Source organism: Episyrphus balteatus, chromosome 3 (genome assembly GCF_945859705.1).
Source record: "Episyrphus balteatus chromosome 3, idEpiBalt1.1, whole genome shotgun sequence".
NCBI classification, from domain to species: domain Eukaryota; kingdom Metazoa; phylum Arthropoda; class Insecta; order Diptera; family Syrphidae; genus Episyrphus; species Episyrphus balteatus.
Window position 1 is genome coordinate 65,548,594 of NC_079136.1, and position 122,614 is coordinate 65,671,207.

General features: G+C 30.3%; 7 protein-coding genes and 2 long non-coding RNA genes across 18 annotated transcripts; 5 read left to right on the top strand and 4 right to left on the bottom strand.

Moving 5' to 3' along the window:
* Nucleotides 1-7,198: 7,198 nt before the first annotated feature.
* LOC129913217 (programmed cell death 6-interacting protein) lies at nucleotides 7,199-17,893 on the bottom strand. Its single transcript, XM_055991776.1, has 8 exons — nucleotides 17,347-17,893; nucleotides 16,968-17,086; nucleotides 13,263-13,544; nucleotides 12,250-13,199; nucleotides 12,066-12,182; nucleotides 7,911-8,433; nucleotides 7,673-7,852; nucleotides 7,199-7,610 (listed from the first exon to the last, which is right to left on the bottom strand). The coding sequence occupies exons 1-8, from the start codon at nucleotides 17,553-17,555 to the stop codon at nucleotides 7,492-7,494; spliced, it is 2,499 nt and encodes an 832-aa protein (XP_055847751.1). The 5' UTR covers nucleotides 17,556-17,893; the 3' UTR covers nucleotides 7,199-7,491.
* A 3,489-nt stretch (nucleotides 17,894-21,382) lies between these two features.
* Nucleotides 21,383-23,685, top strand: LOC129913218 (protein Cep78 homolog). Its single transcript, XM_055991777.1, has 7 exons — nucleotides 21,383-21,733; nucleotides 21,793-21,980; nucleotides 22,171-22,347; nucleotides 22,413-22,587; nucleotides 22,642-23,053; nucleotides 23,139-23,301; nucleotides 23,359-23,685. Exons 1-7 carry the CDS (start codon nucleotides 21,496-21,498, stop codon nucleotides 23,620-23,622), a joined length of 1,617 nt encoding a protein of 538 aa, XP_055847752.1. The 5' UTR covers nucleotides 21,383-21,495; the 3' UTR covers nucleotides 23,623-23,685.
* A 3,725-nt stretch (nucleotides 23,686-27,410) lies between these two features.
* LOC129913219 (uncharacterized) lies at nucleotides 27,411-55,969 on the top strand. Its single transcript, XM_055991779.1, has 7 exons — nucleotides 27,411-27,725; nucleotides 41,402-41,494; nucleotides 41,561-41,743; nucleotides 47,062-47,119; nucleotides 47,972-48,040; nucleotides 53,836-54,279; nucleotides 54,345-55,969. The coding sequence occupies exons 2-7, from the start codon at nucleotides 41,486-41,488 to the stop codon at nucleotides 54,455-54,457; spliced, it is 876 nt and encodes a 291-aa protein (XP_055847754.1). The 5' UTR covers nucleotides 27,411-27,725; nucleotides 41,402-41,485; the 3' UTR covers nucleotides 54,458-55,969.
* LOC129913220 (uncharacterized) lies at nucleotides 49,745-50,545 on the bottom strand. The gene is made up of 2 exons (XR_008772008.1): nucleotides 50,306-50,545; nucleotides 49,745-50,192 (listed from the first exon to the last, which is right to left on the bottom strand). It is a non-coding gene; the product is annotated as an uncharacterized LOC129913220 (long non-coding RNA).
* Nucleotides 55,970-71,281: 15,312 nt separating the features above from the next.
* LOC129914128 (activin receptor type-2A) lies at nucleotides 71,282-86,062 on the bottom strand. The gene is made up of 9 exons (XM_055993198.1): nucleotides 85,082-86,062; nucleotides 80,061-80,234; nucleotides 75,159-75,332; nucleotides 74,950-75,092; nucleotides 74,702-74,887; nucleotides 74,298-74,637; nucleotides 74,035-74,237; nucleotides 73,878-73,970; nucleotides 71,282-71,744 (listed from the first exon to the last, which is right to left on the bottom strand). Exons 1-9 carry the CDS (start codon nucleotides 85,128-85,130, stop codon nucleotides 71,568-71,570), a joined length of 1,539 nt encoding a protein of 512 aa, XP_055849173.1. The 5' UTR covers nucleotides 85,131-86,062; the 3' UTR covers nucleotides 71,282-71,567.
* A 3,331-nt stretch (nucleotides 86,063-89,393) lies between these two features.
* On the top strand, nucleotides 89,394-90,987 carry LOC129915846 (TBC1 domain family member 31-like). Of its 2 annotated transcripts, none has more exons than XM_055995537.1 (3): nucleotides 89,394-89,633; nucleotides 89,791-90,807; nucleotides 90,873-90,987. In XM_055995537.1, exon 2 carries the CDS (start codon nucleotides 89,882-89,884, stop codon nucleotides 90,758-90,760), a length of 879 nt encoding a protein of 292 aa, XP_055851512.1. In that variant the 5' UTR covers nucleotides 89,394-89,633; nucleotides 89,791-89,881; the 3' UTR covers nucleotides 90,761-90,807; nucleotides 90,873-90,987. The 2 variants fall into 2 exon arrangements, with proteins under 2 accessions (XP_055851512.1, XP_055851511.1); XM_055995536.1 differs by having other exon boundaries at nucleotides 89,395-89,692.
* A 324-nt stretch (nucleotides 90,988-91,311) lies between these two features.
* Nucleotides 91,312-93,635, bottom strand: LOC129915847 (uncharacterized). Of its 4 annotated transcripts, none has more exons than XR_008772379.1 (8): nucleotides 93,534-93,634; nucleotides 93,302-93,440; nucleotides 92,922-93,196; nucleotides 92,382-92,863; nucleotides 92,193-92,309; nucleotides 91,724-92,135; nucleotides 91,489-91,666; nucleotides 91,312-91,433 (listed from the first exon to the last, which is right to left on the bottom strand). It is a non-coding gene; the product is annotated as an uncharacterized LOC129915847 (long non-coding RNA). The 4 variants fall into 4 exon arrangements; XR_008772378.1 differs by having other exon boundaries at nucleotides 93,286-93,440; XR_008772380.1 differs by having other exon boundaries at nucleotides 92,193-92,330; nucleotides 92,922-93,440; nucleotides 93,534-93,635.
* A 1,060-nt stretch (nucleotides 93,636-94,695) lies between these two features.
* LOC129914171 (histone H4) lies at nucleotides 94,696-95,290 on the top strand. The gene is made up of 3 exons (XM_055993279.1): nucleotides 94,696-94,745; nucleotides 94,814-95,055; nucleotides 95,131-95,290. Exons 2-3 carry the CDS (start codon nucleotides 94,876-94,878, stop codon nucleotides 95,260-95,262), a joined length of 312 nt encoding a protein of 103 aa, XP_055849254.1. The 5' UTR covers nucleotides 94,696-94,745; nucleotides 94,814-94,875; the 3' UTR covers nucleotides 95,263-95,290.
* Nucleotides 95,291-98,960: 3,670 nt separating this feature from the next.
* On the top strand, nucleotides 98,961-113,909 carry LOC129913856 (fragile X messenger ribonucleoprotein 1 homolog). 6 transcript variants are annotated; one of them, XM_055992779.1, is made up of 11 exons: nucleotides 98,961-99,593; nucleotides 104,172-104,221; nucleotides 107,133-107,450; nucleotides 107,541-107,706; nucleotides 107,778-107,845; nucleotides 110,344-110,680; nucleotides 110,744-110,875; nucleotides 110,933-111,167; nucleotides 111,227-111,430; nucleotides 113,332-113,409; nucleotides 113,486-113,909. In XM_055992779.1, exons 1-11 carry the CDS (start codon nucleotides 99,540-99,542, stop codon nucleotides 113,845-113,847), a joined length of 2,004 nt encoding a protein of 667 aa, XP_055848754.1. In that variant the 5' UTR covers nucleotides 98,961-99,539; the 3' UTR covers nucleotides 113,848-113,909. The 6 variants fall into 6 exon arrangements, with proteins under 6 accessions (XP_055848754.1, XP_055848753.1, XP_055848757.1 ...); XM_055992778.1 differs by having other exon boundaries at nucleotides 110,344-110,668; nucleotides 110,723-110,875; XM_055992782.1 differs by having other exon boundaries at nucleotides 110,371-110,680.
* Nucleotides 113,910-122,614: the final 8,705 nt, after the last annotated feature.

Below are 122,614 nucleotides of genomic sequence, written 5' to 3' on the forward strand. Positions count from 1 at the left end.
GAAACGTCGTGTCTCATGAATCATGATGCTACATGAATCGGGAGCCCCCTAAATAAGTAAAAAGTTGATGTTCAAATTTTGCTCAGGCGAGTGGAGCAATTTTGAAAAAACAACTTTTTTAATTTTTTTCTTTTTGTCTGTAATTGTAGCTTTTGAAAAGAAAATTTTTTGTGCTAACCCTAAATAAAGTAATTTCAAAAATGAGCTTTTAAAATACAAAAAAAATGCGAAGCTCAAAATTTGTTTAAGTAACCTAGACTCAGATGATTCGTTAAAACCTCGATTTTGTAGCTCGATTAGTTTTCTTGTTTTTCAGTTTTCCATAAAATTAGACGAAATCTCATAAATGGTCAAAATTTTCAAAAAAAAAAAAAAATGAAAATTATTTTTGTTTTCTTGAAATCGTAGCTTTGCAAAAAAAATAATTTTCTAGCTCCTATCGGTCATTTTTTATTTCTTTGAATTTTAAAAAGTACATTTCCAGTTTCAAAAAGAAATTAAGTAGGTAAAGGAAATTTTTGCATGTACCGGAAGTGCATTTTTTAAACTTGATATAAAAATGAAAATGGTAACAACAAAATTAATTTTTGAACCAAATCTTTTTGTTTTAAGTTATTTTAGATTTTGACAGTTAACTTCAGACTTATTTAAGCGAGAAATGTACAAACTCAAAAACGGTACGAATTAGCAAATTTTTAGCATTCAATTTCTGAGACTTTTTTTAAATTCCGCAACGAAGTGTCAGCCAAAGTAAGAGACATCTTTTTTACACTATAACTAAGTCAAGTTTAATATAAACCTTAAACACAACTTTTTCAATTTAACAATCACAAATTGAACTTCAACCACAAACTAGAAAAGTAGGGTATTGCAGAATTTTTGAATTACAAAACCTGACGTGCCTTAGTAAAAATATATTTTTCACATTGAAGTTAAGGCATCGCCTGTGCAAATTGATTGCACTCTGGTGTTTTCTTTGCCTTCAGTATTTAGCTCACGCATCATGCAAGCAAAGACGTTTTAAAACTCTTAATAATAACAAAGACTAGAGAAAGGCTTGAGGTAGGTGATAAATTTTATGCATGAACATTTTAATTCTTTTTTTTTAACGTCTATGGTTTGTATAGAGGAAGGAATATACACATAAGACTAGCTAAAGGATGGCGCCTTTCAAATAAAGGTAGGACATTTTACTTTGCCTGAAGCTATTAAGAAGTAACGTATTTCGGTTTAGAAGTTGAATTTTTTTTTTAATTAATAAAAAAAAAAACTTGATCTAATTGTCATTCATGTGACATCTCACATCTTACTGACGATTTGAGTAAATATTCTTATATGTATAGACAATGCAATATCGATCAACTATCGACTAAACGTATGCCTTCAGTGGTAGTAAATTAAATGAATGATTTTATGAATTTTAATATAAAAGGTGCGCTTGAAAGAAAATTTTGATGCGAAGTTTATGCATTCTCTCCATTTACTGAAAAAAATTAAATACATTTATAACTACCTATAATTTTTCTTAGAAAATCAAAAATAAGGAATTATGTGAATGTTGATCTAGTGTCTAGTCTGGTTTATTGTAGGTATTTGTTTAGTTTTGAAAACTGATACTCCGCATAAATCTTTTTGAAGATTGATGGGAATTTTTTGCGTAATCCATTTTGGTGCGGATTTGTGAATTAAGTTTGCATTTTTGTTGGTTATTTTGACTGCACTATTTAAGCTTCTTCGTAAGAAAATAATAATAAAACTTTTAGAACAAAAACTTGCATTAGAAAACGGACAAACACAACATTATTGGCTATACAAAAGGTTTATGAGAAAAGAAAAAATCAAGGGGCATGGAAGTGTCCAGCCAAGTTCTCTAGAAAAATGTTACTCATATGCCACAGTGAACTTTTGGCACGACAACAGTTCATTAAATTTATACATTTGATTCAAGCTTGATCGTTACCTTCTGTCCGAAAAATGCAATTGAAGTGTGAAAATCAAGAGAATTTGAATGCATATTGTTGCCAAAAAGATTTGTTTAAACTCTCTATCAATAAATATATTTTTGATAAGAAATTATGTATTACACATTACACATATAAAAAGAAATGCAATATTTATATCGACACAAAGGACCTCTTCAAAAGAGTTTGCGTTGGTTTCTTGTTGGCTTATCATTTACCTAAAATCCAATCTAAAATCGATTATTAAAACTTATGGTCGTAGAAAGGGGCATTTTGCTTATGTATTTTTTATAGAAATGTTTTAAGTACCTACCTAGTTATTTTTTCGTTCAAGTAAAAATAATTAAATGAGTACCACCTGTGCTTACACATGGAGTTTTAGGATAGGTATAATTCCTAATAAAAAGTTTTATCAGATTTCTCAAGATTTATATCTCTTAGGCTAGGCGCACACATGCGATTTCAGTCGCACGATTATTTAGTCGCAAAAATGGATCACACGGATTTCAATGCCGGTGAACACACATGCTTCTAAAAAATAGCCGCGATTTAAAAATTGAAAATTGTCCCATTTTTTTGGCGACGCGATTGTCGCAAATTAAAATGGAACAAATGGACCAGTATAGTTGTGCACACACTTGCGACTAAACCGAAAACGACTAAAAAGTAGCAGTCGCAAAGAGGCCAAATCATGCGCACACATGCGATTTTCCACCACTCGATTTTTTAGACGCAAGAAATGAAACACATTATTTTAAATGAGAGCGCACAGACTTGCGATTTTAAAATCGCAAAGTTTAAAAAAATGGATCCGGTTCTATTTTTCGCGATTATTTTTGTTGCACATAAGGATATATCATACAGAATATAATGCACTTGCGCGCTCGTTTGACCCTTGGAACATTTGTTTTAAGAACAGTAATGGATATAACCAGAAAGTGTTGTATAGTGGCTCTTTTGTTATAAGCAATAGAATTATAAAAGGACAATTCCATAAAATTCATAAAAATTTCAGAAATTTACCCAGTACTAAAGAATGAGTATTCAATGCTTTGGTGAAATATTGGTACTCGTGAGGTCTAAAATATGATACAAAAATACACATTGGAGATAATCTATTTCGTCTGGAAGAACTTCTTAAAAATCCATCAATCAAAAATCAAGTAAAAATTTAACATGTATTGGGTAGGTACATCTTTGAATTTCTCTCGGTATAATTATATTTTAAAATTTCATGAAAAGTAATACAGAGATACCTAGTAGAAAAAATCGAATTATTTTTTATCGAAAGAATTAAAACTTTTAAAATAAGGTGGATGCTATGCGGTTATTTTGAAAAATGTATCACTTCTTAAACCGTTTCATGAATTTACCTTATCACAAAACTTGATCGTAGATACCATTTGTATTAAATTTTCCAATACGAACGGATTTAGAATTGTTTTCTTTGCGGTCATTTGACCATTAGATTTGAACAGTAAATAACTCCTGGCTCTTTTGATGATGCATTTTTTTATCCAAAATATGTCAACTATTTTTCGATTAAACATAATGTTTTTCTTGCAATAAATAATAATAATCGCGCGATTTTTTAGTCGCAAGTGTGTGCACGGTAATTTTTTGTTGCGACTGCGATTTTTTAGTAGCAACGACTAAAAATCGCATGTGTGCGCCTAGCCTTAAGGTTAACTTCACGCAACGCGTTTTTTCTTATATGAGAAATGTTATTTCAAAAAGTATTCAGTTCGTATAAAAAATTTATTAATACGACTTCTTCGCAAGAATTACTGAGTCATAATTTTATCAAATAAGCCCCCACACACAGAGTTTCAAACTTAATTAAATAAAACTTCAAGTTCAATGCGGACTTCATTATAATGCTTTGTAGAAGTCAAAGCCGTAGCTAATTTAATTTATTTAAATTTAGCATTTTAATACATTCTAAAAATATATACATAAGATGAAAAAAAAAACTGTATTCAAAATTTTCGATAGTTGAAATCCCCTCGACATCGCGATGATAAGATCTCCGAATAAAGGAAAAAGATGAATGACACTTTGTCTCTCTTTTGACAAAGAACTTATTATTACATATTAAAAACTCCATAATCCCCTTTAGAAAAATTCTGGCTACGACCGTCCAATCCAATTGTCTTTTATGACTGCTCTTATATGAAGGTAAGGTACCTACCTATTTCAATTAAACCTTCTTGCATAACTAATTATAGTTATCGTACGTGTATTTGGTTCAGTGATTTTCGAGGGTAAGAGATAAATATATGGTTCAACAACAAGTAGGTACTACAAACCAGTATGGTATACCGGCAGATGTATTGTTTGTACATTTTATTGACCCCAACAACAAAAATGCCATGATTTTGATGAACTTTATGATCATGGCATTTTCTGCAAAAGATTTCTTGTTATATTTGTTTGCTGTTACAAACTTAGATTCTTCGTCGTCTCAATGACGGGCATAAATTTATTCTACTTTTTTGTTAAGATTAAATGTGTTTTTGTTTGTGTAACTGCAAGACAAAAATTTGCAGTTACACAAACAAAAACATAAGCACAAACAAAAATTTATATGTATATAAATATAAATTGAAAGAGTGGAAAGCTGTTTCTAAGAAACCCCTAGCCGTTTAAAAACAAAATGTTTTTTAATTACAAATTAAACATTTTTCAAAAAAATATTTTGGCCATTTTTGTTTTTTCATATGGATCTTAGGGGGGGAAATCCCTCTGGAATTTTTTATTTTTGCATTATTTTTTTTTTTGCGTAATAAATTTATTTATCAACCGAAGAAACTATTTTCAGTGGTCTTAGCCTTAAATGAAGCCTCAAAAGTGCCTAGATAGTCCCGAAACCAATGCGCTCCGAACCTACCATAGCACGAAAACGAAAACTTTAAACGCATTTTTTTCGAAACTAGTTTTTTTCCGCGCCGTGCAATGTAACTCAAAAACTAATGAAGCTTTAAGCAAATTACTCCTTTACTTATTGGCCACAACATGAACCTAAAAGTTGAATAAAATTTGTACAGTAAATATTTTTTTTAACTACTTCTTTGTAAAAAAAAACATGTTTTTTTTCTTTTTTTTTATTTCTAATTTTTATTTTTCATTTAAAAAAAATAAATTTAGGTTCATGCAATACGTACTAATATCATCTAACGGAAAAAAATTCCTTTTTGATTTAAGATGATTTCCTGGACCTGTACATTGCACGGCGCAAACTAGAGGCGTCAACTTTGAAAGGCTCCAGAGCCGCCATTTTGTTATTTTTTCATTTCAAAAAAAAAATTTTCAATTCTTTATAATGTCAGTAATATCTTGTCTTTTTCCAAATTTCAATAAGTGCTTTCAGTTTTTCATAAAAAAATAGTGAAAAACGTGTCGTCTGGAGGGATTTCCCCCCTTAATAAAATGCACGACTGGGGTCGCACGTACTTGCTCTTATAATATAAGTTACTATAATGTTAAAGTTTATTACTGAACAAAATTAGGGAAAATTTAAAATTTGATATTTTTTAAGGAATATCATAACTATCTAGTAATTGACTAAACACCAAGTGAGTTGATTTCTTGTATAAATAAGAATTTAAAAATGAATTTTGAAAATCGTTAGGGCCGTTTTTTATTTAAATAATTTTTTATATATAAAAATTTGGTATGCCATTTTGAACAAATAATTAATTTATATATACAAACGAAATTTCAAAATTTTTTAAAAATCCAAAAATGTGTTTTGAAAATTTTTTAAAATTTTAATATTTCTTTTACCTAAACGCTTTTGTACAAAAATTTTCGTTGAAATCGGCATAGTCGTGTACGAGATTTTCAGAAACCAAAAAAAAAACGTTCTATGGCAGGTACCGTTAATAACGGTACAAAAAATAATTTTTTTATTTCAAAAGTTGGCTCACACAAAACCGTTAGTTTTGGTCATAAAAAAAAATTTCAATTTCTCCTCTAGGGGATCACTCAAAACTGTTAACTACCAACTTTGAAGAAAATCGCTCCATTAGTTTAGGCTGCAGCTCGAGGTACATACATACAGACAGACAGACAACAGACAGACAGACAGAATTGCCGGACCCACTATTTTGGCATTCTCCATCATCGTAATATCATGTAAAATTTTTATCTCGAGTTCGATTTTTTTCCGAATCCTACACTTGCCCTATAGGTAGCACCTAGTATATCGCAAGTCAGAAGAAATAGTTCTTTTATTTAAAATTCCTTTGAATATTTAAGCTTTTTTAATGCATAAAATTTGTTTAAAGAAACTAAAAATAACTAAAGAAATAGTATAAAATTTGGTTCAAATTACAAAAATATCTCTTTGAATGGTTTTGAAGTCCAAACGAATCATTCCTTTGAATTTCGTGTATAACAAAGTTTTTAGACATTTTGAATAGAGCCGTTTTTGTTTTAATATTTTTTAAATAAATATTTTGAAAATTTCTTAAAAATTGTATGGCATTGAAAAGGAAATATTAATCAAATTTCAAATTACATTCGTTGGTCCGTTTTCAAATAATTGATAAAAAAAAATTGAAATATCTTTTAAAAATCCAAAAATGATTTGTCTGAAAATTTTTCTTAATTTTATTATTAGGAATACAAAAACGTGGCTACGCGTCGTTTCGAAAGATATCAGAAAAAAATATAAGATATCATTATACCTACACTTTTATAGAGATTTTATTAAATTTTTTGAAACCCACCTTCAATTTTTTGTTTGATCATTGGTTGTTGAATATCGATCGTAAAATAAAAAATACTATACAAATTTCCGTTCAAAATTAGATTTCTGAACAAGAAGTGGTCGAATGTAAGAGGTCCATTGCGTAATACGAAATGAGCGGCAAGTGAACAATCTTGAAGTAAACTTTAGTCACTAGTCACGACAAAGACCAATTATGTACAACGAGAAAGTTCGAAGGCCGAACCAAACTGAAAAAATAAGGCGCTCAGTCTTTCAACACACACACCCATTAATATGACAACAAACAGAAACGAAACTCAAACGATAGGCAAATGTTAGTCTTAAAGATCTATCTTTAAAATTATACGATTATCGTAATCGCATTTGAACGAACTAATTTCAAAGATAATCGGAGTTTTATATTGATCCTATGCCCACTAGGACACACCGCACCTTTTTCATCACCTAAAGAAAGTTGTGCTGTAAAGGGATTAACCATTATTTTTAATAAGGCAAACAACTCTTATATTTTTCTTATCATAGTTTTATTGCTTTCCAGCACTTTATTAAATAATTAAATTTTTCTGTTAACAGTGATAAATAGTTGCGTCGCATGCTTTTTCTTCTTTTTTTTTTTGAATAATCTTTTAAAAAAATAACGTGCGAAACATTTTTGTTTCCAATTCAACACATAATTTGGGTACTAAACTGAATTTAAAATTGGGATACATAATAATTAATATTGTTTTAGATACTAAATTTTATAGAAATATAAAAACACGATACAAATCAGCCAACACCAAGGTTTAAGGGAAATCACCAGCCTGGTGGTTTTTGATTTGGATAACCTCCCTGTTGATTGGCAAAACTACCAGGATAAGTTCCATAATGACCAGGTTGTGGTCCTTGTGGGAAACCAGAGTACTGGAACGCATCTGAAAGAAATCATTTTATTTTAATTTTGCTTTGAAATTCTTTAGGCGTTGAGGATATTTACTTGATGGATAAGGAAGGGTGGCGTAGGGATTGAAACCTTGAGGCATTGGAGGTGGAACATAGGCTGGATATGGAGCGCCTGCTGATGCTCCATATGGCATTGGCATGCCTTGCATTTGTTGGGGGTATGGAATGTTACCCGTCGATGCAGCCAACGAAGGAGCAGATCCACCTGCAGAATCTAAAATTTCAAAAAGGCGTTTAAAAAGAATTAGAAAAGATCACAAATAAAATAATACCAGTTGTATTTGTAGATGCATAATGAGATGGCATCTGAGGTGTTGGTGGTGGCGCCTGTCTACTAGATTCTGTTGTTAAATCTTTCAATAATTCTTCCTTTTCGGTCTTGCGAGCAAAACAAAAATCTGAGATTTTATTTTGGAAAACAACCAGCAATTGAGTCAAGTCATTGTAGAACTTTGTGCCTTCCTTGAGATTGCTAAGGAGTTCGATAAAGCTGTCATAAGCCAAGGCCAATTCGGAGAAGAGTGCATCACGAGAATTGCCAGTGCTGCCGTTTTCGGCAGTGAAAGCAGAGTGTGCTTCCTGAATGTCTGTAATCAATGTTGCTTGACGTTGAATGCTTTCCTGAACCTGAGATTGGAGTGGGCCAAGTACTTGACCAATACTTGAGACAGACAATGCAGGCTCATCGATGGCACCGTCTTGAGCGAGAGCTTGCAAGAATTGATCTTTCATGTTGACAGTTGCTGATTTTAGATCTGATTCGATGGCATCGCGTTCGGCTTTGATTGTTTCAACCTGAAAATAAAAGAAATATAGATTTTAACAATAATATTCTTAACACTTCAATCGGTTTAATATTTTATATACAGTCAAAAGTCGATGCAAAGTGTTATTTTTTTTAAACAATTCAAAATAAAGGATTATATCTACTGAAAACAGCAAATAGGAAACCGAAGGTTCCATTTAAATAAGTACATCATATCCCAAAAACTAACACTAATGAGAAAAATAAGTTTTCATTCGACCTTTTCAAAAAAAAACATCCGAAACGGTATTTTTCAGTTTGGTTTAAATTTGATTATTGCGTGTTGAATAAAATGGGTTAAAATTTATTCTGCTGTAGAACAGGATAAAATTTAAACCAAAATTCACACACGGCCTAGAGATTGAAACGAAGCGCTATTTGTATGGAAATTAGATTTTACTAGAGAACCAAACGAGTCGAATATTATTTACGAACAACGAATACTTACTCGAAAAAAAACGATCAACATTATCTACTTAAAAATAAGTCAAACGAGTTCATACGATGATTTTTCTGTTCGAATAAAATGATAGTGAACAAAGTTCATAATCAATATGATGGATCTTACTCAACTTTAATAGAGGTGCGTATAGGTTTTGAAAGTGCTAGGTGTTTTTTTGTAGCATATATATAACATGATAGCTACACTTATAAGTTTGAGTCTGTAAAGTTTTAAAATGTTTGAACAAATGGTTTGGCTGGAATTTAAAATTCATCGAACAAGGTCCAAAAAACCCCATGTTATTCCCATAAGAAACTTCAACCGCTTGGAGACACGAGTTAGAATTAAGTTGAGACTTGAGACTTATGAAATATTTTTTTTTAGTTTATTTCCAACCATATAAGAACTTAGGAGCATACAAATTCTAATTATTTTAAAATAACGAGCACCTTATTGTGCACCTTGCAATAACACATCGTGATATGCCAAATTTTTTAGTTACGAAAAAGTAGCATAGATTCCGCAGTTTTGATCAAATTCTATAAAACAATACACCAATTTGTGTCTAAGCAAATATTCTTTCAGAATATTACCTAACTTTCTTTTTTGTTTGTTCTATTGTGCAATAAAAAATGGGTAAAGTTGAAAAAAAAATGAAAAAAAAAATCACTTTTTCAAGATTTATGGGATAAAAACCTCCACTTTATTTGTTTAAACAATAGACTCATATACATCATTCAAAAGGTTTGAAAACACTCTTTCCTAAAACATATAACATATTGAGAATTGTTAAAAAAAAGACTGACATATTTATAGATTACCGCGTAAAGTCTGTAAAATGGTTTTTAGTAAATAAAAAAAAATTGGAGGGTTCGAAGAATATAACAAAAATATTTGTATGCATTATTCGGCCATATAAACAGCCTACACTATGTAATTTGTCAGGTGTATTTTCACTGTCGCACCGTGTAATTAGTCAAGTTTCGCGTTTCTATTTCATTCATAGCATAGAAATTTGTTTTAAAAACAGTCACCCAAAAGCTATATGTGAAGTGTTTATGAGCAGTCGAACTGTTTACGAGTAATTTTGTTCGTGAGTATTGAAAACCAAACAAAGCCATGAGTTCAATAAATTTGTAAGGTTTGAATTTTGAGTATTTTTATTTATGAATAAGATGACTCACTAGTATAGAGAAAACGAGCGAGCTCCAACGATCATTAAAATAAAATGCACGACTGGGTCGCACGAACTTGCTCTTAGAGTTCAAGTTGATTAAATTTTTAAGACTTTTTATATAGAAACTTGGGAAATGTTGGTATATAAAAAACAAAAAAAAATAAAATTAATTTTTCAAAAAAATAAAACAATATCTGAAATCAAATCGCCCCACAAAACAAGTATGCAGTTTTATTTGATATATAAAGGTGCATTTTTAGAAAAAAAATTTTCAAAATCGTTAGAGCCGTTTTTTAAAAAACTAATTTTTTATAAATAATTTTTTGAAAAAAAAGTTTAAAAATAAAATTGGTATGCCATTTTGTAGAAATCACTAATCAACATCTAAAAACAAAATTTCAAAAAAATTCAATGTCCCGTTTTCAAAAAATTGAAATTTTTTTTTAAAAATCCAAAAATTATTTTTTTCAAAATTTTATTTTTGGCTTATGTTTAAATTATATAAATGCTTTTTTATAAAAAATTTCGTTGAAATACAATAAGTAGTTTTGCAGAAAATTCGATTTGAAAAAAGCGGTCCTATGGCAGGTACCGTTAATAATGATTTTCAAAAAAAAATTTTTTCTTCGAAAGATAGACCTTGTTAAAAAACTAACACTTGAATTTTTTTAACAAAATCGTTGGAGCCGTTTTTGTGAAATTAAACTTTTCCGAAATTTTTGTATGACAGGTACCGTTATTTTTGGTCCAAAAAAATTAATTCCAAAAACCCCTCTGGAGAGCCTCCAAAAACTGCTACATAGCAAGTTTGGAGTCAATCGGTCCATCCGTTTAGGCTCTAGTTCCTTATACAGACAGACAGACAGACTGACAGACTGACAGACTGACAGACTGACAGACTGACAGACTGACAGACTGACAGACTGACAGACTGACAGACTGACAGACTGACAGACTGACAGACTGACAGAATGACAGACTGACAGACTGACAGACAGACGGACAGACGGACTTCCGGGACCCACTTTTTTGCCATTGTCTATCATCGTAATGTCATGGAAAAATGTTATCTCAACTTTTTTTTTTTGTACGAATGCATAACTTGATATATAGTACCTATATCGCAAGTAAAAAAAGAATTTGTGTGAACATGTTCGAACACATTTATTTGGATCTCTGGTTGTTACCATGTTACACATTTTTAAAGAAAAGTTCGTTGAATGTTACCTTTCATACCGCGAACTTTTATTGACTTGTGGGTGTGATACCCTCTCATACCCACATACACTTGCATGTGTGTTTGCAACGTATCGCGCGATTTTTGTCAGCTATTCTATTACTTACTAATGCAAACTAATGCCTTTCAATGCAAAGATCGTTTCAAAAGTTCCGTCAGTAAAGATGGATTCCAAAAAAATATCAAAATCAAAAAGTTGGGCCCAATTTCATTTATTTGTGAGGCTTATAAAAAAATACCCCAATTTTGGGCTTATTTCATTTTTGTTTCCTGGGGCCTAATTTTGCGGAGCCAAAATTGAAACGCGAGTGAAGTAACTAAAAAAACCGGTCACAAAAAGAAACCATTGGACCAATCCCTATGAGTTGATGACGTCAGATCAATGAGCGAATTCCTTGCCCAAAACATTGTTTTTTTCGGATAAATTAGTAACAACTTGTGTGCTTCAAGAGCCTAGCCTTAAGTTTTTCTTCAATCAGTTGTATCCTTTACTCAAGAAAGGGGCGATACTTAGTCAACTCTTTTTTTATGTAGCACACCAAAAGCTTTAATTCAGCTTAAGAAAAATGTTGAGGATTTTTAACGGATGCACCCTTGATCAATAAGAACAAAAATATTTTAATAATAAGCGAATCTACGAAGTAGCCAAGATTAAACTTGTAAAAACAGCACCGTAAAATGCAAAATTTATATCAAAATTATCGGTGCTTTCATCTAAAATTGTACCAATAACTTCAATTTAAAAATTTTTTAAATAAATACTTACAGCTTCCATCAAAGTCCTCAATTTCTGTACACTGGAACAATTCTGATCAACACTGCATCCAGATGAAGGTATAGACTGATGTAACTGATCAGCTGGCATCGAGAGCAATTGAATTCCCTAAATTAAAAAAGTATACAAATTTGATTTATCACACAACCAATGAATCTTCTAATAAAGTCTTTACCTTAGCATTCTTTTCGAATTTTTGACGAACAATTTTATCAGCCTCCACAGCATTATTAATAACTTCACGGTACTTCTTTGCATTAGTCCTAAACATTTCAGTTAGTTTATCCGATGCAATTCTAGACCAACGTTCCTTGAATTGAGCACGCAATTGATTATCCGAATCACGTTCCTCATCTAGCATATTTTCGGTTGCATCAAGAATCTCACGATTTCTAGTCAATAATTCGGGCAATTCTCTCAAGTAAGTATTTAAACTTTCAATACCACCCTTCGAATTGACATCATTTGACTTCTCCAACAATGATGGTGGTAACCCTGAGCCAGAATCAGCTGTCTCGACAGCAGCTGGAAGATTCAAACTGGACAGAACTCCATTCAAGACAGTTGTGGCCTCACGCAACTTCATTATTTCAGTGTTGACAATTTCATTCTTGCGTGCTTCGGATGCATGTAGAGCACGATGTAATTCGACTGGCACCAATTCAACAAATATATCTTTGAATTTGGGCGTCATTGGAGATGCTACTGGCAGCATCTTTGCCAGTTGAGCTTTGCCTGGCGAGGCAAGGGTTTTTACATCTGGAATCATCTCATTGTAAATGAACTCATTATCTTTTGTTGACTCGGCTAGGTTGCGCTTTGCGCGATTTGCATATTCATCTAGGAAATGGGGATTTCCTGAACGCGATTGAGCTGAATTAAAGAGTTCAACAGCATTGCGTAAACGGGCAATTTCTTCGCCGATTCGCTTAGCAGCACGGCAAACTAAACTCTGATAGAGATTTGTCATGGCATGGAAACCGGCTTGTTTACCAGCAATCAATGGGACCCATTCTTTGTCCCAAAGATTGCGTAGAGATTCTTTTTGCATTAGACGCAATACATCAGCATAGAATTCTTCACATTGGCAACATAGTTTAGCAATGATTTGATCTTTCATTTCATCTGCATATCAAAAGAATTTATTAGAAATCTGTTGCGATTCAATTTTTTTTTTTTTCAACTTACCCTTTATTGCTTTATTGACAAAAACTTCTTGAGCTTGTGCCAACATTAAGGTACTCAAAACGGCCAAAGTATCCTGACTTAGATCAGGTGTTGGTTCCGATGGAATTGCAGCTGGAACAGCACCTTTAAGATGCTGATAGATGCCAGCACTTTGTTGGAATAATTTAAGCGCCAACTTGAGTCCATCGTCATTGTCGAATGCTTGTGCTGCAGCTATATTACTTTGTAGAGCAGCAATGTTGAATAAAACACATACTTTCTCATAAAGAAGAGAAGTAAGGGCTACAAGAAAATAAATAGATTGCTTACTATAAAAAAAAAACTTTGAATTTTTGTATGCTACTGCTAATAATCTTATCATCTTTGTATAAAAATACCTCCCAATAAGTTGGAAGGTGACTTTCTATGACAATTTATGGCAAAGCGGTGGTAAAAGAGGATACAATAAAGAAATTGATTAACTGATACTTTAATATAAGCCAAATATTTGTATCACGTCAAGTTTTCTTAATATAGCCACTTAAAGTAGTAATCATTAGTTATTGGTTTGTTTATGTAAATTTTTAAATTTATTTGTTTTAAAATGTTGTCAAGACATTGCCCGCGTTAAACATAGGCCACCTGAGCTTAAGTTCTGAAATTTTAGAGGCTCTGATTGGTCAGATGTCATAAAATGATAGGTAATATTTGGGTGACATTTGGTTCTGACCAAAAAGAGCTAAAAATTCAAAACTTTAGTTCAGGAGCCCTGCTTTGAAAGCGGGGATTGCAAATAAAGCCAAAACAGTTTTTGCTATGTTTGTGGCAAAAAAATTCGTGCAAAAACTGAAGGTCCCATCACAGATGCAATAAAACGGACATATTTTCAGTTCTTTCATATTACGGTATTAACCTTGGATTACAAGAGTACTGTGTGAAAATTGCAGAAGCATATTAACCAACTGGGCTGCAAGAAACTCAAAATATTTACAGTTTCGAGTCCCTATGTTTTGGAGAGATTGCTACTTTTGCCTCAAAAAGATTTTTAGTTGAAAAAAAAAATTTGAGTATTTGTTGAGTTTTTTTACGTTAAAAATATGAAATTAGGCAAGTTTGGAATTCGGAATCCTCCATTTAGTTTTTTCAATTTCTAATTAAATGTTTGTATTTTTATTTATTTGAACATATGAGTCGTTCAGAATAATAAATGGGTCAAGTCCATTAAAAATATGTGCATTGTACAGAATTTTGAAAAGCTCTTTCTCAGGAACTAAAGGAACTTTTGAAAAAAATGTTTCACAGATCGATAGCTCTATACGAGAATTTCTTTCATTCAATATATACATACATAACGTAAGACGAAACACTTAATTTTGTAGACCTTAAAACGTTGCAGGGAACTAACTTCACGGGAACTACCTTCACATGGGAAATAACTTCATCTCTTGTGGGAAGTAATTTCAAATTTTTCTAGTGAAGATAATTCCCACTGAATGTGAGAACAAATTTAACTCTTTCGTTGAATTACTAGAATTTTCACTTTGGGTTTGATAAATGCAAATAACTAAAATATCAAAAAGACTAATTTAAATAATAACAATTAGTTACATAAGGTTTTTATGATAAACACGTTCCAAGTTTCCACATATCATTTATATGTCCTTTTTGACAATCTATAAACTACAAAACTCCCGTGCATTTTTTTCTCTGAATTTTTTCAAAAACGTTTACTTCAAAAATTCAATTCATAGATGAAAAATCTACATATTATGTATTTTACAAATATCGTCGGCGTAAAGCAAAATTGTTCTAAGTACATAGGATTTCTTAAGGACTTAGAACAATTTTGCTTTACGCCGACGATATGGACTGCTAAAAACTGTAGTGAACCAATCTAGTGCCAATTTCTAAGCAAAGGTAAACCTAATTAGGGTTAACAAAGAGCTGTGCTAAAAAGTGTTTTGTTTCTAAGATAACGATTAAAATATTAAGTCATTTCAAAAGCAATCAAAGGCAACTTATTAATCTTAACTCTGTATTTCTCCAAATTGACTTTTTGTGACTCAGTTCAGTACAGCTGTGAGCCCTCCATACTTTATTAATATATAGAATTTTTAAACTTTTTTTAATATTATGATTTCTTTCAAAATGTATTTGGATTTTTAGAAAATTGCATAAAAGTAAATTTTGTTTGCACTGTGCTCAAATTTCTTATATTCTTCAAATCTTTTCGAAAAATTTCATCATATGTGAAATAACTTTTTGAAGCTATAAATATGAAAGTAGGTAAAATTCACACTATTTACATGTATAGGTATAAATCCTACATATGAGATAATGATGTATCGTAGAAAGAAACGTAGTTATAATTGCAATCAGAAAAATACTTTCAAAATTGGTGAAGGTGGTATTTTACTCTCGAGTACATCTAGTATCTGGAGATGGGAATGTGTAGTTGTTGTACTAGATTACGAATAAACTAACCACCTCCAACGAAACATGGCTAATAAGAGTTTAACGTTTTTCAAAAGTCCGGAAGCCCTATAAGGCCAAACTTGATGCAAACAGAGATTGTAGTCAAAATCAACCTCTCTTTAATACTGCATTTAAATTTAACGCCACGGGGTTTCTTACACATAATGCGACACAAACTCATATTTGAAAATATATCTAAAATTTCTTTGGCCCCGGGTACAAAGGTGTTAGGTCAGAAAAGGTAATTTTGAGAAAAATGAAATTGAAGTTTCAATTTTTGTTTGTAAATCTGAATATTGTTATTATGAAAAAGTAATGATGCAAAAACATCATCTATAAGATCGTTTTTAGTATCCATTTATGCTGTTGACCAGAAAATGACCGTTCTTAAAAAAATTTGTTTTGACTTAACACTTTAGAGCCATTTAGTCTTCAAAAATAAACTTGGTCCAAGGGTGTTAAGTCAAGAAAAATCTTTTTTTACATTGATAATAAAGTTTAATTTATAAAAGAAAGTTGGAATTATTAATGTGAATAATAACCAAATGTGAGAATTCTTTTTGAAATTATATAATACTGTAGGAAAATGGTTTTTCGTTTTCTGTCTCCCTCTTGACTTAACGCCTAAGGATCAATTTTGTTATTTAAAAATTTTTTACTTAAACCTTTTATACCGTTAATTTCTAACGGAAGGAGATCCGCTAGAGCTATGGCGCTAGGACTAAACGAAAGAGAAAAAAAAAACTGACTGAAGTCCAATAAAAATCCGAAAATTGATTTTTTTGACATAATCCCTTTGTACCCGGCAGCAAAGACTTGTTATCAGTAAGTGACTTATTCTTGTTCTGTAAGGTAGTGCACTGAAAACAGAATATAAGATACATACATACATTTTATATCTCAGCTTCATATCATTAACTAGACTCTGGTATTCTTTAGGTAGATACTTTTGTTTATCAAATACATTTTATCATTCAAGTAGGCAACTACATAAGTTATTACTACAGTTATTTTTGTTTGTTTTCGTCATAATGATAAGCTTCAAACAAACACACCAATAGAATAATAACGCACATACATTTCTATAGAATATACTCTCTTGCTCATAGTAGATTCAGATTGTTTAAATCAATTTTACCTATAAAATTGACTCATTTTAGTTAATCACTAAAAGATAACCTCAATGGCATTACCAACTTCTCAAATAAACATTTAAACAAAAATAAACAATATTATTTTAAAAACACTTACTTAAACTAATTTTTCCACCAAAAATTGAACCCTTATCAAAAGCGTCCTTCCATTTGAATGGCACCTGAAGTTCATTAACCGGAATTTTAGCTTCTAATGCGCATATTTGATCATAATACCTGCAAGAATAGAAGAAGTTTTCTTTGTTTAACATAAAAAAAAGAATGCTCCCAAAGATGCGGCAAATAAAAAATATATTTTTTCCCAGTTGAGTAATTGAAAGAAGAGTAATCAACAACAACTTGGCTAATTTTGTCCAATGACTCATTTTTTGTATGGTTCTCATAATAAATAACTTTAATTTTTTTTCCAAGTCGAGACTCTTTTTTAATTTAATTCATTTAAATGTGGAAGAGAATGGGTAAGAAAAGAAACTCACGCATAGACAGTCTCCAATGACGATTCATATTTCTCAAAGAATTTCCAAATCGCTGTATTTCTTTGCTTTGAGAATTCATTAACTGCTTCAGTATAGTTAACTTTGTCTGAACCAGGGCCACTGTAAGTGCTTTGAATTAAATTAGCAAGTGGTTTTACAATATCAACTTCGGATGGCTTTTTTAATGGAACGCCCAATAACTTCGACATTTTTAAGTTTTGGGGTTTATTGAAATTTGTGTTTCAATTGTTTAATTAAACAAAGACAATTAATTAGATGAAAAATAAAGATGATATAAGAATGAAAATTCCAACAACTTCTTTTTTAATTTTATAGACACTTTTTTCTTTTTTTTTTCTCTGCTGGAGCAAAAGATTTTTGTTGCTTTTGCTTTGTGTGATGACGAATTATTTTTATTTTACACCGCACTTTGGTTTTTTTTTTGACAGATTGTTGATTGGTCAGCTGACGTTTAAAATGAGTGCGTTCAGTGTGGAAAGAGATGAGTTCGGAAATAGAACACAGAATGACTGCACGAAAAAAGCTAGTTTCGTGCACTTTTTAAATAGAAGTTTTGGAATAAAGCCAGGGGGCGAATTACGGCATACGTTCGTTAACGTATGGTTGATATGTGTCCCTCTTTTTCTACTAATGTCGAATTCCTTTCAATTTTTAGAATCGCCTCAAAAAATTCGAATTTTTGGTGTTAAAAAGGAACATGAAAACAAACCGAATTCTTTTTGCGATTGTGTGTGTGTCATTTGACAACAATTTTTACACGAACGTCAAGCTGAAATCAAAACAATTTCTGAAAAATAAAACCAGAGATTCCTTTGATCAATAATTTTGTTTATTTTCTTGGGTAATATAAATTCAATTTAATCCAAATCAATAGGAAATTGCAGATATTATTAAGATCTGAGTGAAGATGAAGTAAAAATTTTATTCTTTTGGCCGTATGCTGTGGTTTTACAAAGAAAAAATTTCCTGAAGACAATCACGAGAAGAAAAGTCACACTAATTTGACTTTTTCACAAGAACTATGCCAAGAAAAATTATATTTTGATCGCACATTGTTTTTTTCTATTTATTTCATATTTTTGCGCAATAAAAACAAGATATTCGATTATAATTTACTTATTATTTGAAGTTAGTATTCTCAGATAAACAAACAACACGAAGGAATCTTTCAGCTTGACGTTTGAGAAATGTCAAATGTTCCAAGTGTGTGTGCAAATTCGTGTAAATCTCTCAAAAAAGAGGGATTAAAAAAAATTCGAATTCTGCTTCGTTTGAGGCGAATTTTTTTTCTATGGAACATGATTTTCAGAAAAAATTCGCTTCAAGATCGCCGAAAATTCGAAAGGAATTCGACATAATTAAATAGAGACACAAATAGTAAAAACGTTAACGTATGATCGTAATCGTATGCTGTAATTCGACCCCAGAGAACTATTATTGGCGTATGGAGTCGGAAGCTACTGTCAATTGTTGTTGTTTTCTTTGACTTTTCGATAAGTTTTCATCCGTCAAGTGCTGTTGCGAGCGCTGTTCCCCTCCATTTCATCCGACGCTTCAGTCAATTATAGTTCTGGCTAAAGAGTTTAGCCTCAAGAATAAGAAGTACAGGAATGGGCGTATATCCAATTTGTATTTGAATGAAAAAAGACTGCCAAGGAATGTAAAAACTGCCAAATAATGGAAATACTGCAAAAAGAATGCAAAGACTGCACGCATTCCCAAAAGACTGCAATCATTTGAATGCAGTCAATTTGGTAAAAAAAAAATTGCAATCATTTCACGACAAATGATTGGTGATTGCAAAATTTGAAGTCTAAGTCTCAAATGTAAGTCAATGATTGCAATCTTTTGATTGAAGTCATTAAAGATTGCATTCAAAAATGATTGCAATCTTTTACAACTCTAGCTGAATCATAACAAGCACGAAACAACAACTCATTCAATTAAAAACAGAGTTCAAGAAAGAATAAAGGCATTTTGCAACAAAACGAAAACACACGAAATATTGAAAAAATCGTCATAAATTTTTTTGACTTTGGTTCTTTAAAAAAAATTCTTAGTGGCATACCCTTCTAACAATTTTGCTTCTATAATGCTTAACAGAAGCAACAATTGCATCTGTAAAGCTTTATAGAACCAAAATTGTTTGTCGGGATAATGTTATATACATATACAACCGTAATAATACTGTACTGTACAGAAAAAACAAAATAAAATTAGTTTTTAGCGTTCTAGTTAAAGAATTAGTGACAATTGAAAATTTTCATCGGTCATAATCATGTGGCCACCTACTGTAGTAGTAAACTGCAACAAAAGCCCTGTTCCATTGGAGGTGGTAGTTTACTCGTGAGTAGAAATCTAGTACAACAGCTACACATTCGTATCTCCTCGAGTAGAAGATCATGTGTTAATTGTAGATCTACTCACGAGTAAACTACCACCTCCAATGGAACAGGGCTAAAGTTTCATTTAAATTAATTAAAAAAATTGATTAAACAAAATTGAACTTTTTTAATTTTGAAATTAGTCGTATTTTAAGAGAAAGTCATGGGGTTTTCCATGAGTAAAATAAATAAATTTATTTTTGATTTAAATTCACCAAATTAAAAATTTTCCAGTTTTTTCATTCCTTGGAGAAAAATAAATTGATTTATTTTTTATTTAAGTTAAAATCTGCAGATCTGGGCCCTATTTCAAACATTGACAATAGCGACAGGTGACAATTTGTAAAGTGACAACTTGACAACTGTCTAATTTCAGTCCCATAAATAATTTGACAATTTTGTAGAATTGTCGAAAAATCCGTGACAGTTGTCAAGTTGTCACTTTACAAATTGTCACCTGTCGCACTTGTCAATGTTTATGAAATAGGGCCCTCTCTTTGGATCATAAAAAAATTGTCATGACAATGAATTGTCAAGAATTTTCCGAGAATTGTCACAGATTTTCGGACAAATTTGTGGTGACAATGTGAGACAGAAAAAAATAAACAAATTACAAATTTGTCGGTATGTCAGTGACAATTGCGACAAACGTTATGTGCCTCATAAGCCACATGTATTTAAAAAAAAAATCAAAATAAATCGTTAGAGCCGTTTTTGAGAAAAACAACATTTTCCATTTTGGTCACATGGCAAGTACCGTTAATTTTGGTGAAACAAATAGCTTCAGTGGCCTAGGCTGTTGCTCGAGATGGAGACAGATAGATACACATACACACACAATTATATTTACTTTTTTTTAGGAATTAACACTTCCTAGGATATCCCTAGGGCTGCCAGATAAATTTTTGTTAATGTCGGGACAACAGGTCTCAAAAGTCGAGGTATCGAACGAAGACTGATACAGAAACGAAATGTCGGGACAAAATCGGGACAATTTGTAAATCGGGACAGATATCGGGACAGGGTCTAAATGTCGGGACTGTCACGGCGAAATCGGGAAGTCTGGCAGCCCTGGATATCCCCTGCCCCTAGATCTGAAGAGGGCAAACTTTCTCCACTTTGCTTTCTCTGATTTTAAATCATAACCGACTCTTCCTATAAGCCTTGGTTTCAACTAATCCTTAGACTGCTTCCCTGTTTTTCGCACCAAATAATCTTATAGATGCTCAATATAGCATTCAAATCAGGCTACTGAGGAATGGAGCATAGACTACATAGACTAATTTTTCGACATTCTGGTGCAGGTTGTTCTTAAATAGAACCCATTCATTATTTCCTCAATGAAGATCAAATAAACAACAGCCAGAAGTCCACTGTTGTGGAAGAGTAAATAATTGCGTTACAATTGTCCTTTTTGAAAATTGATTGGCTATCCAAAGTGTTCATTTTAAAGTCGTAGGCGTTAGGGTAACTTTGCCTTTAAACATAAACAGATTTATGTAGGTACTTGAGGCTTAAAACAGAACAGTTCTTGTTTTTTGTTCAAGAATCTTTGAAGACTGCTTAATCCGAAACACTTTTATTTTAGTCAACTTGATATATTTTCAAACCTAGTTTTCTAATAAAAATAAATTTCCTTCATGTCAAACCAAAAAAACAAAAAAAAAAATAGAGTTTACTCGTATCCTCAGCGTTAGTATTTTTATTTTATAATTTTTTTTTTAAGTCGGCAATTGGCAGAATAATGAACGAGAAAAAACTTAACCGATGTGGTAGCTTTCACATTCGTTATTTGGAATTGTGTCGAGCAAAAAACTATCCACCAAATCCAGCCATAAAATCCAAAAACAATGCAACATCAGTTTTAGATTTCTTTGGAGACAAACTTAAAGTTGAAGATTGGCTTTTTGTTATTGAATCATTGCGTTTTGATAAGATTTTACAAAATTTAGCAATTCGATTGCGAAAAAATGTTGGAAATGGTAATATTTTCCGTAACTTATTAATTAAATGAGCTTTGAAATTCTTGTATTTTGTGTAGTTATTGAACATATTGACACTGAGAAAAAAGCAAAAGTTTTCAAACAAAAACCTTCTGTTTATACCAAATATATATTTGGAGGAATTGTTGATGCTGTCACTTATTGCATTCAATTTAATAAGAATCTTACAATTCTTTGTTTGGAGGCTCTTCCAATCAATGAAAAATATGCGGTTTCTATAGCAAAGGTATGTATGCTTGATAAATGAATTTATAATCTTAACTGGCGCCCGGGAAGATAGTTTAGTTATTTATAAGCGTGAAAGTCAAAGATATAAATGGCACACAAACAGAAAAAAAAGGACTGGCGCCCGAGTAAAAACCAAAACAATTTTTTTTCTTAATTTTGTCTTTTTTATTTGATAAAAAAAATCTTAGGCCCTTTCAAGCAACTCACAGTTGAGACAAATAAGTTTCCAACGCTCCCCAGTGGGTGATAAGGGTTGTGAAGCTATTTGCTCCTCTATTAAGTGTCTCCCAGCAATCGAAACTCTCAACTTGACTGAGTGCAATTTGAGCGTTCTAGCTGCTGGCCACATCGGTGATATGATAAAGGTAATCTTATCAATTTTTCAAAGCTTTCAAACTTAAAATCTCCATTTATATTTAAAAATCATCAGTTCCAAAAGATTTGCCGATACTCTGAGGGTTGGCAAAAGTCATTGCGTTACCAAGAAGTCGATCCCAATACAATTTCAGGTCTTCGAGTTATACTTCTAGCTCGAAATCCACATATAACCGATGAAGGTGTAAAAGTTATTGCAGATGTTCTAAAAGAAGATGTTTGGATAAAAAGTAAAAAAGAATCTAGCAGAAGATCTCTTAAGTCTGAAAATGTTCTTTTTTTAGTTATTGACATGGAGCATTGTGGAATAACAGATTTGGGAGCAAACTTAATTTCAGATTGTCTTGCAATCAATACTTCCATTATTGATTTCAATATTAAAAACAACATCGAGGTGAGTAAATTTATTCATAGAAACATTCGCCAGCAACTCGGAAAAGATGATGATAATGCCGAAGAAAGTGATGAAAAACCTTCAACAAAAGTATCCATTTCGAAGCTTAAAGAGCGTCTTAAATTTCTTGAAGAACAACTTGCATCGGAAAAGGTTTTACGCAAGCAAGTTGAAGTTTTGAATGAAAAATTACACAATCAAATTGTTGCGTATGAAAATGAGCTAGCAGATAGTAAAGAAGTGGAGATTCCTGAAGGTTATGTCCTGGTTAATAATGATTCTTTGGAATCAATTATTAACGAGTGAGTAAAACTTTCAAACACGAGATTTTCTCCAAAACAACTTGAACGGTTTTGATAAATTTATTTCTGTTTTGTTTCTTTCAAGGAGAAACGACTTGTTTAATGAAGCATCCTTTGCCAATTTGTCAAAGAACAAAAGTTATATGAAGAAAATTAGTAAAATAAGAAGAGTTAAAAGTGAGATGAAGTACAAACAAGAAGGAACATCTAATAAAGTATCAAAGTCCGATTATAAATTTAAAAATAATGTACATTTATTCAATCATTTTGTCATAACGCAGTTTATAAAGTATTTTTTTTTCTAGGATCGTAAAAATAGCCTAATAATTGAGAAGAACATTGGCGATAACTTTATAAACAACAATAATCAGGAACAACATTTGACAGCAAGAGTAGAAAAAAATGAAAAAAATCATTCAAACAGGAATACAACCACGACGAGCTCTGACGAAAGTGAAGAAATTCTCAATGCAGCTGAACCGTTCAAAGTTTTTATTCGTAAGAAGCAAACGGCAGTAGTTCAGGAAAAATGTCCTTCACCTAGATCACTTTTCTTAGGACTTAGTTAAACATTTTTCTAAATTGTAATATGTGTCCTTTAAAATAATAAATAATTTGCATTTGAGATACAATCGATTCTTTTTTAAAACACAAATATTTAAGTTGTAATAACTATATCAGTTAGGCCCATTTGCTGAAACGGAACTTAAATCTTTATGTGAAACATAAACCCTTAAACTCTACATAGTCGTTTGCACGAACTTCAAATTGTGTAAAAAATTTCTCTAAGTTTAACATAACTTAGGGGCAAGAAATAGTAGAACCTAAGGGTTTTATGTTATACATAAGAAATTTTAATTGAACAAAAAGCCATATTATCCCTTAAAAAAGGATTTTGTCTATAAAATTAACATCTGTTATTAATTTAAGAATGGTAAACTCACTTTTGAACATGTTAACCATGGTAAAATTGGCTGCATAAATGTTTATAGAAGTGTTTATCAATTATCTGTCACTTATTGTGACACACAAACACATTTACAAAAAAAATCCTTCACATGAATAATTTTTGTTTAAAAAACCAGACACTCAATGTTTGCAACTTTCACTATTATTTAACTATTTTCTTCAATAAAAAACCACAAAATACCAACATTGTTTAAAAATTTCAGCTTAATTGCTCAAAAAAATTAAAATTTACTGACGTTTGTATCGATTTGAAGTTTAAATTTGAAGTTCTCAGCGATTTCTCGCATGAAAGTAAAACATTGCTAGGTTGAACATATATATTTTTTAGAAACTTAAAATAAACTAAGAAAAACATAAAGGCTATGTTCGTCCTAGCTATGATTCAAATTTATGATCAGTATGAGCAAATGGGCCTTAAAGGAAGCAAAAAGTTGAGGTGTTTTGAAACTTCAAGCTCCAAATGCCATTTTCTAAGGCAACAATACCAAATAGTTTTTTTGTTATCCGAACTTTAAAATGTACAAAGCTGCAGTTTGATTTTTTTTAAATCTCACACTAAAGGGATAAATCTATACTTAATACGAGCGTAAGAAAAATAGGGAGGGATTTGAAAAGAGATATTGATGGACATTAGTTACAAAATTCTTAGTTTTAAAATGGAATAAGAAAAACTTGAACTGATTTGTTTTTTTATTCATGTTTTTGCTGAAAAAAAAAATTTGGTAAAAACTGACTGATTTTTTTGTCGGCTCACAATAATTTTTCTAAAGGCTACGCTACATTGTATTCATACTACTTAAGAATAAAATTCTACAAACATCAATTTATTATAAAACAATTGCAAATAAAAAAAAATTTGCTTAAAAAAAATTTGTATTGCTTATAAAAAAAAATTGCATCAAAAAAAAAAAATATGAATATGAAAAATGTTTACAATAAAAATAAAATTTCTTTGCAAATAAAAATATTTTGTGTAAAAAAAAAACTGATTGTATGGTCAAATCTCCAAAATTGTAAGAAATTCGACGAATATATAAAAAAAATATTTAATGCTCATATTTTGTATTAATTTTTTTTTTAATACAAAATATTTTTATTTGCAATAAAAATTTTATTTTCAATGTAAATATTTTTCAGCTGCAATAAGATTTTTTGTGAATATAAAATTATTAATTTGCAATTAATATATTTTTTAATGCAAATATTTTTCAGTTACAATAACATTTTTTGTATTTAAAATGCATTTTTGTTTTCAATTGAATGTTTACAACCCTACTCCTAAGATATGTATCGTCAACGTCTGTGTGATATTCTGCATGCAGCTAATAAAAAATTTCTTTACCAGTGAAAAATTTGAAAAAAGTTGCACAAACGCCACAATGATCGTGACAGGCACGCATCTTCTGCCTCTATGTCGGTGACTGGTGGATATCCTGAACATAGAAAACAAAAAAATTGATAACCAACAAAAAATTTAAAAAAAAGTTGCACATACACCTCAGTGCCCGTATGTGTGTTCTCTGTATGAAGGTACTTCTTACATAGTAATGTAATGATTATGTTACTATCGTAAAACGTTAAGCGTACAATACAATTAATAATAAAAAATATTCTGTTGCGTTTTTAAATTTTTTTCTAATCAATATCAACTTAAGTTTTCGCTTATAATAATAAGCTTAACCCTTTCGAACCCAAGCTATGAAAATCAATAATAAATGGTTTTTTCAATATTATCGTATCAAAGACATCACAACTAAGAAATATGAATAGCAAAAAGTTTTTTTCCAAAATAATAAATAGCAAAACTAATGTGTTACTCTCATGTGAATGTAAGTAACATGCACTGCCTATGACCACCAAAAAAAGTCGGACAACTGAGAAAATAAGTTTTTATAGTACAATATTAACTTTTTTCATATCTTTTTTTTTTTTTCAAAATTATGACCATTTATAAAAAAAAATGTTTCCAAGAAAAAAGAAAAAATGTGAAATTCAGTTCCTTTTTCGATAAAAAAATTAAAGGTATTATCATTCATCATTATCTTTCAATTAAGCCATCGAAACCTAAACAAATATTTATTGGAATATTTTTTACGAATTTTTAAAAAATATGTTACATGAGAGTAACGCTGGGTCCGAAAGGGTTAAAAACACGTCAATGTTGTTTCACTAAGATGTGAATAATTAATAACAATTACGAACCAGTTGACTCGACATATCAGTCAGAGGCAACATTTCTGTTTTTAAAAGACACTTAACGTATATCTTCAAAGTATATGCATATAATAAAAGATTAATTAAAGGACGACATGCATCTTAAACTCGATTCCTCTAGCGACATAAAAGTTTTTCGATTTGTCTCTACGTGATCATGGTATCCTCTTTTAACACTTACAAACTTCAAGGTTTCTTTTGATTAACCTTAAACCCTCTCAGTTTTACCACACTTAAAAACGTATCTCAAGAGAACAGTTTTAGAATAAAATTTTCTTAACAAATACATATTAAATGAATTTCAAATGAGACACGTGTAAGCAGTTTTTTTTTTCATAATTTTTTACACTACTAACTAATTCATAAAGAAAACTGATATCTACATTATTCAATAAAATACATATCTTAATGCCAAAGTTCGAGGTATAAATTATGTTTGAAGAGGTAAAGAAACAATAATTCTCCACTATCAGCAATACTACCTCTCCTATTCCCCCCTCTACTTTAAGTTCATGATATAAAACAAATATTCCATCAATTATAGTGATGGATAACAGCTTTTTTTTTTTTATTTATTTTAGTCATTATTTTAAAATTCAATTAAGTTAATGGACACCTTCTTATTTCCTCTTATGATGATACAAAAGTAGAAAAAAAAAATACCTAGCTAAAGAACACCTTCGTCGTCACATACTTACCTTTAAGAAAAAAACCTATTGTTTTACTAAAAGTCCTTACAAATTTTTTTTACATCGTCCTTACTTTTCTTTAAGCTTTAATTATTATGATCCTCTACCTACGTACCCAATTTCAAACATTTCCACACGTATTATTATTATTATTGACCAAATATGAATTAAACACATTGCAGGTAGGCAGGAGCAACCATCATAATCGAAAGTTTGAAGTAAATTTATTCCAGCTGATATTTACTTTTAATTACAACAATTTGTTTTTTTTTTTTTATTTTTTGTTGTTGTTTGTATTCTATAGATACAATTCTAATTGAGACTTATCGTACCTCTCTACCTACAACAAAAATAATAAAGAGAATGAGAAAACTTCGTCCATTTTAGCACCTGCGCAGGATTCTGTTCTAAAGAAAAAAAAAATATTTATAAAGCTTTTCTCTATAAATGAGAGGATATAACAAACTTTGAGTGCATATGAACTTTTCTATCCATTCGAACAAGTGTGTTAAACGTAGTCTAAGACGTAAATTTATCAAGGATAGAACTACCTATCTGTCGCGTAGTATCTCACTCTCTATATAATAAATATCAAATTTTAAGAAAAAAAAAAAAACAAAAAAATCCTTTAAACTATATTCTTCCTTAATAGACACGGCTTAAAAATCGCATTTAAACTAAAATATAAATAAAAAAAAAAACTTTTCTTAAAATCCTTAAATTAAGTGTATAAGTTTGATATATAAAAAAATCCTAAAAAAATCCTTTCTAAAAGCTAAACAAATAAATAATATTCAAAGGTAAGTAAGGGTCATTATTTATTTTATTTTTTTTTTTCTTCAAATAAAATGTGCCAGGATAAAATAAGTTTTTTGTTAGTTCGGTTTCGGTCTTGCCAAAAAATAATATCTACGCCTTCTCTTCATATAAGATGGAATAGGTATATACCATAAATTGTGGTCACCTTATGGCAAACATAACATAACACACAAAAAACACAATACAGGACATTATTATGTGTGCGGTGCTATAATAGACATATTCCTTAATGGCTGCCAGGATAATTGGCATAATAGGACGACATTATACTTGTCGTCATAGTTTGTCAATGGCACCGAACTTTTCTAAAAAAAAAAAAAAAACCAAAACCAACATCAAAAAAAAAGGAAACATTTTGTATAAAATAAAGAGATAGCAAAAATATTGTGTCCTTGATCTTTGGAATGCATCATGAATGTTTTATGGTTGAGAAAACAAGTGATGCAGCAATAATTTTAATTACCTCTCTATACGGAAGGAGAACTCTCTATGAATGAGTTTGTTTTGTTAAGAAAAAGAAAAGAACAAATATATAAACATATAAAAAGCCTCCCACCTAACTATATAAGGCTACCGCCAAGCCGTGCGTTTTCCTCGACGCTTCCTTTGCCTGCGACCACTTTAAGGACATCTCACATCATTGTGTCACCATACTATGGCAGTAGGCTATGAAGATTATCTACTACAATTTTTTTTTTTTTTTTTTTTGTTATTCAAGTCTTTTTTGTTTATAAGAGTCGACCGCTAGTTTGTAGTGACAAGTGGATGCGGTGATGGTGCTTAGAAAAGTGTGGTGTTATGAAAAAATGTGGAAAAATTGACACATTTTTTTATGACGGTTTTATTTCTTTTCTTATAGAAGAATCTCTTATAAACAAAACAACTTTTTATAGAATCTACTTCTTCTGCAGGAAGAATAACGCATCTGATTCTGAAGTTGTGGGTCAAGGAAAAAAACCTCTATTATGACAGTGAATGGATACATTTTTATAGAATCCTTTTTTTTTGTACTATGCAAAAAAAAAAAAAATACAAAAAAATATTGAAGGGTTCTTTGGAAATCCTTTAGAAAAATGTCAAGATACTATGGACCTATAACCTATCTTTTAACAAAGACTACAAAAATAAAAACCTCGTTTCCTAATGAGCACTTGAAAAATCAATGGCAAATTAGCAAATTCAGGGTATTTGTTTTTTTTTTTGTGTGTAGGGTAAAAAGGAAGGTATACCCTATAGGGATATGGTTGTTTTTTAAGTATTCATTTTAAAACGTGTGTTATACCTACACCTAAAAAATCCTTATTTAAAAACGTAAAAGGTACAAAAGATTGTTTTTGTAATTATTTTTACCTTCTCTGGGTGTTTGGCGCAATGCTCAAACTTTTCTATAGCAAAAAAGCAAAAATAATAATATCTGACAGGTTTGTGTAGATATATGCATTGGATTAAGGTGAATTATTTGGTATTTTCTTATTTCGCAATGCCACATCAAGTAGAATTTAAAATATATTTAAGGGAGCTATGTATACTCTAGCCGGTGTGTGACAGTTTTTTTGTACAATTTTTCAATAGAGGAGGAAGAGTAATATTGCACATGTATACTTATATTGATAGAAAAAAAGCTAAGAGAGAGTGCAATATTCATAGTAGTAGCCTTGAGTTGCCTAACACGCATATATAAACAAACAAATAAAAAAAAAATATTTGCTTTGACAGCAGAGTTTTATAAGGCTTTTAGTTTTTTGTTTTTCTTGCCACACATGCCAGCCAAACATGAATTGACCATTGATATTATAAATAAAAAAACTTAAACCTTGGGCTTATGTTGTTTGATGGTGGTTTTTATACTATACAAAAAACGTTTAAAAAGTATAGTGGGAATTTTTTAGTCATACAAAAAATATAGGTAGTTAGGTACATAGGTGCTTGAGATAGTTATCAAAGGGTTTTTTTTTCAAAATCCTTTTTTTTTTTATGCGGTGGATTTACCTAAAACTTATAAGGGAAATGAAGGTTCCGGTGAAAATTTATCTATTGTATACTTTTTTTTTAAACATACTCGTTTATACTTCATATGTGTATAAATACACATTTCAAGGTAAAAAAGATAAAAAATGTATAGAATTTAGAAAAAATGAATAGGTACAAACTGGAATCTTTTGAGTTTTTCGGAGCAGCATTTTTATTTGTAAAAAATCCTTTTGTGAAAATAGAGCTTCAGTACAAAGGCAGCAAGTTGCTTTTGAGTTTTTTTTTTTTAAGTTTCAAATCGTATCGAAAGTTTTCACTTTTCACAATAATTTATTAATTATCAAATTACTAATAACAAATTTCTAGTTTTTTTTTTCCTCTCTTTCTCTTTTTTCTTTTTTTTTCTTTCTTGTTTTAATTTTGTTTGTATAATTTTTATTTTTCTTTTGAATGTATGTATTTAAGTAACAAAATTGTCAAATCCTAGCTTTCTTAAAATGTTTAATTGTAGCCCTTACCTAAGTTATAAGACAATATGTCTTAGGTCCAATTTATTCACACTCCATTAAATTTAAAGTCGCCATTAAAAAAGGGAAATTTTAAAATTTGTATGCGATTTGACAGTTTTATAATTTTTAATTGAGCCTTTAAAAATAATGGAGAGTGAATAAATTGGGCCTTAATGTGTATAGGTTTATCATGAAATAATAAATAAATAAAATTATTCAAATAAAAATTGTTTAATATTTTAAATTAAATTACTTTTTGGTAAAAACTTTAATTTATTTATGTTTCGTTTATTTTTCCAATAATTTTCAAGCCATGAGATAGATATTTTTCTTTCTTAAAAGAGCAATATCTAAAGTCAAAAGTGAAAATAATGAAAGTCTTTTCGATTTACAATTTAAAAAAATCGGTTTTTCGAAAGTTATTTTTTTAATTAAATCAGGTAGGTACTAACATTTTCCGATTAACTTCAAGAACTAAACATCTTGCTTACCCCCTTTCCAATTCACTTTTGAGGATCTGAGAATGATCAACAAGATTTAATATCTTTCAGTATTTGAAGAACTATTTAAGGATGGAAGTAGTGCGTATACTCCACCGTAACCGTTTAAGTTGACAGACATTTAAGTTTTATATGCAGCCCTATTCTGCTAATCGATTTTTTTAAAAAGATCTAAAGGCTGTTCCACAACTCCATGGGATTTTTAATCCTTCGGAAAAATTTCAAAACTGACAAGATATCTTCATGAGGGTTATTGTGTAGTTTTTGAACATTAATTGTCGAAAAACCGATAATCCTAAAAGAGTTCGGCAAGTATGTATAAATAAAAGTAATATATACATAAAAGTAAAGAAAATATGAAGTTAACTCTTTAACCCAATAATAGGAAGAATTTTAAGCTATAATCTATGACAATGTCACTAGCAGCAGTACCTTGAAGGAAACGAACTTCTGAGCGAGGATCAAATATTAATAAGTTAAGTGAAACTTAAACCACAAAGTTATCACTTTTAATGATTTTCTTAGATGAAACCAATTAAAGTTGTTATTCAATACAAATCAGTTATAAATCATATCAATGATTTATAATTGATTTATTACACCAAATTATTTTATTATGTTCACTTCAATTTGTGAAGAAATAGGTGAAGAAAAACTCAACAACATATAAATTTCATATCTAAGCATAAAGGTTGTAAAATTTCAACTTGTTTTAATGTTTACTCACCTGAACTTTTAAAATAACCATTTAGTTTGAGAACAAAATATTACGTATACACCACAGTGACCGTTCAAGTTTACGCTCCAAAGCTAGATTTAAAATTTGTTGGAAACAATGTATATACATATGTACTTAATTTTGTGCTGTGATTGCAATAAAATTAATGCAAACACATCATTAATCAATTGGCCTCAGAAATTGAACAATACAAAATCGTTAGGCTTGCCGCTACAAACAAACCGAATAAAAGAAGAAGAAGAAAAAGAAAGAGATGAAAAAGAAAGAGAAAAAAAATAAGAAAATAGGAGAAAGAGAAGAAAAAAAAAGGAAGTACGAGAAAAAGAAGAAGAAGAAGGAAGAATAAGAAGAAGGAAGAAGAAAGAGGAAGAAGAAGAAGAAGATGGGTTGAGCTGTAATTGCATTAGGTGGGAAAATATCGTTGAATTCAATTCAATGAACATCCACAAATAAACTTTTTGAGGGAATACAATAAAACATACATATATTTATATTATAATAACGATAAACATAAAACCACCTTCTTGACTGCTTTTGTTATTTTATACTTTATTTATTTGAAGTTTTGTTAAAGTCTTTTTTACTTTTTTATTTTACTTTCGGGATTTTGTGTTTTCAGATTTTTGCGAATTTGGGTTTTCGGGATTATGAATTTTCGGAATTGTGTCCTTCTCCCATTAAAAACTTCTTGAGCTATACTTCGTGCCATTAAGCTAATTTTTTTACAAGGTGCGTATACAGAGATTCACTATAGATACACAATTTTTTTATGAAGTTCTTATAATAACAGATTTGTATACATGTTTTCACGGGGGTCAACTGTTTATCACGGGTGGCACACCTGCAAATTGAAAACGTAGATTTTAATATAATAATAATATGAAATGAAATGCTTTGCAAATTGAGTCATTCTAATCACTTTTCTCTATGCTTTAATATATGCTCACTAAAACATCCTATACTGTTGTAGATCTAAGTGTAAAAATATTACTTAATTACTGGTTGACATTCTTCAAGTAATCTTATCGTAGGTAACTAGTTTTCAGTTTTGTAACAAAATGGATTTAAATGAAGTAATTAATTGTTAGACATTTTTGCACACTGCATTTTAAATTAAAATTATGTTGAATAACAGAACCAAATATTTTATTCAAGTTTTCCCAAGTGACAAACAAAATAGATTTGTTTGCAATAACTTTTTTTTTAAATTTTGCACTTCTTCCAAAACTATTTTTTTGTTTGTTTTATTTTTTATTTAATATAACTTTTAAGGGCTTTTAGTTCATACAAGAAGAAATATAATACCAACTTTTTTTTTAATATAAAAAAATGTGAGCCGCAAATCGTTCTATTTGTCCCAAGAGAGTTGATAGTATTATTCGATTTTATATGGCAAATCTTCTTTAATAGTTACTCGACTAAAAAAAAGCTTTTGGAAGATCTTATTGACAAATTATCCAACAAATTTTTGTAGCAATTGCAACGAAATCAACCTAACAACTAAAATTTTCAATTTTATTAAGAAATGCTTGTGGATTCAATAAAAAAAATTGTAAACAGGTGTTGTAATTTTTCCAATTTGGTGATGGAATCCACAATCATTTCTTGATCACAATGACAACATTGGTTGTAGGGCTGATTTTTAAAACTTTTTCATTTGTGATTGTTTTGTTCTTGTATTAGAAAAGATTTGTTGTATAAAACCTCATACATTTTAAAGTATCGAACAACACTAAAATTTCTATAACAAATAAAATTAAAAACAAACTACAAACTGTACCAATAATAAAACACAGTTTCATATTTTTTATACACTTAGGAGCAAAAAAACGGAATCAAATAAATTATTTTTATTAAAAACAAAAAATGCAATGGTTAACCCTCTGTCGGCAAACGGGTGCGAATTTGGCAGGACAAAAATAAAAAAATTACGATTTTTCAAAAAAGTGGTCACAAAAAAGTCTCTTTATAAGGGTGAAAATATTTTTTTTCGGAATTGTGAATAGAATATTTGAATTCCTCGGAATATTCTACATCAATTTCATACTTGATTCTCTATAAAATATTGTGACCGAAAAAAGTTTTAGCGACATGAAAAAGTATAAACCAAATTCGCACCCGTGTGCCTTTCACGTCACAAAAGTGGTGTGCCTACAGAGGGTTAAAATAATGTTTCTTCAAGTCTCATGGTCTCATCTAAAAGCTTGAATTTTTTACTTTGAATTGTTGGTAAAAACATAAAAATGCGTACCATAGTATCATCGCTATCTGTCAATAAATTGCACTTCATTTTTTTTTTAATGTTAAATTTTCTGGATACTCTCTGTTTCAATTTCAGTCTTTTTTTCCTTACGTTACTATTGACGTTATCTGTCAATAAATTGCACTTCATTTTTTTAAAATGGTAAATTTTTCAGATACTCTCTGTTTCAATTTCAGTTTTTTTTTACTTTTCTTTTATGTTGATTGGATCTTTATAAAGTGAACCGGTTTTTAAGTTCCTACCATTGATTTAAAGCTTTTGTTTTAAGCTTTTTAATGGTGCAATTAACATTCATGTGTGTCAATTGCATCCTCCCAATTATCGTTTTTACAGAACGCAAAGTTTGATTCCATTTTTTTGCTCCTAAGTGTAGTCTAAAACAAATCTGAAAACAGTAAAGTATTTTTTGCCCTTATTTGTGTTAATGCAAAAATTTGGTTTATTGTTCATATTGCACGGTTTTGTAACGCTAAAATACGTATTACGCAGTTGAGTTTCCCGCATTCCAGTGTTTCAAATTCGTGTTTCAAATTAGAACTTTGATCTTTGATACGTTTTAATACGAAAAATTTGTTGCCTATCAACAATATTGAATTGAATTATCTCAATAAAGAGAATTCTCTGCTTTGCAAAATTCAATATGCATCAAGTTCATAATAATGAATATTTCAAAAATACAAAAACGGACATGTGTCATAAAAACGTCCAGGATTATGACGTAATTATGACACGTGTCCGTTTTTATTTAGAATTTGCAGGACATGTACGCTGTACGATGTACCTGTACCTCCCTTTTTGGTCCAGGTATAATCTCTATTCCCATAACAATCTCTTATATGAACGTATACTTAAATTAGATTTGTTATATCAGAAACTTATAAGGCTACATACAAAATGAAATGTATGTTTTTTGTGTAGGTAATTGATATTTTACAACATTCCTTCATTCCACCACATACAAGTAACTCATCATAATCTTCCTCAAGCACAAATTTTGACAACAGCAATCACTCGTAACTCATATCATAACTTTAAAAAATGTTTTATGAAACTTAACGATAACGATGCCAACAAAAAACGGCATAATAAATGTATTTTTAATGAAATTATTCGTTATTGTTGTTGAAATTCCCAGACGGGAATACCTCTATTATTCTTATAGCAATTGAGGGTATTTTGTTGTGTGTAGGAGAGACTATAGGACTTTTATACCATCAGAATATGTTAAACGATGCTTGACTATAGAAAGTTGTGTTTTTTTTTTTTCATGACAAATAAGTTTACTGAACGATAGCTTTTTTTTTTGCTTTGATGGCCCCTGTTTGTTTACATAAATAAATATTGAATTGTTTTTTATGAAGCAATTTCCGTTTTTAAAGAGACAAGAGGGAGTACAACACACGTGTCACACCGCAAAGACTAAATGAGAAGAAAGTATGAATATTTGATGCAACAACGACTATCAAGCCTTGATAAATCTACAAAGAATAAATAAATAAAAAACGTGGGTTGAATGAGATTTAAACGGCAACAAACGTCCTTAACCATCTGACAAATAGTTGATAAATATTATTCCTCTTTAAAAAACATGAAGTGCGAGGACATTCCAAGCTAATGGAATGTGGTTATGCAGCTGTTTCCGCAAATTAAAAAAAAAAGTCTTTTAGCCGTTGGGCGCCATTTTTTAACATCAAAGAGCACAACAAGACGCCCATTTTTGCCTCCATTAAAATCCAAATGACGATTATCACTTTATAATCATCTAAGAGATGATAGTTCTCGAGCTAACCAGAACCACAAACATCAAGAAGAAGATGAAGAGTACAAAAAATTATAATCTCAATTCTCGGAATCAAAATCATTAAAATTGACATTTTTTTGTGTGTTTCCATTGCTAGCAGAGATATCTAGGCGAGTGCATTCTCTCATAAACCGCATACCGCATCTCTGGCACGACAACGACACAGCACTTTGAAACTGACGACCGACATAATAAATTCACTTCAACTTTGCTGCTGGTGCTTCTGGCTGTGCCACTTCAATGTTCTTTTTTCCAGAAGAAAATTTTTGGTGCCAAATATACTCTTCTCTTAAAAAAACTTAACGTCAATCAAAGAATTTATGACACTTGATGGTTGCAATATGGTTTTGTTGTGCCATCAAGTTCAATAAACTCAAATTTAAACCAAAAAAACAAAAAACTTTTTTTTTATCCTTAATAGCAGTATACGAGTATTATTATCCTGCCAACATCATCCAAGTTGATTTACTGTCTGCAAAACTTGTACTTATAGGATTGCATGCAACAATCTTTTCCTGTTTTTAAATAATAAATGATTACTGGACAAAAAGTACTGTATTTTACAGCAAGTGGCCTTTGTTTAAAATCAAATCGACAACGACGGTACAAGGAGTATATTTGTATATATGTATGTACCTTAAGACATAAAATTCATATCGATTACGTGGTACCTACTAGTTTAAAATGTATAGGTACACAAGAAAAAAAAAGCCAGTAGTTGTTTTTCCCACATGATATACATTTTGTATGCAGAACAGGAGTGGATTTTGAAATAATGTTTCGAAAAAATGCTTAATGATTTAAAAACATTTTATTTCATTAACCCTCTGTCGGCACACGGGTGCGAATTTGGTAGGACAAAAATAAAAAAAAAATACGATTTTTCAAAAAAGTGGTCACAAAAAAATATCTTTTAAGGGTGAAAATATATTTTTTTGAAATTGTGAATGCAATATTCGAATTCCTCGGAAAATTCTACATCAATTTCACATATTTTTCTCTATAAAATATTGAGACCGAAAAAAGTTCTAGCGACATGAAAAAAGTATAAACCAAATTCGCATCCGTGTGCCTATCACGTCACAAAAAAGAGGTGTGCCTACAGAGGGTTAATCATTTTAAAGAGCATAAAACAAGCAACAAAGTCAAATTGTATGAGTTTTTTTTTTTTGTTGCGGCGGCATAATTAATAAAAGAGTTTAAATTTAATCGGACACTGTGGTGTATGTGGAACATTTTTTTAGTACACATTTTTTGTTGGTTAAGGAACATTTTTTTCGCAGAACAAACTATGAAAAACCATTTAACTTCTGAAGATCATTTGCTGACCATTGATATGATGTCGTGGATAGCCAAAATCTCAGAGGATCCTTGTGCACTTTTCAGTATTTTTTTGTGTTTTTTATTTTTCAAGTGGAAAATTATAAAATGGAATTACATATCTCCTTTTCAATATAACCGATTCAATTGTGGAGGTACTTTTGCATCCTAAATAATCTTTTAGTGAAATAACAACACGAAAAAACAACACTTGTTATAAAACGCAAATAAAACACTCATGTACTATGTGTGCAGTAAACTATTTTGTTCAATAAAGTAAAACAAAAAAATTTCAACTTCCGGTTGAAAAAAATAAATTGATTTCCGGTTCAGATTTTGAAGGTTCTTTTTTTCAAATTTTGTAATATACTATAACTTTGGATTTAAAACTTGCCGCTGTTGCCGTGTTGTTTTTAACCGACTTCCAAAAAGAAGGAAATTCGTCTGTATTTTTTTATGTTTGTTGCCTCATAATAATAGACTGTGGTTCTATTCCGTTGCGTCCAGATCTGACTATAGAATCTATGAGAAAATAAAACAAATCTATGTTTCGATCAGGAAAAGTCGGTTTTGTTTTTTTTTGTTTGTTGATAGAAATAAGTATAATATACAAAATTTAGATTTTTGGGAACAGAAAAATTTATTTTAATTATTATGTTTTAATTTCATAAAGTGATATTACATATTAAAAGATTATATAGGTTGTTAAGGAAAAAATATATACTGAAATGAGCCAAAATTTTCTATCGGTTAAGTGGTAGAAGTAATTTTGTCAAACATTAAAAAAGAATGAATACAACGGTAATACCTACAACCTAAAATTTTATTTTACATTTACATTTTTAAAAAGCCAGAATGTTATATTGCTATCTACAAAATGTTTGAAGTGTTTTTGGAAAAATTGATATACTTGATACCCGGAATTTTGAAAAAAAAAACTCTACCATTCTGTCTTTTTTTTTTCAAAACTTTGCAATAAATTACAAATTTAACATTCAAAAATTGTATTGTTGAGGGAAACCTTTTAGGGACTTAGATGTCCTTCAATATATTTTTTTTTTTTAACATAAGATAAGTTGCTAATTCATAAACATTTAAATAATTTAAAAAATATAAACTCATTTAAATTCGTTAATATGCAAAAAATAAGACTCAAATTATGTATTGACAACAACTAATTCTGTGCAGTTTTTTCAGCCTCCTGTAAAATTTTTATAAATGTAATTAGCAGATTTGCACTATACCTTGTTATGGTTTGTGATTTCTTGCATGTCCTTGCTTATTGCCTCAGACGATGATTTTGGTTGCAAAATTTTACTGTAGGTAATCATATAGGGGAAGTGGGGGCAAGACCACCCCTTTAATGTTTAACGGTCTTAAAAACTAATAAAAAACATGTTTTAAATTAAATAAAGTTTAATTCCATTAAATATAAAATAATGAATATAATATTAATTATATGATTTACTCTATCAAAGTAATCCTTTTGTCAGGCAATTCATTAAAAACAAATTATTTTTATAGATAAAAAAAAATAAAAAAATAAATTTTTTTATTTATAAAAATAATTTAAATAACAATAATTAGTATATATATATATAAAACATATGAATATTCATTGTAAAATTATAAATAAAAACTTAATAATAATTTTTTATTTTGCTATTAAACATTTATAAATATAAATATTTAAAAAATTTTAAATTACATTTAAAAATATATTCAAGAATATATTTTTTAAATGTAATTTAAAATTTCCATTAAATATTTCCATTAAATATTAAATATTTAACATGGGGGCAAGACCGCCCTATCAACTTCTGTTTCTATCTTAAAATTTGGAATATTTTTGCAATAATCACATACGTATGCTTTATTTTCATCGGTTTCCAACTTTTATTACAAAAAAAGAAGGTGTTAAGACTTTTAAATATTTCATTTAAAAAAGTACAAATTTCTTTTCACACAAAACATGACGATTTAATGAAAAATCACAAAATTTACTATAACTTTTCGGGATTTCAACCAAACCTGCTCATACTTACAGACATAATCGATCTTACCAGAAGCCATTTATTTTATATTAAAAGTCCTGCCAATTTAATATTTTTTTCATACAAAATAGTACAAAAACCGTCTTGACTGCATAGGCGGTCTTGTCCCCACTTCCCCTATACCAATTTATCAACTTTGACCAATTTATCAACTGTTGAGTTTTTTCCAAATTGGCCATTAATGGACTGAGAGTGGTTTTGGCAATATCGTGTGTTGCAAGTATTTTGTTAGGCACACGGAATAAGGAAGTATTTGATGTTTCTGCTTAGATTCTCATCAATTTCTTAGCTTAATCTAGTTTTTTACTAAGTAATAGGTCTGACGTCTGAGTAACGTAGTAATTCCTTCTCTCAGATCTATCAATGGGATTTCTAAAACTCGGGTTTCTTTCCTTGAAACTTTAAATCGTTCTATGATATTATTTTTCATGATTGAAACTAGAGCCTACTATTGCACGTGTATTAAGGTACACGTGCTACACGTGTATTTAAATAATTCGTGCCGAAGCACGTGTATTTGTAAATACACGTGTATTTATATTTACACGTGTATTTATATTTACACGTGTAAATAGCGTTCGAACAGGTAGATTTGGTGGCGATTTCCTAAAATATGTATTATATTGAATGAAAAGGATATTGTTCAGGTTTTTGCGGTTATTGGCTAGATTTACACATTGAAATTACACGGAAAATTTAATTGGAAATTCTTATTCAACCCTAGCCATATAAATCTTGGAAAAAAATTTTGACCCGATTCCCATTATCGTATCGAACTGAAAGGTACACATATGAAGTTTGGATTGCAACGCAATATTTTGGGGTCCGAACTCAGGGGAGGGGCATTAGGGGGTTGAAACACCCCAAATCTATTTTATATCATTCTAAATATCGCAAAAGCTTTTGTAGGTAAATTACAAGAGAGGGGCTTTGGGAGCTCATACCACCCAAGCAAATTATCATCTTCTTTCCAATATTATACGACTAAAAAGTAAAAAAATAAAGCAGATTAGATTAGATTACCAAGCAACAAAACATATAAAATAATTAAATTGACTCCATGGAGTCCCTTTAAATGCCGTCCAAGGGCTCCGGTTGTTCCACCGGGACAAGAAAAACGGTTGTTTTGTTGTGAACTACATAAGTCACAGTAGGCATTTGTCCCTTCTCGGTGGGCATATTGCCATACCCAACTCCTTGGCTTCATATTTTAGTTTTATTTTAAAATTTATTTTGATTGAATTTGTCGCTTTATTTATAAAACACCTTTTACACTTTCACTATGAACTTAGTAAACCATATGATCTTCAAATAAACGGTGATTAACAAAAAAAAAAAAAAAAACATGTAACAGTTGGTACACTTTCTTCTGAGAAAGACACAGTAGGCAATATGCAAATATATCTTGGAAAAATTTATTAGTTTTTTTTTAATGAAAAGGCACATCATTATTTTTAATTTTTTAATAAATTATTTATAAGGTCTTCAAAAAGTTCAAATACTATTTTTCCAATTCGAACTATTTATTTGCACAATAATCTTCAGTTGTTTAGTTTTAAAAACTTTTATTTTACCCCCAAAAAGCAAAAAAATCATTTTGTTTCGTATTTACACGTGTAAATATAAATACACGTGTATTTAATAAATACACGTGTAAATAAGATACACGTGTAAACGTTTTTTAGATACACGTGTACACGTGTATCGGGTACACGTGTAATTAAATACACGAACAAAATCGTAGGCTCTAATTGAAACCCTGAATTGGTTCTGATTGGTATTGAAAAAAGCAATTTATAGAACACAAATATTAGTTTAGCATTAAATGTTATTAGATTCAATACATGTCATTTTGAAGGTTTCTAAATGCAGAACTTCTAAGTAAGAACAAACCAAAATTCCAAATGCTATACCTATTCTTTATCAAAGCAAAAAAACACATTAAGATTGGCCTTGCACAACAATCTCACCTTATTTATATATAGAATACGTCCCTGTACACATTAATGAAAAGTGCAGGTTGTTAAAGGCCACGCTATCTAAGGACGGCATCATCAGCATATATAAATAAAAGGAGTATGGGGTAGTGCTCTCTCCTATTCGTAGAAAATGAATATATTTTTTTTTTTTTTGTTTAATTCGTTCGTTTCGTTTTGTGGATGTGCTATCGCTATGCACCCCTCTTTTTTTAGCTGGAAGTGAATTGTTGATTGCTGGCTAGACGGAAGAGTGCAGTATGGCATTTTGTTGAAGTGGAATGGTTTAATTTATGTGCTTCACTATGGAAACTCTATTATGTCTTACCAAAAGCAAAAGGCTTTTGTGTGTTGTGTATAGTGGAGGGTAGGGGATTGGGTATGCATTGGGTTTAAAATGTCTTCAACCTTGAATATTGTAATAACAAAAATAAAACAAATACAAAGCAAGTAGCTATAGGAACATTGTTTTTTTTTAACTATACTTTGCTAATGGTAAGTTGTTTTCTTGCATTTTCTTTCAGACAATCTGCTTTTCCCACGCGATACAGTTGTATTCACAAACATTAACAAGCCTGATGTGAAAGTCCGAAATATTAAAATTCAAAATGTCAAACGTAAGAATTTTTTTTGAACAAATTTTAAATATTTTCCTGTATAACACAATATTTTGGTATTTTTAGTCCTTGTTTTTGGATGAATCTAATGGAAATGGGCTTTTTGCTGGGAAAACACATCAAGGAACAAACTTAAGCATAAATAGCTCCCTACCGACATCGACTTCTAATGAAGATCTTAGTCAGAGTCTATCGGAGTATACGGATGCAGATGAGAGTATGTCGGCCCCAACTGAGTTTTTGGCAGAGGTAAATCCTTATTTTTAATTATTTTCAATTTTTTTTAAATTTTTTTTTTAAATTTTTTAAACTCAACGTTTTATTTTAGCCCTCAGTGTAGAAAACACCTCTTCTAAGGATAAATCTAGAACCTTCAAAGTTATCAGATTAAGCGGAAGGTAGATTTAAATCCAAGTTTTAATGAATAAGCTTTTGGTCATATTAAGAGTTAGTCCTTAGATAAGGATTCAATGACACGGCAGTGTTATCACAGGGTTGGGGTCAAAATTCTGCCGGGGTCAAAATTCTTTTGTCAAAATTCTGCTTTCAAAATTCTGCTTTACAAAATTCTGCTTTCAAAATTCTGCTTTTCAATATTCTGTTTTTCAAAATTCTGTTTTTCAAAATTCTGCTTTTCATAATTCTGTTTTTCAAAATTCTGCAAAAAATTAAAAAAGGGTTTGGAAAATGTTCAAAAGCGCGCGCTTTTTAACATTTTCCAAACCCTTTTTTAATTTTTTGCAAAATTCTGTAAAATAATCTTCTTCAAAAATTTTCTGTTTATTTGATTACTTACCTACATAATTTGCATTCTTTCAATGTATATTAATTTTTGTTTTATAAATGAATAAATTTGAAAATATTAAGAAAAGGTTTTGAATACTAAACATTTCCGAAAATAATTCAAAATTTTTTAATTTGTCAAATAAAGATGAATATTCAAAAATTTGAATAAGAAAAGGAATATCTTGTATGAAACAACATCGTTTCCAATAAGTTATAGATTTTATTTGAAAGAAATTCAGTCTATGCATTTTAAAAATATTTGCGACACTTAAACAAAAAAATTTTGGAAAGTGCCAATGTTGAATTACATTAATGAGGTGTTTTTTTCTTTAGTCAGCGCATATGCTATAAAAAAAAAAAACAGAATTGGCAGAATTTTTTTGTTTAAGTATAATGCTGGCAGAATTTTGAAAAGCAGAATTTTAAAAAGCAGAATTTTGAAAAGCAGAATAGAAAAAAAGCAGAATTTTGAAAAACAGAATTTTCTTTAAAAAAGCAGAATTTTGAAAAGCAGAATTTTGAAGCCAGAATTTTGACCCGATCCCGTTATCACATCGTAAATTGCAAAGGGTGAAATCAAAGTTTGTGTGAGACCTAGCACCTAGATGTAGAACCAACACAGAAATAAATATTGTATTTCTAAAATGAAAGCTTATCCACTAGTTCATCATTTCTTACTTTGGCGACGAAAAACCAAAACCGTTGGAGAACATTGATAGAGTTCATTTAATAAATTTACCAATCCAGCTTTTAGATTCTTATTAAATTTGTGTTTTTGTTTTCAAAGATATGGAGTAAATTCTGTAATAAATCCAAAAAAGCAAATGATTGGCAGGGGCGTATACAGGTTTTCTTCTTGGGGGGGTCATGCCAAAATTTTTTTTACAAAAGTTTTGGTAAGTTTTGTTTTGCATTTCGAATCGAACAGTTCCGAAGAGTTCTAAGAATAACCAAACAAAAACGTTGTGTGATTTGTTTAGCCTTAAATCTTCACCAATTAAGACCATCCTGTCCTTAAAATACAGTGTAATGTACAAGTACTCCGATTGAATAATTTGCCTTTAAACAACTCTGCATTGTTTTCCGATAGTCCAGAATTATTTTACAAGTTTAAATAAAATCTTTTTAATTTAATAACACTGATAACTTTCGAATTAATTGTCTTCCTAACCTCAGGCAAACGAATCGCAAGGTTTTGCAAAAAAAAAAATTGCCTTTGAAAATACATTTTTTTTTTTAATTTTGATTTTTTTTTTCTTTTAAGACGATACAGGATTCAAGTACCTCTGTCAAAATAGTAAGGACAAAAAAATATTTTTGGCGTAACAGAAAATATTAAACAAAATTATGCTATACTCTGTCCGATAAAAATTGGCAGTACAGGGAAGGTAGGGCATTTGCATCTCACTTTGCTTCACGCCTTCTGGATATGTCTATCACATAAAAAAGCTCACTTAGCGATGCCGTATTATCAACAAAAAATGTTTCGAAAAGGTACCAGCGTTACCATTTTGCCAGTAAAATTTCACAAAAACGAAAAAAAAAAAAAAATTTTTCGTTTAACACCAAAATAACAAATAAAAAATTCACTCATTTAAGACGCAGGCCGACCCCACGTATGGGTACAAAATTTTGCCTGTTGAAATCTTAAAATGCATGTTAAAATGTTGACATTAACTGTTTTACTACATAAGAAAAATCAAATAGCCACCAACACCACGACAACACATATGCTTTTTTTCATTCAAAAAGCTTGAAAAAAGCATTAATCCTGAAAGCTCTTTCAGAAAAATAATAGAAAAAGGAGTAGTTTATGAAAGAAGTTTACCAATGGTAACTCTTATGTATTGTGAATACTTTTAATAAACAGCTTTTATGATTGAGCTTCATTCTGCCACAGATCGTGAGGCAGATCGGTCATAGGAGGGTGTACTTCGCTTAATAAAGAAATAACAACAACAATGCCATGGCACGTCTGTGGTGTTCTTGTGTGTTTCAGGGGCATATTTTTCGTAAATTGCTTTTTAGCAATCGTTAGGTCCCATTGTTTTTGAAAAAGCTCTCCCATAAGGCCTGTACTGCCAATATTTATCGGACAGAGTATAGTTTAGATATTTTTTCGAAATTTCAAACGGCATTACTAATTAAAGAAATGCTTTAGATCACTTACGAAGGATTTCATAATATTCGGCTCTGATTTAATCAGCTTTCAGGTGTTTATCAGCGGTTTAAAATATAAAACATATTCAGTTATATTTATTAGTTTTTCTTAAATCGATTTTCGAGATTATTTTAAGTGATTTAAGCTTGCTTAAATATTTAATTTGCCTTTAGAAGAGGTTGCCTATATTCTTATCTATTCTCGGTTTAGTCAAAATTAAAAAAATTATTTGGATTTTAAATCCATACAAAGCTCTACAGCACAGCTTAACTTGTAGCCTATCAATGCCTTATATTATAAAACGAATTAAAATAATCCTAATCCAGCATAGCGTTCGCTAAAAATATGACCACATCCCCAGATATGGCAAAAATATTCGGTTGAATACCAACAAATTTTTTGACTTTTCATTTTCGTTCTTGTTCTAAAACTTCGACATTTTGAAAATCATCGTACTCAAAAGAATTAAGTAGAACACAACAATTTCTTGTTTAAGTTTTGAGTTCTTGTATACGCCGTTGGATTGGTGTAGTACGTCCAAGAATTTCAGTTTAAACGTTCAATTTGTTATCAAAGCCAAAATTAAAATGGGCCTTTCCGTGAAAGGGTTATTTTCTGGGTAAGACATAATTAGAAAATTATATTTCTAAAAATAAGTTTTAAAACTGGCACTCCATAACCAATGTTAATTCAGTGATGTTATATTAGGCTAGGAGTCAAGTTTTTTTTTTTTTTTTTTTTTGATGAAATGGCGTTTTCTTCTAGAAAAGGAAACATAAAAAATTTGAACTGAAATTTTATTCGCAGCATCTATACACTAAAGTTCTTTAAAAATCATTGTTTTTTTAAAATGTATTACAGAATTTATTCCCTCCTTGAAAAGAAAAAAAATCTTTCCCCAACATCGTTTTATAAGTCTCTTTATTCTATAGAAGAAACCAAAAACTCAAACTCTTTATTTTCACTATAGAATCGTTCTTTATTGTTCTCTACTTTCTTTAAATAACAATTTTAAATAAAACTTATATACTACTTAAAAATAATGCCCAATACTCAAAGAGAGCAGGGGATCTCGGACGGAGATAAAAGAAATAAATCCTACGGTGACCAAAATATGCTATTATGACCAAACTCAGAGTGAGATGGTGGCTTTGGGAATTATGACCAAACTCCAAATGAGATGGTGGCTTCGGATAGAGACGGGAATTATACCTAATGGTCGGAAGTAACGCCCTTAACTCAAAGTGAGAAGGGGGACTCGGAAACTAACTTCAAAACGAAAATTTGCCAAAATTCAAAAATTTACAACAATACGGTATATCTATTATGGCTTAAATAGGAGTATTGAGGGAGAAATCATCTACTCAAAGTAGATTCAAAAGATCTCTCATTTATTCGGAATTTTTTACTTCTACTTACTAATATTTTTACACAAAGCAAGTGTGAACTATATAAAATTAAACGGTAAAATTGATGTTAAATTAATAATAATAATATTTTTGAGTATAAAACAAAATGTATGTTGTCGTGTTTGTGTTGTTGCTATTGATGGCATAGTCCGGGACGTTCAGTTGTTTCGATATCAGTTTTATAGTCTGGGATGGGCGGTTGCCAAATAGTTTTAATTAAATTGATTTCTTTTTGTTGCTGTTGATGGCATAGTCCGGGACGTTCTATTTTTTTGGTTTCGGGTTTATAGTCCGGGATGGTTGGTTTCCATACAGCTTTAATTAAAATGGTTTGCGGTGGAAAGGAAAGTGTGAGGCTTCGTTACAATATCTAAAAACGGAAACACCATCTCCCTCCTCTTGTGAAAAAACTCCCTTCCACCCAAATTTTTGTCATAGACTCTTTAAATCTTTAAATGTATAAGAAATCCATCAGATTCTTTGTTTCTCCAAGAACATATCGACAGCCTTTCTGATTGGTGCAAAACTAATCACTTATGTTTAAACATTCCTAAGTGCCAATATGTGTTTCATTTACCCGCCTTTAGCTACCAATTGTTTGCAATTATTGCATTTTGCATTGATGATCATTCTCCTGATAGAGTTTTGATGAAGAAAGATCTGGGAGTTATTTTTGACTCCAAACTTACCTTTGTCACTTGTCAGCCACATTGAATTTATGGTGAACAATGTAAACTCCATGCTTGGTTTTTTTAATAGAAGTACTTCTGACTTAAATGATCCCTACACATTTAAGTCACTATACGTGACTTTAATGTGAAAATTATACATCTAATGAGCCTAGAACTCGAAGTGTAAGGGAAATCAATAATGTCTCAAATCTTATAGGTTTAAACTTTCATACGACTAGAAACACATTTAAAAATGTGTTAGCTTTATACTTTTCAACTAATTAAAGCATCCTTGTAAATGCTTATTATTTTTTAACTTATACTAAATTATTAAGCTATATTTTAAAATTCTATATGAGTATAATGTAAGCTCTAATTGCTGACATAAATAAATCTTGATTCTTTTTTCAAAGCCAAATTTTTGCCAAGTTTCATTAAAAAAATATTTTTTTTTATTATTTTTAAATTTTTGTACCTTCTATTCTACCTGTACTCGTATAATAATATTTAATTTGATTGTATGTTTACCTTTTTTTTCAGTTCCTTTCCGCTGTAATGTTGAAAGACTATAAAAAAGCCTTAAAATACTGTAAATTAAGTAAGTATACAAACGTAAAGCCTTAACTAAATTATGCAAAAGTAATTTTAAAAAATATTTTTTTTTTTTGCTAGTGCAGTTTGTTCATAAAAGAGAATAGAAATTCTTTTGTAAACCAATATTTAAGCTTCCTGCATTATTTTTGTTAGGCGGAAGCATAATCACAAACAAAATTCAAAATTAAAAGTTTGAAATTTTCACTTTTGTAACAATGTAACTACTTTTTTCACTTTTAAGACAAATTTTTCTCATTTTTAATAGTCATATGTACATTTTTATTTTTAAATATACCTAAGCATATTACTTTTTAAACATCTAAATGAAAAAATATACAAAAATCTTACATTGTTGACAGTCCATTGTATATTGACTGTTAAGTTTTAACGTTTATATTTGAAGGACAAGAGCAAGTGCCAAGCAAATGATTTTTAAGAAAGCTCTTTCAAAAAACCAGATGCATATTTTAAACAATGGATTTATAGTTCTTTTAGTTTTAATGATTTCTAAAGACATTTTTTTCTCATTTTATTGTCAATTTATGCATTATGAATCTTATAAATTCTAGGCTTTTACATTTCTCTTACCGAAAAGACCAGTAAAGTGCTTTATTATTCTAGTCTCTTTTCAAATAAATATGTATGCATTGCACACATTCTATTTTGATATTATAATGTATAACAAAAGACACGTTAAAGCTTTTTTTATTATACGAACTAAATTGTACGTTTTATTAAAAAAAAAAAAAAAAACAATGTAAGATTAATGGGAAAAAAATTCAAATGGTTAGTTTTATTTATTTTTGTATAAGTTCTTATGCAAATACATACATAATGTAATTTTTTTTCTTTTTAGTTTTACAGTATGAACCAAACAATGCAACAGCTAAGGAGTTCCATCCCTTAATTGTAGAGAAACTTAAAGGTAAGATTATGGTATAAAAATATGTATTATAGAGATTGTTCAAACTTAATAGTTCATTCAATACTGTGTGTACATAGTTCAAATCACTAGGTTCATTTTGGGATAACAATGTTTGAATAACGTAAAATAAGTTTTGATTCTTATTATTATTTATGTATTTTAATCAAGAAAACCGTTAAATACGAATTATATTGGAAGACCTCTGGATGGGAAAATCAATTCCACACACTTTTTCTAGCCAACATTTTTGCGCAATTCAAATGAATGTAAATTTAAAATACGTTTAAATTTGAAAACCTTAAATCTAGATAATTTTATTACCTATCGAAATATTTTTATTAACTCTTAAAATGTTTGCATAAATAAAATATTCCACATACGCCCCAGTGACCGTTCAAGTTTATATTCTAGAAATCTAGAAAAATTCTATTCCCACAAAATAAATTAAACGATTTGATCTTGCAACTCATTTTATAACAGCTAAGAAATGCAGTTATCCCTTTTTTTTTAAATTATTGTTCAGGATCAAGTTCCTTTTTCCACCCCAATAGTGTCAAAAATTTTACACGGGGTTATACTCCAGTCAAAGCGTCGGAAAAAAGGGCCTTGCGCACAGAGGCACTGTCAGTTTTTATTTCATGGATCGATAGGGGTACACTTGAAAGGCTTAACCCCAATTTCTTAATACCTGATCATTCTTTTTAGCGGAGTTATTCACAAAAATGTAATTTTTGGGATATTTTACTTTTAAGCTAATATCCTTGCTCCACTTTGTCGTAGACCAAAAAATAAACATAGATTCTCTTCCTTATAATATTTTCTATTGTTGTATGTAATTTCATTGTATTTGAGTGAGTTACTACAAAATGGCAGCCAGTTGAAGTCAAATTCTAATAGTTAAAAAACACATTTTCGTTTTTATTTCGAAAAAAGTTTATATTATGGTTAACATTTTTCTAATTTATTTTGTAGCCCTATCCATGTCCTGCATTTTAAAGAAAAAATCAGCCCTTTATCACCAAAGATGGCCGAGTAATTGATAAATGAATGCATGCAAAACCGGTGCGAAAACACCCAAAAATACTAAAATAATAACTCGGCTTCAGGATGTCCTACAACAAAAAATAAAGCTATTAATTGTTTGTCACAACATTTTCTATCGATTAAAGGCACATTATTTTTGTTGAAACAAATAAAAAATAAGTAATATTAAGTCAAATTCGTTTTTTTGTTTAGCGAACTCTTGCCTTATTATTTTGTAAACGGTGCAAGTATTGGGTAACAAATTAAAATACTATTGTTGTCCTTCAAATTATCAACAATTTAAAAAAAAAATTAGCTCTCTACGACCCACGGGAGCCGAGTAATTATAATTTTAAAAAAGTATTAATCCGTAAGAAAATAAAAAAAAATATCCCTTGTTCATAAGCCTGAACTACATCAAAACACAAAGTCAAAAAAGTACAAAAAAGTAAACAAGATGTTTTTTCTTCTTCCCCCTAGTAGCTTGTTTGTATATCTCCCTTTCATTTTAAAAAAGTATTCGATTCAAAAAGCTTGAACAAGACCAAGCTTTCAATTTTCACAAAGTTTCAAAAACAAATACACTCAAACAATTTTGTATATCCTTTCCGTAAGGTAGCTCTGCGATCACATAGTTCCTGTCATTTTGCGAAGAAAAGCTCTTTTGACAAATAAATGTCATTTCAAAATAATATCAAAAAATTATCAGCTAAATTTATAAAAACGTCTGGAAAACAATGCCGTAAGCAAGAAATAACATTATTAAATGTTTTAGAATATTTGTATACCTAAATACATTATGGGACATTCAAAGATTTTGTAATGGTTCAATTTAAATTGAAGAAACTCATTTATTTTGTTGCTTCTGTGCGTTTAAAGAATGGATCATAAAAGACTTGGATTTTGGAATCGAATGGTCTGTTAAATTGAAGTTTTTTTTTTAATTCTTCACGTAAAAAAAAATCTATTTTGCAGAAGCTGAGGATGAGTTTCTGATAACCATCATTCAAAGAGAAATCCGCCGCTCTGGGATAAAAAGCGAAAATACTTCAGACTTGCAACATTTTGCAACAAATGACTCAGTGTTTGTTAGGATAGTTTTCGTCGCATTTTCAAAAGCTGTCAACGCCTGCAAAATTGGGATTGGTGCATTTTGAAATATGAACATTTGTATACAATGTCAAATAATTTTAAATAAATTCTATATTAAAAAAAAAAGCATTTCATTTTTGGTTCCCTCACCATTTTAATGGGTGTAGTTTTTTTTTCAATTATACATAGGTAGTCGATTCCCTCAAAGTCGAACTTCATCCAGGTCGAACTTCCCTTGTTTACTTTAAAAAAAAAATTTTATTTGAAATTTAAAACTTCAAAAACAAAAGAGCTTTTTTAGTTATTTTTTTTCCAATAGATGTCAGGTAAATATACATGTGATTTTTATATTTTGAGCTTTTTTACTTTTTTGTACTTTTTTGACTTTGTGTTTTGATGTAGTTCAGGCTTAAGTCGAATAATAGTTCTCAGTGAGAGGGGTTGTTCTTGTTTTCATTGTTTCTTGTTACAAGATAGACCGAGAGCCGGGAGCAGATTTCTTGCGTGAGAGGTAACCGATTCATATGAATGTCAGAGGTAGCGTGGGTAATGGTGATGACGAATACCTTAGTCTGCCTGCATTTATTTGGGCCGTTGTCGAGAAAAAGCGCATCAAAAGTACCATTTTTCTGAAAATCGATTTAGTGAGGGTAACCACTTAAAATTTATTGATAACCAACGCCACACACTCACTGATAACAAATATACCAATGGCAGACATTTTAAGTGTGGCCAAACCCCCGGCAGACTGTCCCGAAAATGCGTTTTTTTTTGCGTTTTTAGACTTTGGGGTAACCACCTAAAATTAATCCCATCCTGTAGCGGGGGACTCCCTGATAACAAAAACACCCATGGCAGACATTTTAAGTGTGGCCAAACCCCCGGCAGACGGTCTTGAAAATGCAGTTTTTCTGAAAATTGATTTATTTAGGGTAACCACTTGAAATTAGTCGCATCCTGTAGCGGTGGACTCCCTGATAACAAAAACACCCATGGCAGACATTTTAAGTGTGGCCAAACCCCCGGCAGACGGTCTTGAAAATGCAGTTTTTCTGAAAATTGATTTATTTAGGGTAACCACCTAAAATTAGTCGCATCCTGTAGCGGTGGACTCCCTGATAACAAAAACACCCATGGCAGACATTTTAAGTGTGGCCAAACCCCCGGCAGACGGTCTTGAAAATGCAGTTTTTCTGAAAATTGATTTATTTAGGGTAACCACCTAAAATTAGTCGCATCCTGTAGCGGTGGACTCCCTGATAACAAAAATACCCATGGCAGACATTTTGAGTGTGGCCAAACCCCCGGCAGACGGTCTTGAAAATGCAGTTTTTCTGAAAATTGATTTATTTAGGGTAACCACTTAAAATTAGTCGCATCCTGTAGCGGTGGACTCCCTGATAACAAAAATACCCATGGCAGACATTTTGAGTGTGGCCAAACCCTCGGCAGACGGTTTTGAAAATGCAGTTTTTCTGAAAATTTATTTATTTTACTTTTTCACATAACTCGCGTATTATTGGACCTAGCAGAAAAAATTGTATAGCAATCTTAAAGATAATTGAATTTCCTACAGAATATGTTAAATAAGTTTTTTCGATTAAACCTTCGGTTTAAGAGTTAGGGTGGTTTTTTTGAAGCAAGTCAAAGGGTGATTTTCTTATTTTCGTCATATCTCTTTTATTTGAGCTTTTTTAAAAATTAATTTGGAGTAAAAGTTGTAGATCTTTTTATTACCTTCATTTATTACATTAACGGTTTTTCGATTTTACAGACCGTTTTCGATCTGTAGGAAAAAAACTTCAAAAAGTTTGCAATTTTTTATATAGGAAAAAGGTTCTACATAGTACAGGGTAATTTGCAATAGATGTAACAAAAAACCTAGGCGTGTAGGTTACACTCAGGCAAGAAAAAAATTGTATAGTTTTAGGCGGGGAGGGGCAAAAAGATTGCAATTTTTTATATAGGAAAAAGCTATATAAAAAATTGCAAACTTTTTGAAGTTTTTTTCCTACAGATCGAAAACGGTCTGTAAAATCGAAAAACCGTTAATGTAATAAATGAAGGTAATAAAAAGATCTACAACTTTTACTCCAAATTAATTTTTAAAAAAGCTCAAATAAAAGAGATATGACGAAAATAAGAAAATCACCCTTTGACTTGCTTCAAAAAAACCACCCTAACTCTTAAACCGAAGGTTTAATCGAAAAAACTTATTTAACATATTCTGTAGGAAATTCAATTATCTTTAAGATTGCTATACAATTTTTTCTGCTAGGTCCAATAATACGCGAGTTATGTGAAAAAGTAAAATAAATAAATTTTCAGAAAAACTGCATTTTCAAAACCGTCTGCCGAGGGTTTGGCCACACTCAAAATGTCTGCCATGGGTATTTTTGTTATCAGGGAGTCCACCGCTACAGGATGCGACTAATTTTAAGTGGTTACCCTAAATAAATCAATTTTCAGAAAAACTGCATTTTCAAGACCGTCTGCCGGGGGTTTGGCCACACTCAAAATGTCTGCCATGGGTATTTTTGTTATCAGGGAGTCCACCGCTACAGGATGCGACTAATTTTAGGTGGTTACCCTAAATAAATCAATTTTCAGAAAAACTGCATTTTCAAGACCGTCTGCCGGGGGTTTGGCCACACTTAAAATGTCTGCCATGGGTGTTTTTGTTATCAGGGAGTCCACCGCTACAGGATGCGACTAATTTCAAGTGGTTACCCTAAATAAATCAATTTTCAGAAAAACTGCATTTTCAAGACCGTCTGCCGGGGGTTTGGCCACACTCAAAATGTCTGCCATGGGTATTTTTGTTATCAGGGAGTCCACCGCTACAGGATGCGACTAATTTTAGGTGGTTACCCCAAAGTCTAAAAACGCAAAAAAAAAACGCATTTTCGGGACAGTCTGCCGGGGGTTTGGCCACACTTAAAATGTCTGCCATTGGTATATTTGTTATCAGTGAGTGTGTGGCGTTGGTTATCAATAAATTTTAAGTGGTTACCCTCACTAAATCGATTTTCAGAAAAATGGTACTTTTGATGCGCTTTTTCTCGACAACGACCCAAATAAATGCAGGCAGACTAAGGTATTCGTCATCACCATTACCCACGCTACCTCTGACATTCATATGAATCGGTTACCTCTCACGCAAGAAATCTGCTCCTGGCTCTTAGACTAAGAGGATTTGTCTCATGTTTTTCGTTGGTCATTTGGAACTTTTTTTAAAAATTAATTTCTCGGCTCCCGTGGGTCGTAGAGAGCTAATTTTTTTTTTAAATTGTTGATAATTTGAAGGACAACAATAGTATTTTAATTTTTAAGCCAATACTTGCACCGTTTAAAGCTCTTTAAAGCTCTTTGTTTGTGAACACAAACTTTATTTTCCAAAATCTTGAAAATAAAACTCGCAAACGAAGTTGGAACTTGGAAGACTTTAGAGAGAGTCAAATTCTGTGTCATATCAATTACGAAGATTTTGAATAAATTTTCCTTGCGTTACAAAATTTCGTATCTTTCTTTGACTATTAGCAGAATAACTAAATACATCACTTTCTTCATGGCTTCAGATCTTATTTTTTTTTTATTGAAATACAGTTGTATTGAAAATCTATTGTTAGTATTAATGTGATAAAAAATGTACATCTTCTCATTAAATTTAAAATGTGTAGGTGAAGCCTTAAGTGACAGCGATGAAAACTACAACAAATCATCATCCCCCGAAATGGCTTTAGATCAATCCGAAGAGGATGTTTCAAATGGCAGTGAAGAATCAAGTGAATCGAATCAAATCGAAGATGCTGACGGTGATTGTGACAATTCATCGGGAGGTGAAATTGCCGATGGCAGCCGTCGTTCAAGCTCAAGAAGCAGTGGCCTTGCTGGTGAAAGTATTAGTGACTCAGAAGATGTTATAAGTAGTGATGATTTGGAGGACAATAATTTGTGTGTATTGAATTCACGTAATTCCTCCAGTACTGGAGGAAGTCGCAGTCGCAGTGACAACACAACACATTCATATTCTAGTTTGTTGCTGGAAGAAGAAGACGACATTGTACCTAATACATTGCATCTATCAAAGGAACTGTCAAATCATGATTTGGATATAAGCAATGGTATAAATTGTTAAAATAACTATGACTATTGTATTTATAATATGAAAATCTGTTTAATTTTACAGGAAATAAGGTTAATTCAACATCATGCAGTGACTCAGAATCTCCAACAGAGCCTCTCACTCAACGATTGGCCGCCATTTTACGTTCCAAATGTGGTGTAAATGATGGCAACTAAGAAACAAAAATCCATCTTTCAAACAAGACTTCCATATGATTTTGATATTATATCCAAAAACAACAAAACTTAGCAAAATCCGGAAACGAACAAAGTACATAAAGGTCTAACCAAAAAAAAATTCAAAACAAACGAAAAAAATTAATTAATTTCTTTTTTAATTTTTAAATGTCAAGTTATCCTTTTGTAGACTTTTCAAGTCTACACATTTTAAAAAACGTCAAATCAAAAATACCTAAACATGCATTGACATTTGGAGAGAATTGCAATAAATGGAGTATAAATGTTGTAAGTTTCTAACCACACTATATTGTATTTTTATTAAAAAATAAGACTTTGATGGATTAAAAAAAACAAAATAAACTATGTTAAACATATCGTACAAAGGTATATGAAACGAAAGAGAGTATGTCAAACAAGAAAACAGATGATTTTAAATAAAAATTTAAAAGAAAAAACGAGAAGCTGGAATATGTTAGCTTGGATGTGTCTCATACATTGCACATATACCCTGTTAAACATTAAAAAATAGAACCCTATATATATATACATATATATATATATTTATACTATAAAGAAAAAAAATGTAAACACAAAACATTCATATACATAAATGTAAGTTAAATGTAATTTTTTGAAACATATACGAAACTTAGAGAAATAAAAACAAATAAAATAAAAAAAAAAAAAACATTATAAGAAAAATGTAGACTTTAGGATTTATGTATAAGTCTTATTAACCTCTACATATTTATATGTGTCTATACATACAGACGGTCCAAAATGTCCTTTTGTTGCTATTCATTATTAATTTATTTTAGTTTTCTAAATTTGAAGAAATAAATCTTAAAAAATTTGTTTATTTTTTATTTTTCAACTCTATATTAAAAATTATACTCGAATATACCCTTTATTTTAAAATTGATACAGAAAAGAAACTGCAAAATCAGAAAAAAATATATAACATTTTGTGCAATAATATAACAAAACAACTTGAAAGAAATAACAATAACATTATTATTATTATTATAATTATATCTATTTTTAAAATTTATTAATATATATATTATATAATATTTAAAATATAACGTACTAAGAATATAACGAAAGACTTATTATCAACTGATTTGTATAAAAAAACAAAAACGAAATGTGTTTGAAACTTATTTTATTTTTTAATAAAATGAAACGCTAAGCTATACGAAAGAAGATGAGCGGGGAAATTATTGTGTTTTTCTTGAAAACTATCTAAAGTTAAGTGTAATTAAATCTCAAAGACGTTTATTATTTACAAATTAAGACTTTGGTTCTATAAAATCTGCATAATGGACCAAGATTCAACAGCAAATATTAAAAAAACCTAAATTTAGCATGGTACCTACTCAGTTAATAACAGAAAAGTTATTCCTCAAAAATACAGGGTGTAGAAGAAATTTTATTCTTTGTAAGTGTGCTTTAAATTTTTTAATATCTTTTTTGCCTGCTCAAATATTAATTTTTAAGCTTTTCATTTTTTCTTGCCTGAGACCAATTATATTATTAAATAAAATGCACGACTGGGTCGAGTTAAAGTTGCTTAATTTTTTAAGACTTTTTATATAGAAATTTGGAAAAAAATAAAATTCGTTTTTAAAAAAAATGAAATAAAATCTGAAATCAAATTGCCCTCCAAAACAAGTATGCAGTTTTGATTGATATTAAGATGCATTTTTAGGAAAAAAAATTTCAAAATCGTTAGAGCCGTTTTTTAAAAAACTAATTTTTTATAAATAATTTTTTGGAAAAAAAGTTTTAAAATGAAATTGGTATTGTAAATTGAAATTGTAGAAATCACTAATTAACATCTAAAAATAAAATTTAAAAAAAATTTGATTTGATTTTTCAAAAAAAATGCAAAAATTATTTTTTTCAAAATTTTATTTTTGTTTTATATTTAAATTATAGGCATGTTTTTTTCTATTACTCAGTAGCTACTCATTTTTGATTTTATTCGCAAAACAATAATAAAAAATACACAAGTAAGTATTTGTTTTTATTGTTTTTCGAATAAAATAAAAAAAATGAGTAGCTACTGAGTTGTAGAAAAAACACAAAAAGTTTCGTTGAAATCGAATAAGTAGTCTCGGAGATAATCGGATTTAAAAAAAAAGGTTCTATGGCAGGTACCGTTAATAATGATTTTCAAAAAAAAAAAAAAATTTCATTGAAAGTTAGATCTTGTCTTAAAACTTACATTTGATTTTTTTAAACAAAATCGTTGGAGCCGTTTTTGAGCAATTCCAACTTTATTAAAATCGGTATATGACAAGTACCGTAATTTTTGGTCCAAAAAAATTAATTCCAAAAACCCCTCTGGAGAGTCGCCAAATAACGCTACATACCAAGTTTTACATAAATCGGTCTATCCGTTTAGGCTGTAGCTTCGTTTACAGACAGACAGACTGACAGACAGACGGACTTCCGGGACCCACTTTTTAGGCATTCTCTATCATCGTAACGTCATTGAAATGTTATCTCAACTTTTTTTTTTGTACGAATGCATAACTTGATATATAGTACCTATATCGCAAGTAAAAATATATTTTATGATACTTTAGGAAACATTTACCACGTATAAAATCCTTAAAAATGTGTTTTTTTATTTTTGCTTAAGCCCTAGTTTTCTATAATCATCAGTTACAGTCAGAAGAAAAATGTCAATATAAAAAAACCCTTATTCGTAGGAATAAGCCTTAACTGGGGTTTATCTGGCTAATGAAACTTTGGCTCATAGTATTAAAAGAGTGAGAATAAAAAATTTATTTTTGTTGTTTGAGTCAGTTTTTATTTAAAACAGAATTACAAGAAATAAGTAAAGGGTGCAACTTAATTTTGAATGCAAGTAAAAGCCGAGATATTTGGAGTACCTTACTTGAAATTTTTTATATGGGAGGTACACGTTCCAAGCGATATACAAAAAAAAAAAAAAAGAACTTCCAAAATTTCAACTACTAACTTTATAGAAAATCTGTCCACTCGTTTAGACTGTTGAAACTTAAAATCTGTAAAGATGGACGCACAGACAGACGGAACTACCAAAACCAATTTTTCAGACTTCTCCATCATCGTAATGTTGGTTTGATTAAAACTTCGAATTTTTTTTGTCAAAAAACCAGTACCTACATTAGGGTGGGTCAAAAAAATCGAAATTCTTTTTTTTGAATTGGTACTCCGAAAAATCGATTGCTAGACCCCTCTAGAATATACACACCAAATATGAGCTCTTTATATTAATGTGAAGGTCCTCCGCTTTGCAATTTTCCATTTTTACATCAAGCTTCTAATAAAAAAAAATAATTTTTTTATTAATTGACTTTTTAGCAAATTTCTTTTCATATTCTTGTAGGAAATTGAACGCTCTACAAAAAAGGCCTTATACACTTTTTTCTTTTATCTAACCGTTGAATAGATATTTGAGGTCCAAAAATCGAGAAAATCTTTAAAAATTCGTTTTTTGTTCTTAATTTTGTAACAAATTGAAAAATTATAATGATCAAACGCGCAAGACATATTCTTGTTGAAAATTGATTGCTCCACAAAAAAGGTCCTATTAACTTTTTTCATTAATCTAACCATTCTAAAGATATTCGAGGTCAAAGTTTAAAAAAAATATAAAAATATTTTATATTTTTAAAAAATTTCTAATTCACTGAAACCTCATTATTTTCAAATTAGCAAGATATATTCTTGAAGGGGCTTAAACGTTCTACAAAAAATTCCTTGGAATGAAATTGATTGCTTTAACCGTTTAGAAGATATTCGTATCCAAATCGCAATGCATACGGGTCATAAGAAAACTATTGAAATCAGTGAGCATTGGTTTGGATACGAATATCTTCTAAACGGTTAAAGCAATCAATTTCATTCCAAGGAATTTTTTGTAGAACGTTTAAGCCCCTTCAAGAATATATCTTGCTAATTTGAAAATAATGAGGTTTCAGTGAATTAGAAATTTTTTAAAAATATAAAATATTTTTATATTTTTTTTAAACTTTGACCTCGAATATCTTTAGAATGGTTAGATTAATGAAAAAAGTTAATAAGACCTTTTTTGTGGAGCAATCAATTTTCAACAAGAATATGTCTTGCGCGTTTGATCATTATAATTTTTCAATTTGTTACAAAATTAAGAACAAAAAACGAATTTTTAAAGATTTTCTCGATTTTTGGACCTCAAATATCTATTCAACGGTTAGATAAACGAAAAAAGTGTATAAAGCCTTTTTTGTAGAGCGTTCAATTTCCTACAAGAATATGAAAAGAAATTTGCTAAAAAGTCAATTAATAAAAAAATTATTTTTTTTTATTAGAAGCTTGATGTAAAAATGGAAAATTGCAAAGCGGAGGACCTTCACATTAATATAAAGAGCTCATATTTGGTGTGTATATTCTAGAGGGGTCTAGCAATCGATTTTTCGGAGTACCAAATCAAAAAAAAAAATTTCGATTTTTTTGACCCACCCTAACCTACATACATGCTACATAGAACAAGTGAAATTAATAAACTCTTAGAGACAATTACAATTTTCTACCAAGAGTCAAATTGCTGAAAAATTTTTTTCATTTTAGCGGAATTTTGAAAAACAAAAAACTGTTGAGCCTATAAAAATCTAAGTTAGTTTTTGTATTTCAAAATTCTGTTAATCTAAAATTCTGTTTTTCAAAACTCTGCAAATCCATTATTCTGCATTTCTGGACATCTGTAATTTCAAATCTATACATTTTTATCTTGCCTGTTGAACAAATTCTATTCTATAAGGGCCAATTTTGCAATAGTCATATAATCCTCATTTAGAGCTTATTCCTACATAGGAGTAAAAGTTTTTTTATATTGAGATTTATTCCTCTGATAGTCTAAATGACAATTAAAAAATCAGGGATAAGTAGTATAACAATGTATAAAAGACCTTAAAAAAAAGAGAAAAACAAATACAGAATGACAAAAAACAAAATGATGAAAAATATAAAGATTCTTGATGGCTAAATATTACTCGTATTTTGGTATTTAAGGTACATATGTCAATCAAATTCAATGCAATAGCTGTAATTGGGGAGATACTTTACTTCAAAGCATTTTCTGCAAAGAAAATACCAAAAACCTTTACTCCAAAATTTTGTAAATGATAAAAAAAAAATTGTTTTGATAATGATAAAAAGTGAGCACTTTCATTATAAAAACAATTTTTTCTTTTACCATTTAGAGAATTTTGGAATACAGAATTTTGAAATCCATAATTTTGTATGTATTTAAAGAATTTTACAATACAGAGTTTTGATTTTACAGAATTTTGGAATCCGAATTTTGGCACATACAGAATTTTGACCCCGACCCGCTTAAAAGCATTTAAAAATCTACAAATTAATTTGCCAGCCAAAAGTTAAAAGTGAATCGATCCATCTCATGTAGCTCTTCTTCAGCACTATAGGAGTAAACAAAAAAATGGCAATGTTTCGATTCATTCAAACAGAAGAACAAATTGATCCTCATAAAATTCCTTCGGTATTTGTTCACATCGGCAATAAATAAAAACAAATTCCGATGGAAATTCACATTCACAAGCGCACAAAAAATTACGGGGGGAAAAAATATTTACAAGGGAACAATATTCTCTCCGAGATTCACGGGCCCAACAATAAAGTTTTCAAAATAGGGGTATTCATGTAACAGTGGAAACTCCAGATAAACCTCATAAACCAAGTAATTATTGTATGTCTGTTAAATAGAACTGTGAATTTATGGGCATTTTAAATATATTTCAACTTGAGGCCGACAAAAAATTTTTTTTTTTTTTTTTTTTGACGGGAGGAAATCTTCAAAATACACTTGGCAGTATTCGACACCAAGTAGTGTGGGACTCTTAACCACTAAAACCACCTCTTTATCAGGACCAATCTTGAGAGATCGACATCAGATTTTTCTTTCTTAACTTTGTAAAATCACTTTGGGGGAAGTTTAAACTTTTAATACTTTCCCATGTTTTTTTAGACCATAAGCTCATGAGGCTTGGTTCTTCTTAATCTCCGAACATGGTTTCTTGTATTCAAGACGGACACCATTTCAGAATTGGTATGACTTTGCAGTCTCTGATTATGCGATACAGCGTATTTTTTAACAACTTCTGTAACCGTTTCTATTTGTAAGTCACGATGTAGATCGCTATTTCTTATGTACCAAGGTGTATTAACTATTCCACGAAGGACTTTGTTTTGGAATTTTTGGATGATTTCGGTATTTTTTTTTTTTGTACAGCCCCATAATTGGATACCATAGGTCCAAACAGGCTTTAGTACTTGATTATACAGCATTATTTTGTTTTGGGTTGATAAATCAGAGTTGTTACCAAGTAACCAGTACATTTAAAAAAAAAAAAAATTAAATTTCTTTTCTATTATTATTTTAGACATCTTTAAACACAAACATCGAGTACGGTTCGGAACATGCTCTGTGGCAAAAGATTAGGATACGATCTACCCTTCCAAAGACACTCAGTAGCCTGAAATCTGCTTAAGGTCCCATTTCAAAAATCATTAATTACTAAGTTTTTCGTTATTGATTTCAAAGTGCATATCTTTTTTTGTAACTCAGTGTTGAATATCAGATGACTTTCTGTCTGTTGAATAAGTAGCTTTTCAATACATTGTGAAATTCTGACGTGTCTTTGCATCCAGAGATACCCAAAAGAGATGAGAAACTTCTGACGTCATACGGGTTTGCCTACAAACTGCGGTAGACATTTTTGGATAAGTATGCGTGAAAAAATATACATTTTTGGCTAAGTATGCGTGAAAAATCGTACATTTTTGCTTAGGTGTGCGTAAAAACACCGTGACTACACTATGTGTGTTTTTCACATTTATTCACGAATACAAAAGAGATTACAACAACACGAAATAAACAAATGGGTTTTGGGGGGTAAAACGTACGAAAGTTTCCCATCTCCTTTGGGTATCTCTGTTCGCATCATTAATCGTTTTCTTTTTTTGTTTAGATTTTTACCTTTCAAAGCAAATTCCAAATAAAACTTCAATAATATTTATTTTCCATGTTTTAATATTCTTTTACATTAATTTATTTTTTTTTTTTTTTTCAATAACTTATTTTGTATTAAATTTAATTTGTATATAATGTACTTTTCTTAAAAGTATTAATAATCTTCACTTGGAGTTGTTTTTTGTTTTTATTTATTTTTTTTTTAATTTTAGAAAATCTCTCAATTATGGGATTTAAAAAAATAATATATTATGTTTATAGCAATTTGTAAATCATTTGATAGATACCAGTTCTTAAAGAACATAGAAAACTCATTTAACATTATAATATAGACGTTTTTTTTTTTTTTTGCTTTACATATATAAATTCTTTAGTTCTATTATTTATATATTTATATTAATTTTTTGTTCATTTTTATTTTCAAATTTACATTTTTCCGAATGATATGTTAAAAAGTGCTACCATATTTTTTTTTTATATAATTTAACAACATATAATTTTTTATGAATCTTCAAACGAAATCTCTAACCTTTTTTTCAAATTTTTTTTTATTATAATCTGAAATTATTGAATGAACAAAGAGCATACAATATAGGTTTTGTACAAAAAAGTATTGTTTTTTTAAATAATTTTTATTTGATCTTTTAGCACCATTATTTATTTATTATTATTTTTTGTTTGTGGATAGTTGTAGCCACCGCTTAATATAAATAAAAACTATGAATAAAGCAGGCAAGTTGTTTTCAAAGAAGTACTAATTATTTTTAAAATATATTTGAAAATATTGTCGCAAGTATAGTGTATTAGTCTCGATTTTATTTACTGCATGATGTGTTTCATTGAATATTTTGAAAAAAAAAGGATTTTTCAATGCATAAACCTGAAAAAGAATTTTTTGGAACTGGCTCCTTTTGCTGTAGATTAATTACAGATAGTCAGGAATATGATACGAAATGTAATTTCAATTTTATGCCGACTTTTCACGAGTGGATTGCCGTGCGGGCAAATATTGAAATAATTGATTGTGTAAAAAGTCAAATAGGCCCGTTTCTCCGTTTTTCGAATTGAATGAAATGGAAAAAAGGATTCTAATGATCGGATTGGCATCCCTGAAATAGCTGTTACTCAATTTTATCAAGTAACGAGATGGCGAAATTTCACGAGTCGACATAAGAACTTTTAAACCTGGCTAAAATCAATCCCCTTATTTGGGGTGGCTCACTAGATATTTAGAGAAATATTTTCATAATGACTCTACCTTGACAGACAGTTGAAGAATTTCCCACTTAGAACATTTGCATTCTGTTATAGACGCGATGCAAATGAAAAATTGTCTTATCCAACAAAATTTGTAAAAAAAAAATTGTTCCACATACGCCACAGTGACTAGTTTTTCATTTTTATTTAAGAATGATTTGTTGAATATATGAACCTGAGTTAAGGCATTCGAAGTGAACATAAAATTATTTTTTATTTTTTTTTTTTATTTCGTTTTGATAAATAAAGGCAGAACAAGTACAATTTTTAAATAATAATATACCACTCTTAAAAAATTGTGAGATACCAAATCTCTTTTCTATTATTTTCCATGTTTTGAACTTTGGGAATATTACAAGCATTTAAGAGCATATTTTAGGGAGAGGTTCTGTTTAATAGAACATTTTAAAAAATCCAGTTTCAAGTGTTTAATAGAGCTGTTGCACAAGGATATTTAATTATAAGCGAAAACTTTTGTTAAATTATTTTTGAAAAATAGATTCTAAATACTTTTTTATAGAAAAAAATATATGCACTGAAAATAATAAATTTCGTAAAATTACGAAAATCGTTTCATACACTACATTTTCGTTGGCCCAACGAAACTTTCGTTGGCTCAACGAAAATATGTAATTTTTCGTAATATGAAAACCTTCATCAATTAATGAAAACGTTTCATACACTTTTTCTCCCTTTTTAGTGCCAAAAAATCCAATTCAATGAAAAGATTCATCAATTAACGAAAAATTTCATACTCATTTTAAAGAATAAAAATAAGAATTTTTTCCTTACTTTATTAAAGTTTTAATTAAGTAACGAAAAAATTCATTAACTTATGAAATTCAACATTAACTAACGAAAATCTTCATAAGCTTATGAAAATTCTTCATATACTAATGAAATATTACATTGGCTTATGAAAAAATACATCAGTTAACGAAAAAAATCGTTGCCTTACAAAAAAAAACGTAGACTTGGGTGCATTTCTGTTTTAATGATTAAAAATTGAATCTTGCTTTATATAGTTCACATTAGGTTTTTGTTTAAAAATCTATGTAAGCTGAGCTGAATATAAAAAATATTTGCGTATTGACAAGGACAAGGTGTCTCATGATAAGTCGGACTCATCAGTTGACTTAAGTGAGCTCCACCGGGTCGAAACGCCAATTTTTGGTTTGGACTATATTAAATTAATAATTTAACAAGTCCAATAAAAAAATACAATTAATACAACGAAAAGTTTCGTTAGCTAAAAAATATTTTTTCGTAATTTAATAAAAATGTTCATTAAATTTACGAAAAACTTCGTTAGCTAACGAAAGTTCTTTCATAAATTAATCAAAAAATACATTGACTAACGAAAAATATCACCGTGGTTAATTGAATTTTACGTTAAGCGATGAAAAATTTCGTAAAGTGATGTAAAAATTCATTAACTCTCGATCAAAAAATTTTATGAAAAATTTCATTAAAATACTACAGTTTTCGTTGATTGATGAAGTTCTTCATTAACGTATGAAAGCCATTTCGTTGAGCCAATTAAATTTTTCATCGGCTGAAAATTAATTAAATTTTCGTTGGCTCAACGAATTTTTTCGTTGTATTTACGTAAGGATTTGGTTCAGTGTGGTATAAATTAGTCTCGTCCAAAGGTTATGGATTTTTTCAGTAAAACAAAATATAGAGAAAAAAAAAACAAATACCTAATACTGACCTCAATTTACGATAGTGACTGCTCAATCAGTCTTGAGTTTAGAGTAATTTGCGAAAAACACCTAAAATATTTCTTAAGTTTCAGCGTTTTAGTAATTTACTCGAAACTCAAGCCTGATGGAACAAAACGTTCTACTTGAATTTAGGGCATCGAAAAAAAAAGTTGATGTCTGTACCACGGACAAATGGCGTCGAGTTATATACATATCTACCCAATACCCACGTCTTTCCTGATGAAGAACTAGTTTGCGATCTACACCACCTCTAAAACCAAACTTCACGAAACTTTTTCGTTGTATCATTTTTTTTAAGGTCCTTTTTCCTTTCTCTGATTCACTGTTTTTCGCTTTTTCAGAATCCTGAATTTTTTAATACCATTATTTAAAGCATAGACTTAAAAATTATCTTTTGTGGAACGCTTCAGCTTCATTGCAATATATTCAACACCACACATCAACTATAACTTGATTGAACATTATTTTCAAAACAAAAACAAAAAAAAAATAAATTATATATTAAAAAAGTCAGGTATACAATAACAATATTATATCAATATAAATTAACTATTATTTTTAATCCCCCACAGAATAATATAGAATTATTCTGGAAGAAATCTATTTCAATTGTTCTTATACAATAATAAATAGAACCTATTACTCTGATTTTCCTGTTTTTTATTATTTGTTCTTTCTTTCTTTCTCTTTATAATTGTATTTATATTTTTATTTTAATCTTGAATAAATTATTAAACAAAACTATTTTGAAAACTTTCAGGTATATTGTACTTTTCAGAAAAAAATAAATCAATTAATAAGATATTTTCTTAGATTTATACTTTTTTTTCATTTTTTTTTTCTATTATGTATATACCTATAAATAAATTATATTTATGATGAAATATAGATTTTGTTTTTGTACAAAATAAAAACTATAAAAATAATTTAAAGTTAAGAAAATATCTTATTAATTAAGAAGATGAATTAGTCCTAATAATTCATATACAATTCTCCGTTTCTTCTTTTTTAAACCATTCCCTTAATTTTATCTATGAAAACATTGTTCTATTATATAATTTATAATATTGTTGAAACTTTTTTTTTTTTTCTTTTTATATATAATTTATGTATGTATGTATGATAGAATAATTTTTCAAAGATATTTATATTGTTATCTGTTTTATAAAACACATTTTAATTTTTTATATTTTTTTTAACTTTTAGAGATTCTAATAATTTGTATTTAATTTTTTTACACATTTCAAATTAAAAAACCTAAAATGTTTGTGTTAATACTTCATTTTTAATGATATTTGGCACAGTACGCCAATAAGAACGAGATTTATTATAAATAGTTTTCTTTTTTTTAATTTTTTCCTTTTTTTGTTTTGTTTTATTTGAAACTCTAATGGTTGTTTTAATTAATACTAATTTACTTACAATTACTAAATGTTTTACGATGTAATTTAAATTTAATAATATAAAGTTTTTAACCTAGTATCTAGTCTTTTATTTTTTTGTTTTTTACTTCTTTCGAATTTTTGAATATGTTTTGGTTTTAAAATTTTTTTATATTTTAAATCTCAATCAAAATTTAGATTTTCAAATGAAATTATGTAAAAATAACATCAAAAAAATCAAAAAAAAAAAACAAAAACAAAAATATAAATGAGAAGTATAACAAAACATTAGAAAAAAACAAGTTATATTGATACTTTATTTAAATTTATGAGTGACTGCACATGAAATTATCCTGCACATTTCAAGGAAGGTCTTTTTTATTTGAACACTTTCAAACACTTTTACTTTCTTATGTTTTTCGATGCCCTGAATCCGAATCCAGGAGCCCGTTTTTCTCAACCAGGATTGAGTTTAAAGTAAATTGTGAAGAACACTAAAAATATTTCTTAATTTTTAGCGTTTTCATTATTTACTCGAAGCTCAAGCCCGATATAGAAAAACAGCCTTGGATCCAGGGCATCGAAACACATAAAACAGTGGGTGTCTGCACGTCATGCAGTGATAAAAGACGGAAAGTAGACAACCCATTACCCAACTTCTTTTGTGTGGATCTACTTTGTGATCTACACCACCTCCAACACCAAACTTATGGAACTTTTTCATTGTATCAATAATTTGTGTTAGGTTCTTTTTCCTTTCTTTGATTATTTGTTTTTCGTTTGATACGTAGAGTTTTTTACTTGCTCAATAGGGCAAGTATTGGTTTCGTGTAAAAAAAAAAATTCGAGGTTTTAATCAAAACTAACATTACGATGATGGAGAAGTCCAAAAAAGTGGGTTTCGTCATGACGTCCGTCGGTCTGTGCGTCGGTGCGTCGGTGCGTCGGTGCGTCGGTGCGTCCGTGCGTCCATCTGTACAAGTAGCTACAGCCTAAACGGGTAGACGGATTTTCTTGAAATTTGGTATGGATGTTTATTTCGTAATTTCCAAGGTTGGTTTTTTTTTGTTTTTTAATATCTCACTTAGAACGTATACCTCCCATACAAAATTTTCGAGTTATTGCAAATTTCTCGAAAACGGCTCTAACGATTTTGATTAAATTTAACACACGTAATGCTGTATATAGTTCTTACATAACTGCGTTTTTAGTTTTTCTCAAAAAATACGGATAGTGGAAATATGGTCTTTATATTTTTTTAAATCGCGGATGTCGGCTCTTCCCGTACATCATTATGGAGTTATTGCAATTTTCTCAAAAATGGCTCTAATGATTTTGATAAAATTTTGCATACGTAATATTCAAAGTAATCGCAGTAAAATTGCATTCTTAGTTTTTCTCAAAAAAGTCAAGTCAAATAAAAAAAAAATTATTTAACAAACTAACTAATTTATGTCGGCTCTTCCCCTACATCAATCAAATTTCTTAAAAATGTATATAGAGGCAGCTCTTATAATCTACAAGTAAGCTAACATAAAAGTGCTTTGAACTGCAAGAGCAAGTACGTGCGGCCCCAGTCGTGCATTTTATTTCAGTTAAAATAGAAATTTTTCTTTTTTCATCAGATTTTCAGAAGTCCCCCTTTAAATGTCACCTAAATTTTAAGAGGCATTTATTTTAAAACTTACGGATATTAAATTTCTTTACTACGCAGCCAAATCTGTTAGTTATCAACTTACGCTGGAAGTTCAATTTTCTAGTTTGGAGAGTTCGAAAGTATTTGCTGCCATTAATTTCGTTTTGAAAGTTCTTCTTAAGATGCGTTCCTTTTAAATAATTTATGTATACCTACTGTTATAGAAGTTGTAAGCAGCAGGGGTTAACAATAACCACTTTCGTAAAAGGATTCATTTTACTTTATCATATTTGTGTTTGGAATTTCTATGTTAATCAGTCTGATTTAATTATGAAAGTGGACTAAGTCACTGCTACAAAAAACGATTAAAACTAGCATTCAAATAATTATAATTTACGTGTTTAAAATCATTTGAACGTGAAATTATATTAAATAGACTTGTTTATTACTCCTTCAATTGTTTCGAAAAAGAAATTCAATTGAATCGCTTAAATAAAATAACTAAATTAGTTTTTCTTGACACCATGCATGGACAAGTTTCCATTTGGAAAAGTTGTAGAGTTTTATACGACATTTACCCATTTATGAATCATTTGTCGAATAAATCTTTCGCCTTTTATCTGATCATCCGGTTTACAAATTCTGGAACAAACAAAACCGGGAAGCTTGCCGAAGGATATTGTCTGAAGTCAACCTGTTTGACCCAATAGGTGGAACCTAAGACTGAAACAGTGAAGTGGAAGTGCTACCAGTTTAAATCACAGCATAGTCGAAAAAAGAATACATTCTTTGGAAATGTTTTCTACTTGTGCCTAAACAGTTTGATGAACGAAGTGAAATAAAATAAATCCATAAGGATATTTATTCGAGCATAAATATTGTTCAATCGTAACTCAATATACACGAAAAAATATTCCCCTCATTTGGTAGCTGGGGATAAGTTTTTAAAATCAGTATAAAAGAATGTAACGAACTAAAATTAAAAAAAAAAAAACTTAAAAACAAATAAAATAAAACAAATGATTTATTTTTTTTATTAAAAATATTTATGTAAATATATATATTTTGTTTCTTTTTTATTAACATTAGTTAAAAATAAAATTTAATTAAAAAAATTAAAATTTCTACATAATATATATAAACAAACCGAAAATAAAAATTTGATTTAGACAAAATAAAAAATTATACACTGCTAATGTTGATTTATGCATTATAATTGTCCAGTCATAAATACCATTTTTCATAATTATTATTTACATTTTTATTTAATACAATTTGTCTGAATTGTAAAACGGCGAGTATAAAAAAAAAACAATTGTTAATTGGTGGCAATTCGAGTTGTATTTATATTGCACAGCAATCTGAATATTCATGTTAAAAATATTCACTAGAAATCTGATAATTATTATAAAATTATTGTGCTCTATGTTATAATGTTTTTTTTTTTTGTTGTATTTAAATTGGCAGTGTAATTCTAACTTATAAGCCTGGATACTAATAAAATAGAAGGTGAGTTTCTTTTTTGTTTTCTTTTTTATCGGATAAATAAAGTGGAATTTATGTGAGGATCATATTAAAAAAAAGAGTTCAATTTGAATAACAATTTTCATTTCTTTTCCTAGATAAAGCACGAACCATACTTATTTTTAACAAAAATTACCAAATTATAAAAAAAAACCGACCAGTAATGACATAATACCACAGTCGAAATAAATTATCATTTTTTTTTTCAGTATTAGGACCTATTATTTAAATTTACAGCCACATTTCCTTTTTCCCACAGTCGGAGAATGGGAATGGGAAATTTTATACACAATTTTCCCTTTTCTTGTCAGTTTAAGATATCTCTATTGTTACTTACAGCCCTATTCTGCTATTCGATTCACGTGAATCGGAAGATTTCCATTTTTTTTTTTCAAAGTCAGTTCAACGTATTAAATGATCACGTTTAACTGACTTTGAAAAACTCTAACTTTCGAAAGCAAAGCTTGGATTTTTATTGAAGAGTCGACTTTTGTGATAGGTTCGTCATCCCTTACCTCTTCATTTGAAAATATATTTGAGGCTATAGAATGTTTCTATCATTGCCATTGAAAAGGATATCAACAAATGAGATTCTGAAGCAGGAACTGTGTTTTGGCATTGCTGGCATTGCTATTCGTATCCGCAGCTGGATTTTGCATGTATTATAAAAACATCACTCAGTGCCGATTAGAATAGAAGCTTAATCGAGTTGCGGATAGAATTTTGACAAAGTACATTAGCTTTATCTTAGTGCATGGCTTTATTTGTTGATATTTGGGAAATCCTACTATACTCCAATCAATGGCCACAACACGAAAAATTTAAACGTTGTGTTCAAATTCACATAATTTATCTGTTAAATTTCTGAGAGTTGGGAAAAATTATCTCAGAAGAGAATAATGGAAAGTTTAAAACAGTCAAGAATCTGAAACAAGTCGAACAGTATGGAATCAAGTCAAATGAGGACTTCATACTTGCGTAAGCTATTCAATTCAACAATTACCATAGTTTAATTTTTTTTGATTGCAGAGTATATTAAAAAATATCAGAATGATTGTGTTTAACAATGAAAGCTGAACCAGAATAAGAAGTGAATGTAATCAATTGATCAAATTTTGTTATGGTTTACATAATATTTAAATAACTTAAATGAAAAAATTAATTTTATGAGTTATCACATTTCTCGAAAATACAAGATATTATGGCATAATTTTCTATTTTTACTAGACTTTTGTTTATATGATGTTTGAATTTTGTTATATAAAATTAACTATAACTTGTATTCGTATTATCATATTAATAAGAAAAAGGTGCAAGCTTTAATATGAACTTCATCTTAGCTCTATTCTTCTCTTCGCCACTAATGGTTATCCCCAAAGTCACAACTTGTGATTTTTATTAAGGTGATTATTAATTTTTCACTGGTCGGAATATATTAAAGAGGATTTTATTATAATTTTTGGAAGACCACATTTTCATCATTTTTTAATCTCTATACATAAGTATGCTCACAAAATTATCACTTCATTTACAAACATTTTTAAGTGCTATGAATTTCATCGGAATCAGAATTATGTCTCAAACCTCTTCAAAAAAAAGATCTTATATTCCAGTTAATTTCCACTGAAAAACTAAGAATGGATTCTGTGAGCGATTATTTACATAATTCCAATCAGAATATAATTCGTGGTAGGGTGTGATCGTTTTTGAATTAATACAATTTTCTTTTTATTTTGTTTAGTATTTATGACTAGACATATCTATTATGTATAATATGTTGAAGCTGTTACTAAACTATAAAAGCTTTACATAAATAAATATATAAAATATAATAAAGCACAAAAAATTAAGAAAAAAAAAATAAACAATACTAAAAGAGATTAACTCAAAAAAATTGAGTTGCATTTTTTTTTATAAATCAAAAAGAAAAACAAGAACAAAAAATTACAAAAAAAAAAAAAAAACATTCCTATAAATAATATTTCTCAAAACTAATAAATTGGCTTTAAAACTTAATTGTTAATACGAAAAAAAAAAAATAATAATATTTTTTTGTTTTGCTTTTTTTTTCTCATTAAAGTATACTCGGTTACCTATTTTTATTAATATGTATGTTTTTTTTTGTTTTCTTGTTATTTTGTTAATTTTTTATTAATTTTGAACATTTATAATAAAATCAATGTTCAAATCAGTCGTCGTAATTTATGAATAACAACTTACACGAATTCGATTGTCAACATATTTTTTTTTGAAATTGTCAACAATGTCTGTTTTTTGTTTTATATAATTTTTTTTATGAATTCTAAATTATTTATAGCTACCTAAAATGTACGCGCATTTATTACACAAATATGTTTTTTTTTTTTTTTTTTTTTATGTTTAAAGATAAAATCTTTAGTTCTGTACACCAAAAACGGATGTGCGATAAATCTAAGGGTATGGATCTACTTACATGAAACTATGTGTATTATTAATTTTGATTTTGATTCTTGTTTTTTTTTATGTTTCACTAAAACACGAACATCTAAAATCTTATTTGATGTATCATTGAATTCTATAAACAATTCGTCGTATCTTTTATTGTGGTGTCACTGTTAGTCTCTATTAAAAGTGGCATTTGCGGGTATTTATTAAACTGGGTAAAACGTTCCATAACACACGATGAAGAAAGTCGCGCTTCTGCATCATGATCCCAGCATTCTTCCATTGTGTCACAGATGACACTTAGACCCTGAAAATAATTTTAGAATTTTATACAAATGTTTCAAAGGAAAATAATTTTTAAAAAATATATAACATTTAATTAACTATGTATTAGCTTAGATTTGAAATATAAACTTAGATTATGAGCACCAACTGACTTGCTCTATTGCAAAGTGGCTCTTAAAATAAATGCCTAGGACGGTATCTATTTATTAAAGCCCAAGAGTTTAAAATAAAATGCACGACTAGGTAGCACGAACTTGCTCTTGTAGTTTAAGTACCTTTAAGTTAACTAAAAACAAATAACCATTAACTCTCATTATTTAGAAAATCCTTCATACATAAATTTTAAACAAAATTGGTTTAACTCTATTAACGATTTAGGGGAAGAGCCAACATCGCAGGTTTAAAAAAGGAAATATGTACCATAATTCTATAATTCGCAATTTTTGAGAAAATGTAAACACGCAGTTTTGTTTGCATTAGTTACAGCATTGTGTATATTGAATTTATTAAAAATTGTTAGACCCGTTTTCGAGAAAATTGCAATAAATCAATTTTTATGGTAGGTAGGTACACTTTCTAAAGAAGATACTACAAGAAAAAAAAACAACTTTGGAAACTGCGAAAAAAATCATCCGTTTCAAATTTCAGGAAAATCCGTCCACCCTTTTAGGGTGTAGCTACTTGTACAGATGGACGCACCGACGCACAGCCCGACGAACGTTATGACGAAAACAATTTTTTTGGATTTCTCCATCATCGTAATGTTAGTTTTGATTAAAACCTCGAATTTTTATTTTGACACGAAACCAATACATGCCCTATAGAGCAAGTAAAAATGATATTTTCTAAAATGAATCATGTTACTCATGGTATTTTTTATTCAAAATGCCGTGTTTACTTGTGGTATTCATACATACACAGACTGACCGTCAAAATAATATGTAAAAAAGGAAAATGGAAAAAAACGAAATTAAATAAATCTTATAATGTTTTTTTTTTTTTTTGTTTTAATACTGTTTCGCAAATTCTATACAATAATATCAGACAAATATAACAAAAAATCTTCTTACTCAATCTCGATCGGCATTCTAAGAATACTTAAAAAGAAGATTGTAGAAATCGATGGTATAAGCAAGTGTACAGATTTGGTTTTTAAGTAACATTTAAGTGTATTATTAAAAAAACATACATTTTATATCGAAGTGGTCTCAACTTTTTGTCGGGATCAGGTGGTAGGATTATGTTTCTATAATTAAGCTACCAGCATTACAATTCTACCAAGTTTCAAGATTTTACAATAGTCAGCAGTTTAATGTTGCGAATCCCACAGGCGGATCACTATTTTGAAGAAGAAACGTGGAGAGTTATGATCCCCTCGCTCGCGATCGAGATCATAACAGATCCGAATAAAGGAAAGAGAAGAGATGTTTAGGCCGTGTGTGAATTGCGTTAAATAGTTAACTCCGTTTTTTGTTTGACACTATTGAGGTTAATAAAAAAAATTTCAGCTGTATGGATTATTGTTTAAAATTTTGTCTGCCTTTTTTCTGCCCAAACAAAACCATCTGCAAACAAAATTTAACTCAAATTTAACCAGGTCCCAGAGCCCAATAAATTTTTAACAGCTGAAAATTTTTTATTCACCTCAATAGTGTCAAAAATTTTACACGGTGTTAACTATTTAACGCAATTCACACACGGCCTTAGTGTTCAATATAAATTTAACCAGAACGGTCGTTTGCCACGTTCGGAATGAAAAACATCAAATTTTCGATTATTTTGTATACCTACACCACAAACTTATTTGTCTTCTCTGTACGAAATTATATGTTTTTTGAAGCTCTATATCACAGAAACTACTCATTGCCTACGACCACCAAAAAAAGTCGGACAACTGAGAAAATAACTTTTTATAGAACAATAATGCATGCTGGTACCGAAAGGGTTAAGTTCATTTGTATTGAAAATGAGTAGTTATAAGAGTTCATGCAAAATTCCATCACTAGGGTTTTAACATAGATAAAATCAAGAAGAAAATGAAACTCCCTTTTTTTAAGTTTTGATCTTTTCGTGAAAAAATTGTGGTCTTTAGGTATGAGTACTGTAATCTCCATAATTTTTTTTTGAATTTTAAAAACTAAATTCAATTACTCACTGGGTGTAATCTCCAAGAATCCAAAATGCGGGGACGTAGTTTCTTCCCAACAACTTTGTCTTGAACTTCTTCAAGTGACGGCCGCTGGCCAAGCTGTTAAAATAAAAATACAAAACTTAGAATACAAAAAAAGAATTTTTAATATTTTTAAAATTACCTCAGCTTCAAATGGCAGAGCATATTCTGCAGCAGGTCCATTAACATCGCACCTTGATACCATTTCCCACAGAACCAAGCCGCATGCATAAACATCGATACGTAAAAACGCATCTCGATTGAAATTTATAGCACCTTCGAGTACTTCAGGTGCCATATAACGTCTAGTGCCAACTTGGCCGTGTGTATCTCCACAAGATTTTCCTAAACAAACATTTTTTTTATAGACTTTCTATCAGTCAACTATGGAAGTTTTATACTAACCTGGTTGGAAAATCATAGCTAAACCAAAATCTGCAACGCATGCAGTCAAATCGCTTTTTAGCAAAACATTTTTCGACTTGAAGTCTCGGTGGGCAATGGCTGGCTTAAGACCTTCTGTTTTTGTTGGCAAGATTTCCTCGTGCAAATGCATTAATCCTCTTGCCATAGATTCGGCTATTTTACATAGTTCAGCCCAGGTAAGAGTATGAGCTTTCAAGTAATCACAAAGTGATCCATTTGTATGATATACTGTTATTAGCCATAATTCAGGTTTAATTTTTTCCAAGTGTTTCTCACCACCAAGGAATTCTAAGACGTTCGGATGTTTCATGCGTGGAAGCTTTTATAAAAAAAATAAACAAATAAAGCTTTGACTTAAACTTAAGCTCATATAAACTATTTACTTTATAAATTTCTATTTCTGTATTCCATGAATCTTTTTCTTGCATTGAGAATATTTTAACAGCTACATCTTCGTTGCGAAGTTTTCCTTGCCAAACATCACCAAATCGCCCTCTTGCTTTGAGTTCGAGCAATTCTATTGGTCGGACTGCTAGACACGGCGATGAACTTGTTACTTCAGCTTCGATCTAAACAGAAAAAGAAAAGCATCAAAATGGTTTGAATTTCTTTTTTCAAGTATTTTGCGTACACTTGGTATTTCATTAAACATTCCCTGTTTTCGTTTTTTGTAGACAAATAATCCGGTAAGGAAGATACCAATAAGAACCGATAGAATCACAATGGCTAGTAAAACGTATAAGAAATTTTCGTCTGATGTTTTCTCTTTTGGAACTGAAGAGAAAAGATATTAATATTAATACAATATTTGGATGTGGGATATTTTAAATCAGTTTATACCTTGAGTTGTTGCCTCTGTTGACGTAGGGATCCATTTGTGATCTCTATTACAAAGTGAACCTTTACAACAGCAAAAGTTCATATTGTTACGGGGCTCAGCCGTTGAGATGCACTCTGTTTGATTGCACTCATGGCTGTCAGTGAAGCAGCCTTTCATTGTAATTTTTACTTCAGCTGAAAGTAATAGAAAGAAATGTAATGAAAATTATGTTTGTTGCAGAATAAAAAACAATATTATACAAGAGAACAAAATAAAGTTATTGCGGCATTTTGAGAAAATAAAACCAACCAGCGTATGAATATATCGATAGAGTAGTGTAACAACTAAATTGAACTAAAACCTGAATGACCATTCTCCCGAAACTTAGTCCTTCGTAATACCCTTACCCTAATACAGTAAGTTAGAAACGCAATTAATTGAGACAGCAAATTAATACAATTTCGAACTGCTCTAAGAAGTCACCATTGCTTACAGAATTGCTGATGACTATTACTAAAGCTTTTAATTATTTTTATTTTAATTTAGATTTTTCATAAATTCGATTTTAAAAGACCAAAACACCTTATTTAATAAAAGAATCCAATTGGCTACAGAAGACTTTAAATTTGAAAAACAAATTTGCAACTTTTACTAATGTTAACAAAAAAGTTAAAAAAATGTCATCATAATGTTTTCGAAAAAGAAAAATTGAAGTAACTTTGATTTGGAAATTAAACCCCAAAACTTAGTGACTTACTCGAGGATTTATAGAAGCGGTATATTTAACTGATTAACTTATCCAGAGCTAACCTCTCCACTAAACAACACAACACAACTTTTTTTTCCTAGATAACATTTGAATTCTCTTTCTTAGTTTTTGTTTTTTGTTGGCCCACAGCAAATTTTGAGAGTGGAGTGATAACGAAAACGTGAGTATGTAGTCTTAAAGCCTTATGCGTTCTTATAACAAATTCAAAAGTTTGGCAGCTTTAAATTGCAGCCTTATAAGGTTTTCAGGATAAAAATTTCGCGAGTTTTACATTAATGTGAGTCGGCTAAATTTGTCTCTTTTATTTTCCCTATGCTTGAAGACATCAATCTTGACGATGATTAAAAAATAAAACTCAAAATATAAGCTTTTTTATTCAGCCATATCAGCTCTATTTTGGAAAGTTCTGAATTAAAAAAAAAAAAAAAAAAACAAACAAACAAAAAACAAATTAAAAATTAAAGAGCTTATATCTGGAGTTCTATTGATATTGAGGTATTCAAGCTTAGGGTAAATGTCAAAGCATCAATGTTTATATTAAGAATGTGAATTTGTGTTAATTTAGCCACTCAAATTAATTGGAAAACTCGCGATATTTAATCTCCCGAAAACCATGAATAAGGCTGCGATTTGAAGCTGCCAGACTTTTGAATTCGTTATTAGAACGCATAAGGCTATAAAACTGCATACTCACATTTTGGTTATCAATCCAATCGACTATAATGTTTATAAAATTTTCAATGTATTTTCAATTATGATATACAAAAGGTCTAAAATTTAAAAAAAAACCTCACGGGGTGTTCTATCTTAAATACTTGAAAACAAAATAATTTGCAACAACCTTCGAAGCAACCTAAGTTTCCAATGTCGCTCGAAGTCATTGTTCATGCTACATACAAGTAATCTGTACTTAAGTTTAGCATAAAACACATTTAATTCTTCTAATCATAAACTAATCGTCTTACAATTTAATCTACATACATCATCACTTTCATTTGTGGATTATTGAATACACAAATTATTGTAGGTTGTGTGAATCGAACTTAAGTGTTAGTTGGTTGCGTTAACCCTTAACCAACTATATGCACCCTTTTACAGTTTTTTTGTATTAACTCACAAGAACTTTTGCAGCCTACCTACTTCCTACTTCATTGACGAGATGCATTATTCCTCTAAGAGATTATGTAAGTTTACTTGAGGATCTCGGTTGTATTTGTGTGTTGTTATATTTAGAATCGACCTACTTGCCTGTTTTGTTTTTTTTTTTTTTTACTTTCGTTTCAATGCTGGAAGAAAGTTTATTCTTGTAAAAAGGGAAAATGTATAATCTTAGATTATTGTTAGTTCGTCGCAAAATAACTTACGCAGTTTGTTTTTTTGATCTAATTGTGTAATGTGTACTGTACTGCTCTTTATAGAGTAGTTTTATACCTACAGTAGAGTATACCATAATTTTCTATATTGGTTTATAATTTTCAAAAGTGGAATCAAAGTAACTTCTTTCAGGTCAATATTAGCATTTATGTCTCTTTTAATGGTCTGAAAACTGCCTAAGAAAGGGTACTCAAAACGTGTTTCAATATTTGGTAGATTGCACAACTTAAACAATGTTTGGTTTAGTTTTTTTTTTCAGCTTGAAAAAACGCTTACAAATAATGTAATTTATCACTAAATATTAAGTTTTTCACAGACTTAGTCCAATGTTTAGGATCGTTATCCTGTTGAATTGTCCATTTTAAAGGCATTTGGAAATGTCTCTTAGGCTCCATATGGAAATTACCCACGTGGGGCAATTGGAATGTGACCCGAAAAATAACATAAAGACATTAAAACAAGGTGGGTCTAGTTTTTTGTTTGGGGATGTTTTTCTTGGCATGGTGTGAGACCACTTCATCGGATAGATTATGGACCACCTTAAATACAAGAAAATCCTAAGGGACACAATGCTACCGTATATTGAGGAAGAAATGCCTTTAAAGTGGACATCTCAACAGGATAACAATCCTAAACATACGACTAAGTCTGAAACAATGGCTATCCGCCCAAAAAATTGGTGTTATGGAATTTCCAGGCCAGTCCCCAGATCTAAATTCTCTTGAGAACTTATAGAGTGACGTGGAAAAAGTGATTAATAGACTTGATACTTCAAATTTGGACAAACTTTAGCAGGAATTTCGACGAGCTTGGTACTCAGTACTTGTTTCATCTAATTAACCGCCGATGTTATGCTGTGATTTACAATAAGTGTTGCCCAACCAAATACTAGTTATTTTTTTATAATTGTGTTAAAATTTATGTTATTTTGGTTTTGCGTTTATGAAGTGTGCTATTTATTTTGTCCTAGAAAAACTTGAATTATATTAATGATTTTGTTGTTATTTTTTGTTAGAATTCAATATACCTATTTTTTTTTAATTAATCAAATATTTCTTTGTTCTTACTTCTTCATAAATAAAAGTGCGAAAAACTTTCACTACAGACATTTTTGAGTACATGTGCTATTAACTATGTCGCCACTGTATGTATTTGGTTATGATTTTTTAACATTATACTGACATGGAGATAAAAAAGACGAATATTAGCCCTGTTCATTTGCGAGGTGGCAAAGTACTACTAGTAGTTTACTAGCGATTTTCAATGGAACGCACTTTCAACGAATTCAATACAAATCGTATCTACTCGGGAAGAAAAGCATGAGTAGATGATAGTACTAGATTTTCTCTAATGAGAAGCATTTCGGCTGCCATTTTATGGGCAATTAAGCCTTCCATTTCTGACTCCTGAAAGCTTTAAAAACCTGGAAAACGGACTGAAAACTCGATACAGGGTTTGTAAAACTAATACTTTTTTTTTAAATGTGTGCAGTGCAGGCTGTTTATATTCAACCACTGTCTTCTAGTTTCTGTTGTTTAAAAGGAAAAAATCAAAATCGGAGAACGTGTTAGTTTGGGATAAGAACAGGGCAAATAAAAAAAAAGGGAACACCTACACCTGTCAAGCTATTAAAATACGGGACAGTCCCGGGAAATCCGGGACGGATAGTCACCATACTTATACTTCGCAGTTGGCGCAATTTTTTACTATACTGTACAAATTTCAAAACATTGGCCCGTATGCATAAAAAATAGCAATATGAAATTTATAAGTATAAACTAGGTTTGACATGCACACAATGTGGATAAAAAAGTTCATACTTTACAAATTTTAGAGTAAAAGCATTACCTGTTTTGTATGCATATGACCCATTTTATTGCCTTAGGTACTTATAATGAATCGAACGTTCAACTAAATTCGAGAGTTTTAATTAGCGAACATAGGCTTGAGATAATTCGGATTTCATCTAAAAATTTAATGGTATAGAGATCTGATATCAATTTATTCAAATCGAGATTCAAGTTAGAATTCACAGTTTCTGGGTCTAAACTAAAGCGTTTAAATTGATTTTCGGTTATCATATGTCACCACTTCAATAAACCAAAACGCTCTTTTTGTTAAGTTTAATATATTTTACATAAACCTTTAACAGAAAATGAAACTGGGTAGTTTTGCAATAATCCAGGTACATATTTTCCTATAACGTTTCTTCTAAAACTTCTTAAAAAAAAAATCAAATCAGTAATTATACCAACAAAATATCAGAGTTCATTATGTAAAAATATGTATGTAAATTTATGCTTTGTTTGCAAATTAGTGCAATGCAAAACAGCATTATTAGATTTTCTCTGTTTCAATGTTTCAAGAACATTCATTCCCTCATGTAACTCATAAAATTTCTTGCTTCTAGAAGGACAAAAAATATACAAAAAAAAAACCAGGCAAGTGGGTCGATAATACAAACAGTAGTTGCACACACAGATATAGATGCATGTTAAGTCCCTCAAGTAAACTCGAAGAACAAGAACAATGCAACTCATCAAAGTTACAGTAACCTGCGGTGGTTTTATTTTATTTTTTTTTTTTACTTTTTTTGTTTAAGGGGTAGGTACCTATGTATGTTGGGAAAGGTTTTTTAAAACGCAGCAGGTGCTATCAAAACCACCCTAACCAACCCACTAACACCACTTAAGTGATACCTACCCCACATAATTTTAATTGAAATCCCTTCAAAATATAGACAAAAAATAGAACATATAGAAATGAACATAAGACATACCTGTGGCAGGATCTGTCGACCAAAGGACATAACAACTTGGTGATTTATCCGAGTCGATTTTACATGTTTCCACAACTGGTGTACATTGTGTTGGTGATCTGGTGCAATTCCTTTCATTGTATTGCTCGCATTCAACTTTGGGGCTGTTTATTATTGATCCGCATACAGTTTGAGCTGCAAGGTGAAAAAAAGGGGAAAGAAACTCATATAAATTCAAACTTACTACCAAGCGCACAGTGGTTCAAAAAATTAATCTAGGTGGACAATTTTTTTTTTTAATATTTTTTTTTGTTGAGCATAACAGTAAAATAAAATGCTTAAACTATATATAATAATATGTATATAATGTGTGATTTTTGTGATTTTATTTGTAATACATTTTTTTTTTAGTTTTTTTAACTGTCGAGAGTTGGTGGGGGTGGCGAATTAAAATGTATGTTGTATTGTAAATTGTGTAGTACAAATATTGCAAATTTTATAGAGAATAATTATACAAGAAAATTCTGAAGTATGGAAGATTTGTTCCACATTTGGACAGTAACCAAAAACAAAAAAGCAGTTATCAACACTTTCTGTTTCTCCTGCAGTGATTAGCCTCTTAGAAAATCCTGAAGAGACTTCACCAACTACAGATGAGGATATTTTTTATTTATATGATTCTAGTTCAAGTTTGTTTATTTCTGATAGTTAATTCTAAGTTGAAAATAAAAATCAATGTATGAGAAAGATTTTGTTGGGGTTTTCTTATTTCAAGGTAAAGTAATATTTCAACAAAATGTCCTTAAATTGATTTAATATTCCAAAAATGTATAATAGTGGAGTGCCGTAAGATTTATACTTCGGAATCAAGAGAAAGTCAATGAATTTTTATATAAACTTTGGAAGTGTGTTTTTAATAGCATATAGAAAAATGTTTAATAGTTACAAAAATTAAAAACGCCATTAGTAAAATTACCAGATTTTCAAAAATTGTTTTCAACTGTAGAATGAATAGCTGTGTTCCTTTGGCCTTAAGTATCTACTGCTAAGTACTTCTGGTTGTATTCAACTCCATTTCTTCTATAGAAAAAATGTCTTTGAATGGATTCAGAAGTACTAAAAAGTACTTTGCTGAGCCCAAAGGAACACAGCCAATGATACATAATTTTTTAATATTTACTCAAAAACTATTATTTATAAGCTTTAAAATATCGTTTCAAACAAGTAGATATTTTTGATAGAAAAGTTTTCAGAAGCAAAATTGTAATAACATAAAAGTTACATTTTCCAAAAGTTCGAATGCGGGTAGCGGTCGAGCGACACAAATTGAAATTAAATCACCATAGGTTTACTTCCTTACTGTCTTAGAAAGCATCCGCACAAAGTTTGAGCAAAATCTAAAATGAGACAGCAATTTCGATTGCACGTTTTGATATGGAATGACTCAGTGGTACTAATTTTTCAGTAAATTGTGGTTAAAAATTGTTTAATCGAGAGCGGTAAATTTCTTTTTAAACTTTGTTATTTGAGCTTTTAGTAATGCAGTCCAACACTCGTTATACAGGTTCATTGACTTTCCCTGGATTCCTAGATTTTGACAAATTTTATGCTTTCCGGGGGCTTTTCATCGTAACGTACATAGATGAAATTTTGGCGTAAACGACATTTAAACAAACAAGTTTAAGCGTTTATTTTTAGATAAAACTTAATGAAAAGTTTTGGGAGTTAAGTTCGAAAACACTTATTAAGTCTTGACAAATAGTTAATAGTTACTTGTCTCAAAAAATCAATTGAGTTTTACGGCAGTGGCAGAAATCTGAAGTTTTAAGCCTGAACTACATAGAAACACAAAGTGGAAAAAGTACAAAAAAGTTTCAAATTTATCAAATAAATTTGTTTTTGTTATTTTGTACTTTTGTTTGCTTTTTATACTTTTTTTTGCTTTTGTGTTTCGATGTACATAGTTCTAGCTTTAGACGAAATTTTTTGGAGCATTTAGGCCCAACTATAATAGTCGGAAAAGTGCGTACGTTGACGTACGAAAATTCCCAAATACATGCAAATCAGATGTCACAGCCATAATAGCGGATTGCTCGGTTTCGTTTAGTTTTGTTTTCGGACTTTCCTTTCTCAATTTGAGTCCGCAAATTTGACATTTCTCAAAAAAGAAAAAACTTATAATGAAAGTTAAGTGAATTCAGTTTTGTGTGTTTCACAAAACATTTATAAGTTTTTTTCTATTTTATCAAATAAACTTATTTAAAATATTATAAAAAAGATTTAGGGCCAATTTTTCAATAGTCAGTTAAACAGTCAGTTAGTACTTATTCCTCAGATATAGCAAAAATCATTTTTTCAACAGGCAGATATAGCTATTCCTAGGAATAAAACTATCTGCTTCTTTCAGAGATGAATAAAAATTATTCTAAGGAATAATTTCCACACAAATTTTGTTTCAATTGTCAAAGCTACTTTGAAAGAATTTTGACAAAAAATTCAGAGGAACACAAGAAAACAAAAACAATTATAAATAAAAACGACGTTTAATTTTGAATATTTTTGAATTTGACAATTATTTTTTGTTATTCTGTAGAATAAATTATTCTTGATTGAAAAATTCAATGTTGTTATCTGGTTGTTTATGAGCCTGATAACTTTATACGTCGAACAGTTAACTGACTGTTTATTAGAAGATTGAAAAATCGGCTCTTAGTGTGATAAATTTCTGCCCACCACTGCCAAGAATATGAAATGCCTGGAAACGAAAACCCTAAATAGGATAACTATTTTGTTTAGGTATCATTGCTGATTTCTCTGGTACACCAAAATTAATTATCATACAAAATAAATCTTAATCGATTAAAATGTGTTTTTTCTATTTAATTTTTGTAAGTATGAAAAAAAATGAAACATGAATTCTCGAAACCAAAACAACTTGAAATAATAATGCTTGCGTTCTGTTAAAACAATTATGACAATCGGAAAGAAAGGTTGTGACATTAGCTTCCGTTGCCGTCCGTCTATTATAGTTGGGCCTTTATACTGACTCTTTTGGCCGAAACTTTGTAAAAACGTTAAATAAAAAAAAAAAATAAAAATGGAGTATCGAGTATTTATTGAGACAAAGCGATTGCCGTTAAGTTTTTGAAAATCGATCGAGTTTAACGGCAGTGGCAGAAATCCAAAGACCAGCAATTAAATTGTCTGCAAAGTTCAGGGTCATTCATTACATTGCAATACTATTATTATTATTATTACTATACTTTATTAACATATAATTAAAATTACATGATAATATAAATAAATTGCACGACTGGGGTCGCACGTACTTGCTCTAATGCTTAAAGTGACTTTAATGTCACAGCTTTTTATTCAAGAAAATTAGGGAAAATAAAAAAAAATAAAAAATAAAATCTGTTTTTTATAATGAATTAAACACCGTTTTAAATGATCTTTTACAAAAAAAAAAAACAAGTATGTCAGTTTATTTCTTGTATAAAAAGGAATTTTTAGAAAAAAATTTTCCAAAATCGTTAGAGCCGTTTAAAATAAATAATTTCTTATATATAAACAATTTCTAAAATTAAAAAAAAAAAAGTTGATATGCCATTTTGAAGAAAAAATTAATTTACATATAAAAACGAAATTTCAAAATTTTTCACAAACCCGTTTTCAAAAAATTGATTTTTCAAAAAAAAAAATTTCAAATATTTTTTAAAAATCCCAAAATGTGTTTTTTGAAAATTTTCTAAAATCTTAATACTACTTTTTTAATTATATTTAGTTGAACGCTTTTGTATAAAAATTTTCGTTGAAATCGGGTTAGTCTTGTACGAGATATTCATAGATAAAAAAAACGTTCTATGACAGGTACCGTTAATAACGGTAAAAAATTTTTTTTTTTTATTTCGAAAGTATCTTATGTATTATACTATACACAAAAATTTTAATCAAAATCGTTAGAGTCGTTTTCGATAAAAATGTACTTTTCTATTTCCGTTATGTGGCAGGTACCGTAAGTTTTGGTCATAAAAAAAAAAATTTCAATTTCTCCTCTAGGGAATCACCAAAAACTGCTTACTACCAAGTTTGAAGAAAATCGCTCCATTAGTTTAGGCTGCAGCTCCAGGTACTTACAGACGGACAGACAGACAGAATTGCCGGACCCACTTTTTTGGCATTCTCCATCATCGTAATGTCATGTAAAATTGAATCCTAAACTTGCCCTATAGTACCTATATTGTAAGTAAAAAGTTTGACGAACCTAGCTGGGGAGACTATTGGTTCTATGGTCATTTATTAATTAAATCAAAATATTAGTAGAAGCTAACAATTCAGCGATAAGCTCAATATTGGTACATATAGGGTCTTTTAATATCTCATAGGAGTTTTTATTTTTAAATAACTTTTGTATGATGGGGGTTGTTAAAGAGCAGTTTTCTAAGATGTGTACTAAATCCAGAGTTGTATTGCAGGAGTCACAAATTAAAGGGTTGCTTTTTGTGAGAAGGTGTTGATGAGAGGCAACAGTATGTCCAAGTCTGAGACGAACGAAGTTAGATATCTTAGACTTCGCAATATCTGTGGGGTAGATAGGTTTTATCCTTTCAGGATTCACTTTTTTATAATCGTGATGGTAGAGGCTCCAATCATGTTTCATTGCAATAGATCCCATCTATTATTCTTTTTTTTTTTCTAAGCAAAAAACTATCATTTTTCATGGAATGCTCCTACGGCACTCCACTTTAAAAGAATAACTTTGTAATATAAATGTTTTATTCTCAACTTAATTTGAGAATTAATATTTTTAGCCAAGTTAACATAGAAATGTCGAAAATTTAAACTTAAGATAATGACCTGATGGGTCGTTAACAATAAAAATAATAATTTTATCCACCTAGATTCTTAATTTTAACCACTGTTAAAATCACTTTGCCACTCTGCTCAGCTCAGCAGTTAGCAGCAGCACAAAAAGAAAGCCCATTGGGCGCAATAAATTCCATATAATGTAAAAAAAATCCTCTATACTAAATACTACTTACCCACAAACACCAACAACAGCATTACAACCAGGCAATCGATTTTTCCCATTTTTTTTCCTCCTAGTTTTCCTTTTTTTTACAACAAAAAAAAAAAACAAAAAAATCAACAAACTTGGAGTTACAACTCGCGCAGAGTAGATATCAAGAATTTATGTTTTTTCGACCCAAACGACGACGATACAAAGAAAACGTAAGGAAATATAGCAAAATGGATATAATATGAATAAAAAAAAGGGCAGCAGGTCAAAAGCGCGCGGGTACAAATTTTTCTTAGATTCAATTCGAATTTGATTTGATTTCGATCTTAATTTAAACTCGGATTAAACTTTCTTTATGGAATCAAGATTGAGTGGGCGTTCGAGATACTTTAGCTCTGTCCAGCTTTTTTGTGGCCACTCTTCTTCTTCCCAAAACAGATGGCAGCAGTAACAACAGACAAGACAAAAGTTAGGAAAAAAAATCTATTTATAATTTTTCTTTGCTTCTATTGGATTTATTTGTGGATGGCAAAGAAAAAGATGATGACTTTTTGTAGGATCTGTTTTAGTCAATAACATGTTGATTTGAATCCAACTTTTTTTTTTTTGCAATTTCTTTCAAATTTAAATACAAATTTATTTTGAAATATGTTTGATTTTGATTTGTGTGGAAGAAAAAAGTTTTTTTTTTTTCTTTTGTTCTCAGTCACATCGAAAAAATCATGAAGAAAAAAAAAATAAAAACAAAAACATTCCCTAGAGCACTTCTCCTCTGCACTGGGAGGAGGGATTCACTAAAGAATTTTTATTTTTTCACAGTTTCACACTGAATTATCGTCTTTGTTTTTAACATTTTTCTATTTATTAAATAGTTTTTTATGTTTTGTAGATAATTTTGATGGAATTTATTAAATTTTTATTGAGTTTTGAGTTGAAAATTTTCGTCCGTGATTACTTTTCAGATACTTTCTTCTTTCGAATTTAGTTATAAGGGGACATTTTGGATTCTTTTTTATTTTTATACAAGCGTTGTGTTGCGACAGTGGGTTTTTTTTTTTTGGTGCGATGACGGAATGGATCGCGTGCAAATAGCGATGAGGTGCCTTGGGGTACGGTGAATGGATTGACGTTTTAAGGGTATGTTTGCACTTGGTAGGATTTATTTTGTTTTTGTATTTTCTTAATATTTTTTTTTTTAGCAAATAGAAAAGGTTTTTTTTTTAAGCCTAGTACGCAGATCGCGCTAAAATTTATCTTTCATACAAATTTCCTCCAAAGATAAATTTTAGTGAGGATTTTTAGCCAGGTAGTACGCAGTTCACGCGCTAAATTCGAATTCTCATCTACTACTTTTACAAAAAGTCTCCACTCAATTTAGCTCGCGAAATAATGCTCAGCGCATTTTTTCACAGATAAATTTAGACATTTTTGTGGTTGTTGTTGTTGCTGCAAGGAATAAGAGGCAAAAAAAACCTTGAAATATATAAAAGAAGAGGAATAAAACAAAATGAGAGCGTAAAAAAGGTATTCTGCAGGTAAAAAAAATATGTAATGTTATATTAGGTGTGTTTTTTATTACCACCGGTCTTAACTGGACAAAAAAAACGCAGTCGGGGCTAAGCAATTTACATGTTAAATACAACAACACTTTAGCCCCTTGGGCTTAGTTGCTTAGCCCGGAGAATTCTTTGGGCTTAACTTTTTGAAGAGTTTTAAATCTGTGCTACCAAACCATAAATTGTTTAGAATTTGTTTAGAAACGTCAAAACTGACGTTTGAAATGACAAAATAAAATAAAAAAAAAAATAAAAAAAAGAATTTAATTTTTTTTTTTTAAACTGAAAACAAAATCTTCAAAAACTAATTACATCTTGATGTTGGAGGTGTTCTTGCATTTTTTTCATATCTGGAAAGTCTCCAGGTGATATTTGATGTTCTCGCTGTAACCTATCATAAATTTGTTCCAGATTCTTAATCAAATCTTTCTTTTTGCTATCCTTTCCAAACATCGAAGGCATGTCTTTCCTCAGCTCGGCGATCATATAAGCATACCCAACTAGCACAACAGCTTCTATAAATTGAGATCTCGCAGGTACTACTTTTTATACAGCTTGTATTGAGCTTGCTTCAGAATTTAATTGCTTATAGAAGTTTGAACTTGTTTAACAACTTCTAATAAGTTGTTTAAATACTGTTAAAGAAACTTAAAAGAAAAAAGATTGTTTTTCGGAAAAGCCTGCTTAGTGAATTTATAGAAGCTTTACAGAAATTACCAAGTTAGTATTAGATTTTTGGTTTTGATATTGAATAATCTAGCTCGGACACTTTTTGGTTTTGACATTGAATAATTTAGCTCAGACATTTTTTTTTTGACATTTCTGCTATTTGAACTGGTTAAGTTTTTGATTTCATTAATGAATATACTAGGATGGCCGAGTGGGTTGAGTGGCGGACTGCCACCAAGTAGGTACGAAGTTCGATTCCTGGGTGTGGTAAAAAAATTATATACTTTTAAAATTATTATCAATAGATCGACTAAAAACTAATGGAATAATATATATAATTTCAGGTCAAAAGATAAAATTCATGATTTAAAATCAAATAAAAACCAGTTAAAAAAGAATTCTTTTTTGTTTTTGTAATTGTTTTTTTAATTTCGATAAGACATGTATTAAAGAGCTATACAAGCTCTTCCGAAGCTATCTGTCAAATCTCAAAGCTTCGATAGAGCTTCGGTAAAGCTTCGTTTAAAATCCTTATAGACGGTCAAACTTGTATAACGTTCTCCTTTTTCCATGCCCAACAACCTTACTAAAGTTTAAAAGAAGCTGAATTGTAGCTTTTGTAATACCTTAACCGAAGCTGAAATGTTAGTTGGGATAAGCCTTTGCTAAGCGGGCACGTTTAATCAAATCGTTGCATCAATGCTCCATAAACCCTTATCAACTGCTGGTGGTCAATCATATCAGCTTTGTTGAGTATAATACGGATTTAATAGTCGTGTCCTCTCAGAGCCTCGATAGCTCGACGGAATTCGTCAGAAATATCCAATTTTTGAGCATCGAAGAGTAGTATAATACCATCAACTCTCTTAGCAAACCATTCTAAAAACCCCGTAAAATGTAAGCTGGTATAAGTAAATGAAACTGTGATTCAGCCGTTATTTTTAAATTTAAATTTATCTTGGCTTTTAGCGAACGCGTGTAGAGATAAAAATTGTCAAGATAAAATTTAGTTTAGCGCGATCTGCATACTGGACTTTAACAAAAGAATAAACCCAGCAAACGTTGAAGTACAGAACTAACCGATAAAATAAGTAGATATAATGGCCAGTTGTACCAATATTTAATCCGTGGTTCAGAAACTTTTATCTTCTTAAAGGCTTGGCCATACCGAAGTACATGCGCTAGCGAACGGTACGGGTACTTGTATGAAAAAAATTCCAAACTGACACATCAACGTTCAGAGATGTGTAATTTTTTTCATACAATTACCCGTACCGCTACCGCATGTACCCTTCGGTGTGGCTAAAGGCTTGGCCACACCGGAGGGTACGCGGTAGAGGTACAGGTAACGGTACGGGTATTTGTATGGAAAAAATTCCAAACTGACACATCAACGTTCGGGTGTGGAATTTTTTTAATACAAATATCGTTGCCGCTACCCGTTTCGCTACCGCGTACCCTCCGGTGTGGCCAAGCCTTAAGCCTTTAAATCGATAAGAAAACTGAGGTTTAGCACTGGTTTAAGGTCCATTATATGCAGGGTTGTAAAGGAATACAATCTTTTTGTGAATGCATCGTTTAAAAATCAGTTACACAATTGAATAAAAAGATTATATTCATTAACTTATATTTGAGACATAGGCCTAGTACGCAGCTGAAGCGAAACTAAATTTTCCATACAAAATTTCGTTAACGAAATCCTAAACGGAAAATTTCGTTTTTCAGTACTCAGCTCTAGCGAAAAATTGGAGAGTTTTCATGCATTTGTCACTTATTTTTTACTATTCTGTGCATTTTTCTTGACTCCAAGAGCAGTGTTGACGGTTTTTCACTTTTAATTCATTTATTTCTAGCTTTAAAAATTATTTTCTGTTGATTTTTCTTGATTTTAAATTTTTTTTTAATTTCGACTTTGGAGACTTGAAAATTTTTCGTTTCGCATCAGCAGCGTACTAGGCTTCAACAAAAAATTTCGTTCAACTTTTCGTTCTGCAATACGCTCTGTTCGATACAACGAAATTTAAAATTCTCCACTTCTTTTTCACACACAAACAATTGCCGGGGGCATTGACCTATTATATATGGACTGCCAGTTCCTCCTCGTTTCCATACAAAATTTTTGAAAACGTGGTTCAATCATTACTAGCGCCTGTGGAAGAAAGCGGTAAATAGAACTCAGTTAGCGTAGCGACATCTTCCGGCAGATCGCTTGAACTACCATTTTTGTGCATAGAAACTATGGCCATCTACATTTTGTTTGCTGTACAAATCAGTAGCATCTGTCTTTTTTGAAGTCTACTTTTTGACGTATTGGAAGAACGAAGAATTCTTTCAGTTTTCAGAAAAAAAGTATGTATTTTAAAATGTTTGTGCTAAGAAAAATGTGCAATGAATCATTATGGAAAAAGGTTTTTATTTAAATTCATTAATATTTGAAAGTTATTAAAAATTAGAATTAAATCGTTCAGCCCAAATAATTTTTTCCTTTTTGTTTTTTTTTTTTCAGATGCAAATTTATCACCTATGGAATCGTGTTGGATGGAAGAAGGGCCAAATGCCCCGCAAACTAGACAGCTCCTGGATCTTTCCCAAAAATAATGACAACATACTTTTTTGCCAGACGATTGATGTCGATAATAGAGCCCACAGACTGTTTTAGGGTTGCTCTATCCAAAGATAAAGAGTTCCTAAGCACGATAAGGCACACAGGAGAGGGCAACATTTATAATGTTAGCGCATTGATTGACTGTCTTAAATCAGCCCAGAACTGTGTTCAAATGCTACGCCAAACTGCCGTGTTCCAACCAAAAGCTCTGTCGGTGAATTGTTTTGACAATGAATACGGACACTATCCAAGTAAATATCGGTTGCTCATTTGGGCTGCTCTCCTCGATGTACCCTGCAACAAGTCAAAATTTTCAGAAATAGTCAAAATGGGAACTCACTCAACAGCTGTTGCATTAAATGCCAGCCTAAAGTTGAAAGATTCAACAGCCAGGCGTTATCTCATAAAAATTTTCTCATGTCTTGGTCATTGGTCGAAGATCTTTGGCATAAGTGACTTTGTCCCGGAATTCATCTTTCCATTTGTGAAGATTTTCTCCAACAGTCTTACTGTTTGCTTTGAAATTATTGCTACAATTCTAACGAATCAATGCCAGTTGTGGTTTGAGTTTCATCCATTGGAGCCCCAAAACTATTTGGGAATGTGTGAAAATATCCTAAATCACTTTGATCCTCAGTTGGTGAAATTCTATTCCAAAACTCAAGTTACAGCGAAAGAATATGCTTGGTCGGTTATATCAAATGGATTCTCTGAGATTCTAGATGAAGAGGCAATGGAAATCGAGTTAACATTAGCCGAAGAACACATCAAAGATCAGGACTTGGAATTAATTTCACATAAATATGAAATTGATGATATTTTAAGTGAAGCCGATTACCAACCAATGAGGAATAGTTTAGAAATACGATAAACAAAATCAATGACGGAAAGAAAAAACTTAAGAATGACTTAGAACTTGTAATTATTTATACCTATATAATTTCATGATTTTAAGTTTAACTATAAACTTTTTTTATTTGAAGATACTTCGAGATGATGTAAAAAGTCAAGTAGATGATGGAAAGTTATCGGCTCGTGGTTTAAGTGAAGTGGAATCTTCAATTAGAGATCTAGAACGAGAATTTCAATCTGCACTCAAATGCGAATCATAACGATGGCGCTCCTGATTTAAATATAATTTTTTTTTAACATGCATTTTTTATTTTATTTATATATCTTTTAAATTGTATATTTCAAAAAAATATTAGAATACAAAAACATATTTTTAAAACAAAGTCATACAAAATTTGAGCCCTTAATTAAATGCTTTAAAAATGATTGAAATATTCTAAAAATTGTAAGTTCCAATTTATTATATTAACTAACTTTTATTAAAAAAAATAAATAAATATTACAATAACATTTCAAGGTATACTTGATTCTCCTCCTTTTCTCTTTGTACCCCCAAGTGATTTGACTCCCGTCATTACTGGTACTTTAAAAGCTGCTTTTCGAACCTCAGCAACGGCATCTAGTAATTTTTTTGGTTCAGTTAGAAACCAAATCCAAAGCAACTGACCATTGTGCAACAAGGCATCATTGCTCTGAAACAAATTATTAATTTAAAGTTTATGGTCTAAACAAAATTAAAAAATGTACCATTTTTTCATGAATATTCTCCTGGAATTGAGAACGCAAATGCCGAAAATCAATTTCAAAATGTTTCTTATTCATTTTTGCATTGAAAATTGGTTTGAGTAAGTTTATTTGTTCGAACATGGCCAATTTAACAGGACTTTCATACACATAAGGCTTCAAGATGTTCTCAATTCGATTGCTAAAAATATCATTTTAAAGCTTATCATACAAAATACGAGTATTATTGAAAACTTACAGTTCATTGATTAAATCTAAAACAGACGTATAAGGTTTCTTATTTATCAATGCATTCAAAGCATATTTCAAAAGCCTTCCAAACTTTTCATATTCATACAAACAAGCTTTTGTACATTTTCATTGCATATTTAATTCATCCGAGTTACTAAATCGGTTACGATTTTTTTCCAAATCCAATTGTGTAGTTATCCATATGAGTTCGGCATTCGTAAGTGCATCGGATACAGTTTTTGTAAGCATTTTAACATTCTCAAGTCTCTTGTAGGCTCGGTTGAGTTTTTCTTTTGTATTTTCATAAAGAATAAGCTCCATTTGTTGCTGAGAACGTTGTTTCTGCATCATTTAGAATAGTTTTGTTAGTGCAATTAAAGTGATGATTGTTAATCATTTCTAATTCTCGAGTTTCTTTTCTGAAAATAAATTTGTTTAGAGACTAAATTTTTAAATACAAATTTTAAAATTATTACTTCATATCCGAAATACTGACAATGTGCATTTTAATGATGTCAAGATTATCAATCATCGAATGGGTGGCCCTCGATTTAGCTTTGTCTTTAATAAATTTTTCCATAAAACTTAGGTTTCTAAAAAAAATTTAAGATTATCTTATATTTATTTTTTTTTAAATTTTTTGATTTTAACTTATGTATACTCACAGCTTCCGAATAGTTTCTAGCTGAGAAGATATTTCTTGAATTTCTTGATGATTTTCTTCCAGTTCTACAAAATAATCGATGGGAATAAAATGTTTTACAATTAATGAATGAATTGGTGGATGAAGATTTTTTTAAGAGTAGGAATAAAACAATTTGCTTAATGTAGTCGGTGCAGGTTTTGTGATATAATTAGTAGAATTTTTTCGTCGATGAATCCAGGATCGGTTTTTTCATTTCGATACAGAAAATATTTTGAACTTCCCTATTTTTTAGAAATCTTCCACTAGACGACATTGTTCCGGAAAGAGGACGATGTGATTTACTTGGTTGAATAAACAAGGTGCTGTTCGCTATGAGCTCCCACGAATATTTAATTTAATTGGAAAAGAAGAAAGTCGCAGAATAGAATAAATCCATCCGAAATTTTTTACAGCAACCAATGCTTTTCGAGTAAAAGCGAGAACATAAAGTGCAACCATAATCTAATAGAGGGAATGAATTTTGGATTTTTATAAGAGAATCTCAGAAATTATGACTTACCTATTTTTTCCGACGAGTTTCCTCTTAAAGTTCAACTTCAGAAAAATTCAACAAATTTCCAAGATTCTTGATTCTTCTTTAGTCTTTCACAGACATCAAAGCCCAAGACCTTTGATTTTGCTCACAGGGAGGTTAACGAAGAGAGCATTGATTTTTGACATAGGCAAGATTGTTTGTTTATTGGGCTTAGTCATGCCAGCTTCTAGTTTGGTAACAATTTTGTTATGACTTATGAGCTATGCCAGCTGAACATTCAAAGAAAGTTTCCTTTTTAACTGAAATTCAAGTAAAAAAATGAAAAATATTTAAAGGAGAATGCAAGTTAAAAAACATGATGTGGAGAAAACTATTTTGAAGTAGGTACTCTTCACATTCTGCACCATAGGTCTGCTGAGGGAATAATTATTGAATTTATTCTTCCTTCTTCTGGAATGCAAGGAAGTGAATTTATGGCTAGCAGTAAGGGCAATCGATTGTTTTTTTTTTCAAGGAGATTGTCCATTTTTGTCAAATGGTTTTCTGAAATGAAAGAATAGAATAAAAATTTAAATTATAAAACTTGGAATAAAATTGTGAAAAGAATATATTAATATATTTTTAATTTTTTGTTACCTTTTTATTCTTGGGAAACATAAAATTTTTGCAAACAATTAAATTGTTTTTTTTTTTTTTTGACAAGCAAAAGTCACAAAACTAGGTGTCAAATTACTATTTCCCGCTACCCTACCAAGGGGCGCCACCATAGCTTGAACCTGGTCCTGGCAGTCCATATATAATAGGTCAATGGCCGGGGGCATTTGTATGCGGAAAAATTACATTTGAGTCTTTTGTTTGTTTTTGTTGTTCATTTTGTCATTGCATGCCTTTTTAAGGTGCGTGTTTGCATTTTTTTGTATTAGCTGCGTTCCTTTGGAAATATTTATCTACTTTTTAGTACTTAAAGCTGCTTTGAACTACTTTTTCAGTATAGCAAAGTAGATCAAAGTAGTTTTAAGTACTAAAAAGTAGATAAATATTTCCAAAGGAACGCCTTTTAAAGTTGTTAAACAAGTTCAAACTTTTATAAGCACTTAAATCATTGACCTATTATATATGGACTGCCAGAACCAGGTTCAAGCTATGGTGGCGCCGCTTGGTAGGGCAGCGGGAAATAGTAATTTGACATCTAGTTTTGTGACTAGATGTCAAATATTAAAAAAAAAGCTGTATACAAGCTCTATAAAGGCTTGGCCACACCGAAGGGTACATACGGTAGCGGTACGGGTAATTGTATGAAAAAAATTCCACATCTGAACGTTGATGTGTCAGTTTTGAATTTTTTTCATACAAGTACCCGTACCGCTACCGCATGTACCCTTCGGTGTGGCCAAGCCTTAAAAGCTTTTACCTGCGATTTTAAATTACAGAAGCTGACTTTGCTGTTGGGAACGAAAAGCAGAACGAAATTTTTCGTTTACGATTTCGTTGCGCTATTTTTGTATGGAATTTTCGTAGCTTTAAGTACTAAACAGTATATAAATGCTTCCAAAGAAACGCAGCTTTGTTGTAAAACCAATTTGAATCCAAATTTTGCAAGTAAAAAACTCCATAGTAGGTATCCCACTTAATTTTTCGCTGAACTCTGCCATTTTCCATTAATCCTATTCCCCACCAGGATCGCATCATCGAAAAACAAAATCTTCCATCAATCTATCCATCTCTTTTTCTCAGACAAAGAAAACGAAAATGCAATAAAAAAAAAAAGAAAAACAGTTGATTTTTCTTTTCAACTTCAACAAATTGCGTCGCCATTTTCTGAAAACATTTCAGGACGACACAAGTCAAGTGAGTAAACCACAAAAAAGTTTCTTCAAATTTCACAATAAATTAAACAATTTTAATATCCTTTTTAGGCACAAAAGTTTTATTCTTTAACTTATTCAATAAAAAAAAAAAAAAAAAACCAATCTAAACAATGACTGGACGCGGTAAAGGTGGAAAAGGTTTAGGCAAAGGAGGCGCTAAGCGTCACAGGAAGGTTTTGCGTGATAACATTCAGGGTATAACAAAGCCTGCAATTCGTCGTCTCGCTCGTCGTGGCGGTGTCAAGCGTATATCTGGGCTAATTTATGAGGAAACTCGTGGTGTTTTGAAGGTAATTTTCTAATTCTATGAAATCGGCATTTTTTTTTCTAATTGAGAAATTATTTCTGTGTCCCATTTCTCGTAGGTGTTCCTTGAAAACGTTATTCGTGATGCAGTTACTTACACTGAACACGCTAAGCGCAAGACAGTTACAGCTATGGACGTAGTTTATGCCTTGAAGCGCCAGGGACGTACTTTGTACGGTTTTGGTGGCTAAGCTGCTTCAATTTTTGAATTAAAAATAATAAACAAAAAAGCCCAGCTATATTATAATTGACTTGGTCACAACTTCTTTAAAAAGAGTTGCAGACCCAAAAGCTGGATGATTTTTTTTTTTTTTTTATAATATATTGAAAACCTTATTATTCCATTTTACTAATTATTTCTATAATGTATCCAATTTGTGAAAGAAAATTTATGTTTCGTTTTTTTTTTGTTTTCTCAAATAAAATTTAATTGTAACTCTGTGTAAATGAAATTTTGTTTGAATTTACATGGAATAGGTAAGGGAGACTACTGGTTTGTTACATTTCGTCGGCGTAAAGCAAAATTGTTCTAAGTACATAGGATTTCTTAAGGACTTAGAACAATTTTGCTTTACGCCGACGATTTCTAAAAGAACCAAGAAGATTTTTACTTTTATTTTCTGCGAAAGTTCAAATTCGTTCCGAAAATATTACTTAGAATTCTAGGTAAATATTTGAATGACTTTAAAATCCATTAAATATCATTAAAATAAAAGAAATTTTGTTCCAGATCATAATTTATTAATTCATAAATTCTGAATTTGAAACAAATTAGGATTTAGATTTATCGCCCGTGATATAGTTACAGAACAAGGGCCCAGCATTCACTTGGCTGCAGAAATGGAACAATACGAAACCTAGGAGCCAGCTGTCGATTTCTGAGATGAACTCGGCGAACCCTACACGTGGATCACTAGTCTGAAGCAGATGCTTATGCTTGGGAGTGTTATGATTAGAGATTGCAATCCCGGGATTCGGGATCCCGGCCCATTTTTTGATCCCGAAAATTCCGGGATTATAGCTCTCCAATCCCGGGATTTTCGGGATTGGTGGCTAAATATTCGCATACCTACAAAAAGACACAATTCTGCAAAAAAAAATATGTAAAAATGGAAAGAACTTTCCTTACTAGTTGATTGTGGAATAGACTTATTACGATGATTGAACGCTTTGGACTTTTAAAACAGAGCATTCAAAAATCGCTTATCGATCTCAATCACCCTATAAGGTTTGAAGAAACAGATTTTGATTTAATAAATGAGATTATTGAAGTACTGGCTCCAATAAATAAACAGTTGAATCTCTTGTTTGCCGTTCTGTGTCTAACTTGTGTACAGCTGATGGTGCTCTTAAATTTCTTTTTAAGCAGTCGAAAAATTTAACAAACTGAGGACAGCTTTAATTAATCGCTTGAGTTTGGTTTTCTTGCTCACCTACAGAACTCAAAAGTAATTTTCGAAAACTCAAGCCCAGAAGTAAGAAATTTATTTTCAAGTCCCAACAAAATAACATTAATAAAGCGCAAATTACATCAATTTTAAAACGTGTGGGTGCTGTCAACGATGACTATACTCATGGAACTGAACCTGTTGCTGTTCCATCAAGTTGCGAAGAATTAGAAAATGAAGTAAAAAATAGTCTCAAAAACATATAACCCCACCAAAATGTAGAAGCGGCTGATGAAACGACTTTATTTAGCTATCAAAAGAGGGATGCTGCTTTTTGAAGACGGGATAAGAGGAAAGTACTTAGAGCAGGCACATAAATATTTAATGTACATCCCTTCAACGAGCATTGAACCCGAACGTGCATTTTCCGCTGCTGTAAGTCTTGGGAGCAAATTTAAAAGCAGACTTGCAGCCAAAACATTGGATCCTTTGCTTTTTATTCGGTTTTATTATAAAAATAATTCCAATTTAATTTAATTTAATATTTATTCATTTTTTTTAATTACTTCTTAACTAAACCTACAGACTGAATTAATTATGAATTAATGTTTCGAATGTATAGTTTATTCCGTTAGGAATATTTTTTAGTTTTTGTTCAAAGCTATATTGTTCTTGTTTTACTTGTTTTGTTTGTTTTAATGAAGAATATTATTTTTTTGTTCTTTGTCCGTTATAAATAATAAAAATTAATTCATAAAACTTTTTTTTTGTATTGCCTCCCAAGTTGAGTCTGAAAATATTTTTCAAATCCCGGGATAATTTTTTTAAATCCCGAAATCCCGGGATCGGAAAATCATCCCGGGATTGCAATCTCTAGTTATGATCCCCTTGTTATCGAGATCATAAGAGCACCGAATTAAAGGAAGAAGAGCGTTAGATTGTTGGAAGGGAATTGTAAAATGCTTTCTATTAGGCTAAAATGTCGAATCGAAAGGCCTCACGACTGAGTCAGAAATATTCTCAAAGTTTTGACCTAAAAAACAGTTTACAATTCACAACAACTTAAAGAAGAACAAATCGACCTATCACGAATTTTTCAATTGTACCTATCTGAAATTATCTACGATTTCCGAAAAAACAATGAACGGATTCCGTGATTTTTTTTTTTGGGAATCGTACCAAATTTCCAATACAAATGGAATTCGTGATAAGGCCGAATGCTTTGTGAGATTCACAATTTGTGATTGTGGGGGAGAATGGGGGTATCTGAATAAATAGTTGGAATCAAATTAACTCTTTTGGAAAGTCGAAATTTTAAGCAAGGTACATGATATGTCTACCTACAACCAAAATCAAATATATCTTGTTATCTGATTTTTGCTACAACTATTGCAGTTAAAGGGTTAAATGTACACTGCAGACCAACACTTTGAATCCACTACCTGTTTTAGAAAGAACACGAAATAGGTACAAGCATCGAATTAACTTTTAAGAACAAAAATAAATAGGTATTCTATATAGAATTTAAGAGTAATATGTACAAAACATATTGGAAGTTATTTAAAGACGGGGACTTAAAACTACATTTCGCCTGTGTTCGAACGTTTAGATAGACGTAAACCCCCGGGAAAGTAGTAAGTAGGTAATTGACAAAAATGAGTGAAACCTCTCCAAAGCCCAAATAATCTGGAGTTTATATCTAAACTAAAGCCATAACAAAAATTTTTTAATCAAAATTTCGTTGTGATATTTTTGTATAGAAAATTTCGTTTCGATTCAGCTGCGAGAGTGTAAAGCTTTTTTGTTGCATTACTAAGAATAAGCCGTTGTTTCGCAAGAATTCTGCAAAAGAATGCATTTTTTAAAGCTCTTTTCGATTTTCGCAAACATTAATTCCAATTTATTTTTACTGGAAGAAAAACGGTGAAGTAGGTAGTTCCCATTCAGTTTTTGTTGTTGGGCTTAATGTTGAATTTGTACAGACTACAATTCCAAGTCTCATGGCATTACGGCTACAGCTAGCCTAAAGGGATCGTATTTTTTCGATCTCTCTTCAATAAGGTTATCAAAGCCAATTTGAACTAATTATTCAAATAAAACAAAAAAATTCAAAAATTTGGCTCCAATATCATTTTTTCTCTATTCGAAAACAGGCTATCATTTTGAACGCCTCCCATATACCATCCCTGTAAAAACCCATTGAAGTTAGCCACATTTAAAAAAAAAAACTCAACACCGGCAACCATATGCATTTTCGAACTCGAAAGTCGAAACAAAAAAATGCATGTGAGAGTGAAAAAGCCGAATATAAATTAAAAATAAAAAAAAAAAAAAAACAAACTATATCGAACTCGCCCTCACTATAAACCAATCTATCCAAGTGCAACTAAGACAACTCTATTATTTTTCGCACAAAATATAAAACCCCATCACATATATCCATCTATCTTCTTTTATCTTTTTTTTTCCGTTTCTTTTCTTTTTTTTTTGTTCATTGAATTTCCAACCAAAAAAAGTCTGCACGCGATTTTTTTCAATTCAATAGAAAAAAAATTTATCAATTTTCACACAATTTTAAAATCTGCAACAATATCCTCAATAAAAACATAATACTCAATATAATAACATCACTTTTTATTTCTCCTCTCAACAAAAAATCATCTTAATTATTGTAGTTTTAATATAGAAAAAAAAAATCCCTTCCTACGATCCACAAAAAAAAAAACTGAGAAAAAAAAGGAAAACCAAGAAGAAAAAAAAAAAGGCAGCAGCAAAATCGGCCGACCTCAACTCTCAAACTGCACCACCACCACTCTGGTTGGTACTACTGGGGCTCAGAGCTCAGCAGAGATAAGCGAAAACAAAAAAAGAAGAAAATCTCTTTAAAAAAAATTCCACACCTTTTGAGTGGAATTTAAGTTAATTTTTTTCTGTTTTTTTGCAAAAATTTTGATTTGATTTTTACGTCGTCGAATTTTCTTACAAAAATCAAATCGTAGCCAAAAGAAGAATCGAAATCGTTTTCGAATATACAAAAATACCAACAGGAGTGTGAATTCTACTAAATCGCAACCAACAAAATGGACGACGATTTGACGGTGGAGGTCTGCGGCGAGAATGATGCCTACTACAAGGTTTGTATACAATTACAAAAAATGACGTTAATTCTTTTCCAATTTATTATTTCTTCTTTTTCTAATTTTTATTTTTCCTTTATTTTATTTAACTTGGATTCTCGAAAATTCGTGTAAAAGACCCAATCCCACTTAACTTAAATTATTACAAACCAATTTCGAATGTAAATTATTCTTTTTCGTCTGGGTCCTCCTCTAAGAACAAACTCTGGGAAACCGGAAAAATTGATTCTTTGTTAGAAAAAGTCGGCGGTTAAAGGCTCACAGAGAGCATAGAGGTATTCAATTGAATCTATCTTTTCTCTAGAAAAAAAAATGGAGCGATTTAGGTACTTCTTGCGTTCGACGACCTCTCTTTTTTGCTTTTTTTGTGGTTGTTCCAAAACCAAAATCTTTCAAAATATACTTCATGACAATCGCGGGGGCTAAAGACAAAAACACCAACCAACGACAACGAGGCTAGGTATGTGCGTGACAGGCGGATGACATCTTCAGACAGATGTGTAGTATCGAGTCTTACCGCCTGCCTGGCCACACCTGAAAAATCACAAAAAAAAAAATCAAAAAAATCACGAAAGCCAAAAAAAATGATGTGACGACAAACGTTGACGACGATGATGCATTTTAATAAAAAGAACAAAAAAAGAACTATTAATTACTTCAGTCTTAAACTCAATGAATGGATTATGGTTTATAGGGTATAGTTGCCTAATTCTGGACGTCTCCAATAACCAGCCACCTTTCAGAAAAATCGTTATAACTAGTGATTTATTACAAATTTTTGATCTTATGTTGTTGTTTTAAATGAATCGGTGATTGTTAAAACAACATAAGTAACATTTTTATTTTTTTTCAGGAGAGACAAAAAACTCTGTATTTTTGACGACGCGGCCGCATTGACAAACTAACTAAAAGTTTTAAAAAAATATCTATCAAAGAAGATTTAACAAAAAATAAATATTTTTTATATGTTGTTTTAACACCCAACGTTTTGTTGGGAGTCAAAATCATTTGACACTCATTTTACATCCAAAGTATTAGCAAATTTAATGGAAATGAATAAAAGACCATCATAATTCAGCAATTTTATTAATACATACATTAAAAAACAAGAACATTAAACAAATAGGCGAAAGTGGACGTTCTACGGCCAGCAATGAATTTGTTATTTTTTGAGGTAGTTAAGTCTTACTAATATTTTATCCTTTTGACGTAGGTACTTCAAAATAGTATAAAATTCATTTTTGCATTTAACAATTTTTATTGATTGTCTCATTGCATTTTAATGTTTATTTGAAGTGAAAAATATGATGGTTTTTAATTTTCCCTGAGTTTAAAGAACTAGAAGCATTTAAGACAAGATTTACGAAATTTTTTTTTAGTTTGCATTTTCAATTCTTTGCTGGTATTAATAGCTTAAAAACTCTAGAACAAAATGTCGAGGTTAATGGCTCAGGGAAAATAACAGAGCATCATATTTTATATTCAAAATAAAAATTAAATTCAATATGTCCTTCACACATTGCAAGATGCATTACCAATACTAATATTGCAATATCTTACATTCTTAATCCAAATGTAGAGAAAAATTCATAGTAAAACTTTTTCCTAATACATTTGGTACCAATTTAATTTATTAACAAGAACATTTTGAAAGATGCAATTCCATTCGAATGACCGCGAACAACTGACTGACACTAAATCATCGAAAAACTGTAAGAAACAACAGTTTACTTACTTCGTTTTTCCAGCGTTGAATGTAAAAAAAAAAAAAACAAATTAATATGAAGTACTTAAGGTGTTTTAACACTCAATTTCAAAATTGGCAGAAGAGATATGTTATTTTAGCACTAAATGCGTATTTTAACCTCGAAATTTTATATGATCCAAATATCAAATCATGTTGGTTTTGCTCTCAACGCTAGCTCTACCCATAAGCAATGCAAAACAGTTATAAAAGTGGTTTCAAAAAATTTGTCACTTATGTTGTTTTAACAATCACCGATTCAAATGTCTCTTAAGAGAGACTTTAAGAAGTTACAACACGGTTGCCGTTTTGATAGAATCATATCCATTTGGTAGGTTTTTTTTTAGTCACCTTAAAAATCTAGTTTTTAGAATGACTAGATCGGAATTCAGAGTATTCACTCAAGTAAAAATTTTTCTCAAGTGAACATTTGCTCTTGCGTTTGGCAGACTTCAGCTACTCGTTACGTTAGGAAAACCTAAGGGTTTCTTAACTTTTAGCTTATAAATTCCAACTGAAGAAATTTTGCAGTAAATGCATGAGCAAACACTCAGAAAATTCATCTCAGACTTGTGCTTGAGAAAAATTTTTACTTGAGTGACGACTCTGAATTCCGCTCTAAGGCGAAATTCATAGTCGTGACTCAAGTTAAGATTTTTCTCAACTTAAGCATTCACTTGAGTAGAATAAAATCTTGACTTGACAATGTTTTTTTTTAATCAAACTCACAATGAAATTTGACTGATTTGAGCAAACTATCATCTAAAAATATTATATCATTTTTAATAATTCCCTATTCGTTTATTTTTTTAATGTTAAATATCGTTTATCGCAACAAAAACATAATCAAATTAATGAAGAATAATTAAAAAGAAAAAGATTCTCAGATGACAGCTGGATTGAGAATTTTTTCCTCAAGTCGAGATCGCTCTATTCTTGCTGCGAATAATGACATTACTTGAGAAATATCTCAAATTGAGCAACGACTATGAATTCCGCTCTAATAAACGCTTTATTCTCAAGTCAGTCAATTACATTTATTTAATTTCTTTCTTATATGTAGATTACAAAATCTGTTTCTGAAAGTTGTAATTCCAATGCATTAGTAAGAAAAAAGAAGTATAGCTTCAAAACTTCAATTAAAAATTTTAGTGTCCTCTACTTCAAAAAGCTTTTCATCCAGATAACGTCAAAAATCGACCCAAATTTTGCATCTAACTGATAAACTGTAATACCTAATTAGACAAAACTCATTTTGGAGTAGAGGTCACTACAACTTATAATTTAATTTCATTCAATCACTCCGCTTAAAACGAACGTCAGAATAGGTACCTATTTTTAGTTTTGAAATGATAAAAGCAACGAATTTTTCTGAAGAGAAAATCTTCGTTAAGTTTTTTTTTTTATCAAAAACTATAATTTAACCTTTTTTCTTCGTTTTGCTTCATTTTTATTATCTGTAATTTTTTTTTTATTTGTTTTCGTTTTGCTTCATTTTTATTCTCTGCAATTTTAGCAAAAAGTGGCCTTTGTAGTTGTAATGTACGTACTTTAAATGTGGGTACCGTTTTCGAATTTTGAATCATTTTCATTACTTAAAAATAAAAATTAGATATTTGGTAGGTTTTTGTATAATTTGGAAGGATTTTTGGAGAATTTTGGTAGGAATTTTTTTTCACCAGTGGCAACCGTGGTTACTTCTTGTTAGTCAGTCTTTTTCTAAAAAATTATATTTTGTGTCCAATCGGGTAAGGTTTTTTTTAATAATTTTACTGTCGAAACCTACTATCGCAATTTGGTACAATTTATTGACACTGCATTAAATTTAAAATCGTTATTAAAACAGGGAATTTTAAAATTAAAAACAAATATTCAGTCTATTTTAAAGATTTTTTTTTTAAGTTTAAATTCTATCTTTTAAGAGGGATTTTTAGAGCAAATGGAGGTTTTAAACAGGATTTCTTTTTCACTCTCCGTTAGCGTCAAATGTCATTTCATTTATTATTTTTTCGAAATGTTGTTTTTCTTGTTAAATATATTATATTCACCCATGTTTTGATTTTCGCTCCGATTTGAATTCGTTACGGAAATTGATTTTCGCACTGATTTAAAAACGGTTACCAAAACCTAAATGAATTGAAAACATCAAAAACATAAATGAAATGATATTTAAAACACTTCTTTTTTAAAAACAAAAGTATTGCTTTCGTAAACGAAAAAATGTAAGTTTTGTTAATTTTGTAATTTCGTTATTTTTGCTAATTTTTGGAAAAATATGTACCAAAAAACATTAATTTATTTTAAAAATATGCCAAAATATGCAAATAATTGCAAAATAAGCATTTATAGTAAAATATGCAAAAATATGCACTAACGATTTAATGCCAAAAGAAATCTCCTGATCCGTATACATAATTCGTTGCCATGCTTCCAAGGTGTTCCTAAAAAAAAACATGCATTTGCATGGAAATCCGATCCCTACTTATTATATTCATATTTGTTTTTAAATTCTTAAAAAAAAAAAAACGAAAAATTTAAATAAAAAACAATCAACTTATTTAAGCTTTTACTTAAGTTAGTGGCCGAAAATAGGAAACAAAGGCCAGATTTAGGAAAAAACTTAAATCAAATAATGGGAACAATTTTTTAACTTTAAGAAGTAAAGTACATTTAACTTAAAGAATTATTCGAAAATGTTGATAATTAATGTTTCTGTGCTGTATTTTATGAGAAGAAAAATCCTTAAGGGGCCAGCTACTAGCAACTCTACCCTATCATTCGTTGTGTCCCAAAAAATTATAACTCTTTCCATATTTCTTTTCTAATTGCAGGGAATCGTAACAGATGTATTTGAAGATGGAGTAATGGTCAGTTTGGATGAGTAAGTATCTTTCTATTTTATTAGTTTATTTATTTCAATTTTTTTTTGACGAGTTAATTATGTTTTCAACAAAAATAGAAAAAAAAAAAAAAACAGCTGATGAAAATGATAAAACATTAATTTGAGTTGGAGCATGTCGTTCGAGTTGGAATTGGGAACTGTTTGACTCGTCGCGCGACATGTCTTCTTCATCTATTTTGGTCATCTATTTATATCTTATTTTATTTTTTAACATATTGACACTGGTAGCGTTTTTGTGGAGATACTTTTCTTGATAATGGGATAGAAATTAGAAAATAATAAAAAAAAAAAAAAACAAAAACAGAATAGCTTGCTTCTTGGTCTTGTTGTTCTCCATGAAGACGAAGACGAGGCATACAAAAATTGTTTCCGATCTATGGTATTTCATTAATGTCGTTTTTTATTAAGTTTTTTTTTATTAGTTTATTTTTGTTTTTTTTTTTTTTTTTTTTTTGTTCGTTTTTATTTGTTTTTTTCTTGTGGGCGATCAAAAATGCAGTTTAATTTATATATTTATTTAAAAATAAAATTGCTACTGATATTTTAGGTGATTTATCTGTGACAGCTTTATAACTGCATTTATGGTGTATCATTTTGAGTCAATATCCTATTGAGAATATTTGAATAAATATTTAACTAGATTCTTTTAAAGCTGTAGGTAAAATATTTTTAATGCAATGATCCAAACTTAATATATGTTAAAAGAACAATTTAAGGGCTCTCAAAATTTTGGTATCCCAAATGCTAAATTAATTAATAGTTCGAAGTTTTAACTAAACTCAATTTCCAGTTTTTATTTTAAAACAACACTTAAAAAAATTCAGAACAAACTTTTAAAAAACTTGCCCAGTTTTTAAAAATAGCATTTTCAAATTTAAACCTTAAACAAACGATTTTGAAAATTGAATTCAACAAAACGGGTTTTCAAAGCAAAGAAACAAACAAAAATAAACAAATTTAGGGTCAATATTTCAATAGCCAGATAAACCTCTTAATTAAACCAAACTAATGAATAACCCTTGTTATCAAAAGTAAATTCAATTCCATTCCAAATCTACCCGTAAAAGTGCTTCTTACAAATACATATTATGTATCAATGGAGCCCAAAGCATATGTTTTGCACAGACAAATTTAATGATTATTTGTTATTTTATTTTTAAAACACATTGAAGAATGATTTTTTTTAAATAAAAAGTTAAGAGATACAAAGTATATCCCCAGAGCGTTCCACCTCATAAATTGCATTTTTCTATTATGAGCAGAACCATGCAAATAATAAATACGAAGTAAAAGTTGAAACAGTTGCATATGTTTAGCACAGCACTGTAGTTAAAGTTTTTTTCGACAAAATTTTGTTCCTTTTTTTATTGAGTTGCCTTGTTGTTAAGGCTTTCGATTTGATGTAAGCAATACATCACCTGCAATTTCTAAACTTGATTCAAATGTTAACCCACGTTTTTTACGCGTCGAATTATTTGACGCAGCAATTCACCGCTTTAATCCATCTTGAAAAATAAGAAATTTCATGAATTTTGAAAGAAAAATTGCATTTTCAAAGAAATATGCAAAAAAATGCAGAATCAACGATTGCAATATCCAAAAATACGTATTTTATATAAACTATACAACATACATATTCTATAAAATATGGCAAAAATATGCCCTAACGAATGTAACTAAAAAAACAAAGGTATAATAGAGCCTCACATCTAAATTTTTACTAAAAAAATATATCGCTCATTTACTTGAATATTGTCATAACTAAAAAAAACGAATTTTAAGTAATATAGAAGTGATTAGAATAAAGAAGTCTTTAATCCTTTTAAAGCTTTTAAAACTGGAGGATTAGTTTTGTTTTGGAAACTAACTTTTTACAATATTTCGAATCCTTAGCATTCTTCAGGGCAGTATTATTAACCTAAAATCCGCTTGCTTGGCCTTTCGGACTCGGTGGTAAACGAAAACATTTTTCTTGTGCAGGTAGGGAGAGGGTAGGGGTAGGGTAGGGAGATTTTGTGGTTTGTCAACTGACATAAATTTTCCTATATTCAATTTCATACTGTTTCTTTTTACTGATGTATTTTTCGAACGACATAACCGGCCCCTTATTAGGTTATTATTTATAGGCTTGCAAATTATTAGTTTTTTGTTTGTTTTTATATATTTAAGTCGATTTTGAAGAAACCGTTCAATAAGAAATAGGTTTTAAGACGCACCCTAATCATCACTGAGGTATTTTTTTTTAATTTCTACACAAAGCAATGAAGCACACAATTTGGTTTTGGATTATTTGATTCTCTTCTTCGAACCCCGTTATTTAAAACCACTCTAATTTTTTTCATAAAAAAGTGATTGTTTATTTTATATATTTTGTTTGTTTTTATTTGTTTACTTTTTTCCTGTAGATTGTGTTTTTATTTCTGCACAATCTGCCTGACGTAGCTTCGAATACTGCAAATTTTTAATGTTTACGTATTTTTTTTATTGATTAGAATCTTTGTTTAACAAATCAAATAGTTATAATCAGTCTCGTTCAAAAGTTTTATTTGTTTTGCAATGCTAGGTTAGTTATGAGTTTTGGAGATTGTTTGATTGGAGTCATATAATTCATCCTTATTAATTAGAAGCTGAAAATCTCATAAGAAATTTACTACGAAACCGACAGAAGGCGAAGCAATAAGGAAAAGTTGTATAAGTGTAGGCACTAGAATTAGGGTTGAACAAAGGAATTTATCTTCTCTCTTCGGATCTGTAGACAGCTGATTTCTCTCATTATTTTCTGTTCCCTTTCTTGATCATCATGAAATATAAACTTTCGATCTTCTACTTCATTTATAGTTTCACTTCCAAAAAGAGAAACTATTTTATAAAACATTTTTTTTTTCTTCAGATGCCAAGAAGAACAGAGATTTCCTTTCTCCCAAGTTCGCTTCCCGCCCGAGGACAATGAACAACCTGCTGTTTATGAAGAGGGAATGGAAGTTGAAGTGTTTACGCGATCACTTGAACGTCAAACGTGCGGATGGTGGACTGCTGTAATAAAACTTCTTAAGGCTGAATTTTGTGCTGTCTGTTATGTAGGCTTCGAGAATCAATATACGGAAATTGTTGAATTGAAGCGACTTAGAGTGAAAAATCCCAATCCTCCTATTGGACCTAAGACTTTTCATAAGTTTGAAATTAATGTGCCTGCAGAGCTGCAAGAAGAGTAAGTAAACATTTTTAATTATTTTGTTTAAGTAATTGTTGACAACTTTGGAATGTTTTAAATCTTTTTTTATTTATTAATTATTTAAAGGGCCAAGGAAGAAGGTATTCATAGGGAGTTTCAAAGATCAATAGGAGCAGGAATTTGTCGTTATAATCCTGAACGTGGGATATTAACTGTAATTTCCAAGTTTGATTTTTCACAAAAACGGGCGACCATGTTGCAGGACATGCATTTTCGAAATTTATCTCAAAAGGTATAATACAAAATTTAGACAAATTGTCAAAAGAAACCATAAAATTTGTGTTTTTTTTTTTTATTTTAAAGGTTATTCTTTTGAAACGAACGGAAGAAGCTGTTCGTCAGCTTGAGTCTACAAAACTAAATAGCCGTGGGTAAGTCCTCAATAAAATTTTAACTGCATTTCTTTTTATATTGCTTTTATAACAAAACAAAATAGCTTAATAGTTGCTGCATATTTACAAGTATCATTCACACTGTGACAGTTTTTTTTTTTCAAACAAATGATAATTACACTTTTTTAGAACAGTTTTTATAACTTCATTTTTGAATCCTATCTTGAAATTGAATGAAATCGAACAATTCACTGTTTTTGTTCAGTTTTTTTTTCTCGAATCTTGATATTTTTTCGTAAAGAAAAAAAAAAAGAAAACTCAAGGTAGTTATCGAAAATAATACTAATTGGAACCCTTCTCCCAAAAACATTTCCTCTTGGTGTATATTAAGTTAAAATATGTTATATAAAATGAATGGAATGATTTTTTAAATGGCAAAATATTGTCAAATTAATATTTATAAAAAAATTGAAGATAGAGAATATTATAGAAACGTATTCTATATTTATTTTTCTACGCTCCAGTATAGTTATTATATAGAAGCAAAATATCCGAAAAAATGAATTTTAATGCATAACTTTGCAAAAAAAATTATTAGATGGTGAGAAATAGGATTTTAGATCGATCCATGAAATAAAAACTGACAGTCCCTTTGCGCGCAAGATTAGGCCCTTTTTTCGGACGCGGTTTGACTTTGAGTATGAATGAGGATATTTTTGTCAAATATATTGCCCGATTCAAAACTAACAGCACACATCAAAGAAGTTTCCTATTTTTTTCAGATTTTGTAATAATTATATAGTGGTCTCACAGCTGTAATAGACCAAGTAAAAAAATAAAAAATTCAAATCTAGTACCAAAACTTGTGCAAGGTTTAACTCTATTAAGATCCGTCATTTGTTTGGTCAAAAAGCGTTTCGTTTCAAATTGTCATTTGTTCAAAATAGAAAAAATAAGATTCAATGGTAGCGTATTTACTTAAGCTCTATTTTCGATTTTTTTTAAATATCAAAGAAATACCAAAAAGGGGAGAGACTTCGCCCCCCTCTCCTGCCTAAAGCCCTTGGTTTTGGTATGTTATACCTGCAGGTCACCCTTACCACTTCGCATAATAAACTAGACAGCACGAGTTTTTGCCTTTATTTCATTGTGAACACTGCACAGGGTTGACATGAAACTTTAGCGGGCCGCTCAATTTTGAATTGTTCCTTGTCAGATTCCAACTAAACTCTGTTGCGTAGTTCAGTTGTTATTGGGCTTGTCTATGTTGTAAGCTATGGACTTTAAACCAGGATTCTCAGTTCTTATGTGGTTCTCATCACAGTACCAGCTTAGTCGGCTCGCGGATTTTTCTCCATGGTATTATTTTTTACGTAAACGTTTACGCGTTTCTTGCTTGGTTACTATGTACTCATGTTATTTAATATTTTACACCGAAAACAACAAGCGGTTGTTTTTATTTACCATTAGCAATCGTTTTTTTTTTGGCCTGTCTAAAATTAAATTTTTTTTTTTTTTAAACTTCGCATTTTTTAGCAGTAATAGTTTAGATGTTAATGCACAAACGCGATATATCGAAATCGAGTTACCCGCTGCCAAAGCTATACAATTGGGAATGGGCTATACAATAGGAGTTGCTTAGGATTATGTTCAACATCAGATTAACTGTAACTGGGGACTTCATTGATTAAATTGTATAAGTGGAACAGGTACTGCAATTTTTGGCTGTGTTTATAAAGAAAGTTTTCTTAGTCGCATTGTTCTATGTTGATAAAAAGTCACTTTAAAAGCCTAATGGAATGCGAGATCACGAACACGATATGTTTAGTAAACTTAAGTTATAAAGATTTTACAATATCATACAAAATCACGTAAAATTAAAACTATATTGACTGTTACTGTCATTTTTACATCAATAGAGACAATTATTTGAAACGATTGGACGGCATCGTTTTAATTTTACTAGGGCCTCAAATAAGTGGAGTTTGCCTTTTCTGATTTTATGTGATTTGGCCCCTTATTATTCATAAGAAGAAAATATATAAGCCGGTTTAGTCCGTTATTATTATTTCTTATTCAAACGCACGTTCTGTTCATTGAAGAATCATCACACCCATTACTCACTCTAAGACCTTGCTTTCAACTAAAACGATCAAACTTTATCGTTTTTCCAGTCTGTACATATTTTCATATTTCATATCCCTCGCAGATCTGTTGTAAGCCTGCCTTCGTTTATTTAAATAGACACTTAAATAAACTATAACTACATACTTCAATCAATAGAAGAGAATAGCTTTATTTATTTTGTTTCGATTTTTTTAACGATTACTTTTTTTTTTTTTCAAAATATAATAATATTAAATAGAAATGATATCCGTTATAATTTTTTTCTTCGATTTTTCGCTGCTTTTTGAGTAAATAAGTATGCTGCCAATTAAGTTTAAACAAAAAAAAACCTAGTTAAGAAATGTAAACAAAAAAAAAAACCCAAAAAAGGAAACCTTTATTGATCGGCGATTAATTGTTAAAACTAAAAGGGCCACGCCGCTCTTATCTACTTCTAGATTCACAGATGAGTTTCACGTTCGCGATGACCTTATGGGTCTAGCTATCGGATCGCACGGTAGTAATATTCAAGCTGCACGTCTCCTCGAAGGTGTTACAAATATCGAACTTGAAGAGAAAAGTTGCACATTTAAAATTACCGGCGAAACAGAGGATTCTGTGCGTCGTGCCAGATCAATGTTGGAATATGCAGAGGAATTCTTTCAAGTTCCGCGTGAGCTGGTCGGCAAGGTTATTGGTAAAAATGGACGTATTATTCAAGAAATTGTCGATAAAAGTGGCGTGTTTCGAATCAAGGTACAATCTTTTGTTAGTTTTTCAATTGTTGCGATTGGTTCGTAAGTTTTACAGTCGGAGATGTTTGGTTTACAGATCGCAGGCGATAACGAACAGGATCAAAACATACCACGAGAACATGGACACGTACCGTTTGTATTTATTGGAACCGTTGAAAGTATTTCAAATGCAAAAGTACTACTAGAGTACCACTTGGCTCATTTAAAAGTAAGTTTTGTTTGCCTTTCGACTGTGGGGCTTTTATTGAAAATTTGCGTTTAATAGGAAGTGGAACAGCTACGTCAGGAAAAATTAGAAATCGATCAACAACTGCGAGCAATACAGGAAACCAGCATGGGTTCAATGCAAAATTTCCCAGTGAACCGAAGATCGGAGCGAGGTTACAGCAGTGATATTGAATCGGTGCGGTCGGGGAGAGGTGGCGGGTCAAGAGGCCGTGGACGCGGTCGAGGCCGAGGTGGAGGCGGTGGAGTTGGCGGTGGCCAACGTTACCATCAAGGTAAATTAAATTAAATGCCGTTTTAAACATTCTTTAAAAAAATCTTTTTTATTCTTTAGGTCGGAGAGATGATGATGATTATGTTCGCAATGATCACCCCAGAGAGAGATACTCTGATCGAAGTGGTGGCGGTGGCGGAGGATATCGGGGTAACGATAGGCGTGGCAATCGACGACCTAATCGCAATGAACCTAATGGCCGGGAACCATATAACAACCATGAGGACATTCGAGAAAATCGTGAGGTTAGCAGTGTTGAAAGAGGTAAATAATTAATGTGTTTTAATTTTATGGTTAAGGTCTCGTTTCACACTGAAAAGGCTTAACAGAAGAGTCTACTTTAATTCATAGCAAACAATAAAAAAAAACATTTAAATGGTAGCTTAGAGCAAGTTAACCGTATTTTTGCATTTTGGGCAAAATAATTGGAACCATAGCGGACGCCATTATTGATAACGTTTTTCTTCTCGTGTAAAAAAATAAAATGCACGACTGGGTCACACGTACATACTTGCTCTTGCAGTTCAAAACACTTAGCCTTTAATATTACGTCTGTAGAGTTTAATAAAAATCGTTAGAACCGTTTTCGAGTAATTTGCTTTAACTTGAAAAAAATGTATGGGAGGTACACTTTCTAAGTGAGATATAAAAAAACAAACAAAAAAAAAATTTTTCAGAATTCTACAAAAATCATCTGTACCAAATTTGAAGAAAATTCGTCCACTCGTTTAGGCTGTGGAAATGTGTACATATCGACGCACAGACGCATGGACGGAATCGTAGTGTTGGTTTTGAATAAAACCTCAAATTTTTTTTTCGACACGAAACCAATATTTGCCCTATAGAGCGAGTAAAAAATACAGTCCAATGGTTGCAATGTATCAAAAACAAGTTCTTACAGTGCCTTTTTAACCATCCGGTAACAACACACACTTTAACAAAAACAGAAAAATTCATGAAATAAAATGCACGACTGGGTCGCACGTACATATGTACATACATACTTGCTCTTGCAGTTCAAATCAGTTTTATGTTAGTTTACTTGTTGATTTTAAGAGCTACCTCTATATAAATTTTAAAGAAATTTTGTTAAGGTTGAGGAAGAGCCGATATTTAAGGGAATTTTTTTTTTATGTATATGAAAAAACAAATTTTTTATTTGACTTTTTTTTGGAAAAAATAAAAATCAGTTTTATTGCAATAGCTTTGAATACTACGTCTGCAAAGTTTAATCAAAATCGTTAGAGCCGTTTTCGAGTTATTTGGTTTAAATTGAAAAAATTAATATGGGATGTAAACTTTCTAAGCGAGATATATAAAAAAAAAACAAACAAAACCAACTTTTAGAATTTCATAAAAATCATCTGTACCAAATCTAAAGAAAGATAATTTTAAGAGGATAATTTTTTGATTGTAAAATTCCACAAATTTTTATTGTTATAATGGAATGGCGCTTCAAATTGAGCACTTTTGACTTATACACATTTTAGAAATCACGCGTCAGTTGTCAAAAATAGAACACTGGAAAACTCAGTGCCTGACAAAACACCCGTTACCTCTTCAGTTGGCCATTTCAGACCATCTCTTTTCTTGATGGGATTATTACGCCGAGTTTCCATTCCCATTGATGAGCAAAATTTACCAGCAGCCTATGCGATTTGATTTTATAAATCGGTTTTTTTTAGATCTTGTAGGTTGACTAGACATAGTCTCAGCCATGGTTCACATTTAAATCATTAATATTTTTGTACTTTCTCGAAGAGAATACAAGTAATTTTTACCAAACAACAAGGTGACACTTCTGTGTCTTATATTTACAAAAGTCAATCAAGTATACAACAAGGAAAATATACTCTCTTTGTCAGCGCTTATCTTGCTTTAAAAAAAAAAAAATGTTCAACTCCTTGGAATATTAATTCGTGTTAAAACCTTAACATTTTGTTCCCATTAAATTTCCGACAGTTAATTATAGCGTCGGTAGTAAGCCGTTTTTGATGGTTTACAAAAAAACCATAATTGATTGAATTTTTTCCTGTTTCCACTCAGTAAGTGGCTCAAATAATTTTGACATTGTATTTCCTAAAAAATGACGTTTTATTATTACATATAACCAAGAATACCTATTTAACTACCCATTTTTAATAATGTGTTGTTTTGTGTTACAGCGGAAAGCCATTCATCGAATGAAGGCAGCACGCGAAGACGACGAAGGCAAAGGAGCACAGCTCCAAGCACTAATAATAGTGAGTATGATTAATAATTAAACAAGCCAATAAGGTTACAAAATATAATTAAATTTATTTATAAAAATTTCTTTAGCAAATGGTGGCGTAGCAAATAATAAACCGCAAAAAAATCAAAATATTGATAAAACTGCTACATCACTGGAAAGATCTAAACAACAACAGCAGGTGCCTCCACCACAACAACAACAACAGCAGCAACAGATAAACGCTCCCAATAAAGATGCTATTGTGGTTAACAGTGTTCCGAATAAAAATGAAAAAATCCCACAACACCAGCAACCCCAACAACAACCATTACAACAACCGCCAATACAACAACAACAACATCAACAGCATCAGCATCAAGCGCCAAAAGGTCGTCGCAATAAAAACAACCGAAACAATCCCGATAATATTGAACTAAAGAAGGAAACTTTAGTGAATGGTACATCCTAATTTATTTACAAAAGAAAAAAAAAATAAACTATTCAGAGAACAATTAAAAAAAAAAAAAATAACTGAGTCCATTAATTCATATTTTAAAAACAAAAAAAATAAGCTATTATTTTAAAATAGAAAAAAAGGGAAAACGCTGTTAAAAAAAAAAAACTATAACATAGTTCCGATAAAAAAAAAAATGAAAACACAACCATTTAAAATTAGTTGATGTTTGATGATCTGGTGTTTTGAAATAAATAATAAAAAAAAAACTCCAATACACACTCTCACACATAACACTCGTTTAAAAAAAGTTTTAGGAGCGTATCTCAAAACAATGCATATTCAAATGCAAAACCCATTCTCACTCATTATCGTCGTCATTGTCGTAATCCCCGACGACATCTTCGCGTTAACATCGTCTCATTCATCGCCTTCGGTCAAAACATTGCCACAAGAAAATTATATTCATCATCATCATCACTCGTCATCATTAAAAAAAAAAAATTAATTCACCTCCATGTCAATGAGCCAATCGAACGACATTAATAATTTATATAAATAGTAATAATAAATTTAAAAATAACACAAAAAAAAAGCAAAATGCAAAAAAAAAAATTACTTCTACATACAATCAATTCAGCAGCAAGCGATTTTTTAAAACAAAAAATTTAAAAAAAAAACCGTTTGCTTTAACGATTTTCATTTTTTATATAAATAAAATATATATATTTAAATGTATATGATGTTAGAAAGAGTAAAAAAAAAGTATTTAAAAAAATGAAAATATAATAAATAAAAATAAAATTAAAAAATAATAATAAAAAATAAAATCACCCACATACATCAATAATAATAATAATATTGGTTGCGTTTTGCTGCCAAAACAAAACAAACAAAACTTAGCTATTCAACGAAAAAAAAAAAATGTTTTGTGTTAGCCATTTTCGAGAATCGTTAAAAATTCGAAACTTAACATTAAAAAAATATGCCTTCGTTAAGTTTGTTATAATTACGCTTCTTTTTCTTTTTTTTCTCTTCTTGCTTATTTTCATCTCATCACATAAAAACAAAACAGCTTTAACTGTCTCTCTAAAAAATGAGTTTTCTATTTTTTTCTTTCTTTTTTTTGGACTTGGTGGTATTAAGCTGAGTCCTTTTATGTGTGAATAAATGCTTGTAACGTTCTCATATAATTATTTCTCTTAATTTTTGTTCAGTTTTGATTAAATCACATCTTTTCTTGTCTTACCATTAACATTGGTTGAAACGCATACTCTTTTGTTTTTATTTTTTTTTTTTAGTTTATAACAAATACAATACATATATTATATATACATACGTTATATAAAAAGAAAATAAATATATAATTTATAAAAACAAAAAAAAAAAACATTGATCAAAATACTTGCGATTTTTTTATTTTTATTTTACATTTTAATTAATTGCAAGCAAAAGAAATGATAACAGAATAGTTAATAAAAAATAAAATAAACAGCTTAAATTTATACTATAATTATAATATACACACCACCACACACATACATTACATACACTATAAAAATAAAATTAAAAAAAAAAACAACAGACAAGAATGAAATACAAAAAAGAGAAACAAAAAAAAAAAAAAAAACAAAAAACATAAATATCCTTTGAGTTAGATTTTTAAAAATGATTTTATAATTACTTTATTATTATTTTAATGATTATTATTATTATATATTATTTTTTTTTTGTTAATTTTATGTAATTTATTGATTAATTTTAGTTTTCAATTAATGCGCTTTTTCTCATTATTTCTTATTATTATTTTGTATTGATATATAGAATCAAAAAAGGAAAAATAAAATAAAAAAATTCTATGATGTATGTAAAATTATAAAAACAAAAAAAAAACAAACAAATTAAAATAAAAAAAAAAACAAAAACGGAGAAAAACAATAAAAAAAAAACTAAAAAAATAATATTGAATTAATTGAGAATTAATTTTAAATTATAACTAATTTCTTTTATTTTCTTTTTTTTAAATCTTTTTTTCGGGGATGTGTTCTACTCTTTTCTTCTATTTTTGCTTATTGATTTAAATTTTGGCTGGAGAAATCGGTGGGGAAGTTCAGCTTTTTGTTCTTGAATGATATTTGACTTCTTTTATTTTGGAAAGATGTTAAGATTTATGTTGAGTAGCGAAGGAAAACGCAAAGCAAATTACGTTTGTAATCGGAGTCATCGCATACGGATTGAAGGGTACGACGAGTGCACTGTCGCACCTAGGCGAAACGACTTTTCAAACACAGGACACTTGGAATTTTAAAAAGGTGGGTAGTGATTGTTCATACCACCAGCATCTGGCCTTAAAACTTAAAATCTTGGATACACTTCGAGTATGAAATAAAAGTATAGTTTTTCAGGAAATGGTATACAGTAAGTATATGTACTATGTATATGTATATCGTCGGCGTAAAGCAAAATTGTTCTAAATCCAATTTTTAAAGAATATGAGATAATGATGCAGTTTTACTAATTTGAGGGTGCTCTTTCCGAATTTGAAAAGGGTTTTTGTCTAAAAAATTTCTTTTCAGCAGATATTATAATTTAATGGGACATAGAACAATAAACACAGGTAAGTAGCATTCTGTAAATGAGACCCGAGTATTCTTGATTGTTCTAAGTCCCATCATATTTTGTTCTAAGTCCAGTTTTTATTAAAGGAAAGTGCGTACTTCTATAGGAATTGTTCTATGTCCAATTTTGGGTTTTTAGTTTTAAAAAATATTTAAAAATAGTATGGGCCTACTTATGAGGTAAACTTGTATGGTTTATTCAAGAGAAAAGAATAAACTTTATAAAAAACATAATTTGAATGGCGAACGAGCCGAAAAATGTTGCTTTGAACCAATTTGGAACTTAAAAATGGTCCCCTGTAAAATTAGCTTTTTGTGACTTAGAACAATTTAGCTTTACGCCGACGATATGTATGTGCATATGAAGGTGACCCAGCAGTATGCACCACCATAATTTTTTTTTCATAACAGAGAAGAAAAACCCTGGGATGCCAGCGAACAAACTCGATACAATCGAGCATTGACCTTTAATTGAACCAAATTAGATGCTGGGGCCCCAGCATGTAACTTGATAGAATCGAGTGAGGTCGTTATAATTCGTGATATAAGAAAAGAAGGTAATTGCCCTTATTGCGAGTGTCGTTCGATGTGATAAAAGTCGATTGAATCGATCGATAAATATTTGTTTTGGTATTGTGTATCTCTTTCGACATAAATGGGCCCTATCGTGAATCTCCAGGGAAATTTTGTTTCCCTCGGAATATTTTTTTCCCTCGGAATTTTTTGAGCGATCGTGAATATCCCTCGGAATTTATTTCCAGGGAAAAAAAAATCGTATGAACTGACGTCTAAATTCCCCTGGAAAAGTGATTGCCGATACCAATAAATTACGAGGGAAACTTTTTATGATCATTTTTGTTCCCATGTTTAAAACATGGGAAACATTCCCAGGGAAATTTTTATTCATGATAGCCCCCAATATATGCTATTGTGAACTATGAACTTGATTTGATTCGATAGCAAAATTGTAAACGAAAAGCATCGAACGATAAAACAAAAAATTTCTTTCACAACAGAATTTCACAACACCAAAATTCGTTTTCGATAGAGATTAACAATGGGAACGTTCAAACACCTATCGGATAGGCTATCTGGGATACCCGTATCTGGAATATCTTTTTGAACAAAGAGGTATCCAGATAGCTTGCCCAAGCAGCTACTAAAAAAATATGTAAATATTGAGAAGATGAAACTTTTCTTTTGAGCAAATTACATTTTTTTTATTGTTGAGAAGTACTTGCACAATCGCTTTGACTTTATTTCTTGCAATTTTTTTTTTACTTTGAAGCTGAATAATCGCCCGAAAAGTAATCAAAATAAAAAAAAGCCAAATGTATATCAGCTGATAACTTTGATACCTGAGGTATACCAGAAATTCTGGGATACCTTCAGATAATTTTTTGACAGAAAATGGTTCGTTTCCTTGCTAATTTTTAACATTGTTTACAACAACAAAAAGCTATCCGATAGCTTTATGTTAGCTCTTGAACGTGCCCAATACCAAAAGTCATTTTCGATGATCGACTATCGACAAAAGTCGTCTATCGATAGACAAACGACAATATCATAAGCAGAAAGTCTGTATCGAGAACTGTCAGATGAAAGAAAAAAAAGAAAATCAAACGTCATAAACTTATGACGCCATCTTGTAAATGGAAACGCTAATGGCCGGGTTCAACGAATAATCTGAATTTAAGTTCAGATTTTTTTTTGACGTTGAACGCAAAAAATCATCTGAATTTCAGGTGACATCAACGAAGAATCTACTTTTTTTCTTTACTTGGATTGACTTTAAAAAAAGAACATTTATTTTTCTAGGATAATAAAAATAGTTCAAGTGATTGTAAAAAAAGAGTTATTTATTAACATTTTCAGTGAGATCACTTAAGTATTTGTTAAAATTATTTTGTTGGATGCATAAAATCCCTTTCTGCTATCCACTTATGAATGTTTAATTTTGCTTTGGTCCAAAACTTCATTAAGTTTTTTTATTTCCTCATTTGTTTTCATTATTCCATTTTTGCACATAAACAAGCGGAGGAAGAACACAAAAACATATTATTTACATATGCATTGTAATATCATATCAACAAATAACAATAACACCGCAACAAATGTCCAAACACAAAAGAAATATAAACAAATCCATTTACATATTTCAATTTTGGTGTGTAGCACATTTGGTACGTTTACCAACTTCACCAACACAAACACACCCATCTGACTTTTCAGATAAAAATTTCCACCTGTAAATCGTAACTAAATGTCAAAAAACGTTACTTAATGCCACCTAACTTCTTATGACATCTGACCAATCAGAGCCTCTGAAAATTCAGATCTTAAGTTAAGGTGGCCTGCGTTGAACGGAATGACACTACCTTCGCTCATTATATCATGGGTACAATCGAGTATCGGCCGCATCTAGTTTGGCTCAATCAATATTGTTTTTAATAAGACAGACAACATTAGAAACCTACTTACCTATGTACATAAGGTTGGCGCAAAACAAAACTTTCATCTATTTTTAATAGTGTAATAGTGGAAATAAAAAAATATCGCGTGGTTCACGTTTGAATTTTTTTTTTTGGATAGTAATGTTTAATTTATATAAAATTTATTAAATCGATTTTATAATAAATATGATTTAAAATCATGAAAATATAAAAAATATAAACCAGCACAAAAGTGTTCATTTATGCGTTTCGCCCCGATGTAATGGTTGGGCTCATCAGAAGATGACCAATACACCTTGTCTTGACGCATATTTTCCCGAATAAATCGAGATTCCATATAATCCGAGCTGCATAGAGCAACTGTGAATTATATAGTTGCTACAAGTCTTCAAAGAAGATAAATTGTAGCAATTTTTATTGTCTTGCTATGGCACTAAAGAAATATTTGACTGTTAACAGTCGAATTGTTTTTTCTTCCTGAACACCGTTTAGTATAATAAATATGATTTAAAATCATGAAAATATAAAAAATATAAACCAGCACAAAAGTGTTCATTTATGCGTTTGTTTGAATGTCAAGAGTAAATGTAAAATATACCATTTTTCTGAGCCACATTATGTGAAAACACTCAATTTTACATTACATATTTCATAGAACAAGTTTCGCAAACTTTCTCTGTAGTGAAAATCAATTTTTTTTCAATTAGGTAATTAAAAAATTTTTTTAACAACTTCCAAAACCAGGTTTTGATTTTTTGATAAATATGATTATTTTTCCTCGATAATTGGGTTAAAATAATATCCACGTTGATTTTTTTTTTATTTCATAAACAACTCTAGAAGATATTTTTGAGCCACCCTAATACGAACAATTTCAATTTAAACTCATTATCTCAGAAACACGATTCAGAAATTTTCGGTGTCATTAAAATCCAAATTTTTCGAAAAATGAAAAATAATAAACTTTTTTGCTTTCAATTTTTTTTTTTAACAATATTAACATTAAAGTAAGGGTATTTGAAACTTCACATGAACTGTATTTAAACGAAAATCGTAAAGATTTGGGACAAACAAGTTACCAAATTCGATCATTACCTACTTTTGGCACACCCTGTATAAAACACTCTAAAGGGTTTTCTTTTAAGTGCACCCAGAAAAAGGCCAACTAAAAACAAGCGGATAGTTGTAAGATGAGTTCAGCCTAAGCGGAAATGCACTTCATTAAAGATGAAAACTTGCTTATCTTGGCTCTCAACTAAATGTGTTCGGAAGAAGGGCTCTGAATCGAAAAATTCTAATTAGAATATCTTTCCATTTTCGAAAAGAGATTGTCATTGTCTTAAGCTTTTGATTGGGAGCTTTTCTACAGAACAAAATTCCCCGGGAGTTTTCATTCAAAAAAGGGCTGAATATGTATTGTTTCTACTTTTCACGTGAATGAACTCCCTACACATAGTTTCATTCCGCATATAAAATATATCGGGGGCTATTGCGAATAAAAATTTCGAGGGCAATGTTTCCCATCTTTTAAACATGGGAACGAATATGAACATAAAAAGTTTCCCTCGGAATTTATTGGTATCGGCAACCAATTTTCCAAGAAAATGTATACGTCATTTCATATACGATTTTTTGTTCCCTGGAAATAAATTCCGAGGGAGATTCACGATCGCACAAAAAAATATTCCGAGGGAAAGAAAATTCCCCTAGAGATTCACGATAGGGCCCATCGTCCTTATGTTCTTTTCGGTTGTACAAATTAAGCAAAACCCAACTTTTTATAAATGGTTACGTATTTTTTCAGAAAGCACAAAGAAAAATTAATCGCAAATCCATGGTGCTATAAAACGAAATTGTTGAAAGTGAAAACTTGAAATATATCTACGAGTGAATCGATTTCCTTTATATTCCATAATCACATTGTACCTAATTTAAACGTAGAAATACTTACTTTTACTGGTTTAAAAACTTCATTGTTGGGTTCCAAAATTCATTAAAAATAAATAAATCATAAATGTATACACTTTCGATTACGAAGCCCTCGAAACTCGTTATCTTAACCATGCAGAGGACTTATAATCTCACCAATCAATTTGTACCATCTTAATTTGGGTTTCTCGTACGATAGAGAATTAGTCGAAAGTCAAGACCATGATTTTTCGAATGTCCGAAATTTACCTTTTCGCCGCCCATCTTGGATTTTGGTTTTTGTCAAATATGTCGGTAATCTAGAAGAAAACTGGAGTCGAATTACGGCACACGATTACGATCATACGTTAACGTTTTGACTGTTTCTGTCTCTATTTAATTATAAGAAAACGATAGGGACGCAAAGCAACCATTCGTTAACGAACGTATGCCATAATTCGACCCCTGAATCACATTAAATGTAGTAAATTCATGGTTAATGTTGAGACATTTTTTCAATATTATTGATATTCAACCTTATTCTCGGGAGAAGTGAATTTTCCTTTTATTTTGTTCCCTTTTGGTTAGAAATGAAGAAAAAGCGAAAAGGGAGCATTATTGATTTCTAGCCCTCCCGAACACATTTTCCTGGGAGTATTCATTCAGAATAATGCGAATGTCGTTTTGTCTACCGATAGCCGATACATAATGTCGATAGTCGATCATTAAGAATTTTTATCGATAGACGACTTTTGTACGGTGAATCATCGGAAATGAATTTTCGTATTCAGCCCTATTGTGAGTTTCACGTGGAATGTTTTTCGCCCGTAATATTTTTGTTCGCCAGGATTTTTAAAAGTATTCATGAGTTTCGCCCGAAGGGAATTTAAATTTTCCGTTAAACTAGTTTCTTGTTCGGCACTAAAATTTAAGTGAGAGAAGAGCTGTCTAATACCTCGCAAATTACCTGAAAAAAGTTGAAAGTAACGGGAGATGTCCGAACGTGAACAACTTTTCTCCCGGAACTCACAATAGGGCTGAAGCTCACAATAGGGCTGATTGTGAATCTCTAGCCAACAATATTTTTTGTTTAATTATTCGATCTTTTTCTTTATTTTTCATCATAAGTTTTTTTTTGTCAATTAAACCAAAATTTTCCTAGAAATTTGAATTGTTAATTAATTTGTAACATCTACAATTTTTGTGTCATTGTGCGTTTTTTACACTATAGTCTTTCAGTTAATGATGGTAACTGAAAAATACAGTTTGAGACCTTAATTAAGTAAATGGCTAACTTCTTAGCTCCTTTAAATGAGAATTGAAGCTCTGTGATACAAATAATTTTGTAAATGTTGTAGTGTGTACTCTTTTTTGTCCAGTCTAAAATAGACTTTAAAAAACTTTGATTATCTTCCTATCTTTAAACATGTTTGACATTATTTCGACAGTATGAGGATAGTACCTGATAGGCTTTTTTGTCACTACTTAAGAATAGATTGACTTGTGGACCGAGAATAGCATAAATGTGCAAATTTGATTAGTGTGTACTTTATTCTGTCCAGTATTGTATTTCATCTTATACTGGGCTGTGGACTTTGTTTAAAATACATAATTATTTAAAATACTTACTTGTGTTGCAAGTTATAAACTTAAAATTTTGAAGTACACTCGGGCGTATACGTACTTTTTGTATGTATGAACGAATTGAGGAAGTCTTTCCATCACACCATCACACAACATGCCATCCTAGTATAATTCTTTTGAAGTCAAAACACAAAATACATAATATATATATTTAAAAGT

What these genes read in the sequence shown, in the direction of transcription:
- LOC129913217 (XM_055991776.1), bottom strand. Translation starts at nt 17,555, where the DNA reads ATGTCGAAGTTATTGGGCGTTCCATTAAAAAAGCCATCCGAAGTTGAT. An exon ending in TGGTGGAAAAATTAGTTTAA is followed by an intron (nt 13,545 to 16,967) that starts GTAAGTGTTTTT and finishes ATTTTCTTGTAG; the next exon opens with CCCTTACTTCTCTTCTTTAT. An exon ending in TGTCAATAAAGCAATAAAGG is followed by an intron (nt 13,200 to 13,262) that starts GTAAGTTGAAAA and finishes TTTGATATGCAG; the next exon opens with ATGAAATGAAAGATCAAATC.
- LOC129915846 (XM_055995537.1), top strand. Translation starts at nt 89,882, where the DNA reads ATGACAACATACTTTTTTGCCAGACGATTGATGTCGATAATAGAGCCC.
- LOC129913856 (XM_055992778.1), top strand. Translation starts at nt 99,540, where the DNA reads ATGGACGACGATTTGACGGTGGAGGTCTGCGGCGAGAATGATGCCTAC. An exon ending in TTCGAAATTTATCTCAAAAG is followed by an intron (nt 107,707 to 107,777) that starts GTATAATACAAA and finishes TTTATTTTAAAG; the next exon opens with GTTATTCTTTTGAAACGAAC. An exon ending in GGTTAGCAGTGTTGAAAGAG is followed by an intron (nt 111,431 to 113,331) that starts GTAAATAATTAA and finishes TTTGTGTTACAG; the next exon opens with CGGAAAGCCATTCATCGAAT.
- LOC129914171 (XM_055993279.1), top strand. Translation starts at nt 94,876, where the DNA reads ATGACTGGACGCGGTAAAGGTGGAAAAGGTTTAGGCAAAGGAGGCGCT. An exon ending in AAACTCGTGGTGTTTTGAAG is followed by an intron (nt 95,056 to 95,130) that starts GTAATTTTCTAA and finishes CATTTCTCGTAG; the next exon opens with GTGTTCCTTGAAAACGTTAT.
- LOC129913218 (XM_055991777.1), top strand. Translation starts at nt 21,496, where the DNA reads ATGAACGAGAAAAAACTTAACCGATGTGGTAGCTTTCACATTCGTTAT. An exon ending in ATGCGGTTTCTATAGCAAAG is followed by an intron (nt 21,981 to 22,170) that starts GTATGTATGCTT and finishes AAAAAATCTTAG; the next exon opens with GCCCTTTCAAGCAACTCACA. An exon ending in TTGGAATCAATTATTAACGA is followed by an intron (nt 23,054 to 23,138) that starts GTGAGTAAAACT and finishes GTTTCTTTCAAG; the next exon opens with GAGAAACGACTTGTTTAATG.
- LOC129914128 (XM_055993198.1), bottom strand. Translation starts at nt 85,130, where the DNA reads ATGGGAAAAATCGATTGCCTGGTTGTAATGCTGTTGTTGGTGTTTGTG. An exon ending in GCTGTTGTTGGTGTTTGTGG is followed by an intron (nt 80,235 to 85,081) that starts GTAAGTAGTATT and finishes TTCACCTTGCAG; the next exon opens with CTCAAACTGTATGCGGATCA. An exon ending in CTCTGCCATTTGAAGCTGAG is followed by an intron (nt 73,971 to 74,034) that starts GTAATTTTAAAA and finishes TTATTTTAACAG; the next exon opens with CTTGGCCAGCGGCCGTCACT.
- LOC129913219 (XM_055991779.1), top strand. An exon ending in CAACTGAGTTTTTGGCAGAG is followed by an intron (nt 41,744 to 47,061) that starts GTAAATCCTTAT and finishes CTTTTTTTTCAG; the next exon opens with TTCCTTTCCGCTGTAATGTT. An exon ending in AATTGTAGAGAAACTTAAAG is followed by an intron (nt 48,041 to 53,835) that starts GTAAGATTATGG and finishes TAAAATGTGTAG; the next exon opens with GTGAAGCCTTAAGTGACAGC.